Consider the following 144179-nt stretch of genomic DNA (forward strand, 5'->3'; position numbering starts at 1 on the left):
AACTGTTTATTTTAGAGTATACCCCAAGTATTTCATCAGAGGATACATGTGTGTATATGTTTATATATGTATATCTGTGTAAGTATATGTCTATATGTAGTGTGTTATAAGATTCTAAAACTAGTGTTCTAAGAAACAACATTACTAGGGACTGGGCAGTGGTGCATCTGGTTAAATACACACATTACAGTGCATAAGGACCTAGGTTCAAGACCCCAGTACCCACCTGCAGGGTATGTCTATATTTAGCACTAGAGCCTGTGTAACCTCTGAGTCCTTATTGGTCTGAGCTCACAGTCCATGGTCACAGATGGGAACATTGCAGGATACACTCATTTCAGAACCAGTCTTCCTTGAGTGGCAGAGAAGGATACTCCCATCTCTCTTCAAAGACTTGGGCTATTCCTACCTTCCCAGCTTTATGGTAAAGGCAAGGTCCTGGAAGGGCCCACATGAGGGCTTATGATGACATTCCTAATGACCAATGGTGATAGAGAGAGGGATCCATTAGGGGTCTAGGCCCATTATATTTGTGTGAGAGTCCAAGGATTCAATAATTAGGTCCCCAGATGATAAGGCGGTGTCCAATCTCTAATACAGAAATTCAATTAATAATCAAAAAATCTCCCTGAGAATAAAAGTCCAGGTACAGATGGTTTTGCAATGGATTCTATAAGGCTTTCAAAACAGAACACAAATTCTCCTCAAACTCTTCCAGAAAACCAGAGTGTCCACTGGATAAATGTCCAAGAATGGTATTGCTGAGTCAAAAGGTAATTCCATTTCTATTTAAGGATGCTTGATACAATCTTTCAAAGGGACTTTACCAGCTTACTTTCCCACCAGCAGTGAAGCAGAGTTGCCATTTTTATCCACACCTTATTTTTATCGCAGTCATGAAGGCACTATTTTCCATAAAGTCTATAGTTCCCATTTGTGTGTACAAAATATAACACCAGTGCAACAGTACCTGTTAGCTTGACCATTTATGTTCTGAAAGCTGCAAGTTCAACTCTTTCTATTCCAAACTGACCTTATTCATTATTACATAATTGTAGATTCACTTTCTTTTTTTATATGAATTTTCCCCCTTTTGTTGCCCTTGTTGTTTATCATTGTTGTTGTTATTATTGTTGTTAGATAGGACAGAGATAAATCGAGAGAAGAGGGGAAGACATAGGGGGAAAGAAAGATAGACATCTGCAGACCTGCCTCACCACTTGTGAAGCCATCTCTCTGCAGATGGGGAGCTAGGGGATATAATCCAGATCCTTGTGCTGGTCCTTTCACTTTGCACCATGTGTGCTTAACCTGCTATGCTACCGCCAGGCCCCCTAGAGTCACTTTACATTGGAAAATAAACTGTCATCTTTATATTCTTCTACCTTGATCTAGCTCCTTTTCCAATTTCAGGCATACAATGAACAGTGTAATCGAACAGTGTTTTGTCTCACATGAAATTCTGTAATGATGATAGCTAGTATTTTATCTCATAATTTATACAATATATAAGCTACTGGATTCTGAAGCACTCTTTTATTCAGATAGTTACTATAACTAAGATAAATTTGGGACAGTATCTCTCTTTTAAAATGGCCCTGACCTTTTGACTGCATGCATCAAATCTCTACTATTTGTCATGACTTTTTTTAAGTAAATAAAATAATCCATCCAGCAAATCCAGGGAGTATAAAGCTAGTACCACTTCATCCTCTCTTCTACCATATAAATTAGCTTTATTATATATGAAAACAGCATTCACAAGTTCAGCATGGAAAATGAAAATCTTAATGAAATATTTATAGGTCTATCATCAAGTTTGATGGTTTCCCCTTATCTCAGTATACCTTTGCAGACATCCCTTACTACCCCCAAAGACAAATGGCTGTTCCCCTGGACATCACATCCACTGACTGCTTCCCTTAGACTTGAGATATGATCCCACCTCTTCATACCAGTGGATACATTCCCCCTTCCTTACCTGTCTACCCTTAGTTGTGGGACCCTTGCTTGTTTTACTTCTTCTGCTCACAGTAGGTCCTATAATTCTTTTTTAAAAAAATATTTTATTTTATTTATTTATTCCCTTTTATTGCCCTTGTTGTATTATTGTTGTAGTTATTATTGTTGTTGTCATTGTTGTTGGATAGGACAGAGAGAAACGGAGAGAGGAGGGGAAGACAGAAAGGGGGAGAGAAAGACAGACACCTGCAGACCTGCTTCACTGCCTGTGAAGCAACTCCCCTGCAGGTGGGGAGCCGGGGTTCGAACCGGGATCCTTATGCCAGTCCTTGTGCTTTGCACCACCTGCGCTTAACCCGCTGCACTACAGCCCGACTCCCGGTCCTATAATTCTTAACAAGCTCATGGCCTTTTTGTAGCAACAGATTGATGCCATAAAGATGCAACCTATACAAGCTCACTATCATAGGCTGGACATGGCAGAATATGGAGTTGCTGCGGAGGATTTGCCCCCCTCCATCAGAACGTCCACCATGTAGAGGCCTGGCTAGCCAATGATGGGTAAAGGGGAAACTAGCGCTATCCAGTCAACCTAAGACAGGGCACCTGGTACTACTGGGCAAAAAATGACCAGGTGTTCCAATGACAGGTAAGATGGAAGGCTGATTCCTAACCTAAGACAGGCACCGTTCACCCTGCCACAAAATAAGTTCCACCAAACATCAAAACATGCACATATATATATATGAAAGGGGACATGTGGGGAGCCACAAGTGCCCTCAAGGTTGCTATTGGCATAACCATAGAGTCTTTGTTAAAAGATAAGTTCTTTTCCCCCGTGAATCACCCAGGACCTTCCAGATAATGGCTGATTACCATGACAAATAATATAATAATAATAATAATAAATAAATAGGAAAGATACACCCCCCCAATACTCAGTTGGCTAAGGCACCAAACCTCTTTTTCTATAAAAAAATTCAAATCAGATGCCCTGCTAACCACGAGAAGCAGATTGTTTGTGTTTCTTTCACAGGAATCTCGAAAAAAAAGACCAAATAAACAAACAAAAACCATCTGGACCCCTGCACACTCTGACATCACCAACTAGATGATACGACTACAGTGACACACACCCCAAAACCCTAGATGTCAGCTGACGTGATCTGAAGAAGCTGATTCACAGACTCCAAGGACAGAACTTTTTTTACTGCCTGTCTGCCCTTTGTACTTCTGCTTTGCCTGTCACATTTTGGCGGTTCCAGCTCACTGTCTACAGAGAAGCAGAATCCCAGCAGCTGACCTTCCTCATGCAGCGTTTGACCCCCTGCCAATTCTCCCCCTAGTCGCCTACTTTGGACTGAGACTTCTATTGGACTTGCTGGTATACCCTTTGGACACTTTAGACAATTTTATAGCAGCTTCCTTCCCTTCACGTTGCTGGTTTTTCATAAACTGACCCTAAGTAGTTCATAGACTTTACAGACTGTTGCCTTGGCCATTAGATAAAAAGAAATGGGGAGATGCTGGGAAATTGTGCAGATGCAGTCACATCTGCCATGTTGTCCCCTCAGGCTATTGCTAGTTCCCGAGAGAGTTGGGACATTCTCAGAGTGCCTGTTCTGCCATGTTGTGCCCTAAGGCATTGTCTATTCCCCACAATAGTTGCAGTGCTCTGGTTACTCCTTCCCCTTCCCATTCTCAGGAGAGTTATTATCCTCCCCTGGAGTGCTATGGTTACTCCTCCCCCTTCCCATTCTCACCAGAGCTACTCCCATAAAAGCCCTTCTTCTTCCTCACCTCGTTCTCTTGCCGGTGCTTCACTTCAGTGTTTAGACGCAGGAAAGGTTGCTGCATGAGGCAGCCATTTTTGCTACCTCCACGTGGCCCAACCTGCTTCTCCCTCACCCAACTCTGAGGTGCCAGCACAAATAAAGATTTGTGTTCCCTCTTCACTCCGGATCTCCTCTCTCTCTTCTCCACGGCGCAGCATGACAAATAATAAAAAAAAAGAAAAAAGCAGGATGTTCTGCATGTTAATTAACACAATAATAAAACAGTATTTTCTTCTTAGTTCATTAGTTCAGCTCACAGCAACTAATTCAGGAAAATCAATCACAGGTTTATTTGTTAGTACATGCAGAAAAATATGACAGTGATTATATAAATAGAGTTCAAAATCCATTTAGAACTGTAGATAGGCAATAGAAGGCAGGCAAAGAGAAAGTAGTCACTGTGTCTCTGGGACCTCAAACAGAAAATCTGAGTCAGTTGGAACACACCTAAAACAATCTATTTTTAGAAAGATAATAAGTGGGTAACTTCTGCATTGATAATGGTTAAAAGACTGATATAAATCAAATTGTCCATAGCTACCTTTTTTTTTCTGAAATGTCTCCTTCAATAAACTCTCCCCCACCCTGACAACAATATTGTTCTCATTCTTGTCTTATTTATCAGTAACAATGGGCATAACCCCATGTTTAGATGCTGTTCAAACCTCTTTACAGGTATTATCAATTTTTCAAACTGATGTAATGAACAAGAACTTTAGTCTTGTGGTAGTTAAATATAGTTTGGAAGGAGAATTATCACTCTAGCGGAGTGAAGTATTTCTATAAACTACAGCATACAATTTTCCATGTAGAGTGCAATGTATTCAAACAGTTACCATCTCTGATCACCATATAATTTCTATAGGGAAAAAGAAGAAGCTGAACTTCAGTACATATGCACACGTTCTCTAGTCCTTCTTCAGCATGTGCATATGTGCACTGGAGCATACACTTACACCCAATTCCAAGTTTCAAATAAAAATCCATTTAGTTTCTTAGCTAAATTTTATTTTATTTTATTTATTATTATTGCCTCCAGGGTTATGGCTGGGGCTCAGTGGTGCCTGCACTATGAAACCATTACTCCTGCAGCCATTTTTTTTCTAATTTTTTGGATAAAATAGAGAGAAATTGAAAGGGGGGAGGTAAGATAGAGCGGGAAAGAGAAAGACACCTGCAGACCTGCTTCACTGCTTGTGAAGCGGCCCTGCTGCAGGTAGGGATCCAGAGGCTCGAAATGAGATACTTGCATGGGTCCTTGCTCTTTGTGCTATGTGTGCTTAACCTGGTGCACCACCACGTGTCCCCCTCAAAGTTATTTTTCTTACTAGATATTTTAAAACAGAATTCACGTGTGCATGTGCGTGTGCGTGTGCGTGTGTGTGTGTGTGTAGAGTGTTTCCTCTTACACATTTTAAAGAATTTAGAGAAAATTCTGAGAATCATGTGTTCAAATATACGTGTATTTAATTCAACAATATCTAGAGACATAAGTCAAAATCATTGCCTTGATACCTAAGTGCTATCAGATTCAGTTTTGTAAAGAGACTCTAAACTTAAAACATTGATTGGATGGATATACAGATGTGATATGTAGTTGCTTGTATTTATTTTAATTTTTAAATTATTTATTACTGGACAAAGAGTGAAAATGAGAGGGGAGAGGAAGAGAGAGAGAGAGAGAGAGAGAGAGACCTGCAGCTCTACTTCACCACCACCAACACCACCCCTCCCCCAACAGGTGGGCATGAACCTGCCTAACCCCAACCTTGAGCACTGTAGTTAGTGCATGCTCTTGCCCAGGTGCACTAGCACTTGAACCCAACAGAAATTTTTTAAAAAAGATTTTTCTTTTTCTTTTTTTTTTTTTTTGGAGAGAGAGATTCAGAGAGAGAGAAACACAGAGAGAAACATCAGAGCACTGTTCAACTCTGGTTTATGGTGATGTCGGGGATTAAACCTGGGACTTTGGAGCCTCAGGTATGAGAGTCTGTTTGCATGACTATCATGCTATCTACCCCACCATTTGTATTTCTTTGTACAACATTTTGAATGATTTCTATTTTACATTATCAACTCTACTTACTTCAAGAAGCACAATCATTTCATTATTATTTCTCATAAAGCAACATGTCCAGAATATCCTAAAGTGAAAAGAAAGGACTTTTCTCCTAATTATCTTAAAAGCAAATTTAGAATCTCATCCTGCATATCGGTATTTTATAGAGATACATTTATCAAGAAAGTGGAAAGGCATTAAATCAGTATGTTTTGAGTATTTTCAGATCTTCAAAGTTCTCACCAAACTGGTGACGATGTCTTTGGGATTTTCAGTGTTTACATTGGCAACTAGCATCAGAAAACCAAGTTGTACTTCATTGTAACCTGTAAACAAACTAGGTACTAACACTACTGATAAATCTCTGTGTATAAAGCACAAGACAGTATGTGATCTATCTTCCCTTTCTGTTTCCTTTTCCCTCCTTCCTTTCTCCTTTTTTCCTTTCTTTCTTTCTTTCTTTCTTTCTTTCTTTCTTTCTTTCTTTCTTTCTTCCTTCCTTCCTTCCTTCCTTCCTTCCTTCCTTTCTTTTTTTTTCTTTCTTTTCTTTCTTTTTTCTCTTTTTTCACTCTTTCTTTCTCTCTCTCTCTCTTTCTTTCTTTTTTCTGTCACCAGGATTACCCCTGGGTTTCAGTGCCTGCTCTCAGCAGCCATTTTTTATTTTCCTTTTTCTACTTTATTTGATGGGACAGAGAGAAACTGAGAGGACAGGTGGAGAAAGAGAGGAAGAGAGAAAGATAGATGCCTGCCAACCTGCTTCATGCTTGTGAAACTTCTCCCCTGCAGGTGGGGGTGGTGGGTAGGGCTCAAGTCTGAGACTTTACACGTGGGAATGTGTGCACTAAACTAGGTGCACCACCAGACCACGCTGGTCTTCAATTTTTACTTTCTATGAGGTGTTTGATTTTTTTTTAAAGCTAGTATTGGCTTCAATAAAAGATCACCCACAAAGAATGTAGAATTACCTAAACATATGTCTTCTAATAAAAAGGAACAGTATTTGAACTTAAGTCTTACTTCTGCAATACAGGATAAAACAAAAAACTTTATTTATTTATTGTCTTCCCTCCAAATTTTATTTAAAATTGGTTTAGGAGAAAGAAGTCAAGATGAAATTTAGGAATAATATTTTATAAGAAAATTTGATTCCCTAAAGTAATTTAGATTCAGAATAAATCAGACAGAAAATCAGAGTGAACATTATGTGACAAAACAGATATTAAGCAACACATGATAATTTAAAGTATAATATATTTTAATAGTTTGAACCAATTTCTGAATGACAATGAAAGCAAGGGATATTACTACAAATATTAATGAACATTCTATTCTTTGATATCTTCCAAACAACACTTCTTTTATTACCATGTACATTTCATAATATTAATATAGAATTCTGAAGCTGCCAAGCATATATTATAACTGAGTAGGATTAAAACTCTACTCAGATTTCCAGAAAAGGTATATAAATTGGAAAGCAACAAAATTCTTAAACATAAGAAGCATGAAACTGCTAAAGATGACATCCATTTGAATAATCAGTGACAACAAATAAGCCCATATTGTTTTAATGAAAACAGTGATAATGTCTGCTATAATGTTGTACAAAGGATTCCATAGGGAAACTTAAGTAATGTACAGCAAATGGCTCAAAATCCAGTCATTTAGTTTTCATTATTAAATGTCTTTCAAAATAGTTGATGCACATTCATAGTCCTGGAGTCTGTTGCATTCTCAGATGGACATAGACAAAGGTGAAAGTATTATCTTCTTGATGAGAAAGACATGACTTCAGGGCCCAGGTTTTGTTATTCAGCATCCACTCCTTCTGCTGCATATGTCACCAGAGAACCAACTAGTGAATCAGTACCAAATAAAAATAATTGGTTCCTCTAAAGTACTTTATGGGGAGGTATGATGAAAGTTCAAACTCTTCCCATCTGCAGGGGGAAGTTGGACAAGCATTGAAGCTGGTCAGCAGGCCTCTCTCTCTCTCTCTCCCCCTTCCCCTAAATTTCTATCTCTCTTATAAAATAAAAGAAAAAAATATTAAAAAACAAAAAAATACAGTTACAGTTCAAAGAAAACAATATCTTTTCAAACTACTGCATCAATACATCTACAAAGAAAATTGTTTCTATCTATAACAACAATAATAGCAATGATAAACAACAAAGGCAACAAAAGGGGGAAAAACAGCCTCCAGGAGCAGTGGATTCAAAGCGCAGGCACTGAGCCCCAGCAATAACACTGGAGGCAAAAAAAAAAAAAGCATAATTTTCTAGAAGAAGTTTTTGTTAAAGCTCACCTGTGCCAAAAACAAGACTGAGAACCATGTGGAGGGCAAGGCATAGGTTTTAGTGTGCTGGTGGGTTCACTGGGCTCCTACCCAAATCTGAGTGAACCACTCAAACAGCTCAGGCTGTTTATTAGCTTTGAAAAGGGGGCATGGCATTCATGATTCCTAGTGCAAGTGGGTTTGACAGAAGGAAAAGCTGTGAGGAATGTTAAACTTTGGCAGGAACAGTCAATGAAATGCCGGAAGTGGAAGCCCACTACAAACTGCAGTGGTTCCCCTGTCCTTTTTATTCTGCTGGTTTTCCGACCTCACTATCTTTAATGTATAAGCAAAATCCATAAATGTATTGACAAAGATAGCCCTAAATTTTCAATTCTTCACCTTAATTTACTGTTAGTATGTTTAAGGAATCTGACATTCAGGGATCACTGAATAGTGCTAAAAATTTTTCCATTTAATTTGATAGAGAATAGAAAATTTTATAGCTACTATACTTTCTTTTGAAATTTTTACTTTCATATAGAAATAGGTTTTTAGGGCGGGGGTAGATAGCATAATGGTTATGCAAACAGACTTTCAAGCCTGAGGCTCCATCAAGTCCCAGGTTCAATCCTCCGCACCACCATAAGCCAGGGCTGAGCAGTGCTCTGGTTAAAAAAATAAAAAAGAAAAAAAGAAATAAGTTTTTATTATAATTTACCTGGCTTTTTAATGAAGCTTTTCTATCATATTGTTGGTCATATATTTTTTATTATTCATGAATTATTGGTTGATGACTGTGATAATAAAATTTTAGTGGTAAACTTTTTTAATTTAAAATATTTAATTCTATGGTTTAGAGAGAAACTGAAAGGGAAGGGGGAGAGAAAAAGAGAGAGTGTGTGTGTGAAAGAGAGAGGGAGGCCCACCCCTTCAGCACTTCTTCAATGCTGTGAAGCTTCTCCTGTGCAGATGAGTATAAGGACCTGTGCATAAAAACATGTATACTCAACTGGGTGTGCCAACACCTAGTCTCTTAAAGGAGGAAATTTATTTATTGGAATACTGATAACTACTACATTAAGTAGTAACATTAGGTTAATATTTTTTATATATTCTGTCCAAAGAGAATGTAGGCAGAATCGTTCATTTCCCTTTACAGTAAATAGTGACAGAGATGATTAGAACAAAAGAATAGGTTCCCTCCTTAGAAATAAGATTTTACTCTTACAGGAAGTACTAGTCTTCAAATTCCACTTTATTTTTCTGGGTCACCAATTTGACTGTTTTATGCTTTGAAACTGGACAGTTATACACTGTTGGATAGTATGCCAGCTCCCCCCGGCTTAAACACCAGTATGTCTGTATGAGATTAGTTTGATCCCACTCAAAGCTGCGGTCTATTTACATAAATCACTTTTACATTTACATAAAGCACCACCTTCCTTCCAGGGCATTGGTGGTTCAGTGGTAGAATTCTCACCTGCTCCAGCCCCTCTCCTTGTCACACCCTGATTTTCACCAGTCACTTTTCTCTCCACCCTCTCTACGTCACATCCTGTTCACACCCTACTTGGAAAGTATATAAGGACAGCATTGTTTGTTTTAGTTTAGTTTTAGTTTAGCTCGGCTTAGATTGTGCTGTGTCCTGTGTGAATAAAGAGATACTGCCTACAGCTTAACCATGAGTCCCGGGTCGTCTGTCTCCCGTCAGTGAAGCTCAGCCCGACAATACACTGTTAAAAATTATAATTTATAAAAGGTCTTCAGAAGACAGAATGGATACTGGTGAGTTCATGAGTATTGAAAATACGTAAAATTGTATTGAAGATTAGATGTGATAGTTCGCGTACCATTTCTAGCATGGTGTTGGCATATAGTGGAAGCTAAGCAAATATTAGTTATCAGTGGCAACTCCAGAATTTCTCTAAAAGATAGTTTATGGATAATGGTCTGGAAGGAGTAGCCAAGCAGTTTTGGCATTGTAACCTTCATAGCAGATACATTGTCTTTAATCTAGATTGCAGTTTTTGTGTATCTGTGCCTAAATTGGAAGGTTGATAGAAAACTGAGAGAAGTGAGAACTCTGTCACTCTCCAAATTATACCAAATTGCACCAACCATGTTTTTTAAAGTATGGAAGGGAGAGCTGGGTCAGGTAGTCATTGTTGATTATGCATGGAGACAATGGAATTAATTTTTGTAACATGCCCTGCACTACTTCTAAATTCCTGACTCATATTTTCTATGATTACCAAATATTTCTACAAACTCTTAGTAATTTGGTCTCTTCTATTCATTTGTATTGTTACATTCAAACTGTAGCAGGTGGGAGCCTGGTGGTGGCATACCTGGTTGAACGCACATGTAAAAGTGTTCAAGGACCGGGGTTCAAGCCCCTAACTCCCACCTTCAAGGGGAAAGCTTCACAAATGGTGAAGCAGGGCTGCAGGTGTCTCTCTGTCTCTCTCCCTCTCTATCTCCCCCTTCCTTCTCAGTTTCTGGCTGTCTCTATTCAATAATTAAATAAAGATAATAAAAATAAAAAATAAATAAAAATAAATTACAAAATGTAGGTGAATTTTAATCATTCACTAGGGCATTTATATTAAAATGTAATTTGTATAACCTAATTTTAGGTGATACATGGCAGCATATTTATATACAACAATATTCTTTTCATATTAACATATTTTCTCAACTTCAAATTTTATTTTATGCCAGTGTTTATTTTTTAAACATATACTTTAAATATCACTTATTATAAGGTTTAAGTTTATTAGTCTTAACATATTTAGTTTTATTTTCATTTCTCTTATACAATTTTAATCTCTCTAATATGGTTTCAGTTTTATAGAATCTTTCCCAGTCTATATTAAATTTCAATTTTCAATAACTAGCTAACTGAAAGTGAGCACTTTTAAAATCTTGTGTTTAAATTATCTTCAAAGGTGACAAAATCATTGCTTCCATAACTAAATATATAGCATAGTTATCTACATGACATGTACAGACCTTGTTTATTCAAAATGTTTTTTTTTTCAAGGTGGGGGTCTTCCCTGGGGCTTCTCCACATCAGGTCTATTTCTTTTTCCCAGTTAGAAAGACAGAGAAAAAGAGAAACACCACAGTACAGAAGGAAGCTTCCTAACATGAATCAAACCCCAATCTCATGCATGACAAAGTAAGCACACTCTCCAAGTGAGCTATATTGTAGACATAATATTTGAGTCTTAATATGCACTATCATCTTAAAGTTTAGATAAGGTTTTGAAAATAATAGCTGTTGTGACCATGAATGAAAATAAGTAACATGTAAACTTATGCTTCTGGAATAATGTGCACTTTGATATTTACTTACCTATTTTACTGTCTGTGATTTGCATGCGCAGTATGAAATCATAAAAGCAACAAACATCACTATACCAACACCGAGTAGGACCATTTCTACCAGTCCAAGGAGTTTTATTTTTCCAGTCACTTTATTTCTGAACATTTCTGCCTTCTCATCACCAATAGTGCCAGTCTGTAATAAAGTTAGCAATTTGCATTATTTGGATAGATGATTTGATATATTGGTGTTATAGCAAAATATCAACTCCCCACTTATATATTTAGCCTTCCTCTAACACCAGTATAGATATTAGTTATCTGCATTAAAAACAGAATTCCTTTAAACATAAAATGCTTAGAATATCCAGAGTGATCTTTCTTAAATACTGCATGATTTTCAAAAATATTTCCTTCAATGACAGATGGTTATTCACAAGATCCAACAGTTAAACTCCCACTTAGGACTTATAGAATGCATTTCCTTATTCTGTGCTCAATCAAGTTATTGGATAGAGGCTGTATGCCTACTCTGACTTGGTCATGTAGACTTGACTATCTTTTATTAGTGCCATAATTTTCAGTAAGTTTTTTAGTTATTCATGGTTAAAAGTATGTATAATTTCTAAAAGAAAAGAATGTGTTTAATGGATTAATTTTGAAAATAATCTAAAAATGATAAAAAAAAGTCTCTCAAATAGTATACTAAATGCAAATATGTTAACTCATCTTTCTGGGCAATATCACTTCAAATACTATGTGTATATATTCAATTATGGAACATCAAAAAATTATAGATAAAAGATGACTCATTAATGATTAATAGATAAAATTCTAACCTCATTAAGCCAAAGAAGAGGCACAAGATAGTGGTGTTTCAGATTCTTCAATGCACTGTAATATACATAGAAAACACACCATATGTTATGCATATATAACAGAATTTTAAATAATAACTAGTATAAATAAATTTTCTAAAATTAGTTATTACTCCCACTTGCTAAATCCCTTGATTTATGTTTCTTTTAACAAATTATTTAAATATAAATGTAGCCATTTCCCAGATATATTTCATTCTTATAAATCTTTACAATTTTTTATTAGATTAACTTTTCTAAACACATTCTTTCCCTTTCAACAAATCCTACTAGGATTATGGAATCTAGACTCTATTGTTATTGAAATATTCAACAAACTGGAAAATAAGAGATGTCACCATGTAATTTACTTAATTTACAAATAATTTACTTAATGTAAATTATTTTCAAGATTTTCTAGATATAATAAGAAATTAGTTATTTCAAGCATTTAATAATAAATAATTATTTACTGATACTATTCTAAAGATAAGTTAAATTTTTATTTGATTAATTGATTTACAAGATAGAAACAGAGAAATTGAGAAGGGTGGGGGAGATAGTGAAAGAAAGACAGAGAGAAGCCTTCAGCACTACTACACTACTCATGAAGCCTCCCAACCACCAACTGCAGGTGGGGATCAGGGGCTTGAACCTGGGTCCTTTAGCATGTGTGGTCCTTGAGCACTATAGCATGTGCGCTCAACCAGGTGAGCCACCACTTGACCATGAGAAGTTGAAATGTTATACCTCTTATATTGAAAATCACATAACAGTAATCTCACACAAACTACTCACTCAATTTTTTTTGCTGGTTTAACCAATATGTTAACCTGTAGTCGTTTTGCAAATTGCAAAGTGAATCCAGTTATCTAAAAAGAGAAAAAAAATAAAATAGTTATCAACTCCTCCCCTCCCTTCCCCTTTATTTTGTATGGCTGGGTACACTGACATGCATGATTCCATACTCCTGGACCATTCAGAGATAAATAGATACAGACAGAAACAGACACACAGAAAGAGACCATAGAACTGGAGCTTCAATAATTCCATGTAGTGTTGACACCACAATGTGGGGAGCAAACATCACAAGTGCCTACTGGTAAGATATCCTTTCAGTCTTTATTTGCATATATTTTAATAATTCTCCTATAACATTTATAATATTTTTACTCTCATACAAAACTGAGGTAGACATATAGGCATAAGCATGGATGTATACTATATAAGTTATTTTAAATACACTTTATTTTCTTTATTTTATTGAATGATAGATACAGAGAAAGACAAAGGTCAGAGAACTGTTCTGCTCTACCTTTTGGAGGTCTCAGGTTCAATCCTCTAGCTATGTGAACTTAACTGGGTATGCCACCGCCCGGCCCTACAAAAGCCCTTTACCTAATCTAATATCAACGTTTTAGTCAGACTTCTGATTTATCAGACATCAGCATCAACAATGAAATGTAGGAGATCATCTTGATGTAGTTAATTTGATTCTTGAGCTATGCAGGGTAAACTGTAGATATGTAGGATCGGTGACTCATCTGTTTAATCATGTTATGATTTGAACTAAAACAGGACTAGTAAAATTCTGTAATTAAAATATTTTAAAATGTTCCGTTCATGTTTGAATATGTAAGTAATGAATAAATCACACATGCTATTGTCATTTTTAGATTTTTTACAATAATTATATCTCATCAATTTTCATATACCAAAAATTCTATTTAATTTCTTATAATAGATATTTCTTCATATAAGCAATGTCTGATACTAATTAGAAGCACAAATATTATAAATTATTTTTAAGTCAATTTTTTTTTTTGCCTCCAGGCTTATCACTGGGGCTCAGTGCCTACACTATCAGTCCACTGCTCCTGTGCCCATTTTTTTCAAGTCTTTGGATATGACAAAGAGAAACTAAGAGGATAGGGAAAGATAAGAGAGAGAAAGAGAAATATAGACACCTGTAGACCTGCTTCACTGCTTGTGAAGTGACCCGCCTGCAGGTAGAGAGCCAGGGGCTTGAACTGGGATCCTCGTGTAGATCCTTGTGCTTCATAGTATATGCACTTAACCCGATGTGCCACCTCTTGGCCCCCTCAAATAAATAATTTTAATAATTTGTATTTTTGATATTACAAACCACCAAACACATTTTTAAAATGTCATATGCTGACAAACTAAACTTTGACTATTGGAAGTAGTAAAGCTATGGATATAGAAATATATATTTCAAATTATTGTTTTCTTGTTCTTGGGAGTCATATTGCTGGATCTGAAGGTGAAAACAACCAGGGGAACTATCAAGGAATGTGGATGGCATGCAGGAGAGTTAGAATAATGATTATGCAAAAGACTTTCATGTCATAGACTGCAAGGTCCTGGGTTCAATTCCTGGCACCACCATAAACAAGTGTTGAGCAGTCCTCTGGTGCCTCTCTTTCTCTCTCTTTCTCTCTCTCTCTTCTCCCCCCTTATTCTTTTCCTTCTCCTCTTCCTCCTTCTTCTCCTCCTTTTCCTTCTCCTTCTCCTCCTCTTCTTTTTCTTCTTCTTTTTCTCCTTTGAATCTCTCTCTCTCATCAAAATAAAATATATATTTTTAAAAGAAGCTGTAGAAAGACCAGTGAAACAGTTCACTCACATAGTGTGATGCTTTGCCATGTGCACAGCCCAGGCTTGAGCCTGGCCCTCACTACATTGAAGGAAGCACTGGCATTATGGTTTCTTGCATTCTCTCTCTCTAAATAAATAAAATTGAATTTATGTTATATATACTCAGTAGATTAATATTCAGCAATCAAAAGTTGAAGTTTTATTGTTTGGGAAAAAATGAATGGAACTAGAGGTAAGTGTGCTAAGTGAAATAAGTAAAGAATGGAAGGACAACTACCAGATTGTTTGCCCATATGTAAAATAAAGATGACTAAACAAGATGAATTTGCAATAAAAGGGTAACTACACTGTCTCTCAGATGCTATAAGAACCAGGGTAGTTATTCAGAATGGGGTACAGGACTATAAAGGAGGGTATAGTGATTTTTATATATTTATTTAACTTATTTCCTTTTTGTTTCCCTTTTATTTTGATTGCTGTTGCAGTTATTATTGTTGTTGGATAGGACAGAGAGAAATGGAGAGAGGAGAAGACAGAGAGGGGGAGAGAAGGATAGACATCTGCAGACCTGCTTCACTGCTTGTGAAGCAACTCCCCTGCAGGTGGAGAGCCAGGGGCTCGAACCAGGATCCTTACTCTGGTCCTTGCGCTTTGCGCCACTTACGTTTAACCTGCTGTGCTACTGCCGACTCCTCAGGAGGGTATAGTGGTTTTTATAGAATAGGCATGGATGTAAAATTGCACCTCTGAAATCTTATGATTTTGTAAAAGATTGTTAAATCATGAATAAAGGAAATTATAGAACAATAAAAATAAAAAGCCTCAAGACTATGGGTGTTATCAGAATAGGAGGGTTAATCTGTGAGTTGTATACACATAAATAGTAATAGGTATGAAAATATACTGTTAAAATTTTATAATATAACAAAGTTAAATAAATAAAATACTTTTAAATAAATAAAATGTTACCAATGTTTAAAAATTACTTTGCCACTTCATTTACAACATACGGAGAAATAAATTTAACAAAAATAAAGGTAATTATTGAAGCTATAATCTGGTAAACCTGACTGAAGATAATTTATAGACTTTCAACTTCACATTTGAAAACCTTACTAAAAAAACAGTTAATAATAAATTTACTTACAGGCTCAACATCTAAGTATGTTCTATGTTCTTCTTCATTTGCATTTAAGCCTTCGATATCTTTCGAAATTTCAGGACTTGCATGTAGAAAATGAGGAAGTGAAATGTATACAGGCCTTCCTAAAAGCAAGTATTATGAGACAGTCAGGGACAAACTTCTTTTTACATACTAATCGGATTTTTTTCCTTGAAAAAAATAAAGGGGACTTGTGATTATGGAGTAGGAGCCCTTTCAGACTGCTCTCCTATGGGGGCAAAAAGGAAAAAAAAAAAAAAAAGCAAGGAAAAAAAACACCTGAAAAGACAACAAAACACAACGAGGATTTCTTCAGAAACTCATTAAGCCACAGCCATCAAGTTGCAGATACTACCATGATGCCATCCTGACCTCCCTGAGCAGAAAACCTCACCAAAGGTGCCCTGGAACTTCTCACCTCTGAAAACCCCAACTCCCCTGAGAAAAGATAAAAACAGGGTGGAGGTAGATAGCATAATGGTTATGCAAAGAGACTTTCATGCTTGAGGCTCCAACATCCCAATTTCAGTCCCCTGCACCACTATAAACCAGAGTTGAGCAGTGCTCTGGTAAAAAAAGAGAAAGAAAAAAAGAAAGAAAGAAAGGAAGGAAGGAAGGAAGGAAGGAAGGAAGGAAGGAAGGAAGGAAGGAAGGAAGGAAGGAAGGAAGGGGAAGGGGAAGGGGAGGGGAGGGGAGGGGAGGGGGGAGGGGAGGGGAAGGGGAAGGGGAAGGGGAGGGGGCAGGGAAGGGGAAGAGGTGGGGAGAGCAGGGGAGTAGAGGGAAGGGGTGGGGAGGGCAGGGGAGGAGAGGGAAGGGAAGGGAAGATAGAAACAGGTTGTGGGTATGGATAGATCTGCAGTTATCCATCTCCAGCAGCGAAGCAACTGAAGAAGCCAGAACTCCCACTTTCTGCACCCATGGAGAATTTTGGTCCATAATCCCAGAGAAAGAGAAATATTAGGGGAAGATGACCAGAGAGCTCTGAACTCTAATTCCATCAGAATTTAGGCATTTGGGAGTAGTAACAGGTGTATGTGTGACTTAGAAACTAAGAGAAGGCAGGATCATAGAAAAAGAGGGCAAATGGGAGTCGGGCGGTAGCACAGTGGGTTAAGTGTATGTAGTGCAAAGCACAAGGACCAGAATGAGGATCCTGATTCAAGCAGCCAGCTCCCCACCTGCAGGGGAGTCACTTCACAAGCAGTGAAGCAGGTCTGCAGGTGTCTATCTTTCTCTCCCTGTCTCTGTCTTCCCCCCCCTCTCCATTTCTCTCTGTCCTATCCAACAATGACTACATCAAGAATAACAACAGTAACTATAACAATAAAAAACAAGGGCAACAAAAGGGAATAAATAAACAAATATTAAAATAATAATTTTGAAAAGGAGTTAAACAAAGGTTACACTGTAAAGAATAATGCAATGTGTATCAAGGACTGTGATACCAAGAAATTTTACTTACCTTCTTTGCATTTGCTGATGTCTAGCACACCATAATATGTACAATTATTTGAGATTACTTTTTCTGTACAGAAACAATGGTTGTCTGGATTTTGAACTGGAGATGCAAAGGCCTTGGATGGGAGAACAAATCTATACACAGGAATTCCTTTCAGGTCAATATCACCTCCAAACACAGCATAGATTGACCTAAATACAATTAAAAAAGAATTTCAATCTAGAAACCTAAGTTACTGGAGGTATTTAGTTTTGTATTCTTGTTTTGTTTTGTTTTTGACACCTGCAGACCTGCTTCACCGCCTGTGAAGCGACTCCCCTGCAGGTGGGGAGCCAGGGGCTTGAACCAGGATCCTTATGCTGTCCTTGAGCTTTGCTCCACATGTGCTTAACCCTCTGTGCTACTGCCCGACTCCCTGGATTGTATTCTTGTTTTAACTGAGAAAAATTGTGTATGTCTGTCAGCATGTTCAATTTTTGTTTAGTTATTAGAGAAAAAAGTTTTTGTTAAATTTTTTTTATTATTATTTTTTGCCTCCAGGGTTATTGCTGGAGCTAGATGCCTGCACCACGAATTCACTGCTCCTGGAGGCTATATTTTTTATTGTTGATGTCTTTTTTTTATTTTAATTTTTCTTTTTTTTCCCTTTGTTGCCCTTGTTGTTTTATCATTGTTGTGGTTATTGTTATTGTTGTTACTAATGTCATTGTTGTTGGATAGGGCAGAGAGAAATGGAGAGAGGAGGGGAAGATAGAGAGAGGGAGAGAAAGACAGACACCTGCAGAACTGCTTCACCACTTGTGAAGCGACCACCCCTTGCAGGTGGGGAGCCGGGGGCTCAAACCAGGCTCCTTATGCCAGTCCAATCCTTGATATTGGTGCCATGTGCGCTTAACCCACTGCGCTATTGCCCGACCCTCTTTTGTGATGTTTTAATGTATAATGCAACTCAACATTTGATGAAGAGCTATTCTTACCTTTATTCCCCAAAGCTCTAAGAGCAATTTTTGCTTGTTTACCACCATATAGTACTTATAATGAAGGTATTTCTCAGTTAATTTGCTCTATAGAGTATTATATGCTCCTCAATTGTTTTAATTATTCAAAGATTAATTGAAATAAAATGTATGATTTTTATAGTCCTAGGTAGAAGGTTACTTATAATTTTAAATGTGTTCATGTGAGTGACATACATGCATACATACATGCATGCACATTATACACACATATATGTTTATGAAGTGTACACAGTATTCAAGAGCATGTGCTAGGGATCAATGCATATTTCTTCTAAATCCCAGATATGTCCTTGTAAACAGACACTACTCTCTCCAATTATACAAAGATATATTGTAAGTAATCAGAGAAATCTTTAGTCATACTTAATTTAAGACATGAAATACATGATTGACACTGTACAATCTTTAGAAATGGGCTAAGATTTTAGTCTATTAATGAGACTCCAATACTTGTGTGATGCCTAGTTTGTTTCATCAATAATAATAGAGGCAGAGGACCTTATTTTACATACTTCTCTGATAGTTGTATCATCTTCTCTAGATACCTTTAAGATTGAGAATGTTATTCTATTCTTGAACAAAATATGCTACTTGTTTAGTAAAAAAAAAAAAAAAAGAAAAAGAAAAAAGATAAAGAGTAATTCTTATTTAGGAAGAAATAATAAAGAAAATGTTTTGCATTGTATAAAACATAGTTCTACACCCTTCAATTTTAGAATTAGTATAATGGACTAGGTCATCTCTCGCTATTGGCAGATGTATACATTTTTATTATACACAAAATATTAGGATTGAGTCCTGGTACCACAAGGCAGAACCATAGAAAGCACATAGGAAACTATATTGATGCTAGAATGATGCTACAGTAACTCTCCTTTCTCTCATTAAAAAGTAATAGGGACAAAAATCCACTCAGCAGTGGCACCACGAATGGGCAAAACTCTGGGTTAATTCCCTGGTGACATAAAAGTAAATACATTCCAGGAGTCCTGCTGTAGCTCAGCAGGTTAAGCGCATGTGGTGCCAAGCTCAAGGACTGGTGTAAGGATCCCGGTTTGAGCCCCTGGCTCCCCACATGCAGGGGAGTCCCTTCACAGGCTATGAAGCCTGTCTGCAGGTGTCTGTCTTTCTCTTCCCCTCTCTGTCTTCCCCTCCTCTCTCCATTTCTCTCTGTCCTATCCAACAACGACGACATCAACAACAACAATAATAACTATGACAACAATAAGAAAAGCAACAAGGACAACAAAAGGGAAAAAAAATAAACATGTGTAAAAATAAATAAATACATGTCATACTGCCATATTTAAATCTTAAAAATAAAATCTCCCTTAGTTTTTTTTTTTTTTTTTCACTCTTTTACCAAAATAGATTACTATAAGAACTAACTTTGTGGCCTGCATCGTTTTTCCACATGTGAAAAAAAAGAAGAGTCTGACTGATAACTTTGTCTTACCTGCAAATGTCAGAGGAAAAGAATCTCAGTAGTCGGCTCTTTTCAACAAAAGGTGGAAATGAGGCTGCATCTGTTTAGAAAAAAACATGGCAGTGGCAAAGTGTTAATTACGTGTGCCTTTGAAATAATTACATATTTCTATTCCTAACAGTTGTTTCCGTAGCTTAGTGGTGATTATGTTCGCCTCACACATATTTCTATTCCAGAATACTCAGTAGAAATACTATGAAAATTTTAAATGAGTTTTTGATTCTCTTTATTTTAAAAAATTAAGGTAAGTTGTCATACTATATTTAATCAAATATTTAAAATACATATATCATTTAAACACATAGACAGTACAGAAATTAAGAAGAATCTCAAGTGCAATTTGTATTATATACTTAGAACAAATTGCAGTGTATGCTATATACATTTATACTATATAAATATTTCACATTTTTAAAAGCAACATAGTTCTAGTAGTTGTTATATCAAAACCCTATATCACACAGATATTTAATTGAATTCAATTCATGTTAAATGTTGGCAGTCCTAAAAGTAATTTTTTAAAAAGATTTACTTATTAACATGATGGTGAGAAGGGGAGATAGAACCAGAACAAAAAACAGCAGTGCAATGCTGGGGATGAATCATAACCTCCTACTTTTATTGCACCACCTCCCCGGTGGCAATAAATGAAAGTTTTAAGGCATAATGCCAAGATCATATGTTGTTAAAACAATCATTGTGTTACTTTTATTACTATGACGTTCACTTAGAACTCCTACGAGGTTGGTGTAGTTCTATTTTTTTAAATGGAGAGTTATTCATCAGTCTTAATGGTGGATGGGTATTTTTAAATAATTTATTAAATTTCATTCATGAAAAAGAATTTATATCAAGTGGCTTTCAAACATACTAAGCATACTAAAAATAGTATGTGTTGAGTTTACTGAAGTTCTTCTATGATTATGATGGATAGTACACACTGGCTAAATGAGGAAATACTTAAATAACTTCATAACTCCTCTATTTTTTTTTTTTTACCAGAGCACTGTTCAACTCTGGTTTATGGTGGACATCTCTTTGCTCTTAAAGTGAACCAAATGAGCTATAACAAATTTCTTTTCAAAACAGTGAGACCCATTATACAATGTTAACTTCTTTTATAGTAAATGCTTCAATCTTGTTACTTTATTACATTTCACTTATACTCTTGTGATAAGTGAAATATAACAAAAGACTATAGAGAACTTGATCCCAGAGAGTTGTCATTTGAATTTAGATTAAACTCCCCAGATAGGTGCTGCAACTTTCTTTACAAAACCTTAATTATTAAAGAAAAAAAAAAGCTGAAAACTCATTGTCTGATCATCATTAAAGATGAACATTTGGAAGTAGCAATAAATGTAGTGACTTAAAAAGGAAGAGAAGGCAGGAAAGAAAAAAGGGAAAATATATATAGAAATAATAGTCAATCCATATTTCTTTCCTTTTTCCTTTTCTTTCTTTCTTTCTTTCTTTCTTTCTCTCTTTCTTTCCTTCTTCCTTTCTTTCTCTCTTTCTTCCTTTCTTTCTGTCTGTCTGTCTGTCTGTCTGCCTGTCTGTCTTCTTTTTTTACAGTAGTTTTCAATAGAGGGAATGGGGACCCAGTACTCTGCTGGTGGGGATAACATGGAATTACACCCTCATACCCATTATCTAGGAATAAACCTAACAAAATAAGTTAAAAGTTTTGTAAATAAGTATTAACTCACTAATAAAAATAAAAATACTTTATCTAAATACCCAGTAATTACCATGAACAATGCCTACAAAATAGATTATATTAGCAGAATTAAAAAAAATCGATGTATATCAATATTTTCAACTTCTGTCTCTTCATTTATTAAAGAAGCCCTAAGAAAACACCTCTAAATCATGATGAAAACACACTGAAACCTTTTCTTCATTAGCCTCGTTTTCCCTAGTGCCGTAACCAAGAATCTCTCTCATAGGGATCATAGCAGAGTCCCCTGCTTGGTCCAATCTACTTTTGGCTCTAGTTGGTTTTGCTTCTATTTTCCTCTTAGAATATTTTAACTTCATGTCTGGTGTTCATGTGTTTGTATTAATATTGATTCTTCTACCTACTATTGTTAAACTTCTATAGCTTTTAATTTTAGACAGAATTAATTTTTTATCCTTACTCCATTAAAACCTTTTACTATTTAGATGCATCACAGAATATTTATTCATCTAGGTACTACAGTATTATGCTTATACAATTAATAGAGTTAACAGTTATTATGACATGTGACAGTTTATTTGCAGAAGTGGTTTACTTAGGAGGGAATTTCCTTGTCAGTCTCTATGGTTCAAAGTGCTACAAAGCAAAATCAACATTGATTTTTCTTTTAAGAGTATGTGATAAAATAAACAAGAAAACTCAAAAATTTGGAAATGTAGACACTCCATGTTTCATTAAATTAATTCGTTGTACGGATTTTTAACCAGAGCACTGCTCAGCTCTGGCTTATGGAGATGTGAGGGACTGAACCTAGCTAGGACTTAGAGCCTTAGGCATGAGAGTCTGCATAACCATTATGCTATTGCCTTCTTCCTTCATATTTCATTTTAATTCCCTACTTTTTATGTAACTTTGTATTTAATCTGTCTTCATCTTTACTATATCATTTTCCTACAGGGCAGTGCCTCAACAAGTTTGTAAACATCTGCGTTCTACCTCTGTGTCTTAGTAGTTGAAAACTCACATATGACTTTAATTACCTTGTGGTATTAGATTTCCATTGCTTTTTAAAATCTTAATTCTTAAATGAATAGACTTATGTAAACCAAAGCAAACACTCTAAATATAACTTTATACTACCTTTTTCTCTCTTATACTTAGAAAACGAATTTTCATACACTATTATATATATTTATCAGAGGGGAGCACGAATGCAGTCCCAGACTACCACAAATAATGCAGTCGAGCTTCCCACATTTGGGGGAAACTCAGGGGTCAGCACATCCAGAGTGCAATGGATAAGCCTCATCCTGGGAAAACCACCTTCATGATGATGGTATCTCCCCTGCCAAGTAAGTATCCATATACTATTTTTAAGATCATTAGTTAAGACTTTGCTGCTGTTGTTAATGTTTATAAAAGAAGCAGTAGCTTGCACTGACATCTGATGTGATGTTCTTTTCTTTCTTATTTTGACTACCTTCCTCAAAATAGATAGCTATCTTGTAACTATTGATTTTACTTCAGTCTGAACCATTACTTGGATGTAGATTTTCTTTTTTTACAATTATCTTTATTTTTCATTTGAAATTATTTGGATACAACTTACAAAAGTATGAGTAGTAACTACTACCATGTGTTGTTGTTGTTTTTTTTTTAATCCCAATTGTTGTCAGGATGGCAGTGCATTAAATAAAATTTGGGAAGGTAAATAGTTCCTTAGTAGTGCAATAAAGTTTTAATATTCACAAATTCCATCACATTAAATATACCTTAACTATATTTATGTATGAATAGAGATTTCAGATTGTTCTGTAGATATATAAAGATAGGTAAATATGTACCAAACTTTAGGACAATGTAGGCATGTGGATTTTTGGAAGTAAGGAAGTGAATTTGTTCTGATTATTGCCACAAAACCAAATGTTCTTACCTGTACCATTAATCATGTCACAATAGCTTGGCCAATAGGAGAGATTCCTTAAGAATAATAATAAAAAAAAAAAGAAAACATTGTCATTTCAAAAGCACCTTTCTCCCACTACTTTGAGTCAATACCTCCACTAGAATAAACACTATATGTGACAAGTGTTAAATTTAAGAAATGTTCTAAGTCATTTAAAGCTTTCATTCTACTGAGATAAATTGTCTATTACCAAAGTGGCCAGATTATACAACAATAACATCTTAATGTTAACTAGAAACAACTCAGGAAAGACTCCTCCCAGAAAAGAAAATTAAATACCTAGAAATATAGATATCTACTTAGGGAAATATTTATTTTCATTATAAAAATTAAATTTTCATTGAATGTTCAAAGAAAAGATAGCAGATGATGGCTCAACAGAAATTAGAAACTTGTAGATAATTGGTTTATAATTTATCTTCTATTACTGCTTATCTGAACTGGCCTTAAAGTAAGACAGAGTTTATTAAATTATACTTGATTATCTAAATAAGGCATATGAGCATGAATTTGAAAGTAATAAAGCAATGGTAACATCTATTTTTCCAATTCACCAGCCACATTTTGGTGATGAAAAAAAAAAGTTTTTCGCAGTCCTAATAATTCATTAAGTAAGACTCCAACACAAACTACTGTTTCTTTTCTTAAACACAAAACTTTTTTTTTTTTTTTTTTTAACCAGAGCACTGATCAGCTCAGGCTTATGGTGGTGCAGGGGGGATTGAACCTGGGACTTTGGAGCCTCAGGCATAAGGGTTTCTTTGCATAACCATTATGCTATCTACCCCTCACCCAACACAAAACTTTAATCATGCTCTGTCATGTCTTGATTCATTAAATTGACCTTATAACCCTGACATGAAACTCTTACTCCAACTAGGAACCCTAACATCCCTCCTCAAGATCTCCATTACATCTTGAAAAAGAAGAAATGGCCATGTTCTTGAAGTATAGTGATATGATTTCCCACAAAATTAGCATTTAGAAGTCTTTCTTTTTTTTTTTTCTGCCTCCAGGGTTATCACTGGGGCTTGGTGCCAGCATTAAGAGTCCACTGCTCCCTGTAGCCATCTTTCTTTCTTTCTTTCTTTCTTTCTTTCTTTCTTTCTTTCTTTCTTTCTTTCTTTCCTTCTTCCTTCTTTCTTTCTTCCTTTCTTCCTTTTCTTTCTTTCTTTCTTTCTTTCTTTCTTTCTTTCTTTCTTTCTTTCTTTCTTTCTTTATTTCTTCTTCCTTTCTCTCTTTCTTTATTTCTTTTCTTTATATTTTGTTTTGATAGGGCAGAGAGAAATTGAGAGGGGATGGGAGATATATATAGGCAGGGTGAAAGACAGAAAGCTGCAGACCTGCCTCACCACTCATGAAGTGTTCCTGATATAGGTGGGGAGTGGGGCCCCTCAAACCCAGGTCCATAGTACTATGAGTGCTTAACTGGGTACATCATCACCCAACTCCAAAATATTTGTTTTTTCTTGCACAGATTATTCAAATAAAATTACTATAAAGAAAGAAAAAGTGCTATATAATCAAATTTAACTTTTTTGTGCAATTTTAAGTGCAAGGAAATGGTTATTTAATTTAAAAAACTCCATCCTATTTCTATTACTTCATTTAAAAAAATTAGCTCTTCCAGCACACATTTATGTGTTACTGAGTATATATGTATTTCTTTCTTTTCTTTTCTTCTTCTTTTTTTTTTTTTTTTTTGTTTAAGATGGAGACAGAGAGTAGAAAGAAAGTAACAGACCACAGCACCAAAATTTCCATCAGTAAGGTGGAGACCAGGCTCAAACTTGGGTTATACAACATGGCAAATCAACACACTATTCAAGTGAGCTATCTTACTGGCTCCTGGCACACATTTATTAACTTTAAGGAGAAGAAAAAACTTTCTCTCCTGATGTTTACTAGAGTTCTTCCTATTTTATACTTATGATAAGTTATATAATCTGTGTGCGAACAGGTGAGAACTAGGCAAAGGAAATGATGACTATGAAGATTCCACACCGTACGCTTCAAAGTATGTATGTCATTCGTCATGTCATTCATTTTCCCCTGCCTTCAATTTTCCTTTTTTTCACCAGAGCATTAATTGGCTCTGGCTATTTATTATTGATGGTGTTTCTGGGGATTTTACCTAGATCTTGAAGCCTCAGGCATGAAGGTCTTTTGCATAATCATTATGCTATCTCCCCACCAGTTATTTACTTTCAAGTTAAATATATGCATTTTAGAACTGTACTTGAAGTACCAGTTTTAATTATGCATCTATACAGGTTTAAATAGTCTGACTTAGCAATATTAAATGACATTTCAAGATTTTTTTAAGAAGGTAGTCTTTAAATCAGATACTGGCATGAAAAATTTCTACTTGATAATCCCAACTAAAATAAAGAAACAATGAAAACCATTTTTCTATCTGCTAGATGATCAGTTTATATAAAGATTTCCTTCCTTTTCATCTGTGGTTAACTAATTTCATGAGGGTTTATATAATGCTGATTAAACAGGAGAGATGGTAATAGTACCTTTGGATTAAAAATTAAAAACCTTCATAAAAGTAAACCTAACCTCCAAATAAGACTAATAGTCAGCAGCTATGATTTGTGGTGACCAGTTGTCACAATTAAAGGCAGGGGTATCCAGAAATGAGATAAAAGCAGTTGCCATACTAGTTGCTAAGCAAATAAATACCACTTCTGTCTTATCTTAGCCTCATAACATGCACTTTGCCTGGATACTTACTTTTTACCTTTGTATGTGTCAATAATGGCAACATTGCTTATGTTGTCTTTTCCACTGTGAACTGTATAAACTCCATCAAATGTATTGTTGTACTGAAAAGATATGTACAAACACAAAATTACTACTAGAACAAGCCATATGTTTAAGTTGCAAAATATAGCCATCTTTGCATTTGTTGAACACCAGTTATTCATAATTATTTTAAGTGAATTGAGACATTTACAACTATATTTTCAAATCACTAGCATTTAACTTCTTTTTTTTTAAGTAAAATATGAAAATTAACAAGAAAATCTAACAAGGTGACTACGACTTAGCAGCTCCTCTATGACTGTCTATGAACTCAGGGCAACCAAAGTTGCAGAGAAATGGTTTAACTGATCTAAAGAATAGAGGAAGAAAAATCCTTGAAGATCAGAAAACACAAAAACAGCACATAGAACTCAAGAAAAGAAAAAAAAATACATAAGCAGAACTAAAAACCTCAACAGTTGAACAAAGTAAGAAGGAAAAAAAAAGGCGACAGGTACAAATACCTAGCACCCTTGCACAAAAATAAATAAATAAATAAATAAATAAATAAATAAATAAATAAATGCATACTGAAAACATGAGAGACTCTTTGAACTCTCAACAAAACTAAACGTGGGTTCACACATTGCCAGAACTCATACAAAACAGCCCACTGAATTCCATCTGGTCTGTTGACTCCACTTCCTCCAGTTTCCTCCATGTTTCTGCCCAAGGCCTGAAGCCATATCCTTCTCTGATCCTGATCCACACTTGAGCCCTATAACTCTTTATGAGCACTCCCTTGAGCACTTACCACTTCCTTGAGTACTCTTCCAGCTAGGGCTGCCCCTCAAGCAAAAGTTCCTATTCACAGCCTGTTAGGATCTGTTCCTATGCACTGGGCCGAACCACACACAGAGGGGTCCTTCTCAACAACATGTACCCTCTAGAACCAGTGTGGGACTCACTACCATGTCCCAGGGCCTGCTGCCCAGTTCAGACTCCCCCTGGATAGTTGGTCCCAGTCCAGAGCCTGTGTAGAATCTATTCATCCACAATGGGGCCTGCTGCCCAGGTAGAGTTCCCCTGGATTGCTTATCCTACCTGATATTCAGTGGGATGTGTTTCCCTGTGCTGAGGCTTGCCTCCCAGATAGGGCAGCCTCTTGTATGTACACCATTGTCTACAATCCATGTGAGATATCCTCATTGCTGGAACTTGCTGCCATAGCATGGGCATTCAAGCACTTGCTTTTACTCCTACCTTCAGGCCATCTTTTTTTTTTTTTTCTTTTCTTTTTTTCTTTTTTTTTACAACTCAGCTCTAGCTAATGATGGTGAGGTGGTGCAAGGGAATGAACCTGGGACTTTGGACCCTCAGGCATGAGAGTCTCTTTTGTATAACTATTATGCTGTCTACTCTGCCCTCCCATCAGGTTTACAGTTGGAAATCAGCTTCTGATAAAGGCCCTAATCCTAGCACAAGCTCACCACAAATGTTCTGTACCAACCCTATGGGACACATCTCACTCAGGTATCCCATAAAGACTACCCTAGGTCGGGCAAACCTCTGTGTACTACCCCAGCCATCCCAAACTAACCATTCATGACTGTGTCTTCTGTATAACCTGATAAACATGCTGGCATTAGAAACAATGGGGAGACAGAAGAAATCAATCCCACAGACAAATCAACATAAAAACACAGAATAAAACCAATAAACCAGAGACAATCAAAACATTTTGAGGTAGATCCTGAAAAAATTATTTCACATGTATGGCAATATAATGAAAGTTATGAAAGAAAGTGCCTATGGAAATGGAAAACCAACAGGTAAGAATCTCAGAGAGAATAGGAGCCAAAACAAAAAATAAATAAATAAAGTAAAGAATTAAATATCAAATTATATGAATTAGTAGCTGCATTAACTTACATAAATATCACAATATCTGAACAACAACAATAACAAAAAAATACATAAGCAGAACTAAAAAACTCAACAGCTGAACAAAGTAATTCACTAAAGAAACTAAAAGCTACAACAGCTGAACACAAAGCTATAATAGTGATCAATTGTAAGGATACAATCACTCATCTAAGGTACAAATTTTAAGAACTTAAAAGCAGAACAACAGAAACAGAAGGAAAAAATCTGAAGATGAAACAAGAGAAACTATGAAAAGATTTACAAAAGGAATTAAGAAACAATAAAAACAAAACCAGTGACACATGTGACAACTTAGAGGAACAACAAACATTAAAATCATCAGCCTCACAAAAAGTGAAAGAAGAAGGAGGAGGAGAAGCTGCAGCAGCAGCAATAGAAGAACATATAATGGATGAAATAATTACTGAGGAGCCCCCCCCAAAATAAATAAATACAGGGAAAGATATAAAGATACAGGAAGCTCAGAGAATATCAGATAGGCTTGATCTAGAGGTTCATACACCAAGACAAATCATATGTAATCTGACAAAGATCAAAAACAAAGAAAAGCTATGAAAGCAGCAAGAGAAAAAAAAAAAACAGAGAATAACATACAAAGATAGGAGCTAGGAGGAGTGGGAGAGGAAGAGAAGAAAGAGGGGAGGGGGAGCGGGAGGGGAAGGAATAGGAATGTTTCAAATAGGGGGTCTGGAGGTAGCACAGCAGATTAAGCACACTTGGAGCAAAGCACAAGGACCAGCCTAAGGATCACAGTTGGAGCCCCCGCTCCCCACCTACACAGGAGTCCCTTCACAAGTGGTGAAGCAGGGCTGCAGGTGTCTATCTTTCTCTCCCCCTCTTTGTCTTCCCCTCCTCTCTCCATTTCTTTCTGTCTTATCCAACAGCAATGACAACAATAGTAATAAGGAAAACAACAAGGGTAACAAGAAGGGAAACAAAAATGGGAAAAATGGCCTCCAGGAGCAGTGGATTCCTAGTGTAGGCACCAAGCCTCAAATATGACCCCGGAGGCAAAAAAAAAAAAACTTCAAATAAACAAAAATGAGACAAGAGCTATCAGAATATTTGTTACACAGCTAAAGTGTACTAAGAAGGAAATTCATAACCATATAGGCACATATTAAGAAACAATAAAAACCTCAAATAAATAACCTGACTTAACATTTGAAGGAGCTAGAAAAAGAAGAATAAAAGAAACCCAAAGCAAACAAGAGTGAAATAACAAATTCAAAGCAGAAACCAACAACACTAAAAATTAATAATATTGTATTATATTAAATAATAAATTTAAATTACTTTAAAATCAAATCCAAACTCAAATAATTCTTATAAATTTAAATAAGTAAATTCCCAAGTGGAAAGAATTAAAAATAAATTACATGTATATTCCCAGATAAAACATATTTCAGTAGAACATTACAAATAGCCAATATTGCTGTGTTTTACCAATTAAAATATAATAATATCACCATTCATATTTGGTACTCACAGGATAAAACACACCAATTGTGGTAGGAATAGGGTATGGAACCAAACTCAGGAATGGATCCTTATAACCCCATAGCAGTTCTTTCACAGTTCTGTTTTGGAACATGGCTGATTTTGACTTTTTGATGAGTGAATTGAGTAATACTTGAACAAATGCATTTGGATAGAGGTGAGGAGCAGCCTGCCAAAAATCAGATACACTAGTTGCAGTATTAGATAAAGAAAACAAGTGGATAAAATACTAATAAAAATTTTAACTACTTAAAAATTATAGCCAAATCTTTCCAGAACCAAATGTGTAGTCGGTTTAATTCTCAGGGCCCGGGGGAAAACTTTTCTTTGATTCAGAGCTTTCCAGAAGAAGATATTGTAAGTTAATGAATAACTTTATTTAAATATGTATTTAATTTCATTAAAGAGGGAGCAACTTAAACACTGCTTAGTGCTGGCACATGGAGTTACCTGGGATTGAAGCTGAGACCTCTTGAGCCTTAGAGAGGAAGGTTTATTGTACTACCACTACATTATATTACAAGATCAATGAAAATTTTTAGATAATGCATTTGAAGTGATCTTCTGATAGCTTTGATTATATGATTTTTTAATCTTTCCAAAAAAATGTTAACTTCATTCAAAATAATGACATCAAAAACTTTTATAAGGATGGCAATCACTAAAGATAGTTTAATTTTGAACAGTTAATTATTGTGAGTCCTAGAGTAATTTAAAACTAACAAATGTGTTGTCTACTCACTGCTACAGCTAGATTGAGAACAGTGAACATGTCATCCTCTGTTCCAACTGATAGTGAAGGTTCAAAGATGGCTCCATTAGGCTGCACGAATGAGACCGTGTTGCTCTCAGTGTCATGGGTTATATTTTCTTTGGCTAAATAACGAACCCTGAAAATAGAAATACAGAAAATTCAGAATAATTGTCTCAAGAGAACATTAGGTCTCAAATAAAATTTATTTGTTTACAAAACAAATATTCTTGAGTACCTAAGATATAGCATAAAGAATACTAAACAACTAGGTAAAAATAATAAATGAGCAAATGCTGGATCTTTATTAAATTAAACAGAGAGCCTTAAAAGTTTTCAAAAAGAAGCAAATCAGAATAGCAGAAGAGAAATAAGATATGTTACTATGGGGATTGATATAGAATGCTCGGAAAGAACAGATAAAAATCATGATTTGAATGGTCATGATGGCAGGTCAAGACCCATATTGCTAACAATTTCCATTAAGTGAACTGAATAACAAATAGAAGTTTAGTGAGGTAAAATAGGGTAGAAAGTAGTGTAAGAAATAATGTTTTCAGATATGCAATAAACGAAAGTAGGGAGAGTGCTGAGAAAGAAGGTCATTGAAGTAAGCAAGATCCAAAATATGGAAGATTCCATCTTTACTCAAAGGTTTAGTCCTTATCTTAAGAGTAAGGAGGAGATAGTAAAGAAAAACTAAAGCAGGAGATACTGAGGGCATATTTTAAATTTAGAAAAAGCATTCAACGTCTTCTCCCATATTTTATTACTATAGTAAGAATTAAATTAACAAACAGAATCTTATTTTCATGTTTAAGGTCTTATAAACCAATTCTTCTTGCTCATCTGTTCATCCATATGTTCAATACTTATTCTAAACTTCTAGATATTTTTTAAATACTTACTTATTTATTCCTTTTTTGCCCTTCTTGTTTTATTGTTGTAACTGATGTCATTATTGTTGGATAGAACAGAGAGAAATGGAGAAAGGAGGGGAAGACAGAGGGGGGAGAAAGAGAGACACCTGCAGACCTGCTTCACAACTTGTTAAGCAATTCCCCTGCAGGTGGGGAGCTGGGGGCTCGAACCTAAACTTCTAGATCTAACATGCTAGACTACAATGTACTAACTGCCTTTTAGGAATGTGTTGAAGAGTAATTATTATGGATAAAAACTTTTTTTTAGATACTAAGAAAAGATACATATACAAAACAAGACATAAGTCATCCATTTAATATATCTGAATGTCTACTATGTGAAATAAAGACTTAAAAAGTATGGGACATAGATCTAAAGGTATGCAGAGGTCACATAAGCTCCTAAACTGAATATTGGCCCCAGACCAAATCAAATCGATGGAGATTATAGTCAACAATACCCATTTCCCATATTAGGGAGTTACTCTCATCCCTGTTCCAGCTTTCTGTCCCTTTTCCAGCCATGACATCATCTCCCCAGACAATAACTTGCATCCACCTACATATCAGATTTCAGGCTCAGGGAGAAAAAAAAAAACAAAAAAACAAGTATAGCCACAGACCCTTTGGAATATAACTAAAATATGCCTACTAGCTATCTACAAAATGGAGGACTCCCCCCCCCCCCAACTCTTCATCTGCACTATTCCAGATGTTAGGTCCATGATTGGTCAACAATTTGTTTGGCTTTGTATGTTAACTCTCTTGTCAACCACCAGGTTCCAGATGCTAGCATGATGCCAACCAGACTTCCCTGGACAGACAACCCCACCAATATGTCCTGGAGCTCCTCTTCCTCAAAGCCCTACCCTACTAGGGAAAGAGTGAGGAAGGCTGGGAGTATGGATTGACCAGTCAACACCCATCTTCAGTGGGGAAGCAATTACAGAAGCCAAACCTTCCACCTTTGCCTGCCACAATGACCCTGGGTCCATACTCCCAGAGGGATAAAGAATAGGAAAGCTCTCAGGGCAGGGGATGGGATATGGAGTTGGGGTGGTGGGAATTGTGTGGAGTTGTACCCCTCTTATCCTATGGTTTTGTCAGTCTCCTTTTTATAAATAAAAAAGTATGGGACTACAATGTGAAAACATTATCTCAGGTATAAAAATTTGGATTATATATATATAATAAAGACTATGAATGTTTTATATACCCAAGCACAATGTTTGATACATTGTGAGTTCCCAGTAGTTTTTGAGTGAATAGAATATATATACTTAAAAAAAAATTGTTATCACTCATGAAGGTATTTTTCAGTATAATTTCTTCAACATTTAACTATATTTTCAGCGGGAACACTTTAAACTTATGTAAAAGTCTGAAATAGTACCAATAATTTATTACTACTCGATTGCTAGTTTCCTCTGATAGTTGTACTTTAAAAGTAGATTGCATATTATTAACATTTTAAATTGAAGTACTTTAATTTCAGAAACATTTGTGCATATGCAATTAAAATTGTGAAAGCCCAAATTCTAGAATCTAAACTGTACTTACAATGTAATACCAGTAGATGGTACTAGTTTCTTTCCACCCTAAAATCCCTAATCTCATCTGTTCTTAGACTTTTGTTTACTGTTCCTTATCAGTATCTTGACTTTGTATCTTGTCATCCTGCAGCCACCAAGTTGCAGGTGCTATCATGATTCCATCCTGACTTCCCTGGGCAGATGACCTCACCAATGTGTCTTGGAACTTCACTACTTCAGAGCTCTACCTCACTGGGAAAGAATAGAAAAAGTCTGGGGGTATGGATCAACCTGCCAACGCTTATATACAGCAGAAAAAATCAATTACAGAAGCTAGAACTCCCACCTTTTGCACCCCAAAAACAATGTCTATGTTTTTAATGAAACATAGACATAATATTGAGTCCATTCTTTTATTAGTGAAAGCCAGTGAATAATACTTTATTCTTAGCATCTTTAACTTATCTCTAAGAGGTATGAGGTAGGCAGGTTAGATGAAATAAATGCGTATGGCAAGGAAGTGGGGAGAAGGAGTTGTGGAGAAGAGAAACTGGATTTGCAATTAAAGTTTATGAGCAATAAACTTCTGTTAATATAATAGTGTTAAATAGATTTCTGACCAACTAAGGGTCATCTTGTCATATTAGTGGAAACCAGTAGTTTTTGTCTTCTCAGATGAATAATGGAAAAATAACTAATTATTAATTAATTTATGTCTGTACTGAGGCAAACCTGCTCCCTATATATTATACTTTAAATTCAGCTAAAATCCAAAGCACAAGAAGCTGTTTCTCTTCAAACAGTACCACACATGTATTTAGCTGATAATTGCTAAGACAATTTCAAAGAAACTTAGACTGTCAAGATATGACATGGTCAAAACACGAACTTTCATGGATTGAAATCTTGAAAAATTATAATTTATCTCTACCTCACTGAAACCTCAATTCTTTCAAAGTATCCCAGATTCAACATAAATATCAAGTTGTTTTGCATTAAAATAAGTGCGAAGTAGAAAACTTGGTCAAAATCTAGGTAAAATTCTTTCAATTTTTAAAGTCTTATTGAATCTTATACACTGATTTTTACACATACACACACACACACACACACACACACACACAAAATGAGTGGCTATGTTTTCTTTTAAAAAATGGCTTCAACTTAAGGATTTCTCTCTCTCTAATATATATAGTGAATTGCTATTGATCTATAAAACTATAATATAAAAGGGGTGTAACTTTATACTGTTCCTACCACCAGAGTTTTGGATCCCCAATCACTCCATTGCAAGCTACTGCAGTTCTTCCAAGGTTGCAGATATGAGTCACCTATTATTTCCACTGCCATCTGTCTATATTTGTATATATTTGACCTTTTTTTCCCCCATCTTCTCTATTTTTTTTCAAGTCATGCATACCTATTATTAAATCCAGATACCCCTCCCTTTTTCCTCCACTCTGGTTCCTGGTGGAGTTGGAGTTCAGAGACCTCTAGCATGCCTCTCCCACTGAGAACTATAATTATAAAATATACATTTAGTTTTAGAATTTTATAATTCTGGTTTTTAAAATCCTGATAATTTTTTCTATTCAACATGCTTATTTAAGAATTGATGAGGCTATATACTGCATATGTGAAAAACCTGTAACTTCTTAAGTATACAACAGTTATTTGATGCTGTTAGGCTTGTAATATTTATTCTTTATAAGTACTAATAGGGTTCTATAGAGACAAAAGACCCAAATATTTAAATATATATTACTAAAAATAAAGTTCACTTCTTATAATTTTATCTTACTTACTCAATTTTTGGATAGTAACTCTCAGAGAGTAACTGAAAGAGAAGAGAGAATAAAAGAGGAAGAGAGAAAGACATATGCAGCACTATTTCACTGTTCCTGAAGTTTTCCCTTTTCAGGTATAGATCAGGGAGTTGAACCTGGGTCCTCGTGCATTGTAGCATGTGTGCTTACCACCAAATGGACCTCTAAAAAAGTTCATTTTTACTCAATAAAGTGAAAACCCTTTTCTTTTATCTTTTTTTGACAAATAGTCAAGGTAAGAAAGATGCTTATTTGTGGGGACTGACTCACCTGTATGTGTAAGGACCTCTTTGTTTAACCTTAATTTTGCTGCTGTTTACCACCACTTCCTGTGGATTTAGCACATCAAAGATCCAAAACTGTCTGTAAACTTCTGTGCCTGTTTTAACCCAGTTTTGAAAAGCAATTGTACCTTCTTCAAGAACAACTTCCTAAAAAAAAAATAATAATAAAATAAAATGTATGTTATTTCTTTGTAGTAAACATGGAAACTTCAGAAAGTTAAAACTATTAGATATTCAGTGAAAGGAACAAGCTCAAACACCTTGTTTAAAAAGAATCTCTAACTTTGACATGCACTTGCAACATAGTGTTTTTCACAAATTGTTGTAATAGTCACCTTTTACAGAGTGAATCAATGTGTAATATTGTAGACATGCCTGTGGATTTTAAGGCCAACCACTGGCAAAATTTTTAATGACCCTAGGCAATATTGCAAAATTCAGTAACATAATTTATTAAGCAAACTGCATTAAACATGTTTCAAAATTTTCTTATCAAGTTGAACATGAATTTTTCTTCTTACTTCATTTTGTTGGATTGAAGAGGCAAAACACAGAGAGAAAAAAATCTAGTGATATTGTAATCTTTCTACTTGGAAAGTTAACACTGATTATTTAAGGTTATAAAGATAAGAAAATAAATGCTATTAGAAGAAAACCACTCCCCTTCAAAGTCCTATTGATAATGGACTCCCTTACTTTCCATACAAACACTAATTCATTAGTGTCTGTTTCAAAAAATGACAAAAGGCTAACTCATTATAACTTCTTTTTAGAAAGAAAAAGAAAATGTCTATTGTTAAAGAAAACAATGACATAAGGATTTGTTCTTTAGGGGTAGCATGTAATGGGGTGGGCAGGGCATTAAACTTTGGTGGTGGATGGTGTCTTATTATAACCCTGTAATTCTATAATCCTATAAAGCACTATTAAATCATTCATAAAATTTAAAGAAGGATTTATCCCCTTATTATTTTGTAGAACTCATAAAAATCAATGACGCTTGCAGTGAAGGTAGAGAAATAGAAAAATATGAATGACAGAAATGGAAAACTCTATTTTAGAAATGTTCCCTTGCTTTAGGAGCTGTGATATCAAGTGGAAAGTTCCCAGCTCCCTAAGGATCATTTTCATTATCTGTAATATAAGGGAGCTATTATAATTGCTTTTTCAGTTTCCTTCCATAGCTTCCTATCTCTAAGACAGGAGTCTATGAAGCCAGATAAATAGTGGCAGTAGCAAACAAAAATAATTTTGTAGTAGACAGTATAACTAACTCAGTACCATGGGAAGAATGCTCAGGGTGGAAAGTTCCAGCTTACCTTAATGTACTAGGGGGAAAGGGGAAGAAGAAGAGGAAGAGAGTTTTGCAGAAAAATGCCCTTAAGTAAAGGAACAATGTGACCTTTGTGTTTCCTTTACCTAGAAGCATCAATTCACAGAATGATAGATTAGAAAAGGATACTGGCATTGTCACAATTTCTAATAGAGCATGCAGGTTCTGAGAGCCAACCTCTAAGAATCTAGGGAAATAGAATCAGGATGGGATTCCTAATCCTTGACCCTTAGATTAGTCCTCTTTTGCAACATGCTATTGCAGTTATTTGCTTGTTTATTTATTTGTTTATTTAAATTTTATCACACTCTGCACTTAGTTAGGAGAAGGTAAATTAGTTTTTGTGTCTTCAGGACATTTTACTTATTGCTTAATGTAGAGAATAGGAGAATTCCTTAGAGAAAACTAGAGTGCAAAGTTAAAATGGCATTACAAAACATTGTGTTGTTGCAATCCATTTACACTGAGTACATTAGAGGTGCCAAAATGGTAGTATATTTAAAATTTCTTATTTCCATCCTCACAAGTCTAATTTAGGACAAAACTGCATACGGTGGTGAAAGTATTAAGGCTCTTATTTTAAGTGTAATGGTATTTGATGATTGTGCTGAAACTGAAATCTGGAAGCTAAAAGCTAAGTTAATTTGATCATTTCAAGAGATTTTTGTAGGAAAAACATGCAAACAGATGCGCATTTACATTATAGCTCTCACAGAGAAACAGAATAATGCAATATAAATTATCATGTACTGTTTGACACTTATTTAATCAACTCTAAATGAATGGAATTCAACAAGTCTTAGAATTGAGAAGGAACTATAATAGAATGTACTAGGTAGAACAGAAAACCTTCCTAACATTAATGCATGTGTATTTAGTATCAAAAAACATTAAAAGTGTATCATATTTTCTTCTAAAAGAAATGGATTGCTTTGCCTTATTTGATCATCTGGAGACACTTTTTAGCATTGGAAACTGAGATTCAAAGAGTAGAATTAAACAAACAATTTAACAGTATTAGGACAATCTGGACCTATTCATTATTTTTTTTTTTTGAGTGTGTCTTAAAGCAAATGAATCTCTAATTCAGTGTCATATGAAAATTTAGCAGCAACATATAATGGATAATTCAGACCTAAATATTTTCATTCCAAACGTGTGGTTTTCATAGCAGTATGACTTAATAAAGGAGAATATTGAATAAGTCAAAATAGAAACATATTTCTTCAGATTCTAACTCTAACTATATAGACATCTAAAAAATTGTAAACTTATACCCTGAATACCAAGATTAAGTATGTCATAAATCCATCTAATTTTAAAAAGGAAAGGATTATATGTCTTTGTGGATTTTAGAAAGATCTTAAATTTAAATTAGATTTAGACTAGACTATTTTTTAAACCTTTCAAGTGCAAAGTGTTAATTATGTGCATGGAAAAATATAATTAAGCTTCTCTCACCTAGTTAGTGTGTATGTAAGTATCTGGCACTGACTTTAAGGGAACAGAATATTTAGACCCATCAATGGCTAGATTCCAATCTGATAACTCTCACATGGCATGCTCTCAGAGTTGAAAGTTATTTACCTTGAAATTTCAGTTCTGCTACTTTACTTTGTATACAGATGCTTGGAACAGTAATATCTCCTACCTAATCAGATGCTCATTTGTTTGTTCCTATAGTAGGAAAGCAGTGCTTATTTACCTGAATACAAACATTAGCATGACTATTACTGTATTTTGACATTCTTCTTTTCCTACTATAACTCATCCTAGTACAATTTAGCAACTTCTTTCAAAGCACAAACGGATGCTTGAATGAAACAGATGATATGAGTTCAATCCACAATTTGGCATGTGCTATTTAAAATTAATGTTTTTTCAAAGTTTATTTGTACCCCAGTTTCCTCAGAAGTAAATGTGTATAAGAATATTAGAATAAACTTATTAAAACCCAATAAAATGAGTTGATATGTCTAATAGCTGTACAGAAATATAATTCATGTGCTACAGTAGTTATCATTACAAAAAGTGTCCAATGAATAATTTTAATTTATCCAGTTATCCCATTTCTATAATTTTAGAGTAGCTTATCACCTCCATAAAGAAACTGTATGCCATTTGCCATGCACCCTTATGTTCTTATCTTCCCCAGCAAGAAGCAACCCCCCTAATGTACTTTCTGTCTCTATAATTGTTGAAATCAGTATTTTGAAAGTCAAAATAAGTTGAACATGGTTTGTTTTTTATAATAGGTTGCTATAAGGAAGTGTTAACAACGGCTAGCATTTAAAACAGTGTTAGCATATAGTCATAGAAACAATAACTGTTAGTTATTATTATTTTATTGTCATTCACTCTTCAGAAGGAGAATTCTAACATCATTTAATCCCAAGACAATTTTAACCTGTGTGTTCATGACATTTATTGTCTCAAACAGACATATAGAAATACCTTCAATATCCTTCAGCACTAAATTTTCTGCTATAGAAACAATCATATATATATATTTTCCTTTTAGTGGCATAAAAGTTTCCTTAAGATGTAGAAACATATAAAAATGTCTTCAATTTGTTCATTAGTTTTAAATAGAACAAAGGAAAAAACACTAATCCATTCTCATGTCCTATAGTTAATGCCATAGGGAAATCACACAAAATTTTATTTAAAATTACTTATAGTATATAATACTCCCTAAACATATAATAAGCTACACTATTAATGTAAAGAGATAGATTATCTTTCATAAGTGGTGATAGATCTTTGACCCTTTTTTCACACTGAATTGGTAGTTGCTATAATTGTGGCAGCTCATGCTGTTGACTTTTAGTCTATATTGCATAAAATTTCTGACCTGGCAAAAACTACTTGCAATCCAAGTAAGAAATACTGGTAAGAAACTTTTTAACTATAATCTATAAATTACATTAAGTCCTTAGGGGGGAAGAATCTTAGAAGTAGAGTGTGTGTGTGTGCGTGTGTGTGTGTGTGTGTGTGTGTGTGTATTCAGAATAAATTTTCTGGACTATTTCAAATTATCATTGTCAGGTTAGAATCTTTTAGAAATTTAAGGTGTCACACTGTCCCAGTTCTATATTTTATAAGTGAGATAAACAAATGACAAAATTTTCTGGTCTTTTTCAATTAGATGCTTTCTTTTTTTTTAAATGATATTTATGTCAGGTAATGGATTTTTCCAGTTAGTTATTGATCAATTAGATGAGAAAATATTCTTTAATGTATTTCAGTTGTAAAAATAACTGAAAATAGCTAAGATAAAATAGATACATTTTGTATATACTTGAAAAATAGACTCAATAATGCTCCCGAGGCAATGATAAATCTAAGAAGAAAATCAAACAATCTTAAATACACCACAGACCTTGGTATATGAAGTAATCTGATCCATTATAGTCTACGGATAGCTAAAGGGAATCCCGAGTAAACGATCTTTTGATAGCTTTTTTGAATTTATCTTCCTTAAGTTTTGGTCTTCTTCCTTCTTCTAGAGTCTAAATTCATATTACTTTAAAATTTATATATTTATTTTTATTGGATATAGACAGAGAGAAATTGAGAAGGGATGGGGAGATAATGTGAGAGAGAGAAAGAGAGACACCTGAAGCACTACTTCACTGATGGAAATTCCTCCTTGCAGGTGAGAACCAGAAGCTTAAGTTGGTTTTTTTGAACATGGTAGCATATGCACTTAATTGGGTGAGCCACCACCCAGTCTAGATTCATATTTACCATTGTGTTTTGTGAAAGAATACACAGATAATTCATATTTTAAAACAAGGAAGAAAAACATTCTATATGCCCCTTTTCTTACTTTATGCTGTGAAATTATACTATTAATATAATTAGTGACCATATTTACAACCAATCTCTATTTTATTTGAATGAGAACATTTTATTCTCTCCCCAGTACTGGTTTTTATTAGCTCACTTCCCAAATTACACCCATTTTTTGTTTATCCATATAAAATGTGTTTTATCTGTCATCTCTATACTATTAAGGTATAACTTTTGAAATATACACTAATTTTTATACCAAATCATTTGTAATATTTGCATCTTATTCCCCCAAGGTTTCATTACAATAAATAACTGAGTTGAACCTTTTGTAGTTTATTATTATGCTTCCCTCTCCTCATCAATCCAAACAGCCATTACATCTCATCATCCATTAGGTCTTAGTTTGCAGACTGATCTTTCTAAAAGAATATTAAATTCTCATTGAAAGCTCTCATGACCTACACAAATTTCCATTGTTTTCTTCTTGCTTTCTGGCTTGCACTATAGAAAAATAGTGTATAAGACTATTCTTCACTTAATCTCTGGCTTCAGATTGCCTTGGCTTTAAATATGACTTCTTTTGAGCTGGAGAATTGATAACTTGATTTAAGGTCTTAACTATAAAACAAATAATGTAGTAATTGTACATTCTGATAGATATTTGAAGATATTAAATGAATTAATCATATAAAACTCAATAATTCTAAATTAATGACAGCGTTTTGATTATACATATAAATTTTCATATGCAGATTTAGCTGTTTTATACCTATCAGGAAATATACATGAACTACTATTACATGTTCTACTAAATATTCTGTCAAATGTTCAAGATTTTAAATTTGCCCAACATCATTTTTTCTGATTATTTATCTTGCTAATCCAACATTTTTGTGAATAATCTATGTAATCTTTCTTCTCTCTCCACAGAATTTAATTGTATTTCTGTCAGGAAATTGTGAGGATATGGTTGAGCTTGGTAGGACTTGACTTGAGGGGACATCCATCCTCTCGTCTTATCAGACTTATTACCTACATAATAATTGTTTTGCCTGAAAGATCTGCACCCATTCCATTCCTGTGATCTATCTTCTTTCTACTCTCAAGACCCTCCCTGCCTCCAGGGAATTATTAATCCCACCAGTTAAAATCCTTGCAACAATTGCTAAGGAAGTTCCTACCTTTCCAGCACACGTTTGCCTTTCTCCATCCCTTTCCTAGCCATTTCCGTTTACGACTTGCCACTTCTGGGTCTGACCTTTGGAAGCCTTGGCTCTCTGTTCAATAAAGATGTTGCATTGTCTCACCACCACGTGTTTGGTTCCTGAGTCATCTTCCTCACATCACTGAGTGAGTAGCTTCCCAGGCTGGCTCCGGTCGAGTTCTCTCCAACCCAGAGAGTACAAACCCGGGAAGAGGCACCCCCATGCTAGCCCAGCATATTTCCACAACTTTTTTTCATACTGTCAATCAATTATTGATACCTTCATAATAGAATTTTCAGTTTTCAAAATTTATACATTACCCATGTACAACTCAAGTTGTCCTTTTTTTTTCCTGAAGCTATAGACTACTTTGAAATATTTCTATTTCTAAGTAACATTTGTTTTCCTTGCTATATACTCTAAAATTCAAGTCTAGAGTCTCATATTCTCTATAGTTTTGATGCCCACTCCCCAACTAAATTCTGTACTAGTTGAGATAAAAATATATAGTGCTCTGTTTTAGTCACTATACAGAATAAAATTCTCTGGAGGTATAGCTCAGCAGCAGAGTATTTCATTTTGTATTAAAGTTCTGCCAGCGTGGGAGGTAATGCAGTGACTAAAGCATTGGATTTGAAGGTATGAGGTTCAGAATTTAACCCCCAACATAACGTGTGCCTGTGATTCTTGGTTGTTCCTTTCCCACTCTTCTTCCTCTTACGTTAATAAATAAATTGGTATTAAAATTGAATCCTGATATTTCAAACCTATTATTTTTTTTGATTATCATGAACTTGGAGATAAATATTAAAGGACTAGGTACTAGCAGCATAACATACCATCAGACACAGAGTTTATCAAATTTATATTGTTCATAAAATAGCTGATCAATATTCAGTTATTGATTGTCAACTATGTATCAAAATCACTTTAGCTGAGAATTCTGTGCACTACAAGATTACTGTGAGTTTTCTATTTGTGAGAGTTTTCAAAAGATAAGTCACAGTCTCTCTTATGAGCACAGAAATCTGACTCCACAAAAAGATACAGCAAGTTTATAGAGCAGGGAGGGTGTTGGAACAATGGGATCTATCTGAAACTATTAGCTGAGCCACAGGTCACCAAAACCTGTCTATTTTAGATTATCAAAATTAATTAAAAAAAAAACACCTGGAATTTCATTTAAAAATTATGAAATTACAACATTTTTTCTTTTTTAAAAATTTTTATTTATAAAAAAGAAACACTGACAAAAACCATAGGATAAATATTATTGACTGTAAACCCCATTGATTTGATGTGATCCGGGACCCATATTCAGCCTAGAAGGCTATGTGGCCTCTGCATCCCTGTAGATATGAGCTCACATTCTGTAATCCTGATCCACCTTTCTGGTCCTTTTTACAACCATGACATCATCTCCCCAGACAATAACTTGGATCTACCGGCATATCACATTTCAGGCTCAGGGAAAAAAAAAAAAACAACTAGTATAGCCATAGGCCCTTTGGAATATAACTACAATATGCCTACTAGCTATCTACAAAAAGAGATGCAACTCTTCATCTGCACTATTCCAGCCTTATCAGATGCTAAAATGATGCCAACCATACTTCCCTGGACAGACAACCCCACCAATATGTCCTGGAGCTCTGATTCCACAAAACCCTGCCCCACTAGGGAAAGAAAGGCAGGCTGGGAGTATAGATCGACTTGTCAATGCCCATGTTCAGTGGGGAAGCAATTACAGAAACCAGACCTTCCACCTTCTGAATCTTAAAATGACCTTGGGTCCATACTCCCAGAGGGTTAAAGAATAGGAAAGCTATCAAGGGAGGGGGTAGGATACAGAGTTCTGGTGGTAGGAATTGTGTGGAGTTGTACCCCTCTTATCCTATGGTTTTGTCAGTGTTTTCTTTTTATAAATAAATAGATAAATAAAAAACATAGAGGGCTGGGAATATGGACCCATGACCATTATTAGGTGCAGAAGGTAGAAGGTCTGGCTTCTGTAATTGCTTTCCCGCTGAACATGAGTGCTTCCATATGCAAAAACAAAACAAACAAACAAACAAACAAAAAACAGGTTTGAGCTTTATATTACTATTGAACAAATATATTGTGTGAGTAGGAACTGTTATATTAAGATGTCCTACTCATCTATATTTTATAGAAAAGTAACAGTAACATGGTACAGTTTATTTTTAAATAAAAACCTTTATCATTGTTTGCTAAAGGAACACCAGAACAGGGTTAGATGTTGGTACATCTGGTAGAGTGTACACTTTATACTATGCAAGGAGCCAGGCTCAAGTCTCTTGTCTCCAGTTGCAAGAAGGAAGCTTCATGAACAGTGAACCCATATTGCAGGTGTCTCTCCCCCACCTCTTACTTTCCCTTCTGCTTCTCCCTTCCCTCTTAATTTCTCTCTGTCTTTACCCAAAACTAACTAAACAGAAAAATAAGAAACATTAGAACATAGTAATCTCACATCATATTAACTAAATCTTATATTACCAATATCTTGAAATAAATTTCCATTAAATGTCAACACAATACTTTAATGAAACAAATTTGAATTTTAGATATATGCCTAGTGAGAGCATAAAGTCATAGTATGAATGAATGGATAGAGAAAACTTTCTTGGTATTAACAAAACTTTGAGTGTGTATTACTGGGTCTAGTCCATATTATGTTTCAGTTTTTGTTTTTACTTTCTATTATGCAATATACTTATTAACCCTCTAGGTAGTTCATGGGAACCTAACCTAACTAAGAACTAAAGACAACACTCAGGTATGTTTTATTTGGCCAGAATTTTGTTTTAAAAAAATACATGTCTTCTGGCAGAGCATCCACTCTCAAATTCACAATAGTCCCTGCTATTCATTTTTCTTTTTCTTGGCAGCTTCATTTTTCAAACCTTCAACTGAAGCTATATCAAGTTGCCATCCCTAGCTTAGGACTTCAGCAGATTTGGTCTTTGCTATCTCTAGCCACTGAAATCAGTGAGTGCAAGAAGAAAGTAGATTGTACAGTGAATTATAGTTTATTATCCCCCATTATCCCCTATAGAAATTGCTCCAGTTTTAGTTAAAACTATACTGGGATATGTTTCATAAGAGTCCTAAAATAGTTTCTAATAGTCTAATACATAGATTCTTAAGCTGGAAATAATTATTACTTATTTTATCATGATATATTATTATTGTTATTAATTAGTGCACTGCTCAGTTCAGTTATAGTGGTCCTAGGGATTAAATTTGGGACCTATGGTGCCTCAGGCATGAAAGTCTTTTTGAATAATCATTATGATATCTCCCTAGAACACACTTATAAATATAATAAATAGCAATGAGTACCAAAAATAAAATATCTTAATCATTTTACCAATGACTTCTGCTTCAGTATTACATAATTGTGTTTAACTCTATAAATAAATGTGTGACATGATTTTATCTTTTTCAACATTAACCAAGGTGTGAATGCTTTCATAAATGTATCCTCACAAAACATATTAATTTCTCATTCAAAAAAGCATATAAATATACTGTATGACCTAGCTAGTATCAATTTTTGCTACTAACCTGCATACTTGTAAGTAGTTCTATATCAGAATTTAGATATTTTCAGTTAATTAAGTTTATTGATAGTAATTCAATCATGCTAAATGTCCATTATATCTGTGACATTTCTCTACCAAGTAGAGTTCTCTAGTATTGAAGAAACAAAATTGCTAGTTACCATAAAATATCCACAAGGTTTCTGCTATCTTAAGGTTTTAAAAAAACAATAAATAGTTATTGTTATAATCACATTGTTTGGCAATTGGGTTAACTTTGAAAAATCCCTTTGTTAGGATTTGCTGTATCATGCACACCATCTCCATATTTTATGTCCTTTGACATTATTTGCATATAGCTATGCCACCAGTTGCTTCTGTTCTCCTTGGACTAAGCTTTTAAGAGGGTCAACGCATCAAAGACTTAGCCTATGTATTAAAAAGACTCAGTCTGTGCTTTAAAAAGTTTGAGACATTCAATCAGTTTTTTTCCCCTCATATTACTTAAATAGTGAGTTATATGATAAATCACTATTTATATGTAGTGTACATAAACAGCATTCCCACCACCAAAAGACTGTGTCCCATCCCACCCCACCCCCCATTGCCCCATATAGCTAAACATCCACCCTTACCCTCAACTCAGGGTTTTTACTTTGTTGCCCTACTCCATTTAGTCAGGTCCTGCTTTGAGTTTCCCCTATAGAGCCTATATTTCCTCCAGTCCTGGAACATCTGGGGTGGGTCTCACTTTCCTGCATGTCTCTCTCAAGTCATACCAAATGATATTGCATCCGTTGATCCCAACCTAATCAATGCAACAAGTACCAACTCAGCATGCTTCACTTCAGACTGTGTCCAGAGGTGTCAGGCGTGGAATGTCAACCGTTCACCCTCATTACTTGGGTGAGACATTTCCTTCCATGGTATTCTCTAATTCCATTCCAGGAGGTTCACTTCCTAACAAAGTCCCACAACCTAGATATAGACCAGGTCCCGTGAGATAGAGCATATGTTCACATGTATCCATAAATTAGGGCAAAATATATACCTGAAAGCAAAAATACACTAAGCTGATTATGGGCCCCAGATTGCATCAAATTGATGGAATTTACAGTCAACAATCTTTATACCCCTTTCCCATATTAGGGAGCTACTCTTTTCCCTGATTCAGCTTTCTAGTCCTTTTGCTGGCCAAGACATCATCTCCCCAGACAATAAGTTGGATCCACCAGCATATCACATTTCAGGCTCAGGGGCAAAAAGAAAAAGGAAGAAAAAAAAAAAACTAGTATAGCCACAAGCCCTTTGGAATTTAACTAAAATATGCCTACTAGCTATCTACAAAATAGAAGACCCCACCGACTCTTCATCTGCTCCATTCTAGCCCTTAGGTCCATGACTGGTCAAAAATTTGTTTGGCTTTGTATGTTAACTCTCTTGTCAACCACCAGGTTCCAGATGCTAGCATGATGCCAACCAGACTTCCCTGGACAGACAACCCCACCAATGTGTCCTGGAGTTCGACTTCCCCAGAGCCCCGCTCCACTATGGAAAGAGAGAGGCAGGCTGGGAGTATGGATCGATCTGTCAATACCCATGTTCAGCGGGGAAGCAATTACAGAAGCCAGACTTTCCACCTTCTGCACCTCACAATAACCCTGGGTCCATACTCCCAGAGGATTAAACAATAGGAAAGCTATCAGGAAGGGGATAGATGGGATAAGGAGTTCTGGTGGTGGGAACTGTGTGAAGTTGTACCCTCTTATCCTATGGTTTTGTCAATCTTTTTTTTTTTTAATCTTTTTAAAAAAATATTTATTTGGGGAGTCGGGCTGTAGCGCAGCGGGTTAAGCGCAGGTGGCGCAAAGCACAAGGACCGGCATAAGGATCCCGGTTCGAACCCCGGCTCCCCACCTGCAGGGAAGTCGCTTCACAGGTGGTGAAGCGGGTCTGCAGGTGTCTATCTTTCTCTCCTCCTCTCTGTCTTCCCCTCCTCTCTCCATTTCTCTCTGTCCTGTCCAACAACGACAACAACAATAATAACTACAACAATAAAACAACAAGGGCAACAAAAGGGAATAAATAAATAAAATAAATATAAAAAAAATTATTTATTCCCATTTGTTGCCCTTGTTGTTTTATTGTTGTAGTTATTATTGTTGTTATTGATGTCGTTGTTGTTGGAAAGGACAGAAAGAAATGGAGAGAGGAGGGGAAGACAGAAAAGGGGAGAGAAAGACACCTGCAGACCTCATGTGAAGTGACTCCCCTACAGGTGGGAAGCCAGGGGCTTGAACTGGGATCCTTACTCCAGTCCTTGTGCTTTGTGCCACCTGCGCTTAATCCGCTGAGCTACCGCCCGACTCCCCAATGTTTCCTTTTTATAAATAAAAAAATAAAAATAAAAGGGGGTCTGGCGGTAGCGCTGCAGGTTAAGCACACTTGGCGTAAGGCGCAAGGAACAGACTAAGGATCCCAGTTCGATCCCCTGTCTCCCTACCTGCAGGGGAGTCACTTCACAAGCAGTGAAGCAGATCTGCAGGTGTCTTTCTCTCCCCCTCTCTGTCTTCCCCTTTTCTCTCCATTTCTCTCTGTCCTATCCAATAATGAACAACATCATCAACAACAATAATAACCACAACAAGGGCAACAAAAGGGGGGGGGGAAGACCACCAGAAGCAGTGGATTCATGGTGCAGGCACCGAGCCCCAGCAATAACCCTGAGGAAAAATAAATAAATAAATTTAAAAAACATATCCACAAGGAACTCTATACAACAAAGGACAGGAGAGAGAACCAATGAATCATAAAGACAAAGTGTACCTTTTAAACTCTCTTTACCTTTTTGATAGTCTTCTCAACAAGCATGTCTCCAACTGGCATTAGAATACCTCCAAACACAGCCAGGACTGCACCAATGACAGCACCAGTAATAAGTCCACAGTTTCGATCACAGCCCATTTTCTTTTTGTTAGCAAAAAAAAAGTCACAGTCTCAAACTTGCTTCTTTTAAACTTCAAGGTATGTTTCAAGGTGGTAAGAACTCTGGTTCTATCCTTAGGAAGAGATCATAAAACAGAAGCTTAAATATTAGTATTGAAAGATCAAAGTACAAAGAAAACACGCAAGTGAGACCGATTATTTTGCTAGTTGTAAATAAACAGATGCTTTCCTTTTAGTTTTATGAAACCGGCTTTCTAGTCCTCCCCTTTCTTGATATTTACCAGTAGTAGAAATAATATATATAGCCATATAAAATCTTTATGCTAAATTCTTTAAAAAGTTACTTTCCTATGAATAATTAACATAAAGTAATCTTATCTAAGAAGTAAATGTTTATCTATTCATTATTCTCTTATCATCCCTCATTCTAGAACACTCAGTTAAATCTTCTCTCTCTCTCTCTCTCTCTTTCTTTTACACTCCACCCAATCACAGTCTTCCATACTATGGTACTTATAACAGATGTTTTCTTTAACATACCTTTTTCACAAACAGCAAATTATGAATTCCACAGGAAATGACTTGATAAGAATCAGAAAGAATCAATTCTTATAGTCATTATAAGCTATCTGTGAAAACAAAATAAACATGGAAATGGAAAAATTATAGCAGGATAACATTAGAATGCTATTTAATTCCATCACTATTATAATTGCTACTATAAAATATGCCTTTTTCATGAGTTCTGAATAAATGAATACATTATTATTGCCTTAAAAAGTGGATAAGGTACTAAAATTTTTGAAGTACTTTACTTTCAATTTCAAGTAAAAAAAATGAATTCTGAGCAGAATAAAAGTACAAAGAATTTGATGCCAATAAAAATAAAAGTAAGTACAAAGAATTTGATGTAATACATTGTGTATACACAATGGCACATGTATAATGCTTGGTATGGTTTGATTACTATCCTCAAAGATTTATTTTTTATATATCTTCCAATGCAATAATTCTCATTTTATCATTAGTATTTGATTCATGACACATTTGTTCACTCAATAAGTTTGCGCTACTATAAATTTTACCTAATCAATCTTACTTTTATATCTTTATATAGTGGATAATTATTACATAAAAATTGAAGAAAGTAATATGTCAAATTAGTGAATCCTAGTTCAGAATTAATAAGAATTTACTTCTGAGTAACATTTAAAAAATATGCTCAGTTGAACATTTTGGTTGCAAGAGTTTTTTTAAAAAATGTATTTGAGAGCCAGGAAATAACTCACATGTTGAGCACAGAACTTGCATGCCTGTTGTTCCAGGTATTATCCTAGTATCACATATGCCAGAGCCAAACAATACACTCATCTGTGTGTCTCTCTCACTCAAAAACAGATCTTAAGAATGGGGGGCCCAGGTGATGGCACACCTGGTTAAGCACATACATTCTAGTTAGCAAGGACCCAGGATTAAGCCCCTGGTCCCCACCTGCGGGGAAGAAGCTTCTTTAAGTAAGACTGCAGGTATCTGTCTGTCTTTTTCACTCTTTATCTTACTCTTCCTTCTCAATATGTCTTTGTCTCTATCCAATAATAAAAAGTAAATATATACATTTTTTAAATCTTTAAAAGGGGTTTGAATGCACAATAATAAACAGAAAATGCTTTGTAGATTACAAAAAAAAAAAAAAACAAAAAAAAAACCCTGCTTCAAAATGCCAGTGACCAAGGAAAACAGAAATGTTAGATTACTACAGAAAATATAGTCACACAATATTTTATCAATGCTGTAAGTGTAATATAAAAGTTACATTTTGTTATGATCTCAAAATTTCCTTCTACAGTCATGTTTCACCATAAGTACCATTCAGGATTTGATTATTAATTTATATCTAAGGAAACATTTATTTAAAAAATATTATTTACATAACGAAGCATATACTGGTAAGAAAATAACTAACATATTTAATTTCCCAAGGTGGAGAAAGATAAATGGGACAAGTTGATTTTGAAATTACTGTGGCCTTTCAGCACTACTATGTATATGCAAGGTTCATTCCCCAGAACCTTATAACACAAAACAGTAATTACTGTTCTGTAAATGTGAGCAAATTCTTGTTCTGTAACTTTAAACAAATAATTATACTCAGTGTAGCTTATTAAATAAGGTTTTCAGTAGACTATGGCCTAATTTTCATTTTCAAGTTATATCTGGTGTAGCAAACAAAATACAATAATTACTAAAGACAAATTAAAACCTAACTTGCCACTTGTTAGGCAACTATTAGAAACCAATTAATCTCTCTACACATGGAATTCCTCGTGTTATAATAAGATATTGTGATGAGATTAGTAGTATTAATTTAATTGAAAAGGATCTTTTATCGCATTCTTACATAACAGAGTGACTACAATTTCAGTAGGACCCTGGATTAAGACTTAGGAACTTCTCATTGACACTTAACATTGTACTTAAAACCCTTACGATGGCCTAGAAGAATATTTGTTGAACACTATGACTTTGAAAATCAGTTAGAAAAAATATGTGCCAGAAACTCTTCAATGTCAAATTCTAGTTACGTTTACATAAATCCATTAACCTGATTTTTTTTAATACTCAAGTGTTAAGCCTTATATCTTTTAGAAGGTTAGCTAAACTTTAAATAACTATCACTAACAATCTCTCAATATTAATGTCATTTGAAATTTTGGTAGACAAAAAAAATAAAATAAAACTTACATTTGTGTTGGTTCTCAATCAGATACATGTACACATATTTGCCCCTTCTAGGCACTGTATCATAATCTAGCTATCAATCTCTCTTATTGCTGAATATGTCTCTTCTATTTAAGCAATTTCATGTACTACAGAAAGTTTTCTGCAAGGGGAAGACTTTTCAATGAACTTAGGAGTCAGTATTTGTTTTCTTGTATATTTTTAAAGCTGAAATTTTACTAACAGGAGTTCTATGGACCTTGAACTCAGATATGTTAAGCAATAGATAGCTTTGGCAATGTCAGCTTTGAACTTAAAACCAAAGTGTTCTAGAGCATACACCTAATTACTGTTGAAGCAAGTTCATCAAAGAAAAGTTTTAAGAAATGTATTCTGTTAAATCGCACTACTAGTCTACAGTTGGTCAGAATAAATTTTTTCTATGAAATCAGAGATTTGAGGGAATCAAAGATAACTCTATCCATGTAACAATATTTTGAACAAGAGCTTGAGTTCATATACCTTTTCAAATTTTCAATTGGTTTATATCTGTATGTTGATGTAAGCTTTTACTTTCTCTTATACTCAGCAAGATAGTTGACATTACTTTATTATCTATAGTGCATTGCCATCATGAGTAATTATTTTTAATTTATTTTATTAGTGATTTAATAATGACTGACAAGATTGTTGGATAAGAAGGGTACAATTCCATATAATTCCCATCACCAGAGTTCTGTATCCAGTCCCTCCCATTAGAGGATTCCATACTCTGGGTGTATGGACCAAAGATCTTCATGGAGTGCAGAATGTGGGAGGTCTGGCTTCTGTGATTGCTTTTCCACAGGACATGGACATTAATCGGTCAGTCCATACTCCCAGCCTGTTTCTATCTTTTCCTAATGGGGTAGAGCTCTGGGGAGGTGGGGCTCCAGGACACATTGGTGAGGTTGTCTGCCTAAGGAAGCCAGGTTGGCATCATGGTTGCATTTGCCACTTGGTGGCTGAAAAGCAATCCTATTCCCAACTCTGACATCACCTGCCCAGACAATACTTTTATCCCACCTGCATGTTAGCTGCCCGGCCCAGGCAAAAATTAATAAAGTTATGGGCCCATTAGAATATACCTAAAATAGACTGCCTAGCGTCTTCCAACATGAAGACCGCAAATCTTTATTTTATTTTATTTCCCCCTTTTGTTGCCCTTGTTGTTTATCATCATTATTAATGCTGTCATTGCTGTTGGATAGGACTGAAAGAAATCAAGAGAGGAGGGGAAGATGGGGTGGGGGGTTGGGTAAGATAAACACCTGCAGACCTGCTTTACCACCTGTGAAGCAACCCCCCTGCAGGTGAGGAGCTGGGGGCTAGAACCAGGAACCTTATGCTGACCCTTGCGCTTACCGTGTGCACTTAACCCACTGCACCACCGGGTTTACCTTTAGGTTCCTGGCTATTAGACACCATGAATAAGTAAACATTGTTATTATACTTATACTTTTATCAATGTGGTTGGTATATTACAACATAACAATTTGTTTTATTCCCCTGAGGCCTAGAAGAGTCAAACACACTATGTAAGATATGTTCTGAGTACATAAGAGAAAAGTTCAGTCTACACAACACATTCAAGTCAACCCTGGAACAGATCATCCTCACATCCTACACAACACATTCCATGCAGTAGTTTTTCTACTTAAGTTTATTTCAGAGAAATGGTATAGTTTCTCAGTCTTGTCTTAAATCTTAAAGATCAAGTTAAAATTGTGTTTCACACTTAATGGTTTTCTTTTTTATAAGGATAACATTGGTTTGTAAGACTATGTATGTCTGTTTGTTTTGCCACGAGGAATCCACTGCTCCGTACAGACCTTTATTTCCCCTTCCTTTCATCTTTTTTTTCCCTTTTGTTTGTTTGTTTTCTTCATTTAGTAGGACAGAGAAATTGAGAGAGAAAGGGAAGATGGAGAGGGAAAGATACAGAGAAATACTTATAGCACTTGCTTCATTGCTCCTGAAACTTCCCTTGAGCACTTGGGGAGTGGAGGCTCAAACCTGGATCCTTGCTTATAATAACATGTGTGTTTAACCAGGTGTGCCACTACCCAGCTCTCATGTATGTTTCAGATATACTATTTCATACCATTTCATAATTTGTATTGCCATATCATGCCTACTACTAAGGTGCCGATATTTTTCTACCACAATCCATTGAGCACAATACTTGCTTTTCTTTTTCTTAGAGATTACAGAGAGAGAGAGGAAAGGAAAGACCAGTGAAATATATATATTGCAGCTTTGCCACGTGCACAAGCCAGTACGGCCCCTACCAGACTGCTGAAAGAAATTTCATCACTATGGTCTCTTTTACTGCTCCTCAAATTGAGCCACCTGCCATGCCAATCTTCATATTCTTACCTTACACCATTATTATTATTATTAATTTTTATTGCTGTAACATCACCATTTTTCAATGAGTGTTTTCAGATAGAAAGAAACAGAGGGAGAGAGGGAAAGACATCACAGGACCAGTGTGGAAGGAACCAGGTTTGCATGAATGGCAAAGCAAACGATCTTTCTGGTGATCTATTTTGCCAGTGTGCCTTAGACTAAACTAATGTGTTTACAAAACAAGGGTTCCCCAGATATGATTAAGATGCTATTTAAGTTTAAGTTACTTGAATAGATATAAATCAATAACTTAAACATAGTTATGTTGCATTATATGGAAAGAGAGGTCACTAGGTCAGTAGCATGTCAAATATTTAGAAATAAAACTATTATTTCAAATTGAATTTTATACAAATTATTATATAAATACAGTTAAAAGTAAGGGTATTCTTGTCAAAGAGGGCAGAAACTATGGTACTTTCCCCTTGCAGTTGCATCTTACTTGGGTTTTCACTTTCCCACAGAACTCAATGTCTCTGTAAAAAATAATTTCAATAGGTCTTTACATGCCATATTTTTGACACAAGGCTAAGAACCAGAATATACAAACAGCTCACAAAACTCAGCAATAAAAAATTAAACAACCCCATTTTTAAAATAGGGAAATGATATGAATAAATTTTTTTACTAAAGAAGAGATCCTCAATGTGCATCAACAATGGTAGAGAATGTTCCATCCTCTGAAATGGAGTTGGATAACATAGTCTATCTCCTAACTGAAGAAGATGGATCCTGAAATTGGTGCAACTCGGAATGATACTACTGATGACCACAGAATGCATATGAAATGAATATGGGCCCCAGATCAAATCGACGGGCCCCAGATCAAATAGTCAACAATATTTATGCACTTTTCCCATATTTGGGAGCTACTCTCTTCCCTGATCCAGCTTTCTAGACCTTTGTCCAGCCATGGCATCATCTCCCCAGACAATAACCTGAGTCTACCTGCATATCAGATGTCAGGCTCATAAAAACAACAACAACAAAACTAGCCAGATTTTCCACCTTCTGAGCCCATGGTGAGCCTGGGTCTATACTCCCATGGAGTTAAAACCAGGGAAGGGGATGGGATATGGAGTTCTGGTGGTAGGAATTGTACCCCCTCTTATCTTAGGGTCTTGCCAGTGTTTCCATTTTATAAATAAGTAAAAAAATAAAAAAAGAGATCCAAATGAACAATAGATGTAAAAAAAAATTCAAAGTCATGATTATTAGACAAGTGCAAATAAAGATAACAATAAGATGCCACTTTACACCCATATGACTGTCATGTATTAGAATGGACATAAACAACAAGTGATGATTAGGAGGTAGAGAAAGTAGAACACTTCTATGCTTCTGGTGGGAATGTAAGTAGTTGGTTCAACTTCTGTGGGAAACAGTCTGGAGATTCCTCTAAACACTATAAATGAAGCTATCCTGTGATCTAGTAGTTTGTCTCTTTGGGATCTGTTTAAAGAAAGCATACACAAATGAACAAATGAACAAACAAGCAAAGCGACCCTAGCCAAATAGATCTATATACACCTATGTCCATAGCAGTACAGTTTGTAATAGTGCAAACCTGAAAGCAACTCAGATGTCCAATGACACAAGAGTGACTAAGAAAGTTGTGGTCAATATACACAATGGAATACTACTCAGATGTTAAAAGTGACAAAATAGTCTCCTTTTCCATATTGTGGATGTGACTGAAGGGATCATTTTTAGTAAGATAAGTCATAAAGGACAGAACAGATATTGGGTGATCTCATAAGTGGTAGTTAAGGTGGTACATAAGAAGCAAGGTAAAAAAAAGGAAACATGGGATAAAGCTTGATTGGTCAACGTGAATTGTAGCAAAACAAAAGATTCTGATTGGACAGAGACCAGGAGAGGGAAGGGTATCGGGTTCCCAAGATACAATGATGAAGAGAGACTTAAATTGGTGTGGGAGTGGTGTGCAGACACCTACAACAGGAAAATAAGAAACTACTTATGTATCAAAAACTTCCCTGCCTGAGAAAAGAAGTAAATAAAAAAAAATTATCCAAAATATTTTATTGTGAAGCTATTGTTATCTTTTACATATAATATATGCCATAAATCATGTCAATAATACAGTAAATCATGATTCTCAAAAATTATTGTTTGAAGTTTATATAATAATCTGGCATATATATCCCTATATTCTACAGAAAATACTTATGAAATAAGCCTGTGTTTATTTCTTCAATTTACAAAGGGAGAGAGCAGCTACAGTAAGAGAATGACTAGAGTAACACTAGAACAGATATAGTATCAGGGATCTGGACTGCGGACCTGACACTTTTAAGACTTGTGTAGGGCTGGTTGAGCACAATGCAGGAGGACCTAGGCTCAAGCCCCTGGTCCCCACCTGCAGGGGTTAAGCACTGAGAATAAAGAAGCAATGTTTCAGGTGTCTCTCTGTCTCTCCCTCTCTATCACCCCTTTCCTTCTGGCTGTCTTTATTAAATAAATAAATAAAGATATTAAAAAAATTTTAATATTTATTTATTTTCCCTTTTGTTGCCCTTTTTTATTGTTGTTGTAGTTATTATCATTTTTGTTATTGATGTCGTCGTCGTTGTTAGATAGGACAGAGAGAAATGGAGAGAGGAGAGGAAGACAGAGAGGGGGAGAGAAAGATACCTACAGACCTGCTTCACAGCCTGTGAAGCGATTCCCCAGCAGGTGGGGAACCTGGCCTTGAACCCGGATCTTTAAGCCACGTGCGCTTAACCCTCTGGCTACCGTCCGACTCCCAATAAAAAATATTTTAATTTAAAAAAGTTTTGTGTTCTATCTACCTTCATGACTGATAAGCTAAACATATTTGTAGGCATCTGTAAGACTAGAGTCGTGAAATGATTCTTATAGTGAGATCGGTTTAAACAAAATATTGTAGAGCTAATCTTGACTCTTGGACAAGTATATTATTACATTTTTTTTTTTTGCCCCCAGGTTTATTGAAGGGGCTCGGTGCCTGCACTATGAACCCACTGCTTCTGGAGACCTTTTTTTTTTTCAATTTTGTTGCCAGTGTTGTTGTTATTATTATTGTATTGCTTCTGTTGTTGTTGTTGGATAGGACAGACAGATACTAAAAGAGGAGGGGAAGACAGAGATGGGGAGAGAGAATGACAGACACCTGCAGATCTGCTTCACCGCTTCTAAAGCAATCCCCCTGCAGGTGAGGAGCCAGGGCTCAAACCAGGATCCTTAAACTGGTCCTTGTGCTTCCCCATGTGCGCTTAACCCGCTGTGCTACCACCCAGTCCTCATATTACATCTTTTCTATCTCAAATTATACCATTGACAGTATGGCACTATGGAATCTGCAGTAGTTGCAAACACTTCCCAAGATGATGTGAAGTGACTTGAGCATCCAAATGACAAGCATGAGGTTTTGAGTTTGATCCTGGCATCATGTCCTGTGGTGAGGGGTAGACATGCTGCTTCCTGGGCCGGTGGGGGGTGGGGGTGGGTGGGTGGGATGGAACACAGTCTTTTGGTGGTAGGAATGGTGTTTATGTACACTCCTAGTAAGTGTAGTCATATAAATCACTAGTTAATTAATATGAGAGGGGAAAAATTAATTGTATGTCTCGGAGTTTTTAAAACACAGACTGAGTGTATCTGATATGTGGACTTTCTCAAAAGCCTAGACCAAGTAGATCAGAGGCAACCAGTGGCACAGCTATTTACAAGATACTGGGTACTATACAGCAAACCCTAACAGGACTTTTCAAAGTTAACCCAATTACCAAATAATGTGATGATAACATTAACTATCCATGGTCTTTTTGAACCCTAAGACAGCAGGAACCTCACATCTCCACTAGAGAGCCTATATTTCTCCCAGTCCTGGAACCTTAAGATAGGGCCCACTTTCCCGTATGCCTCTCCCAATCCATGTCAAATAATATTGCATCAGCCGATCGCAACCTAATCAATGCAACGATTGCCACTTCAACATGCTTCAGCTCAGACTGTGTCCAGAGACTTCAGGTGTGGAATGACAACCCTTCAGCTTCATTACTTGGGTGAGACCTTTCCTTTCATAGCATTCTCTAATTCCATCCCAGGTGGATCACTTTCTAACAAAGTCCCAAAACCTAGATAGACACCAGGTTCTGTGAGAGAGAGCATATGTTCACACGTATCCATAAACAAGTGAAAAATATATACCTGAAAGCAGAAGTACACTAGAGTTTGCAGTGAGTACCCCCCCCCCCAACACTTCTTCTCCACTATTCCAACCTTTGGGTCCATGATTACTCAACAATTTGTTTGGCTTTGTATGTTAACTCTCTTTTCAGCCACCAGGTTCCGGATGCCATCAGTATGCAGGCCAGGTTTCCCTGGACTGAAGACCCCACCAATGTGTCGTAGAGCTCCGCTTCCCCAGAGAACCACCCTACTAGGGAAAGAGGGGGGGCAGACTGGGAGTATGGACTGACCAGTCAATGTCCATGTTCAGCAGGGAAGCAATTACAGAAGCCAGACCTTCCACCTTCTGCAACCCACAAGGACCCTGGGTCCATGCTCCCAGAGGGATAGAGAATGGGAAAGCTATCAGGGGAGGGGATGGGATATGGAGATTGGGTGGTGGGAATTGTGTGGAGATGTACCCCTTCTACCCTATGTTTTTTTTAATTTATCCTTTCTTAAATAAAAAATAAATTAAAAACAACAAAAAAAAGAGTAACACTCTGTTCAGGAGGATTATCTCTCTCTGCCTCTCCTTCCATTTCATAAACAAATAAGCTGGATAGAGACAGCCAGAAATCAAGAGGGAAGGGGGTGACTGAGAGAGAGACAGAGAGACACCTGCAGCCCTGCTTCACCATTTGTGAAGTTTTCCTCCTGCAGGTAAGGGCCAGGGGCTTGAACCCAGGTCCTTGTGCATTGTAATATATGCACTCAACCGGGTACGCCACCACTAGGGCCCACAAGCAAGTGTTTCTAAAAGTTTTGAAGTAGTTAAGGTTTAGGCTCTAAAGTCAAGGAAGATTAGGTGCAATACACATTCCTATTACTACAGTTTCTTATTCAAACATAAAAATGGGTAGATCACACATCAAAAAAGTTTCAAATGTTTATATTAAATGGAGTTTTGTATAAATGTGTTTATTATTATAGGCCTTATTCTTTCAAAATGTTATAGCATGTTATTTTGGATAACCATATCAGTAGTATTCATTTTAGATAGCTTAAATATTTTAAATATATATAAATTTGTGTAATTTTTACAAATGGGGATGATTATTTATAAAAACACTTAGGTTACAATAAAACCTGATGGGATGATCTGTTCTTTTTATAAACAAGCACTTAGACTAACACGCAAGCAGAAAAACACCTACTAGCCTAGCACAATGCTCCCTGAAACATTTAGCCTTGATGGCTTGGTAAACATCTTATAATTGAATCAGAAAATAGTTGCAAGTTTTTCTAAGGAAAAGAAATCACAAGACAAAACTTAAACAAGTTTAGTTAAATATTAAGAAAAAAAATATTAAAGGTTAGGATGGCAACTCTACCTAGAGGTCAATTTCTGAAATTTTGAATACACTCCACCCACGATCTCTGGAAATGATACTGTGAATTCTCCTCAGGCTAATCTGTTATCTCATCATGTATCTCATACATCTGAACTTTTTTTTTTGCTCTCATTTGATAATGATTATGGTCAGTGAAAAGGTCCCCACACTTTTTTCTTTCATAAAACCTAGTGGATTTATTATTATTATTTTTTAAAAAATTTAAATCCCATTATCTTTGCATTCTTTGGGGATTTGGTATGTTAAGAACCAATATTTCTTTAAGATTAAACATTAAAAACACAAAGACTGAAAAGTACATAATAATCTTATGTTATTTGACAATTTCAGAAACTGAGATTTACTCTAGAGAATTTATGCCATTTACAGTTATATATTTATTTACAACTATAATAGAAAATTTCCAAAGTTGTTTCCATAATTTAAACTTCTTTTTTCCCTATAGCACAGCTCAGCTTATGTGAAACTTTGGACCTGACTCTGAAGCCTCAGGTCTCTGCATAACCATTATGCTATCTCCCTCAACCCAACCTTCTTTAAACCTAACATTACATTTTAAGAAAATAATTTGTTAATATTTGTGAAGATCTCTGTAATTAGTCTGAAACATTATATTTGGCTTATGCTTAGTCTGCTACCTTGTTTTATGTATTTTTCACTTACTAATTAAATCATTTGGAATTAATATAATTTGCCATAGTAGCAATTACAAAATCTTTTTCCTTTAAAATTCTAATAAGAACATATCAAAATACAAACTGAACAACAATATAGACAACATCACTTTCACTAACCAATTTGTTAGTCTGATAAAAAAAACTAGATAAACCAATAATTGTAAAATAGTAAGTGATTAATGATTGCATACTGACATAAGACTGGAAGACATTTATAACTGATTCCACTATAATAATTTTCATTTATGATAGGCACTCATAATTTGAATTAAAAAAAATCATCTATATGTAACCAAATTATACAATAAATGTGTTAAAATCCAAATTGAATCACAACTAATTTAAATATTAATAAATTAATGTTTATACATCATAATTTGTTAATATTTAAAATGGATTATAATCCAAATAAGATTTTTAAACACACAAAAAATGAGCTACCATTAGTCTTCAGACAATTTTTTAAAATAATTTTAAAAACATAAAATATAGGATGACTGGTAATTCGGAAAACAAAAGCCCAATTTTTAGTAAAGCTAGTGACTAAGAAAATACTCACTGCTTTTTGTTGTTCTTATGTAACTTCTTAAGATACTTTATTTAATAGTATCAGTTTCTATCATTTGGAAAGTAGAATATTGCTGATCATCTTATGTTAAGGAAAGTTATCTGACTTACCTTTCAAAAGGGCAAGGATTTTTTCAATCAAATGTTCCACCATATGAACAGAAAGTTCTTAGCTGGACCAAATGGTACTCTGGAGAAAAGGACTACACTAAAATCTGCCTTACATAAAGTGTGTGAGTTTAAATATGCTTAGAATGAAAGAAAAAAAAAAAAAGACTACGTCAGAATCCACTAAGTGATTTGTTGCCAGGGAAATTTTTTTTAAAGGAAAAGAAAGCTTCACACATCACCCTCTGGGTAGGGCTCATAGAGTTTATTTTTATAATCTAGTAAAGACCCATCACCTATATCTGAGCTACTCAGCAGTGGCTTTTTTTTTTTTTTTTTAAATCTCATCCAAGTAAGTTAGAGGCCAGCAAGGCAAAAGGAACTTACTTGTTGAGTTGCTTCTAAACTATTCTGGGCTACTACACAATCATTATTCCAGATGATGAAATGAGTATGTGGGCAGATTGTAAAATCTAGGAGATTAACCAGTTACTGTCATGATTTAGCCTACACAATTTACTTCATAAACTTTTAATAAAGTGCACTTTTTAAGTATTAATCTTCACTGTAATTAAATGAATAATTTTGAAAATGGTTAAAGACTCTGTCAATCAACAAGGATGACAAACAGACTTACAAAAAGGAAATAGCCTATTGTTCTAGCTGGAATTTTAAGACTATTTATCATTTTTGTTTGTTTTACAGAAGCTTCATGAACATAGTAAAATCCTTCTATAAAAACCAAAAAGTTAAATTTCAATAGACAAGATACAACTATAAATTATACTTATATAGAATCACCATTTCAATGACCTTTTAAAATAAATATATTTAGTAAGTATCTTTAAAAGAAATGTATTATTATTAGATTTAACAAAAATAGAAGGCCTGACACGATCCAGAAACATTGAAACTCCATTTTTGCATAGAAAGCCTCAGAATCATTGAGGAAAATTAAATGTTTAGGAGGTTTAAATATCATCTATCAGACAGGTCAGCTGGATGAATGACTCTAAGTCAACCTTGAAATAAAATTACCTAGCTATACCAGTCAAAAATATATTCAGTTGCTTATATCATCTTTAAACCAGGCCTTATCACTGCTTTTGCTTTCCCTTCTGGGCTTCTGAATCCTTTAAATTGTTGGCAGCCCACTACTAATGGAAAAGAACCCACTTTTTCCTAAACGTTTGTTTGTTTGTTTTTGCCTCCAGGGTTATTGCCTCAGTTCATATGAATATCCACTGCTCCTAACGGGTATTTTTTCCCCTTTTGTTGTCCTTGTTTATATTTGTTGCTATTGGTGTCCTTGTTGTTGGACAGGACAGAGAGAAATCAAGAAAGGATGGGAAGACAGAGAGGGTAGAGAAAGATAGACACCTGCAGACTTGCCTCACAGCTCCTGAAGTGATCCCCCTGCAGGTGGTGAGCCAGGGGCTCGAACCAGGATCCTTATGCTGGTCTGTGCACTTAACCTGCTGCACTACCAGTCCCCTCAACATTGCCTTCTTTTCCCTTCTTTTACTGACATTTATGTAAAAATTAATTATAAGATATAAAATACTTCAGACATATTGGGATCATTTTTCCAAATTTAGAACTTAATTAGAATAAAGTAGAAATGGCTGTGGGAAAATGTATTATGATTTATTCTTTTATTTAAAATAACTGGCAGAGTTTAAGAGAGCTTTAAAATATTTCTTATAACTGTGACCTTTTATCTTGGTTGTGTTATTTTAAAAAGACATAGTGTTGGGAGGCCCGGCTGTTCTGTATCTAGTTGAGTGCACACACTGTGATATGTAAAGACCCTGGTTAGGTTCCAGCCCTGTTCCCCACCCACAAAGGGGAAACTTCACAATCATGAAGCTGGCCTGCAGGTGTCTTTCTTTCTCCCTCTCTCCACTCCCTCCCCTTTCAATTTCTCTCTGTCCTATCAAATAAAATAACTGGGAGCTATAGTCTTGATGACAACTGAAAAAAAAAAAAAGCAGGCAGGGATAACTAACATAATAAAATTTTAAGAAGAATTTTTTAGGAGTTTGCTATATTTTCTTTACCCTTAATTCTAACACACTCACACACATCAAAAACAATTAAAAAACAGTTCACTAACATGAATACAGGAGTTCAGATGTGATCTATTTTAAAGAGCCTATTTTTGTATTTATAAAAAGGAAACATTGACAAAACCATAGGATAACAGGGGTACAACTCCACATAATTCCCACGATCAGAACTTCATATCCCATCCCCTCCCCTGATAGCTTTCCTCTTTTTTAACCCTCTGGGAGTATGGTCTCAATCAAGGTCATTGTGGGATGCAAAAGGTGAAAGGTCTGGCTTCTGTAATTGCTTCCCCTATGAATATAGGCATTGACTGGTTAATCCCTACTCCCAGCCTGCTTTTCTCTTTCCCTAGTAGGGTGGGGCTCTGGTAAAGCAGAGCTCCAGGACACATTGGGGTTGTATAGAGCATATGTCCATATGTATCCATAAATTAGGGCAAAATATATACTGAAAGCAAAAGTATACAATAGTCTGCAGTGAGTCAGTATAAAGTTTCTAATGAAACAGTATCTAATTAGAGTTAAATACCCTCCTCACCTACTTCCGATTAGAGTTATCTCACTCATTCCAAAGCTAACCTTAGCAAAACAAGGACTGCAAAAGATGAATAAGGACAAGAGACTGGCATACTTTAATGATGACTCTTTAGTCACTATCAGGCCACCCATCAGCTAGGGCCCTATTTGGAGAGTCCTAAGATTCCCAATCAGACAAGATGGGCCTAGACCTCAAATAAATCTCTTTCGCCTTGTTACCGGTCATCTCTATCAAGAACAACAAAGTAGACCCCTTTGTAGGTCCCCCATAGGACCTTTCCCTCAACTTGGATCAACAACGGTAGAGAATGTTCTAGCCTCCCTTTGGAGGCTGGACAACATACTCTATGCTACATCTGAGGAAGATGAGTCCTGATATTGGGGCCTCTTGGAATGTTCCTATTCATGACCATAGAATGTGAGCTCAGATCTACAGGTATGCAGAAGTCACATAGGTTCCTAAGCTGAATATGGGCCCCAGACCAAATCACATCAATGGGGTTTACAGGCAACAATATTTATACCCCTTCCCCATATTAAAGAGCTACTGTCTTCCCTGTTCCAGCTTTCTGTACCTTTTCCAGCCATGACATCATCTCTCCAGACAATAACTTGGATCCACCTGTATATCAGATTTCAGGTTCAGGGGAAAAAAAAAAAACCTAGTATAGCCACAGGCCCTTTGGAATATAACTAAAATATGCCTACTAGCTATCTACAAAATGGAGTACCCCTCAGCTCTTCATCTGCATTATTCCAGCCTTTGATCAATGTTAACATACAAGATCAAACAAATTGTATGTTAAAATTGTATGTTAAAATAACCTGGCTCTTTTCAGCCACCAGGTTCCAGGTGCTAGCAGGAAAGAGCGTATTTTAAGAATATTAAAAGACAGTTGAAACACAATAAAATATAAGCACTGATAGAAAATAGTAGTTCAAAAATATTCATATAAGACTAGATAGTGATAGTGTAAGTGATCTTACTTGGACTAGTGTTTAATCAGCATAATGCTGTTCAAATTCTTGGACTATCTCTGTAGAGGAAAACGTCACAAATTCCCATGAGCCATCCAAAAAATCAAATTTACATCCCCAGAGGCAGCTGCTAAATTGTTAATCCCACAGACATCAGTTTCTTAGCACACTAAAACATGAAATCTCATCACTGGATAAAATTTACAACCAAGTACTTAGAACTAGAGAAAAATATGTACTTTGATGATAAGACAAAAAATGCTACACACTTGGTAGATAGCAGGGTTACTTATACACACTCTCTGGGTATGACTTTATCCCCATAAAATCTTATTTTTATAAAACAGTTAAGTCACTAGTAAGAGTTTTACAAAAATGGCACTATCATTTCATAGTAAATAATTGTGGTGTTTTTTTATTTATTTAATTTATTTTGAATAGAGAAATTGAGAGAGGAGAGGGAGTTAGACAAAGAAGGAGAAAGAGACACCTGCAAAACTGTGTCACCACTCGTGAAGCTTATTCAATGTATGTGGGGGAATCAGGGACTTAAATCTGGGTCCTTGAGCACTACAATGTGTGTGCTCAATCAGGGGTGCCTTCATCCAATCCCTGTGTTTTCCTTTTTAAAAAGATAATGTACTAAACACACCTTTGCTAATATGGTCCCGAAGTGTTTTATCTATGTTTTCTTCTATGTATTTTATAGTTTCATGTCTAACATCTAATTTTTAATTTATTTGTAGTTAATTTTGGTATATAGAGTTAAGTGATTATCTACTTTCTTGTTTTTAAAAAATAGATTTAAAAATATATTTTATTACATTTATTTTGGGTAGAGACAGAACTTGAGAGTGAAGGAGGAGATAGAGAGGAAGAGGCTGAACTGGTCACTTCCATTAGGAATGTCATTATAAACCCTCTTATGGGCCTTCCCAGGACCTTGCCCTCACCATAAAGCAGTTATGGTAGGGACTGCTCCAGTCTCTGAAAAGAGGATAGAATATCTTGCCCTGCAACTCAAGAAAGACTAGTCCTGAGATGAGTGAATCCTGTGATGTCCCCAGATGTGACCATGATCTGAGAGCTCAGACCAATAGGGACTTAGAGGTTATACAGGCTCTTGAGCTAAATATATATGCCCTGGGTCAAGTGATTGGGGGTAAATAGTTAATTCATAGATTTTTTTTTCAAGAGTGGGAGCTACTCTCTCCCCAAATCCAACTTTCTAGCCCTTCTCTCCACTCTGACATCATTTTCTCAGACAATATATTTTTATTTTTTAATTAGTAATTTAATAATTATTGGCAAGATTGTAGGATAAGAGGGGTACAATGCCATACAATTCTTATCACCAGAGTTCTGTATCCTTTGCCCTCCCTTGAAAGCTTCCCTATTCTTTATCCCTCTGAGAATACAGACCAAAGAACTTTATGGTGTGCAGAAGGTGGGAGATCTGGATTCTGTTACTGGTTCTCTACTGGACATGGGTGTTCACAGATCAATTGACACCCTAAGCCTGTTTTTTTTTTTTCCTTAGTGGGACAGACCTCTGGGAAGGTGGGTTTCCATATTAGCTATCAAACTCAAGCAAAAAGTATGCTAGTTGTAGGCCTCTAGAAATATGCCTAAAATGGACTCCCTAGCTTCCTTCCACCCTAAAGTCCCTAATCTCATCTGCTTTTCTCTTACCTTTTGGCTCCTGTTTATTAACCATTTTGTTTCACTTCATATACTGCCATCTTCCATACACCAAGGTGCAGACACTGTCATGATTACATATTGACTTCTCTGGGCAGACAACCTCACAGATGTGTCCTGGAACCTCACCTCTCCAGAGCTCTACCTCACTAGGGAAGGATAGGCTGGGGGTATGGATCGATCGGCCAATGCCCATGACCAGCAGAGAAGCAATTACAGAAGCCAGGACTCCTACCTTCTGCACCCCCAAAACATTGTTGATCCATACTCCCAGTGGGGGAGAAGGGATAGGAGAAAGAAAATAAGAGGACTCTGATCTCCAGTTCCATCAGTACCTGGAGAGAGAGGGGGAAAAAAGGAGGGACATTTCAATGTGGTGATAGGGTTATGTGTGACTTGGATAGAGCCTAACATATAGCATATTGGCCTTCTAATACCTTACAGTTTTAAAACAATGACTTCACATTTTATTTTTAAATGATTATTTTTCCTCAGAAGAATTTAACTTCAAGTCCAACTTAATCACTTCACTCAATAATATTAATTATGTATCCACTTACTTATATGGTGGAATGGACACTGGAGTGCTGGCACATGATGGTGGAAAAGTACCTGGGTTAATGATGAATATGTTTTACAGACACCTACCCTGGGGAGGTGATAAATTATATCCATTTGTCACAACTGTACTGTAAACTATTTTTAAATTAGAGGTTTTCAGTTTTTATGCCATTAAATTCAGTCATTTCCTTTCAAGTATCTGCTATGCTTTGATAGACTTCCTCTATAGGAAGACTATGAAAAAAAATTCTTTTTCAATTTATTTTATTTTATTTTAATGAGAGATATACTGATAAAGAGGCTGGAGTACTACTCAGCTCTGACTTATGGTGGAGCTGGGAATTAAAACTTGGACCTCAGAGTATCTGGCATGAAAGTCTTTTGTATAACACCTATGCTGTTTCTCCAGGCCTGAAAAATAATGTTTTCTGCAACAATTTTGTGGTTTAAAATTTCTTTGTAAAATGTTTTTATATAAGCTGATTAGTGGTACTTAACATGTGAATAAAAGAGGAAGAGTAAGTTGAGTAATATATATATTGCAACATATTTGAGAAACAGATGCTAGATGCATTATAAGAATTCTAGAAGAGAAATCATATGACCCAAGTTCTGCACACAATGCTGTTAACAATAATAGGATTTGTAGACTGAGAAAAACATAATCATCATATTGCAAATTTCCTTTATGTCAAAAAGGGTAGCTACTGAGTTCACCTATACCCTTAAATTGAAAATGAAATCCAATAACAGAGTAAAATTTTAAAACGTATTAAAAACTCTATGCAGCATTTATTTAATAGCTATATTTTTAAAGATTTTTATTTGTTTACTAAAGATAAAAGATAGGAGGAGGGGGGGGGGAACCAGACATCACTCTAAGCTGTTGGGAATTGAACCCAGGAACTCATGCTTGAGAGTTTAATGCTTTACCACTGCTCCATCTTCCAGACCACTGTTAGACTTTTTAATGTAACTTACTTTGTTAACAGTTTGGCATTTTAACAACAACAACGACAACAAAAACCCCATCAGCATAACATATCTTGCAATTTAAAATTGTAAGGCTATGTAAATTCTTACAAATTATAATAGTAGGGAGTCCGCGGTAGCACAGCACAGCAGTTTAAGCGCAGGTGGCACTAAGTGCAAGGACTGGCATAAGGATTTTGGTTCAAGTTCCTGGCTCCCCACCTGCAGGGGAGTCGCTTCACAGGTGGTGAAGCAGGTCTGCAAGTGTCTTTCTCTACCTCTCTCTGTGTTCCCCCTCCTCTCTCCGTTTCTCGCTTCTCTGTTTCTCGCTGTCCTATCCAACAACCTATCCAACAACGACGATTATCAAAACAGCAACAATAATAACTACAACAATGAAAGAAGGGCAACAAAAGGAAACAAATATATATATATATATATATACATATATATATTAAAAAAAACAAATTATAATAGTGATACAATGACACAGTTAACTACCAGGTATCAAACTAAAAAGTTCAACAAATGCTGCCTTTCTGACATACATTAACACCTAACAAAACAACTTTAAACAGTTATGTGAGGTCATATAGCTAATTTATGGCAAAACAAAGATTTAAACACACAAAGGCTGAATAAAGAGACTATATTATTTTCTGGAAAATATTCTTGATCAATACTTAGTATAGGTATGTATTACCACATATTTGTTGAATAGCCATTTTAAATGATTTGATATTACATTGAAAGGAAAACTATATCTGAACACAATAAAGGGATTAGCAGTGAACATATTCTGTGTCAACATCATTATTTTGAGGTTAAATAAAATGAAATTCAATTCTAATGATCTATAAACTATCTCAAAATATTAATTACCAATGTCAAATCACAAGGCAAATCATTTTAATTTAGTAGATAACTAACCATGGAAATTATTGCATAAACTTAAACACAGACATCCATGTGTATTTATGCATACATGTACACAGATAATTACAGATATGGGTGTGCACATCTATATTTAGCAGTTCTTATCTCATTAATTTACAAGAGTATTAAACCACTAGTATGTTCTCTATGATTTATATGTCGAGGAGGGACTTCCTATGCAGGAATAAAAGAAAATACTTTCCATCATTTGAAAAGAGTAACAAACACAGAAGGCAGACACACAATATAATGTCAGCCAAAACAGAAATTGAGGCTTCTTTGATCCTATTTTTAAATGAAAATTTCAAAGACATTATTAAAGACAAAATGAAAATCATCAAGTTACAAGAAGTTTAGATTTAAATATATAGTTCAAGAATGAAGCAAAGCTATTTCATTTAAAATATAAAATAAAATTACCCATATCTTTAATAGAAGCCATGGTAAGAACTGCATGAAGAAGGATGATTAAAGAGCAAGTGCCTCGGTATATGAAGAAAATTTTCATGTGGGCAGGACCAGATAATATGCAAATGTCATAATCCATCTAAAAAATGTTGGCAGACTTAATCTTTACTTGAACAGTTTGTAGAACTGAGCTAACACTCTGAGAGGGTGTCAACATTACAATGATACCAAGAAACATAAGGAAACGTTATGATAATTATAGTTGTTAGGGTGAGAGGGTGAAAACAGGTAATGAGCAGTTTGTATAATACATATATATTTCCAGAAGCATATATTTTCCTGAAAATACTAGGTATCTATAGATAATTTAATTTTCCTTTTTTCAATGTTACATGTTCTTGAGTAGATTCTGAAAGTCATAAACACCAAACTCAACACTGAAAGAAAGTGTTATGCTACCAATGTGTAACGCACAAGATAAATATCTTATCAGTTCATAGCATTGTAAATTAGCAAAACTTCTAGGGCTGCTCCCTCCTGTGGCTCTATGATAGTGACATAACTGCTTCAATGAAAGAAGTTGTTAAGGGGTGTGAGTCAGTGAGTAAAACCTTCTCTTTATAATTTCAAAACCTAAAATTTGAATAATAGAGACACTCAACCTGTTATGGGTCAGTTTTAGCCCTGACAATTTACTTGCACATTACATTTCTTCACATTATGTGGCAAGAGCAAGAGTTGATAAAGAATTTACCTTATGGTGAAGTAGAAAGTTATCTTCCACCCTTCTAAATGTACTAGTTAAATTTAGGCAGCACCGATGGAATCTTTATGTAAAAGTCTGTCATCTTCATTGTTCTCCAACAAGAAGCCAAAGATTCAAATCATGTTTAATTATTGCCTTCCCTTTCAGATTCCTGTCACTTTTATGTTTGGATTTGAGATTTAAATAAGCAGTAGGTTATAGGATCTGAACTGCTGTGGAATGCCACTCTTAAGTAACTACTAGCCATGCTGGTTTTACACTGCTTGATTAGTTCACCTGTCCTCAGAGATTGTGAGGGCATACCTGCTTTCTTAACTCCTAGGGAGGAAGTCCTACAGTTGTGGCATTTACGTAAACAGATTTGACCTACTCCACAATACCTCAAGTTGTTGAGTAAAGATACAAATTGAATTGAAGTGCTTCTGTTGTCTGAGAACAACACTTAAATGTTCTCTGTAAAGTTCCTTTTGTTAATAATACAGCATTTTCCTGTTTAGAATGAATACACTCAGAACATCATTGTTTTTCCAGGTTGCATACACAAGATATGGAGAAGTCCATGTATTTCAAGGACTAAAAACATATTCTGGACATGATCCAAGATCACTGCAAGGCCTGTTTTTCCTCTCATTTCTACAACTCCTCAGGGAAAATACGGTAACCATTTAGGTTGAAGAAAGGAAGATTACACTGAGAAACATGTGGAGGTGAAATGAGTCAATAAAATATGGAAACAATAGCATTTCTTACAGCTCAAAATTTATATTTAACCCACATTATCAGTGAGGTTGTTGCAGTTATTTTTTATAAAAATCTTCAGTATAGATTTTTCTTTCACAAACCACTGTTTCAATTTTTACTTCTAAAATAGTTATCCCAAATTTATCTGTTCTGCTGCTTTCTCTTTGAATAACTGACATCTCACTTTTAACTTGCTAATATATTTTAAAATAATACTTAGTTTTAGCTATGCAAATTTGGAATCTCGTCCAAATTAAGTTATTGCAATTATACTTACAAAAACACAGTTATCTTTAAGTTAGCAGAAACCATGAGTTAATTTTGTCCTTAACACTTTTATGGGTATACTCACTTATTGTTTATGGGATATTTCTGTTAGAACCCAGGTAGTAGTGCTGCCAGGAAAGTTCACATTACCATTTATAATGACCTGGTTTAACTCCAGGTGGCCACCTGCAAGGAGGAAGCTTCAGGAATGTGGAGTAGTGCTACAGCTCTTTCTTTTTCTCCTTCTCTACCCCATTTTTCTCTGTCTATTTAAGGAATGGAAAAAAAAAAAAGGGAAAAGAACTTTCTACTGCGAGTGGTGATACCATCCTGCAGGCACCAAGCCCCTATCCATTACCCTGGTGGAAAGAAAGTGAAAAAGAAAAAAGAGAAAAGGAGAAAAATAAGGAGATATTTTTTGTTTTGAAAGGAATTAACTTCCTAAACAATACATTTTTAGAAATTTTCTAATTATGGATATTGAGACATGCTCTTTAACACTGATTTCACTTTTTTAAAAATCACTTCTATAAATATTTAAATATTTATTTTATTTATTTATTCCCTTTTGTTGCCCTTGTTTTATTGCTGTAGTTATTGTTGTTGTTATTGATGTCATTGTTGTTGGATAGGACAGAGAGAACTGGAGAGAGGAGGGGAAGACAGAGAGGGGGAGAGAAAGATAGACACCTGCAGACCTGCTTCACAGCCTGTGAAGCGACTCTCCTGCAGGTGGGGAGCCGGGGCTTGAACTGTGATTCTTATGCTGTTGATTTCACTTTTTATCTAAAGACAAAAAGTTTGACTAAATTTGGCCATTTTAACTGATTAACTATACTTTTAAGAACTATAATAATGAGTTCAGAATGAGTAATTAAAAATGACTTAGTATTTTGATTTATTAAACATATTGGCACAATATTGCCTCTGAAACAATCTATGCTCAATTTAATATTTTTCTTTATTTAATTCAATAGGGAGTGCTACATTAAATACTTTTTTCCCCTTTACTCAGGACTCACAAAAGCTCTTTTCCTTTGTTCAACACTGGTATGAATTAATCTTTCTACTATTATGTCTCCCTCCACCTTATCATCAGTGTATAACAACAGGAAAATGCTGAGCTCAACCAAATCAATGGAATCAGTATCAACTCTGTAAGTTTCAACTTGGATTGTGTCCAGAGACTCCATACATTGAATGTCAATCCTTCAGCTCCAGTACTCTGGTGAGACCTTTCCTAGTTCATGGGACTCCTCAATTCTATATCGGGTAGTGCACTTCCTAACAAAGCCACAGAATGTAGATATAGATCAGGGCCCATGAGACAGAACATATATGCACACGTATCCATAAGGTAAGAGAAAGTATATACCTTAATGTAAAAATGAACAATAGTAGTGACTTAATAAGTACAGCAAACAAATAGAAAGACCTAAAAAGACACTTTTTACATTAGGTACTCCAAAGTACTTAATCAAATAGTTTCTACTTAGACCTAGGTAACCTCCTCATCAACTTCCTATTCACTTCCCTCAATCACTGCAAGGCAAGAGACTGGAATATTTTAATGATTTTTTTTTTTTGGTCACTACTGGGCCACTGGGTCATCCAGGTCCCTAGTCAGGGAATACTGGGATTCTCATATAGACATGATGGGTCTAGACCTCTAGCAGATCCCTCTCCCCACTGTCACTGGACATCCCCATCAGGAATAGCATAGTGGACCCTCTTATGGGCCTCTTCACCACCTTGCTCTCAATGGGGGTCAACATTGGTGGGGACTGCCCCATTCTCCAAAGGGAGGATGCCTACGTAGGCACACTCTGCCACTAGAGGAAGACAGGTCCTACAGTGAGTGCAGCCTAACATGTTCTTATCTATGACCACAGAATGTGAGCCCAGACTTGCATGGATGTGGAGGCTGCACAGGCTCTTGTGCTGAACATGGGCCCCAGCTCGAATCAATGGGGTTTACAGTTAACAATATTTATATACTTTCCCATAATTGGGAGATACTCTCTTCCCTGACACAGCTTTCCTAGTTCAAATTCTGACACCAGCTCCCCAGACAGTGCCTTTGGTCTACCTACATGTTAGCTATCAGGCTAAGGCAAAAATTAGTAAAGTCATGAGGCCCTTGGAATATATCTAAAACAGACCTACTAGCTTTTTCCAAAATGAAGACCCCAAATCTCATCTGCTATAGTACTACCTTTAGGTTCTTGATTATTAAATAATTTGTTCTGTTTTATATCTTAATGCTTTTTTCAGCCACCAAGTTGCAGATGCTACCACAATGCCAACCTGACTTAACTGGACAGATTACCTCACTGATGTGCCCTGGAACCCCACCTCTCCAGACCCCTGCCCCACTAGGGAAAAACAGAAACAGTCTGGGAGCACGAATAGATCTGCCAATGCCCATGGCCAGTGGAGAAGCAATTTCAGAAGCCAGACCTTCCACCTTCTGCACCCCATAATGATCCTGGGTCCATGCTCCCAGAGGGATAAAAAGCAAGAAATCTTCCAATGGAAGGGATAAGATATAAAACTCTGGTGGTGGGAATTGTTTGAATTGTATCCCTTTTATCCTATGGTCTTGTTGATGATTATTAAATCAATAAAAAGAACAAGAAGGAAGAGGAGGAGGACGAGGTGGAGGAGGAGGAGAAGAAGAAAAAGTACTGTGCCCATGCTGTGGGATGCATCTTAAAACTTTAAAGAAAGTCAACTTCAGTACCTTAAGGGAAGTGAAAACAAAGTTAATTAAAATTCTACATTTTAATACAACTTTGCCTAAAAATCACATTGGAATTTCCAATTATATAGGATAAAGAGAAAATCTACCTCTTGCTTTAGCTAGCTTGAGTTGAAAGCCCCTAAACTGATACTCTGAGATTAAATAAAATATAGACTTTAGGTCACATATATTTTAAACTAAAACATATAATGAAAGTTTTCTCTAACTCATTAAGTATGATCAAGAAATATGACTTATGTGTTTCTAAAAGTTAATAATGAAAGATACTGAATATGTTTTCTGTATTATATGCAACAAATGAAATGTTGCTATGATATAAAGCACAAATAAAGTACTACCAAAATATATTGTGTTCACCTACATGTTTTCAGAAAACTTCCTAATAAGTTATCATTTGAAGTGATTGATTCATCATTATGGGGTGGGGGAGATAGCATAATGTTTATGCAAACAGACTCTCATGCCTGAGGCTCCAAAAGTTCCAGGTTCAATCCCCCACACCACCATAAGCCAGAGCTGAGCAATGCTCTGGTCTTTTCTCTGTCTCTCCTCTCTCTCTCTCTGTCTCTCTCTCTCTCTCTCTCTGTCTCAAAAATAAAATAAATAAAATTAAGAAAAAAGAAAATAATTCATCATTGACTGGCTATTCATGAGTTGTGAAAAGTAGGTCACAATGAACTCCCTTCAATGCATTCACAGAGAACTGTGTTGTTCAAGCTTATTACAGCCCCAGACTTTAAAATATTTCCAATATACAATAGGTTCTCAACAACTTGCTGAATTTGTATTGAAGAAACAAAACTCTGAGTATCATAGTCTACATTTAAAAGAAGCATGTATAACTCACAATTAAGATCTAGAGTTCAGACTCCAAAACCACATTTAAAAAATAAGAGAGAAGAAACCTGAATTAGGTTGTTTTTCTCTTAAGAGAAACTTTAATATGATGATCTCTTAAATATACAAACAAAATGCATGCATGCCAAAACCCAGGAGAAAAGGATAATAAATAGAACCTGGTTGCTGTCTTGTCTCAGGAGAGACTACTATCTCTACCTCTGCTATTTACTGTGATAAACACGCACAAATGGAATCAATAAGAGGATAAAATAAACACAATCCTTGCTTATAAAGAGGAACAAAGATTAGTTTATATGTAACACAAATATAAGAGATATAGATGGTACTGATATCTTAGAACAATTCTCAAGTCAGAAGGGCAAAACATTTTAATATATACATATAAATATCAGGTAATAAAAGAATAAAAAGCAAGTAACTGATATTCTTCCATTAATTCAAAGATATGGCTTTCAAGTAATTTAAGTTTCCATATATTTGAGTGTCATATTACATAGCGTATAACATAGGTCAAAAGATCTTACGGAGCAATAATGTAGTGGTATACTTACTACATTTACATATGAATAAGGAATTAATAGCATAAATACAATGACTGAAATGTGCCCCATATACTACATGTACTTAAAATTTACAGATGATCTGGAAATTACTATTAATAGAAATCAAATTTACTGTGTCTATTATCACATAGATTATATGTCTTGCTCTCACAAGGTTTTAATTTAAAAGAAATTCTGTACACATAAGCGATTTTAGGCAATAGGATAGTAACCAGCAGATGCAATAAATTTAAAATAGCTGAAACCATATATATAGTAAATTTAAGCTTAATTTTCAGCTAGTTGCCATATATTTTAAATAGGTATTTTCAAACCTCTGTAAATTGTAAATTTTACTCAATTGAATTGTGTAAATAATTAAAAATACTGACACAATAGAGCAACTAACCTGAATTTTATACCAGCAGAATATGTAGATTTGGCACAAAGCCAGATAAGTTAGATTTGCATTCACTGATAAATTGAGTTGCCATAGCAAGCCCATAGTCACTGAGTTTCTAAGCAACCCTAGACTCCATAGACTTCAGATACTTAGGAGTCCAGTGATCTTATGTTGTCCTTAAGGGAGAAGTATGAAAATCTGTAGCACCAAACTCAGTTCTATGATTATATAGTAGGGAAGAGGCCACTGCAAAATGTCCCCTATGTTGATGTTCCTTTAATTTACTCATTTAAGTTATTTACTTTATTGTGGAATTAACTTATATTTCAAAGTGCAAGTGGCTAGAATTAGGTGTAAAATAGTCAGTACCATTCATTCATGTGTCAAGCAGAAATATAATTACAGGATGAAAAAACAAGAAGCATCACATAATACAACTCTCTGAAGACAAAGCTGTTTATATAAATTATAAAAATTCATAAAATCCTTGTCTCTTAGTATAGTTATTTATCCGTTCAATAGTATTACTACGTATGATTTAAATTTGCTTTCAAATTAGTGTGTATTTAGGTAGCATATAGTTATAATTATAAATCATTAATTACTTGTAATCTTGAGTTGAAATATTTAATTGCTACTGATCTAGAATGATTAAATAATATTAACTACCTAGATGTCTAATTATGTAAGTCTAAGGTACAGCAAGCTTCCCAGAATAGCTGTGTAGTTATGTTTTCCTGTCATTTCAGTCCCCTATCTTTGCACAGTTAAGGTAAACCATTGTTTCTAAGGCTCTATTTTAAAAATTTCAAGTTTCCTATAATTAAGATAATCATGTGAAATAAAGGGTAAGGCATAAAAATTATATATATATATATATATACAGAACATGGCATCCACAATGCAGGCTAGGAAAAGAAATAAAGTTACTGATAAAAATACTTACCTGTGACCTATAAAATGAATATGTCTGTAATCTGAAAAATCTTAACTAATTCTAACATCTTTTTTTTTTAATGCTTTCCAGTACTTTTCTATGCAGTCTTAGCTTGAAAAATTGCCTTTAATTTAGTGGTCAATTTTTAATGTTAATACCTTTATCTAGTTAGTTTAGTTTTATCAAAGATTCAGAAGTCCAAGTTAGGTACACAAATCTCCAGTCTAAGTGAGATAAAGTTGCAAAGTCACCTCTCAAACAAGTCACAGAAGCCACCACTGACTAGAGCTATGTGAGGAATGCAGCAATGGAAACTGCCTCTGGCCTCTACTGATGACTCTTGATTATAAAAAGAAGTACAATTTTTTTTCTTCAAAAGCTGGAAAGACAAACAGGCTATCTTCCAGTCTTGAAAGAAGAGAGTACATAATTTACATAATTAAAGTGATTATAATTACATCTGCAAGTAATAAGTGGTCATCTAGGATTTAATGGTCTTTCAGGATATGTACTTTCTTAAGACTGACAAATCACCTGACTGTGCACTTTTAGTATTTTGCTCAAGATATTCCTTGTTTTTGTATATGTGCGCTGAAGAATTTCAATAACTTCAAGCATTCTTAAATATCCTTTTACCATTTAGTATTTTATTATTCCTGACAGTAATACCTACTAAATGTCTATAACTGGTTAACTGCTTCCACTTTCTTTGAGATACAACTTATTAAAAACTCTGGACTAGGTATCTGAATTTTTATAATACTTGATATATTCTCTATTTCCTGAAAGAAAAAAAAATAAGTTTAGCATAAACTGGACAAGAACAGAGAAAGACTAAAGTCAAAATAAGATATTTTAGTATTTTAGGTATCTCCATTATTAGACTAGATAACTACACACCGATTACATAGGAGTAATTACCAGTTAGATGTCCGACGAAAATGTACCGGGTCATCAATGTTAGCACATTTTCTAAGTGTTGGTTGGAAGACCTCAGAATTAACACTGATGACTCTGGTTGTGTTTGCCCCAAGTGCTGGGTCAAATCATTGCTGTACATCTGTCAGCCACACCTCCAAATATCCAAGAATGGCTGTGGAATTTTGATTGACACTCCAGTGAGGCAGTAGGATTCCTAAACCAAAGTAAACTCTGCAGTCTGTATTTGCTACCTCTCCAGCTCGAAAGTGAGCTGCTCTTCACTCTGACTCTCTCTTTAAAAAAAAAAAAAAAAAAAACAATTACTCTGTGACGTTTAAAAGAACACAGAGGCAGCTCCTTTCTCAGGGGATATCACTATTTATTTTCTCTTAGCAATTCCCCTGATTCTTGTCACCCTGCATCTTTGTTATAGACATTACAGTTCCTCTAGGAGCCACATAAAAAAAATGTAAACTAGTCTTTAAGGTAAGAAATGAAGCATCACATCAATGAATGTTGAGCAGACCTTGTAGAAAACAATTCTGTTCAAGTTTACAATAGTTAAGGTATTCTGTACCACTGAGGGGAAAAAAAAAAAAAGTAAGGCTATGTGTAGGTGTACTAAAAGGTATATATGCAATCCATGAGATTAAAAACTAAAAAGAAAGTCAATGCAATATATACAAATTAAGAAAAAAACAGGAATTTTTCCAGATAATTTAAGGCAATAACTATGTGGTGAATAATGTAGATGAAAATTGATGCTCATACTCAATATTAATTTAATGTATGAGTTTAAAATTCTGTCACGCGGAGAACAAATATATGATTCCTACTGTGAAATTTTCTGTAAATTGTCTAAGATAAAAAGTGTGGGGTCGGGAGACAGCTTACCATGCTAAAATATCAATTTTTATGTATAAGGTCCCAGAGATCATAGATTCAATTCTGGGCACCAATATATGTTAGAATTGAGCAACATTCTCATTCTCTATTTCTTTCTCTCTCTCTCTCTATTTTTTTCTTTCCTCTTTTATAAAAATCAATTTACTAATTAAAAATAGAATATGAGTGCCAAGTTCTTTTATTTTTTAATTTTCTTTTGTTACTTTCATTTATTTATTGGGTAGAAGGAGCCAGAAATTGAGAGGAAAGTGGGTGATAGAAAGGAAAGAGGCAATGAGACACCTACAGCCCTGATTCACCACTCGTGAAGCTATCCCACTGCAGGTGGGGACCAGGAACTCGAACCTGGGTCCTCACACATTATAACAGGTGCACTAAGACAGGTGCATTAGCACCTGGCTCCAAGTACTTTTATTCTACTATCTCAAAATGGACAACTATCATGGTTCTTAACATTCATTCCAGAGCTATATATTTAATATGCAATCCAAGACTATCAATTCACTTTACATTTTAAAATTGGGAGTTTTATATTATGAAATAAATGGCTTTAGAGATTTTTAAACTCACTAGAAATATTACTGGCTAGCTACATGTTCTTAAATAAGAGAATAAAAAAAAAAACTTCTAACAAACCCATTTGCCTAGTCTCATCTCAGAAACAATTCAATTAGGAGCCCAATGATGGTGCAGCTGGTTGATACCTCATGTTAGCAAGCACAAGGACCCAGGTTCAATTCCCTGACCCCACCTTCAGGGGGAAAGCTTCACAAGGGGTGAAACAATGCTACAGGAGATTTCCTTTTTCTGTCCTTCTCTACCTCCTCCACCTTTCTCAATTTCTTTCTGTCCTATCAAAAATTTTAATAAATATTAATTAGTTAAAAAAGAAATGACTCAATTAATTTCAGAGCATTCTTGATTCCTTGCCTATCTTTAGAAGGTACATTGAAATCTGTATTATATAAAATGTATACAAAAATTTAGTGATATCTAAAAAGGACAGAGAGCTTTATTTTGTTGGGTGGACAGAACAGATTGAATTCCTATCCATTACTAATTGCTTTAGTCAGAAATCAACTTAATTGAGTTTTCTTTGTACATATTTAGGAGGATAAATTTTTGACTCTGGTGTAATTTGTTGAGGTTTCTAGTATTGACTAAGTTAAGCCTATAATTGTGTATTCAAATTGGCTTATATAGCTTAGCAATGCCTACCCTTTAGAAACTCATATTATAGATATTTAACTCATACACATAAATATTTAGGGTAAAAGACCATGAAGTCTATACCGGCCTCTCAGAACATTCACATTTATCAGATATAAATAGCTATGACTCTTGCTTCAAAAACCTTTCACCCACTTCTAAGTATGACAAGCCTTTTCCTCCCTCAATCATGACATTCATGTTGCAGAAATTGAAGGAATCTTAAGAATCATCTAATCATTTTAATTTGACAAATGAGTCTTAAAACTCAGGGAACAGGAAATGCTTGTTCAAAATTCCCCTAAATGCATTTAAAATGAAAACAAACAAACAACAACAAAAACCATTAACTAGAATATTCTCTCTTTTTCCAATTACATTTCTAATTTATCCAATTAATTTTTTTTACATATTTTCTCTTAGGTTCAGACTGAGAATGCCAAAGTATGGCTTGAACATTGGCCCTTGAGCATAGTAATATATGCACTCAACCACATGTACCACTGTCTAGCTCCTATCATATCATCTTTTTCTTCTCGTTCATAAGAGATAAGGAGGCAATAAGAAAAGTTATAGGAAGGTGGGGGAAGATAGAATAACGGTTATGCAAACAGACTGTCATGCCTGAGGCTCTGAAGTTCCAGGTTCAATTCCCCATACCACTATAAACCAGAGGTAAGCACTGCACTGGTTAAAAAAAGAAAAGTTATAGGAGAGGATAATGGAATAAGCAAATACTTGTTAACATATTACAACATTTCAGATGTCCTGTCAAATGTTTCTACATATCACAATTTAAGTCTCCAGAATATTTGCAGCTACCTTTTTATAAAGGAAGCAACTGCCATAGAAATTTTTGAAAAATTCAATAAATGCTGAGGTATTTAGATAAGCCCAAGAGATATTTCAGTACTCGAGTACAGGATTCATATGTGTGAAACTCAAAAGGCTCTTCTTATATGTGCTAGACCTGAGAATTTTTCTGGTCTCTCATTCATATATATAAATAGGTACATCTTAAAAAAAACAGTGGGGAGTGGGCGCTTGAACCTGGGTCCTTGTGTACTGCAACATGTGTTCTCCACCAGGTGCACCATCACCTTGTTCTTGCAAGCTCTATAGCTAGAACAAATATCCCAGCTCCTGCTTCAAGTATGAAGCAGAGGTCAACTACCATGTATTGGTCAATGGGAATAAGAGCTAGTACCTGATGATAATTCTCCATCTTAGAAAGATAAAGACATGAAAAGTTGTGGCAGATTCAAAAATATAGTATTAAAATTATTTTAAGTTAGTTGAATGTTTTCCATGTTCTAAAGGATGATTCATTTAATTTTAAAGAACTGAAAATATAGGGGCTAGGAGGTGGCACACTTGGTTAAGCAGTCAACATTACAGTACACAAGGACCCAGGTTCAAGCCCTTGGTCCCACCTGCAGGGGGGAAAGCTTCTTAAGTGGTGAAACAGAGCTGCGGGAGTCTCTCTGTCCCTTTCCCTCTCTATCTCCCCACTCCCTTCTCAATTTCTCTCTGTCTCTAATCATTAGTACATAAAAATATATTTTTAAAAAAGAACTAAAAGTATATTTGAAAGCATTAAATGTTACTTAATGCTATAAAAGGAGATAAAACATTCCGACTTCACTATTCAAGCATCTTTGCTTTATCACTTGGTAACTTAACAAATACCTAACTTAGCAATATGTGTGTGTGTGTGTGTGTGTGTGTGTGTGTGTGATGTGCATATAGTTAAGCAATATGCCACATTAATAGTTTTCAGTCAAAATCTTATCAGACTATATCAAAACAAAAATTCTTATGACATTTACATCCTTCTTTGTTTTATTGTTAAAGAATATAAAGTTTTCAAAGATCTTAGTAAAGCCGGGGAATAAATTTATGTGTTAGAGCACAGTGGTAGTATGCCTGAGACTCCAAAGTTCCAGCCTCAGTCCCTGCCACCACCATAACCCAGAGTTGAGCACTACTCTGGTCTTCTTCTCTCTCTATGTTAAGCTTTTAAAAAATCTTGAAAATAAAATTAAAGCTCTCAGTATATTTTTGTGTCTCTTGCCATGAATATAATAGATTACCTTACTGAAACTTTATGAAGTGATAGGAAACAAATGCTGATGTTCAAGGAGAAGAAAATAAGAAAGGGGCCAGGTGGTAGAACACTTGGCTAAGTGCACATTTTACTATGTGCAGGGACCTGGGTTCAAGTCCTGGTCTCCAGCTTCAGGGGGAAAGCTCCACGAGTGATGTAGCAGGTCTGCAAGGGTATCTGTCACTCTCCCTTTCTGTTTCCCCCTTCCTCTTAATTTATGGCTGTCTCTATCTCAGAAACAAATAAAAATAATAACAAAAATAAAAAATAAAGCAGAAACTTTAAAAAAAGAAAATAAGAAACCTGAGGTTATACAAATAATAATTCACAGTATGGAAATTGTAAGTAATACACTCTAAAGAATTAAATGAAGGCAACTTGTTTTCGTTTAAAATAATAGAAAAGATATTTTAAAATAACTATTTTTTAATGCTTATTCAGAGACAAGAGAGAGAGAAAAAAGCGGGAGAATGAGTTATCAGAGAATTTGTTAGCTCTGGAATAAGCTGGTACTAGGAATTGAACTTGTGTCTCTGGGGTCCAGGCATACAAGTTGTACATTCTGAAAGCTACCTGACCTATCAGCCAGTCCTTGTTTGCTTTTAACTTTTTTCCATGAAATTCTTAATGTATGAATAGTGCACTTTGTAATACTACTTCAAAGAAGCTGCCTTTTCAGAAGTACTTATTTTTATTTCCTTTGTTCTTCTCATTTTCAAAGTCTCTTGAATATCTCAAATGGGTGCCAACCAAATATAATGCATTCTGACCATATTTATTTCTGAGTTCCACTAATTCTGCCAGACATAGTACAACTTAAGAATAGTATACCTTCCCCATATGTAACCCTTGCTTTAGTGTATCCTGGAGACTTTTCTTCTTCTCTCTGGTTCAATTGGACTAAACAATAATAAAGCAAAGTCTTCCTTTCTCACTTATCCCACTTCTAATACTCTACCCACTGCATTACCTACTGGGTTTCTTATTTCATTTTTAAAGCTCAACTGTATTTTTCAAAATAGGTACTATATTCAAAGGAGGAGATGATAACTTAGAGCACACCCTCACCAAATATGTGACTTTAACTTTATGTTCTCCTAGTCAAGGACATTTTTTAGATAACAACTTTTTTTCTCATCTAATTCACACAGACTTCTAAGACACTGGGTGTGTTCAGGTCTAAAATGTTCTATAATTTTACTTCTGACCATAGCTACCTATGCAGTACATATACCCTATATTTCTTTTTTTCTTTATGAATATATATGTTATTTACTTCTTTATTGGATAGAGACTTAAAGAAAACAAGAGGGAAGTAGAAGATAGAGGAGAAGAGTGGCCAAAGAGTGAAAGCTGAAATATCCGGAAACAGATGACTGGTTAAAGAAATTGTAGGATATATATTCTATGGAATACTACTCTGCAATCAAAAATTATAATATCATTCCCTTTGGGACAAAACAGATGGTACTGGAGGTGATTGTGCTTACAGAAATAAGTAAAGGGATGAAAGACAACTTTCATATTGCACTCATGTGTGGAATCTAGAGGACTGATACATAGAAACTTGAAAAAAAACAACGGAAAACAAAAGCAAGCACATTGTCTCTAAGACTTGTGAAAACTAAGGTGCTTACATTTGGGATGTGGGTAGGTGGGGACATAGATCCATGGTGGTAGGTTTGGTAGGGATCTGTAACCTGTAATCCTACAATACTGTAACCCACTATTATCACAAATAAGAATTAAAAACTAGTCTTGGAATAAAAACAATAAAGGAAGTATTATTTGCCAAAGAGAGAAAGAAATAAGAGACACTAGCAACACTGCCTCATCTTTCATGACTTCCCCCTGTAGGTGGGAACTGAGGCCTTGACCGTAGTTCCTTGTATTTTATAACATGTGGCCATATGTGGGTGCATCATTACCCAGCTCCTCAGCCTATGTGATGTTCTCTGACTCTTGTTATCTTTGATGTCTTCATACTCACACATGTCAGAGCTGCAAGGGAGTAGGCTTCAGGAATTAGAGCATGATAGGACAGTTCAAAATATTATTGGGGGACACATGCATATTTAAATTCCTAGACTCCCTTTACTGACCTTTAAATACATTTTGAGAACATCTGTCTCAAGCTGATCTAATCTACTTTGCAAAACTTTTTAAAAACTGAGTTATACAATAATACCTATTCTTTGTTGATAGTAAAAGTCCTTCCCCAATTTATAGCTGGCTATTTTGCAGTATGAAAAATGAATAAAGAGATTGAGAACAAAAGTCACATGGGGAACCGGGTGGTGGCACACTCGGTTGAGCATATGTTACAGTGCTCAAGGACCTGGGTTCGGGCCTCTGGTGCCCACATGCAGGGGGACAGCCTTGCAAGTGGTGAAGCAGTACTGCAGGTGTCTCTCTTTCTCTCTCCCTCTCAATCTCCCCAACTGTCTCAATTTCTGGCTGTGTCTACCCAATAAATAAAGATAATAGAAAAATTTTAAAAATACATGGATTAATTCTTCACAATAATATTTTGTTGTGCTATAAAAAAGCTATAAATCATGAAAGAATAATCATATGATATAAATCTATTTGAAATGAGAGACTGAGAAAGCTAATAAAAAACTGAGGGAACTGATATCCCAAAAATAAATTCAAGGAATATTTAGATCCTTAATGTTTCCTTGAAAACAAGCATAAGGAAGTAGAATTCTCAGCAACATTAGATAATTATATAAGGCATTTAGCATTGTAATTGGTATAGCTATAAAAAAAACATGTCAATAACCTATGACTGGTTTGATGTGAAGGTACCATTTGCATGCAGAAGAAAATATAAAGACTGGCTGGGGAAAAGGGTGGGGCAGGGGCTCTGTGACCTCAGTGGCCTTGTTCGACCATGACCACTGCCTTTGATATACATTACTGGAATTAGCAGGAAACCCTGTGGCCATAAGCCAACTGGACCAAGCCCTGGGTCTAAGACACTCATCAGTGGAATCTGAAGGAAAATAAAAAACTATGGCAAGAAGCCAGCAGGATCAGGGCCTGGGCCTAAGATACTCAGCAGTGGAATTCAAAGGAGAAGAAAAACCTGTGGTCAGAAGCCTAACAGAGTGATAGTACAATGGTAGAGAGTTAGTTTAGTAAGCTGGAGCTCCACAAGTCCAAAAAGCATGGAAGGATCGTCTCGGGACATAGCTGATTCTGATGAGAGGACACATGGGAGGAGCTCTTTTGCAGGCTTCTGTTGGGAACTGCAGCCACACTCAGAAGGGAACGCAGGAGGCAGACATGACAGCTGTACTCATGCTCCAATGTCTTGTTCATCTCTAACTCATAGTTTAAATACAACTTCGGGATCAAACATTCTGTGCCCCTGCATAGCCTGTGGGTGTCTGCCTGCTTGGAGTGGTCCAGAAGAGCCACCAGCAGAGACAGGAGGTCACTGATTCTAGGCTGGCCCAGCAACAGCCTCATGGGTGGATACGTTCTCAGTGGAATAATGGGACATGTGAGTCCTTCCATTTGGAGCAGATGCCTGAGGAGACCCAGATCAGCTGGTCCACAAGTATATGTAGCTGAGAAGGAGCCAGCAGAGGAGAGGTATCCTTGCTGGTGAAAAGTCCTCTGGATAACATTCCAGGATGTCACCAGGAACTCCTAGCCACTGGAAATGCTGTTGAATGAGCAGCCACACAACCGTGAAATCCTCCATCCTGTATCAGAGGGAAGACACCTGGCAGTAATCCCTGTGGACACAGATGCATGTGGCCCTGGTGGTGCCCTGAGACCTGACCACACTGGCCCACTCAATGCATCTATCCATAAGGGTTCCTAGGGGCAGGGGATGCCCACAGTGTGCCACAGGACAGCAACTCCACTCTGTGCCTCCCCATCACGACATTCTCATGAGTGTAACGATCTGGATGACATATGCTTCTGCACAATATCAGCTGTCTGTGATTGCTATGAAAAATGAGATTCCAGATGTACTGATGGACATTTGTGCTAGAGAAGCAGCCACCTGGCCCACTCTACATTACCAAGTGCTCCGTCTACTAGGGAACTGAAATGGTGGTGCATCAGTATTACCCAGAGGACATCTTCTCCAGCCTGTGAAGTAGGGACAACATCTGCCAGTGCCCCCCCCCATGTGGTCCCCAAGGTGGACAAAGCATTGGCCCCACTGGCCCTCCATGCCTCAGAGGGCACTGAGTCCCTGCTAATCTGTAGAGACAGGGCCACCCCCAGCATGTTCCTGTACAATTTTAACATGCACAGACCCATTTTGTACTAGAAGGTACAAGTAATGGAAGTCATGGAGTATTTTCACAACATCTTTGAAAACAAGGTCATCTCCATGCTCTCCTGAACATATCCCAAATAGTTCTTCAACCATTAAATAGTATATTATTTATATTATACTACATTATATTGCATTAGCAAAATAAATATTATATATATATATGCAAAAAAGACTGGCCTATAGAGAATATATACGTAGCAGCTTAAGCATACTTTCCTTTCCTTTACATTTGAAATTTCATTAAAATAAACACAAAAAATGTACAAAAAAAAGAACAGGTGTTCTATCCAAAAATTTAAGTAAGAGAGAAAAACAAGTTTATACTCCTAAAGCAAATGGACTAATACTAATAATTGCTAGTTACCCTAAAAACATTGATCTGAAGATTTAAAACTGAAGCAGAAAGTCAACAAGAAAAAAAAAATCTATTCCAAAATCCTAGATATAATCAGTAAGCTAGAAGGGAGTTGTACATAAATCAAGTTTCAATTGGCTGAGTATCATTAAAAGATGTAAAAATTGCAATAACATCTCTCTTTTTAAAATCATCTTTATTTATTGGATAAAGACAGCCAGAAATTGAGAGGGAAGGGGGAAATGGAGAGGGAGAGAGACACTTGCAGCCCTGCTTCACCACTTGTGAAGCTTTCTCTCTGTAGGTAGGGACTGGGGGCTTGAACATGGGTCTTAAACATCGTAGTATGTGAGCCACCATCTGGCCCTCAGATCTCCTCTCTATATACTCTCCAAACAATTTACCCATCTTCCTTTACCATACTATCAAACAATACCAATGGAGATATTGAGTGAGAAATATTCTGGCATAAGAACTAGAGGTTCAACAAATGAGGAATGCACTGTGAAACAATTTTTAGTGAAAGTCCATACTATTATGTCTTTTCCACCAACAGCTTCAGAATTCTAGCAAACTAGGTACTGGAAGAATCTTTTCTTGATGAATGGACTTACACAAGAGTAAATGTTTTGAAGACAGTAGTTCAAATGAAGGAAAACAATGATATGGCCAGGACCTTACTTGACCACTCTAGGAAAGAACTGTTCATTAAAAAGTACAACATGATGCAGTTCTATAAACAAGTTATAGGAAAGCAAGAAATCAGGATAACTATCCCGTTTAGAATTGTACCAAAAAAGGTTGTTGGTCCTTACGCCAGGTCCCCTGCATTGCCTGATGCTGTGGTCTATTTACATAATCATTGTTTTGCCTAAGATTTGCCCTGCCTTCAGGGTATTGTTTTATCCCATTGGTTAGAACCTTCACAACAGCTGCTATGGAAGCTTTTTACCTTTGTGCTCTTTTCTTTTCTCCACCCACTCTCCTAGCCATTTCCTTTTCTGACCTGCCACTTCTGTTTCAAAAGATATAAAGTTATCATCTATGATCAATAAAGGCATTGCATTGCATTCCCACTCAGCCACGAGTTCCTGGTCTCTTCTCTCTCCTGCGACACTAGCCCGGCATCTGGCGCACCAACATGGGGCCTAACCTGCCCATCCCCCATATAAGTATACGCCGCTTGGCTCTCTGCAGCCTTGTGTTTTACAAAGGCACTGTGATTCTTTTTATCCTCTTATTATTTTTTCTGAGACCCCTCCTCCATGGGCGACCTTCCTCCTTATGAAGAGGTTTCCCAAACCCTCTACTCTTTTTTCATGAGACAGTTTCTCTGTCTCTGGAATATTTTGCTCTGGGCCACACCTTGGTTCCTCATGACCATGATCATAGAGCTTGGGAGATGCGTGGAGATTTCCCCTGGGACTTCCTGGACTCCCTCTCCCATGGAGAAGGGTGACTCTAACTGGCAAAGCCTTCTCCAGAACCTTGGCAGTCCTCAAGAATGGAGACACGTGGTTAGTTCTACCCTCCTGATTCGATTCTTTCTTCTATGGGAAGACATTTTTGGTAATGGGTGCCTGCAACAATCCTGCAGGAACAGTCAGAACCAGCCTAACTGGGATTTTGAGTCTCTGTTTGGAACGGGTCATTTGGGAACTGGAATTCAAGAGGCAGAGGCTAATTTTCCACCCGGTTATTTTGATCAGGTACGCCTCTGCACATTACAAGCATGTGAGAGGTTAATATCACCCATGGGAGAAGCCTCAGCCTCCATTCTCTCCCTTCTCCAAGAACCTGATGAATCCCTAGCTAAATTCATTACTAGGGTCCAATCAGGTTTGGAGAGAAAGATTTATAATCCTGATGCCCGTTTTCTCCTCCTGCATTCTATTGTCTGGGATGGCATACTTCCGAACTTCCATCAGGCATGCCTGTCTTAAAATGAACACCCAGACACCTGGATTTTAGTGACACAGGAGCTTATATAAAGCTCTTATCAGGCACCCATTATGACACGGGCCTTTGAAGCTACCCCACACAAGTGAAAGGGGGCTTGCTTTCAGTGCGGTTGCCAAGGGCAATGTCTAGAAACTAAACCATGACCCAGCTTCCAATCAGGGAACCAGAGGCCCCAAATGCCTTGTGATAGATGCCAGAAAGTTTTTCATTGAAGGAGAGATTGTTGGTCCATGTTTCATAGAAATGGCACACCCCTGTCCTATGTAGATTTAAACAGGGATTTAAACTAGGCGTGGGGCATCCTTCAGCCCTGCCTTCAAGAGGGAGTCAAGTGGGTTGCCTGCTCAGCGCTGTGCCTTTCTTCCATAAACAAAAGCCCAGGCCAGGACCCAACCCATCACTCTGTCCACCACGTTATGTAACAATAGCAGAGGGTTAGAGGGAGGAGGAGTGCACAGCATGTGGGAACTCCCAGCGTAAAAATAGCTGGCTGAAGCAAGTGAAAGGCATGGATTCAGAGCCTGAGATTTTGTGGACCACCCCTGTTTTAGAAAGGGGTCACCCTACTATGAGAGTAAGGATTGGTAATATTCCTTTTAGGTGTTTGATTGATACAGGAGCAGATAAGACAATTTTAAGGCAAGTAGAGGTTCCCCAGAGTTGGCAACTCCTTCCAGGACCACGTTTACATGGTGTTGGAGGGTTGATGCAAGATTTCCTCACAGGAGATTCCCTTGTGTGGGAAGACCCAGAAGAGACTACTGGACACTTTTGTCCTTTGATAGCTGATATTAGCACCAATTTATTGGGCAGAGGCTTGCTGGAATATCTTGATGTGGTAATATCCTCAGATGCCTCTGCAGGGTGCCACACTCACTCCTGCAAGACTTCTAGATTCGACCAGCACCCCAAATACTGCCACTGTTCATAACAGAACTCTATGCTTAGATTAGCTTTCTAACAAGCCTGTCTGGGTGGAGCAGTGGCCTTTGCCTAGGGAGAAGCTAGAAAGTTTAAAAGAGCTCGTCTAAGATCAATTGTTTAATGGGTTTTCCAGGACAATATCATTTTCCTTCTAATATATTGAGAGCTTCTTTATCTCTTTTGCCTCTACTAGTACCTAAACTTTTCTCTCGAGATCCCATCCTCTCTGCTCCTACAATCTTCACTGATGGTGGAAAAAATGGAGCTGCCACCCTTATATATTATCCAGAAAAGCAATATCCAAAATCCCTCTTTACTGAGCTTCCTGATAATTCCCCCTCAATACAAAGAACTTTATGCTGTTTTCCTTGCATAAAAAGCTGTACCAGAATCTTTCAACCTTTTTTCTGATAGTGTGTATACTGTTAACTTACTTCCATGACCTGCTCGTTCTTATGTGAGAATTGATGACAACCCACTTTCTCCTCTCTTAATTCAAATTCAAAATATGCTCTACTCTCAAACCCAACCACTATATGTTCAACACCTTCATTTACACAGCCCTCTTCCTGGTCCCCTGTCTAAAGGGAATGCTGCAGCTGACCACCTCACCTCCATAGGAATTCTCCTAGCCTCTGTTTCTAATCCTGATGATTTTCATTCCCTAACCCATGTTAATTTTAAAGGATTTTGAGCTTGATTTCCTGATAGTCCTCCTCTGGCACAGTTAAAACAAATTCTTGCTACATGCTCCTCCTGTGCAGGTCTAATCAAGACATCTGCTGTTCAAATTCTTGGGGTCAACCCCTGAGACTTAAAAGCCCACATTCTTTGGCAAATTGATGTCACCCACTTACCCAACTTTGGCAAACAAAAATATGTGTTTGTCTCAATCAATACCTTCTCTAAGTTTATATGGGCTACAGCTCAGACAGGAGAAAGATCAAATAAGCTTATAAGCCATATGCTCTCCTGTTTTGTTGTAATGGACATTCTTCAACTTAAAATGGACAATGGGCCTGCTTTTACCAGCAAACCATTTAAAGATTTTTGTTCCCTCTGGAACATTACTCATATTACAGGCATTCCCTATAATCCACAGGGCAAGGCATTGTTGAGAGGGCCAATCAAACCCTTAAGGTGCAATTAAATAAAGAAAAAGAGGAAATATACCCCCCCAAATATCCAGCTGGCAAAAGTATTAACTACATTAAATCTCTTTAATATTTAAAAAAACTCGAACCAACCTCCTATTATTTTTCATTGGCAAAAACCATCCACCCCCCCAGCTGTTAAGGTTAAATGGAAAGATCACTCGATAAAATTTGGAAAGGGCCTGACCCCCTATTGACCATGGGGAGGGGTTTCACATGTGTGTTTCCAAAGAATTACTCAAAACCTGTCTGGCTTCCTGCCCGTCATGTTTGGCAATACCCAAATGATGGCGCTGCTATCCCTGAGAGACAAGAAACAATGCAAGAGGACTGGCTGCAGGATGTACTCCAGGACCCATAATACAACATGGCGGAATTTGAAAAATCTGGTTCACAGAGCTTTCTCCCCAACCCCCTTCTCTGAATATCTTATGCTATGATTGGCCAGTTGTGTTTTGTGAGTGAGTAAAATGACCAAAAAAAAAAATTTTTTTTTTGAAGCTGAATGACCACAATTTTTTGTATGACCCATTTTGCTCAGAGTACTCTGAAATTTAATATAAAAATGCCAGGCACAGCCATGGTTTCTGGAGACATCCAGAAACAGTCCAAAATTTTTTTTCTACTCTTGATTTTTTTTTAAGTCTTGGTATAAATGTGAAATGTTTAGTCTTAAACTGTGTGAGTAAAGAGGGTTCAACTAAGACAGTACAGATCTAAATTCATGTTTGAAGTGATATGTCTTTGTAACAAAAGTTTTTCTCCTTCTGTGTATTATAAACTACATGTTTATGTGTGTGTTTCAAGTTTGGTAAACATTAACCTAACGGTTAAATGTGTAACTTTGAAGCTACATTCTTACTAGGCATAGTTAAATGAAGGAGTTTTCAATATGATTCTTATTAAGGTAAAATTAATTTGCTAAAAAACTGAGTATTTAAGATAAAGTCTAAATATTCAATGTGACAATTCATCATCTCAAAAATTAAATTCTCTCTGTGGACTTCCGGAGCCAGGGCTATGAGCAGAAGCAGATCTGTTTCTCTCCTCTTCTCTCCTCTCATATCCCAGATGAACTAGGAATACCAAAGGAGACCACCTGGGACTGAAACAAGACAGGACTAGAATGACTACAGGAACCCACCAAATCACTGGTGAGTGCAAACACACGTGGCTGGTGATAGAGAGGAGCCTAAGTGGCTGGTAACAGTCCGACAGTGTATCAATTGAGACAGGACCTCCAGTCTGTTCCACCAACAAGGGGAAAGCTGAAGGGAGAAGAAGACTCCCCAGAGACTCACCAAATACAACTCTGAGTTTCCATTGCTACTGCCCTTAGAATCAGGAGCAGCAGCAGGAAGGGACACTGGGGGACAGAGATCTAACCAGGAAATTCAGGAGAAGACCTATACCATGGTGGCATAGCTATGGGGCTGTGAAAGTCTCTTTGCATAACCACAAGACTATCTCTGCCACACCCTGCCTTATCTCTTGGTCAGGAGTCTGCGATTAAATTAAGAAGCCTACTTATAGTTAGAAGCCCTCAGGCTCCCATAGCCTACAGAGAAGAAAAAAAAGAGGCTTTTAAATCACTGAGCTCCAACTATTGAAACAACTGTTAACTTCCACCACTGTGAACCCTTTAATTAACTTACTTAGACACAAGTCAATCCAGGAAATAGTGATCAGTAATTTGAAAAGTACTAAGAGAGGGAACTCATAACATAATATATAAAATAGATAAACCAACAAGAAGAAATATTGGAGAAACAAACCAGGACAACAGTCAGCTAAAAGCCCCCCAAAGGGGGAAGCACAAAATAATGAGTTCAACATCCAAACATTAGCTAAGGAAATAATCACAGGAGTGAGTAAAGAGTTTGAAAGAATTGTAATCAGAAATATAGGAACAACAAATGAGACTCTGGAAGAAAACACTAACTATCTCAAGGTTATTAGAGAGCTGAAAGCTGAAATAGCTGAGCAAAGAACACAACTAGCTGAACAAGCTAAAACAGTATCAGAACAGGGAAACAAAATAGATGAATTCCAGAAAACAGTAGAGGGCAGAGAGAATAGAATCAATGAGGCTTAAGATAGAATTAGCAAGATCAAGGATGAATTAGAGACAACTAAATAAGAAGTAAGAGATCTCAAAAAGAGATTAAGAGATGCTGAGAAAAACAACAGAGACCTATGGGATGACTTCAAAAGAAACAATATATGCATTCTTGGCTTACCAGAGGAAGAAAGAGAAGGAGAGGAAGAAAGCATTCTTCAGGCCATAATAGCCAAAAACTTCTCGAGTCTAGACAACATCAAAGACATAAAGATTGAAGAAGCCCAGAGGTTCCCAAACAGAATTAACCCAGACTTAAAGATACCGAGACACATCATATTTAGAATGGAAAGGAATAAGGATAAAGAAAGGATCCTGAAGGCTGCCAGAGAAAAACAAAGAGCCACCTACAGAGGAAAACCCATAAGATTAGCAGCAGACTTCTCCACACAAACACTACAGGCCAGAAGAGAATGGCAAGATATCTATTGAGTGAGAAAGGCTTTCAACCAAGAATACTATATCCTGCTAGACTGTCATTCAGACTAGATGGAGGCATCAAAACCTTCTCAGACAAGCAACAGTTGAAGGAATCAACTATCACTAAGCCTGCCCTGAAGGAAGTTCTGAAAGTTCTTCTATAAAAGTCAGACCATCATAAGTAGGACATATAACAGAACACTCTAAAACTCTACAAGAATGGCATTAAAATATCTTCAATCTTTGATATCAATAAGTGTCAATGGCCTGAATTCACCTATTAAAAGACACAGAGTAGGAAGATGGATCAGAAAATACAACCCAACAATATGCTGTCTACAGGAAACCCACCTAACTCAACAAAACAAACACAGACTTAAAGTGAAAGGATGGAAAACTATCATACAAGCCAATGGCCCACAAAAAAAGGGCAGGGACAGCTATTCTCATATCTGACATGATAGACTTTAAAATAGATAAGATTTAAGATAGGAATGGACACTACTTAATGCTCAGAGGATCAGTCAATCAAGAGGACTTAACAATTATTAACATCTATGCACCCAATGAGAAGCCATCTAAATACATCAAACGTCTACTGAAAGAGCTACAACAATATATTAACAGCAACACAATCATAGTACAGGACTTCAACACCCCACTCTCTCAACTTGACAGATCATCCAGGCAGAAAATCAATAAAGACATAAGGGAGCTAAATGAAGAGATAGATAAACTAGAACTATTGGACATTTTCAGAGTCATTCATCCCAAGAAACTGGAATACACATTTTACTCAAATCCACATGGGTCATTCTCAAGGACAGACCATATGTTAGGCCACAAAAACAGCATCAGCAAATTCAAGAGCATTGAAATCATCCCAAGCTTCTTCTCAGACCACAGTGGAATTAAACTAACACTTAACAATCAACAAAAGATTAGTAATAGTCCCAAAATGTGGAAGCTCAACAGTACACTTCTTAACAACCTCTGGGTCAAAGAGGAAATAAAGAAAGAAATCACATGTTTCAAGACTTCAATGAAAATGAAGACACAAGATATGAAAATATTTGGGACACAGGTAAGGCACTACTGAGAGGGAGGTTCATAGCTATACAAGTACACATTAGGAAACAAGAAAAAGCACAAATAAACAGCCAGATTGCACCTCTTAAAGACCTAGAAGAAGAACAACAAAGAAACCCTAAAGCAACCAGAAGGACAGAAATCACTAAAGTTAGGGCAGAAATAAATAACATTGAGAGTAAGAAAACCATACAAAAGATCAACGAAAATAAATGTTGGTTCTTCGAAAGAGTGAACAAAATAGACAAACCTTTAGCCAGACTCACAAAACAAAAAAGGGAGAAGACCCAAATAAATCAAATAATGAATGAAAAAGGAGATATCGTAACAGACACCACAGAAATTCAGCATATACTCCCTGCCAGCTTCTATGAAGCTAACATCACTCTGATACCAAAAGGAGACAGGGACACAACCAAAAAAGAAAATTACAGACCAATATCTCTGGTGAACATACATGCTAAAATACTGAACAAAATACTAGCCAACCGGATACAACAGTATATTAAAAAGAATGTTCATCATGACCAAGTGGGGTTTATCCCAGGCATGCAAGGTTGGTTTAATATAAGTAAATCAATCAATGTGATCCACCACATCAACAAAAGCAAGACAAAAAAACCACATGGTCATATCAATAGATGCAGAGAAAGCCTTTGACAAAATCCAACATCCGTTTATGATCAAAACACTACAAAACATGGGAATAGATGGAAAATACCTCAAGATAGTGGAGTCTATATATAGCAAACCTATAGCCAACGTCGTACTCAATGGTGAAAAACTGGAAGCCTTTCCACTCAGATCATGTACTAGAGAGGGCTGCCCACTATCACCGTTACTATTCAACATAGTGTTGGAAGTTCTTGCCATAGCAATCAGGTAGGAACAAGGAATTAAAGGGATACAGATTGGAAGAGAAGAAGTCAAACTCTCCCTATTTGCAAATGACATAATAGTATACACAGAAAAACCTAAGGAATCCAGCAAGAAGCTTTTGGAAATCATCAGGACATACAGTAAGGTGTCAGGCTACAACATTAACATTCAAAAGTCCGTGGCGTTCCTCTATGCAAACACTAAGCTAGAAGAAATTGAACTCCTGAAATAAATTCCTTTTACTATAGCAACAAAAACAATAAAATATCTAGGAGTAAATCTAACCAAAGAAGTGAAAGACTTGTATACTGAATATTATGAGTCACTACTCAAAGAAATTGAAAAAGAAACAAAGAAGTGGAAAGATATTCCATGTTTATGGGTTGGTAGAATTAACATCATCAAAATGAATATACTACCCAGAGCCATCTACAAATTTAGTGCTATCCCCATCAGGATCCCAAGCACATTTTTTAGGAGAATAGAACAAATGCTACAAATGTTTATCTGGAACCAGAAAAAACCTAGATTTGCCAAAACAATCTTGAGAAAAAAGAACAGAACTGGAGGCATCACACTCCCAGATCTCAAATTGTATTATAGGGCCATTGTCATCAAAACTGCTTGGTACTGGAACATGAATTGACACAGTGACCAGTGGAATAGAATTGAGAGCCCAGAAGTGAGCCCCCACATCTATGGACATCTAATCTTTGAAAAAGGTGCCCAAACTATTAAATGCGGAAAACAGAGTCTCTTCAACAAATGGTGTTGGGAAAAATGGGTTTAAACATGCAGAAGAATGAAACTGAACCACTGTATTTCACCAAATAGAAAAGTAAATTCCAAGTGGATAAAGGACTTGTATGTTAGACCACAAACTATCAGATACTTAGAAGAAAATATTGGCAGAACTCTTCTGCATAAATTTTAAAGACATCTTCAATGAAATGAATCCAATTACAAAGAAGACTAAGGCAAGTATAAACCTATGGGATTACATCAAATTAAAAAGCTTCTTCACAGCAAAAGAAACCACTACCCAAATCAAGAGACCCTTCACAGAATGGGAGATCTTTACATGCCAATACTGATGACAAGAGTTTAATAAGCAACATATATAAAGAACTTGCCAAATTCAACAACAAGGCAACAAATAACCCCATCCAAAAATGGGGGGAGGACATGGACAGAATATTCACCACAAAAGAGATCCAAAAGGTTGAGAAACACATGAAAAAATGCTCCAAGTCTCTGACTGTCAGAGAAATGCAAATAAAGACCACAACGAGATACCACTTCACTCCTGTGAGAATGTCATACATTAGAATAGGTAACAGAAGCAAATGCTGGAGAGGGTGTGGGGTCAAAGGAACCCTCCTACACTGCTGGTGGGAATGTCAATTGGTCCAACCTCTGTGGAGAACAGTCTGGAGAACTCTCAGAAGGCTAGACATGGACCTACCCTATGATCCTGCAATTCCTTTCCTGGGGATATATCCTAAGGAACCCAACACATCCATCCAAAAATATCTGTGTACACATGTTCTTGGCAGCACAATTTGTAATAGCCAAAACCTGGAAGCAACCCAGGTGTCCAACAACAGATGAGTGGCTGAGCAAGTTGTGGTATATATACACAATGGAATACTACTCAGCTGTAAAAAATGGTGACTTCACCATTTTTAGCCGATCTTGGATGGACCTTGAAAAATTCATGTTAAGTGAAATAAGTCAGAAACAGAAGGATGAATATGGGATGATCTCACTCTCAGGCAAAAGTTGAAAAACAACAAAATCAGAAAAGAAAACACAAGTAGAACCTGAAATGGAATTGGCGTATTGCACCAAAGTAAAGGACTCTGGGGTGGGTGGGTGGGGAGAATGCAGGTCCAAGAAGGATTCAGAGGACCTAGTGGGGGTTGTATTGTTAAATGGGAAACTGGGGAATGTTATGCATGTACAAACTATTGTACTTACTGTTGAATGTAAAACATTAATTCCCCAATTAAAAAAAAAGGAAAAAAAATTAAATTCTATCAGACTTACTGGTAAACCTCTTAGACACTTTAAACAACTTTACAGCAGCTTCCCTTTATGTCATTGCTGGGTTTCTCAAAGACTGACCCACAGCAGTCCATGGACTTTGCAGCCAGCTGTCATGTGGACTCTAGAGCACCTAGTAGCCCCTTCGCTTGGCAGGCCAACCCCCCTTTCGTCTGCGGGCCCTGCTCCCAGAGGCATGAAACACCCCCCTTATGCCTGATAGGCCCTGCCCCCAGAGGCAGGAATCTCCCTTTGAGGCAAGAAATGCCCCTTTTTACCCACCAGGCCTCCCCTTGACATCACACTGGCTGTTGCTGCTCTCCTACGTGTCCCTCCTAGTCTTATTCCAGTTCTTTTTGAGAATGCCTGCACGATATAGGTTTCTGTTTACCCCTACACTACTATTCCTCTGACATAAATGGAATCTTTTACAGACATTGACCCATTTATATATGGCCATTAAGAAAGAGGGAGATGTTGGGAAATTATGAGGATGTGGTTGAGCTTGGCAGGGCTTGAACCTGAGGGGTGTGTCAATCTTGTTAGTCACTCTCTCTACTGAGAGGTTAAGCAAGGAGGGACAGTAGAAAAAGTATGCCTTTTCTTATCAGACTACCTGCCTCACAAAGCACCCCACATTCCTGATATTATGTCCATTAGATAAAAAAAGGGGGAGATGTTAGTCATTACACCAGGTCCCCTATATTGCTTGATGCTGTGGTCTATTTACATAATCATTGCTTTGCCTGAGACCCACCCTGCCTTCAGGGTATTGGTTTATCCCATTGGTTAGAACCTTTGCAACAGCTGCTATGGGAGCTTTTTACCTTTGCACTCTTTTCTTTTCTCCACCCCCTCTCCTAGCCATTTCCTTTTCTGACCTGCCACTTCTGTTTCAAAAGATATAAAGGTGTTGTCTCTGATCAATAAAAGCATTGCATTGTGTTCCCGCTCAGCCATGAGTTCCTTGTATCTTCTCTCTCCTGCAATGCTAGCCCAGCAAAAGGTAAGATAAAAAGTGAAAGACCATTACAACAATATGTATGGCTTAATTTATTAACTCTTTTTCAGCTACCAGGTTCCAGATACTACCATGATGCCAGTTGGACTTCCCTGGACAGATGACCGCACCAATGTGTCCTGGAGCTCCAGCTTCCTCAGAGCCCTGTCCCACTAGTGAAGGAGAGAGGCAGGCTGGGAATATAGAACGACCTGTTAAAGCCCATGTTCAGCAGGGAAGCAATTACAGAAGCCAGACCTTCCACCTTCTGTACCCCATAATGACCCTGGGTCCATACTCCCAGAACGTTAAAAAATAGGAAAGCTATCAGGGGAGGGGATGGGATATGGAGTTCTGGTGTTGGAAACTGTGTGGAGTTTTACCCCTCTTTTCCTATGGTTTTGTAAGTGTTTTCATTTTGTAAATAAATATACATATTTTTTAAAAAGTGATAGACCATCCCAGTCAAAACTGTAAGATATTGGAAACTGAAACAAAATTTTCAAGACAATACTTTTATATATAACAAATGCAATAAAGATATTGGAAACTGAAACAAAATTTTCAAGAAAATACTTTTATATATAACAAATGCGATAAAGATATTGGAAACTGAAACAAAATTTTCAAGAAAATACTTTTATATATAACAAATGCGATAAAGATATTTTATTATGTGCAAGTTTCCAACATTTACTCTTTCCAAAGTAACTCAAGGCACTACCAAAATATAAACTCTACCTAAACAAGGAAGTTATCCAGGAAGTCAGATGATAGGAGATTGAAATGAGATACAAAATTAATTGACAGGAAGAAGTTGAAAGAAAAGCTCAGGGCAGAAAATGTTATAAACCTGGGAATAAGCAGTATTTGATCAAGACAGCACTGTTGTGTCAAACCATTATTAAGGAAAATACCACCAAGAGTTTTCATGAAGCTTTCTCCCTGCTGATTTTCTGCAGGAACTATAAAACAAATAAGAAAAAGCAAGTCCAATTTTCAAGCTACAATGGGGGAAAAGGTAATCAAGAATTGTTTTACTAGACTCACTCTAAGGTCCCAGATCCCAGGTTCAATTGCCAGCTCACCTTAAGACAAAGAAAAGCAGTGCTCTTGTCTCTCCTTTTTTCTTTATCACTTTAAGTAAAATAAATCTTTTTAAAATAAACATTTACTGAGCATTAACTACATCCAAACTTTGAGCTTGGAACTAGGATACAAAGATGAAGAGATTATATCTTTAGTAAATAGCTGCTTTGTTGAGGGGATAGACTATACAATAATGGAAGGGCCCCAATAATGAAACAAGCATTTTGCAATCACACAAAAAAGGAAAGCACACACACACACAAAATTAATATCTTGCAAAAAATTAGAAACAGGAGGGAGTGATATATCTAGAAAACCACAAAAAATATTTTTTAAAGAAATGGTAAAAGTGAGGAAAATGGAGGGAAACCACATTTTGAAGCCCCTTACATAGTTTATGGAGCTTTAACTTTTTCTAAACACCAGAAAAGTATCATTAGGTTAATTATAATTAGGTTTAGTAACAAAATATGCATAGTCACTTTTAAAGGCTCATTTTAAAAAGCAGTATATTAGGTTACACACACCATATATTGGCATGAAACTCTACCTCCAGAATCTATAATTTTGTAAACCACTGGTAAATCACTAATAATAAAAATTATTATTAAAAGTAGTAGATTACAGGATCAGGTGGTAGTGCTCTATGTAGAGCACACAGCTACAGTGCACAAGGACTCCGTTTCAAACCCTGCTGCATGAGTAGTGAAGCAATGCTTTAGGTGTCTCTCTTCTCTCCCTCTCTTCATTTTTATTTTTATTGCTACCAGGGTTATCTCTGGGGCTTGGTGCCATCACTACAAATCCACAACTCCCTGTGGTCACTTTTTTTTTCTTCTGTTTTTTACTAGATAAACCAGTGAGAATTTGAGAGATGATGGGGAGATAGAAGGAGAGAAAGGTAGACACCTGCAGACCTGCTTCACAGCTCATGATGTGGACCCCTGCAGGTAGGAGCAGAGACTCAAATCCGGTCCTTAATTGGGTGCACTACTGCCCAGCCCCCTCTTTTCTCCCTCTATCTCTCCTTTCTTCTCAATTTCTCTGTCACTATCTACAATCAATAAAATGAAAAGAGATGTTCAACAAATAGCAGATTAGTATGAGAATTCACACAGAAGACAAATTTATATACTAGAAATATATAAGGCTCAGAATAAACTCTAGAGCAGAAGGTGGACTCATTCTAAACCAATTAAGGGAAAGGTGCTTGGTGACAACTACAACGAAAAGGGCTGTAAAACTGAGGAGCAAGTCCTAGAGCAATTACAACGAGTAGAAAAACACACTGACTGATTTTTTGTGATGGGACTCTAGAATATAACACCAGAGCTAGTAAGAAAAGAAGTAAGAAAAACTTGTTAAGGTGCTGGGTGGTAGCGTACTTGCTTGAGCACAGATATTACACAATGCTCAAGGACCCAGGTTCAAACCCCCAGTCTCCACCCATAGGGAGAAAGATCTCTCTCCCTCTCTCTCTCTCTATCTATCTATCTCTGTCTCTACCTTCTCAATTTCTGGCTGTCTCTATCCAATAAATAAATAAAGATAATTTAAGAAGGTCCTTAAAAAAAAAAGAAAAACTTTCTAAGAACTGAAGCAATGGCTCCAGTAAAAGCACAGTCAAAACACTAAAGGTCAAAGGTCCAAAGCACTTAACACATCTTTCTTATGAACTCTGGTTGAAGTGACAAATATAGTACAAAGCTAATAATCAGTAAGGTAGAAAACAAGGGCATTCAGGCTTTAGTTGATACTGGTAAGTATATAATTTCAGTTTTTAATTTTTACCTTACATTCCTGAATGAACACAGACCTCAAGGCAACAGTTTGGCACCATGGGGTATAGAGGACAGACGGTGGGGATAATGGTAGGGAACAAAGTTCTAGAAACATAGAGTTCCATTGCAAAAAGGCAACAGAAAGTAAATAGAAAACACTGAGCAAATGTTTCTAGAGTCAGTAATTGGGCACAATTTAAAAAGATTCTTGTTTTGGAATCAACCTGTGTCCAATGACAAATGGATAAGGTAGCTATGATATACAGACAAAATAGAATACTACTCATCTTTATGAAAAGATAAGATCTTTTCTTTCTCTGAAATGTAATAGAACTGGAAGAGATCACATTAAGTGAAAGAAGCCAGAAAGATAGGAGTACTAGATATTTATAAATATTTCTCATTTTAAATCCATGTATTATTGACATATATGTATAATATTATTAAATTATGAAGTAGAGTTACTAGATAAAATTGATAAAATTTCATTGTATAAAACAAAAAGTGATTTTCACTTATTTTAAGAAGTATCTAGAATATCTAAGTAGAGAGTTAAGTGTTTATATTTTAATTGCATTCATATAAATTCAATTTAAATGGATCATTTCCAGGAATATTGATAATCAGATAAAGAGCTCTAACATCTGTGATCACCAAACTATTTTTATATATAGTAGGTAGAAATACATCTTAATTTTTTCAACAGGTAAAATTTACGTTTTTTATTTAATGTGGCATATACTTATTAACCTAATGGTATATATTTTTCATTTGCACAGAAATTAATTTTTATGTTAGAAATTTTAAAAATGTTAACTTTATAAAAATGTGTATACATTATAGTTATACTTTCACTGATATCTTATTTAGAATTCTTATTGATCATCAAATTGCTAGCATAAAAGAGTGAAATTTTTGTATTAATCAATTTTTTACCTATGAACAGTGTTGAAATTTTATTAGAAAAAGAGAGAAGTGTATTTCCTGGAAAAGGCTTAACTGAAATAACAAAGAACTTTCATTGTGGAAAATATAACACAATCCCTGACATTCTGACTCTAACCTGGTGTTGTCATATATTGATTCTTCACAATGAGGCCTAAGTATTCTCCTATAGAACATAAATTTACGGAATAAGAGCTATAGGTAAGGCTACACTGTGGCCATAATGAATCAAGACAAAAATAAAATGCTGGTAGAAAAAAAAAAATCTGTTCCAGAATGTTAAAATCTAGTATATGTGAAGACTTGCTCTTACACATATAAATAAGTACTAAAATAAAACACAATAAAAACCTTGATACTCGAGTCATTGTTGTGTCAATGCTCTGACATATTTGGGAGCACAATCTCCAGAATTTAGAAGACTGAACTGAGATTCAGTGAAGGAAAATTAGAAAATTCTACAGTATTGTGACATTGGAAAGAAAATTTGAGACTAGAGCGTGTATGTTTAGCGTGAAATAACCAAGCATGCCAAGGTGAAGAATACAAGCCAGAACACATTACCAGCTGAAGAGCCATAAAACACTCAAGAGATTTATAATCCTGTTAAATATAAACTGGAAGTCTCAACCACTACAGTAAACTTATTATATTATTCTCAGATCTAACAAATGAAGACACAAGATAGCATGATACAATAAGGGAATGAATAATTCTCACTTTAAAGGATTATTACCTGAGTGATGATGCTAAAGAAGAAAAAGTTAACTATAACAATAAAAATGTATTAAAAGCTGGCACACTGCTTACTAAGTATATATAGCATTTTTTTTAGAAGTGCCATGTTAAATCTTGTCTTATTTAAACAGCTGTTAAAACTGAGCCAAGTGTTATAATACTCACTGTCTAGTTTCCAACATTCTCTTGCCACTTCTTTTCCAAGAGAGTATAATTTAAAATTAGATCAGAATCTGAGCTTGGCCCACTCACCATAGCGTCGTCCTTTCCTAATCTTGTTTTGCCCTCAACCCTTTGCCTACAAAGCAGACACTTGCTGAGTGGTCATGCCTACAATCTGAACCAAGTTCTGACCTGGCTTTCTTCATCACCATGTCAGAACTCAGATGATATACAAATCCCCATTCCTTTTGCCACTATTTTTTCACTGATTCTACTACTGAGTAATTTTCCTCTATCAAACTTCCATTCCTGAAATACTATAATTTTCAAACATGTAACCTGTTTACTTTTTATTTATTTTTATTAGTGATTCAGTAATGATCAACAAGATTGTGGAATAAGAAAAGTACAGTTCCATACAATTCCCACCACCAGAGTTCCGTATCCTATCCCTTCCACTGAAGCATCTTTATTCTTTATCTCTCTGGGAGTATGGACCAAAGATCTTTGTGGGGTACAGAAACTGGGAAGTCCGGCTTCTGTAATTGTTTCTCTGCTGGACATGGGCATTAACAGGTCAGTCTACACAACCAGCTTCTTTTTATCTTTCCCAGACAACACTTTCAGCCCACTTTCATGTTAGCTGTCGGTCTCAGGCAAAATTAATAATCATAGTCCCCTTGGGATACCGAAAACAGACTTCCTAGCTTCTTCTAACATGAAGACCCCAAATCTCAAGTAACATGTTTTAAGTTATTAACTTTGTTTTACATTAATTTACATTTATTCCCTTAGTGGAAGTGGCAAACGGCTCAATTATCTGATTGCTTCAAGGAAAATAATAAAGTCCTTGACAATTCTTAGTCTGCATTTTTCTATTTATTTTTTTATCTTCCCAGACAACACTTTCAGCCCACTTTCATGTTAGCTGTCGGTCTCAGGCAAAATTAATAATCATAGTCCCCTTGGGATACCGAAAACAGACTTCCTAGCTTCTTCTAACATGAAGACCCCAAATCTCAAGTAACATGTTTTAAGTTATTAACTTTGTTTTACATTAATTTACATTTATTCCCTTAGTGGAAGTGGCAAACGGCTCAATTATCTGATTGCTTCAAGGAAAATAATAAAGTCCTTGACAATTCTTAGTCTGCATTTTTCTATTTATTTGCCACCAGGATTATTGCTGGGACTTGGTGCCAGCAGACATCCCTCCTGAACTTTTTCTGAAGGTTTCTTTTATATTTATTTATTTACTTTGGATAGAGACAGAGAAAAATTGAGATAGAAGGGGAAGATGGAGGCAGAAAGAAACACCTTACAGCACTGCTTCATTTCTTGTGAAGCTTCCCTCCTGCAGGTGGGAGATAGGGATTTGAACCCAGGTCCTTGTGTACTGTAACATATGTGCTCTTCTAGGTGTGCCACCTCCTGGCCCCTTTCTTCCCTTTTAAAATTTGCATTATATTTTACTTAATAAGATGGAGAGAAATTGAGAGAAGGGGAGACAGAGGAAGAGAGAAATGCAGACACAGATTTGCTTCACTTCTGGTGAAGCATCCCCCACTGCAGGTGGTGAGTAGGGAGCTGGGTCCTTGAGCATGGTAATGTGTGCACTCAGCTGAGTGTAGGTGCACCACCACCTGCTCTCTACCCACTCTGGATTTTCAAGTGAGACAAAATGAGAGATACAACTAGACAATAGCCTGATACCTCACTCAAGTGTCTTGTAGTCTGTCTAGGTACAGATAACAGACATAATAAATAGAGCAAAATAACAAACTGACACCTGCACCCAGGTTAAGGAAAATGGCTGCAAGTTACAGAATAGTGTTAAAGTGTAGTTGTTGTTGTATGTAGTATCTTGAGAATTACAGGGGAAAACATTTAGTAGAAATGATAGGAGGAGGATACAGAGAATAAAAGACATCCCCCACCCCCACCCCAATCCAAAAGAGAACACAGAAATATAGCCAGTAAGGTAGGTATTGGCTAGAATATAGGATTTAAAAACACAAATTCTTGAGTTCAGTCATGGCATCTCATATACTACAGTGATAATTTGGTATGTTTTTTCTCTCTCTTTCATTAGTAAATTTTTAAAAAGAAAAAAAAATATTTAGAGAAAATGCAAATAATTTGTTAAAACTTTGGCACAATGTATGAATTTTGGGAAAACAAGAAAAAATAACAAACTGGAAAGATGTCAATTCAAATGATGTTATGAGACTGTCATGTGTAATATACCAGACTGAGGTTTATAACTTAGTTCCATTAAAGTTCATTCTCCCAGGAATTTATCTTGAAAGCGATACAGAACTTTTCAAATATTTTAACGAAAATACTGTGTGATAACAGTTGAATTTAGGAATATGATTCTTGTGTAACATGGAAGATACATATTAGTTTAAAGGGAATGGCAGAAAAAAGCTTTTTGTTATAATCTAGACTAACAAGTATATAGTATGAGTAAAAGTAGTAGCTAGGGGTGGAAAGTTGAAATGCATTTTCAGAAATACTCTTTTGAGATGGGAAGATATTTAGAAGGAAGCATGAGTAATTAAATTTTGGTGGATAAGTAGAGAGTGCCACGAGGAAATTAAGAATGAGTAATAAATTTCAGGTTCAAGTATCAAGATGAAAGTAAATGGAAAGGAAATAATTGTCCTATATTTGGGAGTAAGACAGTGTTGGTTCTATCTGGCATTTTCACTATCAAGTTGTAAATTCTGAGGCCAGTTTCCTATGAGACTGACGCACTGCCTCCTGTGCTAAGGAGGCTATCTGAGGACACTTTCTTAATCTCTTTGAGTCTATATACTCATTTTTAAAACAAGACCAATATCACCCAATTAAAAATTATGAGACTTAAACAATAGTTAAAGTTCACAACCCTTATGTGCAATACACATGTTCACATACATATTACCTAGGTAGTATCTAACCTGCTAGGAGGTATTTTTATTGTATCTATATTACAAATGAGGAAAAAGATCTTGAGAGAGAGTTAATAACTTAATGGAGCTCATATTTCTGATAAGGGGTAGAATCAAGTTTCAAACCTATTCAGTCTGTCTGCAGAGAAAGTACCTCAATGAACCATTTACAATGTCTGTCATTACTTACAACACATATTGGATAAGTATTATCTCAATGCCTTGCAAACACAAGTTACATTATAATTAAATATTGTAATAATTCATTAACTATTTAAAAATATTTGCAGAATACATGTTGTACATACATTCTACTGAAGAATAGAATAGACTAAAAAATAGCAAGAGACATACCCACCTTGAGTAGTTCACAATTTAATTTTGAACATAAATGTACAGTAAAAAGTCATGTGCTGATAGAGTTTAGACACTATCAACTCAAGATGTGAAATAACCATCCACAACAAAAATATAAAAAGCAAGCACATAAATGATTCTAAAATTGATGGAAGATATTGGTGCCATGATATGTAAAAGCATCTCTTTAAGATATATATTATACTGGTGTATTGCACTAAAGTAAAAGATTCTGGGGTGGTGGGAAAAGGTTCAGATCCTGGAACCTAATGGCAGTTGTATTGCTATGTGGAGAACTGGAAAATGTTATGCACATACAAACTATTGTATTTTACTGTTGGCTATAAACCATTAATCCCCCAGTAAATAAATTAAAAGCAAAAAGACAAACATTATAGCTGAAGCCATACAAATAGGTGAGATCACTGTGGAATTTTGCAGGAGGAAAACCTAACAAAACTGCAGTAACAGATACTGAGGAATTCAATGTCCAACTAAGTCCTCACTTAACTTTTTGACTATCACCTGTAAAAATTAATGGATCCTGCTTTGAGATTATTATAACAACTTTTCCTTCTTGTAATATTTTAAGCTTTACTGTAAACAAATGTAAACACAAGGAGAGCAGTTGAAAGTAGACTTCCAGTCAAATTTCAGAAAAAAAGAAAAAGCAAGCTTCATACTTGTTGCTTTGGCATGGTAAATAATTACCAAGTCGCTTTCTTTTCACGAAAGTCCATTCAGAGTTCTTCAATTGCTTTTATTTATCCTACAAGATTTCAGCCTCAGAAATGCTGTTACTATAAGAAGTTCTGAATGCAAGATTTAGAAAAAAAAAACAAAATGGCTCTTTCATAATAATTCTTCTTCTTCTAGCGTTTGCCTTTCATAATAATAATAATAAGAAGAAGAAGAAGAAGAATGTTAATAGGCTAGAGAAGCTTATGAGCATAAATTACAGTAAGTTCTTCTTTGTTTCCTACTGTTAAGATTTACTTTTTCCTTTGCCTATTTCTCCCATTTCTGACTTCATATGTTAAAAGATTTTATTGAACTATTATGGTGGGAACATAGCTAAAGATGCAATGCAAAAAGTCTAAAAGACAATGAAACTTGCAAGAGTCAGTGAGGCCACAGAAGAACACTGACTAAGAATTTAAGGAAAAGCAGTGGACCAGTTATAACCACATAACGACTGCCACCTCTCCAGATTCATAGGAGGTCTTGAAACTTTACACCAGGCTCAACCTGACGCTGTTGACTGGCTACGGAAGAAGGGCAAACGCTAGAAGAAGAAGAAGAACCATAACTTTGAGCCCCCACTCTCCACCTACAGGGAGGATGCTTCATAAGCAGTTAAACAGATCTGCAGGTGTCTTTCTCTCCCCCTCTCTACCTCCCCTCTCCTCTCAGTTTCTCTCTATCTAATCAAAACAAAATAAAAAGAAGGAAAATAGCCACAACAGAGAAACAAAAAGAGGAATAAACAGGCAAAAAATGAAAGGAGGAAAGAAACGAAGGAAAAGAAAGAGAGAGAGAGAGAGAGAGAGAAAGAAGAAAAAAGAAAGAAAGAAAAGCTGATGATGACTAGATCTTTCTCACCAGATAACTACTACCTCCAACCCTAGTGGGAAATGGCGGAGGAAGGGTTACGTTATTAGAATAGTAAAGGATGACTAGTACGCAGTTGATGGGGTCAGTCAACAATATTTATACACCTTTCTCACATTTGGGAGCTACTTTTTTCCCTGATCCATCTTCCTTGCCCTTTTTCTAACCATGGCATCATCTTGGGTCCACCTACATATCAGATGTCAGGCTCAGAAAAAAAAAAAAAAAAAAAGACTAGTATAGTCGTAGGTTCTTTGGAATATAACTAAAATAGGCCTACTAACTATCTACAAAATGAAGACCCCCCCCCAAATCTTCATGTGCAACATTCCAACCTTTAGGCTCATGACTAGTCAACAATTTATTTGTTTGTATATGTTAACTCTTTTTTCAGCCACCTGGTTCCAGATGCTAACATGATGCCAACCAGGTTCCTCTGGGCAGAGGACCCCACCAATGTGTCCTAGTTCCCTGCTTCCTCAGAGCCCCCACCCCACTAGGGAAAGAGAGAGACAGGCTAGGAGTATGGATTGACCTGTCAAGGCCCATGTTCAGCCAGGAAACTATTACAGAAGCCAGACCTTCCACCTTCTGCACCTCATAATGTCCCTTGGTCCATGCTCCCAGAGGGATAAAGAATAGGAAAGCTATCAGGGGAGGGGATGGGATACTGAGTTCTGCTGGTGGAAATTGTGTGGAGTTATACCGTTCTTATCCTATGATTTTTATCAGTGTTTCCATTTTTTTTTTTTTTTTTTACCAGAGCAGTGTTCAGCTCTGGCTTATGTTGGTGCGGGGGATTGAACCTGGGACTTTGGAGCCTCACGCATGACAGTCTTTTTGCATAACCATTATGCTATCTACCCTCCACCCTAGTGTTTCCATTTTATAAATAATTTCTGACAAATTGTGGTTTTACTTAGAGTTCAAAGTAGAAAAATCATGGTGTCATACCTAGAGGCAAAGCTTGAAAATCTCATCAAAAGATCATTGGGATTGATTGACAAAGCCAAAAGTTTTCGCGCTGGCTTATCCCTATTTTGGTAAATAAGATAAAGGCTCCTAAGAGACTGTACATAGAAGCAAATAACAATCTAAGATTAGCATGAAGATTTGAAAAAAAAAAAAAAAGGACAGAATTCAAGGGTAGTCAGTAAAATGAATGAGCTTTATTGAGATATTCAGGGAGAAATTGTCAGTGTACTTCAGGCTGTAAATCTAGAATAATATTATTCATGGACTATTTTCCTATTAGATTCCATCATTTTTGAATGACTGTTCTGTTCTATATTATAAGTAAATTTAAAAAATACTTAAAAAGAAACCCATATAGACTGGGAAGAGTGGCGGTCATGCTACTAGTGTAACACTTCATAAAACTATTTCTCTAAGGATTTCTCACGCTAAATTTGTACAGATTTATGCCTATTTTATGACAAATATTTACATTGATTTAAGTTTTTAAAAAAGGAGTGTTAAGCAGTAAAAAAGGAAGAAATTGGTTTTTTTTCAATTGCTTAAATTATTAACTTTTTTTTCCTTTTACCTCCAGGGCTATCGCCAAGGCTTGGAGCCACACTACAAATCCACTGCTCCTGGAAGCCTTTTTTTAAAAAAAAATTTCCATTTTATTTGATTACTGAGAGAAACTGAGAGAGGGAGAAAGAAAGATAGATATATGCAGACCTGCTTCACTGCTTAAGCGTCCCCCCTACAGGTGGGAAGTGGAAACTGGAACCTAGGTCCTTGCACACAGAAATGTGTGCACTCAACCTGGTGAGTCACTGCTCGCCCACCCACCCACCGTTTTTTTCTTTTTCTTGCTTTCAGCCAGAGTTACAGTGGAAGGTGAACACCTGGGCTTAGCAAAGAATTTAACACCATAGTTTTAAAGCCTTGTATAAAAATCTACCTATTAAGTACTTACTATATGCCTATTATTAGGCATTGAGCACCACTGACATTAAGATCAGTTACACAGAAGCCCTGCCTTCATGGAGTGTATAGCCCAGTGCAAACAACAAAGGCATGCATCAAAGACATGAAAAGGTATATAAACAATGCCTCATTCTCATACACCTATATTTCTTATCACAAGTCCTGTCCTCCTGAATTGCAATTGCCTTTCCAAGTATCTAAATGTAGCAAGAATCTCTTAAAATGATTGCTGTAGGGGGTCCGGCGGTAGCGCAGTGGGTTCAGCGCACATGGCGCAAAGCGCAAGGACCGGAGGAAGGATCTCGGTTGGAGCCCCAGGATCCCCACCTGCAGGGGACCTGTTTCACAGGTGGTGAAGCAGGTCTGCAGGTGTCTTTCTTTCTTCTCTTCCCCTCTCTGTCTTCCCCTCCTCTTTCCCTGTTTGAGTCCCAGGCTCCCCACCTGCAGGGGAATCACTTCACAGGAGGTGAAGCAGGTCTGCAGATGTCTTTCTTTCTCTTCCTCTCTCTGTCTTCCCCTCCTCTTTCCATTTCTCTCTGTCCTATACAACAACAATGACACCAATAACAGTAACAATAATAACCACAACAATGATAAAACAACAAGGGCAACAAACAAAACAACAAAGGGAAAAAAAAAAGTCTCCAGGAGCCGTGGATTCGTGGTGCAGGCACCAAGCCGCGGCAATAACCCTGGAGGCAAATATATATATATATATGTTGCTGTTCATTGAAGCTAGAGGTATCTATAGAAACTAGAAGTGATTACCTGAAGACACCAAGCTGAACTTTAGAATGATGTTTGTTCCCATTTCCAAACAAAAACAGATCAACAAGAAATAAATTCAGGAAGGCATCAAGCCTGAGGTATGAAGTATAAAGAACATTAAGTTATTTTATTGGAGGGCTTTCCAAGTGCTGTGTATGCTATCCAATATGTTAAGAGTAAATCATGCTGGGGGAGTTGGGCAGTAGCGCAGCTGTTTAAGTACGGGTGGCGCAAGGACAGGCTTAAGGATTCAGGTTTGAGTCCCCGGCTCCACACCTACAGGGGAGTCGCTTCTCAGGCGGTGAAGCAGGTATCTGTATTTCTCTCCCCCTTTCTGTCTTCCCCTCCCCTTTCCATTTCTCTCTGTCCTGTCCAACAACAGTATCAATAACAACAACAATAATAATAAAAACAGGGAATATATATATATATATAAATTGGCAAGGGGAAGCCATTCATCCAAGACCTTGAATTCATTTTAGACACATTTACAAAACAAGATAAAATAAGATAAAAAAAAAAAGTAAATCATGCCTTGGAAAAGCAATGGTAAAAAACTAAAAGCTGTAAAAAAAAAAAAAAAAAAAAAGGAATCTATCCAGCATCTCTCCCCCTTCTAGGGTTTTTCTTATTTAGCCTACTTTCTTTAGGAGGCTGACAATTCATTAAAGGTGTGTAGTAGTCAGAAAAGTGTCCTCAAAATTCAACTTGTCTTCATCATCCACTAAATAACAGTTAAAAGACAAAAAAGGTTTCATTTAATATCCACAACATTTAGAACCACTAGCTCTAAAAACATCGAAATATCCAACACTCATTCAAAGTGGGATTTTGCTATCTCAAAGTTCTAACTTTTTTAAAAAAATTTTTTAGAGAGAGAATGAAAGAGACCACAACAATAAGCTTCCTTCATTGTGTGAGGGCTGGGCTCAAACCTGGGTTGTGCATATGGCAAAGCAGCACATTATCCAAGTGAGCTATTTCCTTGGCCATTAAGGTTCTATTTTTAGAGGAGTACTTTCTGAAAAAGATGCATTAACTAAAAGTGTATGTTTGTAATATAAACATTTTGTGTTTAAGATCTATACACTGTATTAAATAAACCTTTTATCACTGTGTTACTTAGAAGATATAAGACACCTTACAATGACATTTATTACATTTAATGTAATGCTTCAAACAGAGCAATAATAATGTTGCAGAATAGTATAAAATGAATATCTAAAGGACATGTCATTAGGCTCTATTTTTGATTTTTAAAGTTATGACACAATTATTTTTTGTTATTACTTCTTAAAATTTAAAGCAACCTAAGACTCACATTTGGAACACTTAAGACGAACAAAAACTGTAATTAAGAGAAGCAAGCTAGCATTTTCTTTTTCATTGTCTATATTCCACTTTTAAAGTTCACGGTCACTGAAGGACAAATACCTCTTTATTTGAACATACTGTGCAGTCCTTGGTGAATACAGCCAAGTTGTCTGCTATGTCCCCTCCTTGATGTCTGCCAATTGTCTGTCATTTCCTTCTGAGATGCTAGTGTTTGTGTGGCTAAGGCCTCTGAGCATATTTCAAAACATCTTAAACTATTTAACAATGGTCCACCAAACATCAATTTAAAAGCTGTTATTTTATCTGCACAGCTATCTTTGTCAGAAGACAAAAAACAAAATTCACCTACCCTTTCTCCAGAACAAAAAAAGGATAAGAAGCTCACTGTAAAACTAATAGAATGTAGATTGCTCTTTGTAAAGTAAAATTTTCTAGGGACTTAGCCATTTTCTATACTTTGACATGTAACATACATAACAGTAAAACTAATTAGTTACTATTTTTTTTCAATTCTATGTGTACTTATACTAGCTTTAGCCTATTTCCTTTTCCTAATGAACAATTCATTGTGATTGAGTCACATTGTACTAGACATTAGTTAGAATTCCAGTAACCTGATAAGGAATTCCTCTAGTTCCTTGCCACTCCTCATTCCACATCTCTTCTTATAGACTGTGTTAACAGGCTTTACAACTCTTTACAACTTTAATCCATAAAGCAGTCTGAAATATAAATAACTAATAAAAATTATTTCCTTTTTCAGGTTTTATGAAATCATATTAATTTTCAATGTTCTGATTTATTTTTAAATAATTTAGGTGTGTGGAGATTTTTGTTTGTTTGTTTTTAATGAATACTAAGAGCAATTGGTTAAATTGTTTAATCAGTAGTCTTAATTAGCAATTATTCCAAAAGCAAAACTATCTATAATCATATTATGTATTTCTTTGGTCTAAAAAAACATACTCCTTCATTTAATTGATCCATTTTGCAGTTTTATGTGATTACTACCACTGATCAGTTAAAACTTTAAAGTGTGTGTGTGTGTGTGTGTGTGTGTGTGTAGAACCTTAGCCAATTGCCAGAGCCAGAAATTAGACATGTCCCTTAGTGGAAAGAAAATAACCACAGTCATTCACGATACAGAAGATCAGAAGAGGTCAGGTAGGAACACATATATATGATATTCCTAGTTAGGACAGTGTCAGGTGTGTGTCCCCATCCCAAGCTTCAAAGAGTATTTATTTGTAAAACTTATACACTACATAACATTGTTCAGACAAAACAACAAATGGTTATATAAAGATCAAAATACATTTTTTGACCTCCCGCACTCAAAATACATGTCTAAGGAAGAAAACATCAGGGTAACATGTTGAAAACTGTCATTATCATTATATCATAATGTCAGGTACATTATTTTGATGCCATAAGATACTGAGTTTATTCCAGTTATCCCATGCACAGTCTCCAGACCCTTAGGACAGCAGTCAGACATTCAGGTGCAGGGGTGACTGCTATGGCAATACAACCCTCTTCTGCCTGTGGACAGGAATCTCAGAGAAAAACTAAACTTGCCTTACAGCAGGATTTTGTAATGGAGAAACAGAGCCTGAAATACAGGTATCATGGTTTATTAGCCAAAAGAATGTACCTTGTAGACAAAATATTTTGTAGTTGTAGATGCAAAGATAACAATCAGTAGGACTTTGAATAATAAGTATCAGGAAGTCTGAATTAGAAAAGGTCTACAATGTGTGTGTATTTGTGTGTTTGCAAAGAAGCTTATATTTTTTCCCAGGTGAAAATTGTTTTATTATCCTCAGGTGTTTTCTTTCTTAAACTCTTAGAACAGTTAATTGCAAAGTTGTCATTGTCCTTTACAAAGGGATCCAATTTCAAATAATTAGTGTTTATGTTGTACATCATTTAAAATTTTTTTTCTCCTCTTGTCAGGATTACAGAGTCTCATATATAGCACCACAAATCCCACCTTTATTATTTAGTTAGGTATACCTGAGAACAAGACAGGTTGCCTGTTTCTCTCTATTTGATCCAGATTCCACGTGAATTCAAAATTCTCTCACAGGAAGTGAACAAGGAAGACTTGTTTCTAAGTATCAGCCTAAATGCACTCCCCAGGTTCAGCAGAGTTCCATGCAACCATGCTCCAAGAATAAAAGGAATTGTAGCATATAGCAAAAATAGTCAAAGGAAATTTTTTAATATCAGAAACAAATGTGTTTCTAAATAAATATGTTCTTAGTTTTCCTTTCTATAAGAATAACTATTTTATCGTTTTTGTAATTTTTTTGTCTTATATCATCAGATTATGAAACACAGCATACAAGTATATGCTATGTACTATCTCCCTAGCCACAATTAAGATGTCTGATTCTCACAGTTCATATAATCTTTATAATCACTAATGATTCATAAGTTTATGTTAAAAATTACTGTTTTCATCTTTTCTTCTAGTACAACCTGTAAAAATAAATTGAATTAAATCATTCCTTATGTACTTGTCCGCTTTGTCAACACTCCAAAAATGTTTTAAGTTTCATGATTAAAGGTCATATAAATTCTAGTCTTATATTTTTCCAATTTAGAAAAGAAACATCAAATTACAATGTCCTTTTCAAAAGAGTAGTTCTATATTTTTTAAAAGCATAGTGTTTAAGAACAGAAACAGAAACTGGAAAAAATGAGAAATCAGTTTAGGTTAGGATGTGCCAGATCAATTCAAGAGAATTGAAGCAAATAAGCATTTAATCTAAACTCAGACTTTTTGAAATAATCAGAAGTTTGTTTTTAGATACTTTGAAAATTTCAAAGAATTAATTTCAGGACCAGAGGTAAACTTGAAGCGTTAGAGGATGTTTCTTCATCCTTTGAGCTGAAAGCTTATATGCGTCTTAAAAGCACTTAACAAACTAAATTGCTATACCAAATAATACTCGTCTTCTTAAAGAACTAAAACAAGATTTATACCAATTTATTAGATTATAGCCATAGATTACATAAATATTTAGAGCCACACCTCTAAATATAAATAATTCTGCTCACCAACTTCTAGAGAAACTTGCTTGGCCAGATGAAGGGTTCTAAAAACTGGCTTTAGAGAGACTGTTGTAGCAGGAGACGCAGAAAATAAACACATGACTTTCACAGCACAGCAGCTGAGAACGCAGAGATGAGGCAAAGGGTCCTGACCATTCATCTGTCTTTAAGTTTATCAGGGCGTCTGAAAGCCATTGACATCCTGAGGCTTCCAGCACTTCAGACACATGCCTAACACAAGATAAATATAGATCCCTGACACCTGAGCCAAGGTTCACTTGAAAAATCAGACTCATTTTTGCTTTGGTTGAGGAAAATAAAACCCTTAATCCTTTTCTTGTTAAAACCTTTTATACCTATTAACAAACAGTTGCTGTGCTTATGAAACATGGGAATTCAACTAATTAATCATTAATAAACAATCTGCTTCACTCCATGTTTACTATTTGGTGTAATAGTATAGAGACAGGTTCAAATTCTCCTTTACTAGTTAAATATAAGGTAACTATTACATTATTCACTCAACAAACTTTTTTAGTGCTTTTTGTAGGTGAGTCTTTAATATTTGACTTAATCTGATAAGCATTCTAGTATTTTTACTTCTATATGATTTGATCTCTATTCATATTCTTCAATTTATGACTCAAAAAGTGCCATGCACTTTCAGGGTGGTTGGTTTAAGTTAGCCTTTTGATATAATTGCATAATGTAGTAGATTTAAACTGAAGTTTGATTCATACTACTGTATGAATAAGGTATGAATAAGGCTTCATCTCCCAGTGAGTACAGTTGACAATTAAAGTTATAACTCAAATATAATTTAATATTTCTGATAGTAAATCACTTTCATTAACTCATACTTTAAGAATCTAATTGAGGGGGAGTCGGGCAGTAGTGCAGCGGGTTAAGCGCAGGTGGCGCTAAGCACAAGGACCAGTGGAAGGATTCCTTTCGAGCCCCCCGGCTCCCTACCTGCAGGGGAGTCACTTCACAGGCGGTGAAGCAGGTCTGCAGGTGTCTGTCTTTCTCTCCCCCTCTCTGTCTTCCACTCCTCTCTCCATTTCTCTCTGTCCTATCCAACAACGACATCAATGATAACTATAACATTAAAAAAAAACAAGGGCAACAAAAAGAATAAATAAATAAAAATAATTAAAAATTAAAAAAATAAAATTAAATTTAAAAAAAAGAATCTAATTGAGGGAGTCGGGCTGTAGCACAGCGGGTTAAGAGCAGGTGGCGCAAAGCACAAGGACCGGCATAAGGATCCCGGTTCGAACCCCGGCTCCCCACCTGCAGGGGAGTCGCTTCACAGGCGGTGAAGCAGGTCTGCAGGTGTCTATCTTTCTCTCCTCCTCTCTGTCTTCCCCTCCTCTCTCCATTTCTCTCTGTCCTATCCAACAACAACAACAACAATAATAACTACAACAATAAAACAACAAGGGCAACAAAAGGGAATAAATAAATTAAATATTAAAAAAAAGAAAAAAAAAGATTACTTTAAAAAAAAAGAATCTAATTGAAATGCTGGACAGTAGCACACCTGGCTGAAGGCACACATTACAATACATAAGGACCTGTGTCCAAGTCCCCATCGCCACCTGTAGAGGGGAAACTTTATTAGTGGTAAGGTAATACTGCAGGTCTTTCTTTCTCTCTCAGTTTCTCTCTGTGCTATCAGGTAAATTTATTTTAAAAGATCAAAGCTTGTATAGGGTAGTAATTTAACTACTTTATTTAAAAATATTTGTATTTATTTATTTTTGGATAGCGGACAGAGAAATTGAAGGAAAAGGAAGTTAGAGAGAAAGGGAGAGAGAGGGAGACTATTCTCATGCTCTTTTAGGATTTTGATAAGTGAAATAATTCCAGTTACTATTTCACAGAATGTCATTAGAGAAAAATAATGGATTTGGGAATTAGTACTTTCTAAATGAAATTAATGATACTCATAGTACCGTCCCAGATATATTAATAATTATTTTTTTCAAATTAAAAGTAGTGTTATGTTTATTTTAGCACCAATTCTCCTGTACTGAATGCCATTTGCATACTTGATACTTTGCTAGGTAGATATACTCTCATTTCCTAACCCCAAAATATCATTTCAAACCAAGCTTCTATTTCAGATTCCATTTTCAGAAGAAAGGAAGTGAACTAGAAAACAATAAATGATGACATTGGCTACCTAGCATCTTCATTTTATGAGAATCTAACCCATGTTATTCTGACCAAAAGCATTCTTTCTCATACTACAATATGGTTACACCCCTACTACCTCTTTTCTTTCTTTAAATGTTTGTTTTTTTTTTGTATTATCTTTATTTATTGGCCACAGACAGACAGAAGTTGAGAGGGAAGGGGGTGGTAGACAGGGAGAGAGATAGAGAGAGACCTGTAGCCTTGCTTCACCATTTCCAAAGCTTTCCCCTTGCAGATGGAGATAGGGGACTAGAACCTGGGTCCTTGTACACTGTAATGTGTGCCCTCAACCAGATGCACCACTACCTGACCCAGAAAAAAAAATTAGTAATGCTTTACCAATATCAGATTAGCCATCCTATGAGTAATTCCAAAGCTTCTTTAAATTTTTAAATCTAGTCCAGGAATGAGCAGAAACTATTCTAGTGACATGTCACCATGACACTAAAAAATCTCTAGAAGTTTGTCAATCTTGTTTAATTTTTCAAAGAACAAACATTTGGCTTCATTGATCTTTTGTATGGTTCTCTTATTTTCAATGTTGTTTATTTCTGCTCTAATTTTAGTGATTTCTGTCCTTCTGGTTGCTTTAGGGTTCCTTTGTTCCTCTTCCTCTAAGTACTTAAGGTGTGCAGTAAGGTTGTTTATTTGGGTTTTTTCTTGTTCTTTTATATGTGATTGTATGGGTATGAGTTTCCCTCTCAGTACTGCTTTAGCTGTGTCCCAAATATTTTGATAGCTTGTGTCTTCATTTTCATTTGTTTCCAGAAACATATGAATTTCCTGCTTGAGTGTCTCTCTGACCCAGTGGTTCTTAAGCAGTATGTTGTTTAGTTTCCAAATTCTGTGACTTTAAATAGTTTTCTGTTTGTTGTTAAATGTTACCTTTACTCCATTGTGGTCTGAGAAGATATTTGGGATGATTTCAATGCTCTTGAATTTGTTGATTCTGTCTTTGTGTCCTAACATGTGTTCTATTCTTGAGTATGTGTTGTGTGGATTTGAAAAGAAGGTGTATTCCAATTTCTTGGAGTGAAGAACTCTGAAGATGTCCAAGAGGTGTAGTCTGTCCATCTCTTTATTTAATTCTCTTGTTTCTTTGTTGAGTCTGTCCTTTGTTGATTTGTCTAAGTGTGAGAGTGGGGTGTTAAAGTCTCCCACTATTATTGTATTACTATTGATGTATTTTTGAAGTTCTTTGAGTAGGTATTTGATGTATTTAGGTGGTCCCTCATTGGGTGCATAGATGTTAATAATTGTTAAATCTTCTTGGCTGATAGATCCTTTAATCATTAAATAATGTCCTTGTCTATCTTTTATTACTTTATTTAATTTAAAATCTATTGTGTCAGAGATAATAATGGCTGTTCCTGCCTTTTTTTGTGGTCCATTAGCCTGTAGGATAGTTTTCCATCCTTTCACTTTAAGTCTGTGTTTATCTTGTTGTGTCAAGTGGGTTTCTTGCAAGCAGCATATGGTTGGGTTTTGTTTTCTGATCCATCCTCCCACCCTGTGCCTTTTGATGGGTGAGTTTAAACCATTGACATTTATTGATAATATGGATTTAATGTGTTGTAGTGGATTTTTCAACAAGTTTTTATTTGTTCTGATATGTTGCAAGTATTATGGTGATGCTCTTGTTTATAAGAGGTCTTTTAGAGCCTCTTTCAGAGAAGGTTTGATGATGATTGCTTCCTTTAACTGTTGTTTGTCTGAGAAGGTTTTGATGACTCCATCTAGTTTGAATGAAAGTCTAGCAGGATATATTATCCTTGGTTGAAACCCTTTATCTAATTTCCATAATAGGTCCGTATTATGGAAACAGAAAGGAGATCTGTACAGCATCACAGATGCTCTATTTTCTTGTATTTAAAATCTTCAACTTGTCCTTGTCAGTTTATTTAAACCCAGTTTATCAAACAGAGCCTGAAAACATAGATCTGGTTATTATTCTTACCCATATTTGGCAGTTGGAGGTTGAGTAAGTAACCTAGTGGAAGGATATCAAAAAACAAGGAGTCAGCTGGTGAAGATAGGTGGTTAATACTATTGAGATCTTTTTATGAGAAGCAGGCTATGTAGCATCTTCATTTTATGAAAATCTAACCCATGCTATTCTGACCAAAAGCATTCTTTCCCATACTACAATATGGGATTTTTTTTTTTAAAAAAAGATCCTTTTTATTATGAAAACAAGTACTGTTCCTTGCATTTAAAAATAATTTATTTTAATTGAATTAGAAATGTGTTAAGCAAATGTTTTATCAAAGGAGTAAAACAATAACATTCAGTCAGAAGAAAATCATATGATAATGAATATGCAATTTATGGGAACAAAATTCAAACTTTTCTATTCTTATTTATATGGTATAAACTATATGATAATTGTCACACCCTACTGTGAATCATATCTTTTTTATTCCCCCTTTGAGGATTGGATTCCCCTTAGAGGGAAGAAAGGTAGTGAATTGTGCTTTATAAACTCACTCCTATTCAAATAATAATGAAGCTTGGCCCTGCTTAACTTCTAAGATTAGAGAAGATCAGGTATATTCAGGGAGATACCGCTATAGACACCAATAAAACAAACAAACTCTACAAAAAAATGGGGAGAGATACTTCACCAGAGAGGATATCCAGATGACCAATAAACCAAAAAAAAAAAAAAAAAGCTCAAAGTCAATGATTATTAGATAAATGCAATAAAGACAATACCACTTCATGCCTATGAAAATGTTATACATAGAAAAAAGAAGGAATAAGTGATAATTGAGGAGGTGAGGAAAAGAAACACTTCTACAATATGTAGAAGTATTTACATATGGGTATGTAAATTAGTCCAACACCTGTGGTAGACCATCTGAAGATACTCCTGAGCCTACACTATGACCAGGCATTTCCTCTCCTAGGCATCTTTCTAGATAAAAGAAAACACTCATCAAAAGAGATCTATATACAACAGCACAGTTTGTAATAGCCTAAACCTAGAAGCAATTCAGATATCCAGTGACAAAAGAGCAGTTAAGAAAGTTGTGGTATGCATACTCAATGGAATACTACTCAGCTATTAAAAATAAATACATTGGTCCCTTTGCCTTATTGTGGGTAAAACTAGGAGGAACCATTTTGAGTTGAACTTGAAGGAATCATGTTACATGAAATCAGCCAAAAGAAGGATGAATAGCAGATAATCTCTTACAGGGGAAAAGCAAAACACAAGGTGAGATTTGAACTAGACCTGGTCTGTTGCATCAACAACAAAGATGTAGGGATCAGGGGAAGGGGGTGGGTGGGAGAAAAGTGCATTAGACACCCAATACACAATGCTAGAGGAGGAACTTAGCTGGTGGTATGAATTGTCTGCAGGCACCTATCATGGAAGTATGAGAAATTATACCCATTTAACACAGACTGTCATGTAAATACTATCTAGTAAAACATAAAAGAGTAGCAATTAGTTCTGAGGTAACAAACTAGATAAAACCTCTGACTTCCTTCATCCAGATTATAGTCTGTAACTCTTCAAAATTAAGCACTTCAACATAAAACACTTAAGTCTTTAACTCCCTTACCACAGTGGTTGCTTTTCAAATATTTTGAACTTAGTTTTGAACTAGACAAAATCAAAATCTCCTCTCGTTTTTGTTACATACTTAGTGGTGTAACTTTAAGGCATTAAAGTTGAACCAAAAATCCTACCATTACTAACAGCTGTCTCCAGCTGTTTTGTAGAATGTTTCCCACAAGACAATATCATGGAATTTCCCATCTCTATGTGATTTTTTTTTTCCTACTGAGAACATTAAATGGATCTGCACATTTAGAGAAATGTAGAAATGTACCCTTGTGGCAACAAAAATTTGGTGAATCAATAATGCTTCAATGAAGTATCACTGGAGTTGAGAAAATATTAACCATATTAATTGGTACACATGCAAATCATTGTCAATACAGCAACCAGGGTACTAATAATATTTTCTCCCCTCTCTCTCTCTCTCTCTCTTTGTTTCACCAGAGCACTGCTCAGCTCTGGTTTATGGCAGTGTGGAGGATTGAGCCCGGGATTCTGGAGCCTCCAGCAGGAGAGTCTCTTTGCATAACCATTATGCTATCTACCTCCACCCATATTTTCTTCTCTTAACACCTCCAAAAACCTATTCTCTTATGCCTTCAGGGTATTTTCCCTAGTTCAAATGCATTTTTTAGTGCAGAAAACCTTATGAAGTGTGTTTCATAACAGAACTGATTCATCCTTAAGTATATTATTCTGGATGTGTTTAGATTTTTTTTTTTTTCGAGGGGTAGGGGTCTCCAGAACTTCACTTTTGTGCAAGAAGTGCCAGAGGACTGTACTCCCAGAACATTTCCCCCTCCACCAAAGAGAGAGCAGATATATCACAGCAATGGCTGCTTCTGGTGCTCCCATGTGATGGTCAGGGCCTCAAGCATGGTCCTTAAGCATGGTAAAATGTGTGTTCTACTGCATAAACTAGTTAGTTCTTGGCATTAAGTTTAGGACTTATAAAATCAAAAGGCTATGCTTTAAAATATGTATTTAATAAATTCAACTGTTTTAAAGATGATTCTTCATATGAGAAAGAGACCAGACTACCTACACCTCAGTTCTGTCATATGATGGGGCTGAGATTTTGAACCCAGAGCCTCTCGGGACCTCAGGCATGAAAATCAGTTGTATTACTTCTATATGTCACCCCACCCAGAAACTCACATTTTAAAGGTTTGCCTCATTATGTAGCCCTTGTTCATTTGTAAGTGTTAGAAGTAAACTATTCTTTAATCCCTGGCTCTGCAACATAACAAGGAAGGAATAGGTTGTTGTCTCAAAGGGAAATTTTGGCATTTCCCCATGTATACACTCGAAAACAATGAAAGTACTCATTAAAATACTTATGCACATTAACCTTGTTAACTTGTTTTTACGTAAAAATGCACTTGGAATTCACCCTTGGATTATTATCAGTTTGCTTAAAGCAGATATATTCAAGATCAGAAAGATATTTCTGTTTTTATTTGTAATTGATTCTATTAAGACACTCCTCTTATGAAGTTGTATTTTTTTTTTTAGTTTGCTTTTTTCCCATGCTAACATGGGATACATTACAAAGACATTCTTTATGAAAGGGATTAGCTTACAGGAAGCATTTACAACAGCTTATTACTACTCCTTCTTGATTAGCTTACTTTCCTAAAATCTATATATGTGTAAATTGCCTTTGTTTTATTTATCAACTTAAGGTTTAAAGTTTAAAAGTTTAAAAATAAACTTCTGTTGTCATTTGTTCTCAAACTGACTTCCAGGGAGACCGCTGTGTACATGTATGCTATTCAACAGTAATGAGAACTGATGAAAATCTGTACTGGTCTACAACAAAATAATTCTATTTAGCCCTGTGCATAGTTTAGTGATAGAGCACATGTTTGCTTTTGTGGATTTGATTCCTTACACCAAAAACAAACAAAACCATTAATAAAGTAATGCTGTTGAATAATGAAATGATTGCTAAATTCCATATCCTTATTTTCTCTTTGCAGTAACATTTTCATTAGCTGTAAGATTCTTATTAAGACCTATGATGTCATATTTCACTATTTTTATTAGTATATATGGGCTATCAATTAATAATTTATTAATTTGACAGTTAACTACAGTCTGCTTATGTGTATAACATATCATTGTGTGGAAGAAAATGAAAAATATGACCTAAAGTTTATAATTTCAACTATTCTCTTTAGTTAAAGAAGATAAGCACTAATGAATCATAATGTAAAAACATTAACTGGAATAAACATATGTTACATGTACACTAACATATATATTGTTGCAAAATGTTATATATGTATGAGATATATGCATATGGATTGCAAATATTTATATGTGTGTTGAGTACATATATGTGTGCATTTACATATAGATATGAAATTAAGTAGATCAGTCATATATAAGTAAAAATCATTGGATGTTTTTACTGGAAAAGAATTAAGAAGAAAGTATTCAAAAGCAAAATACTAGCAACTCAAAAGAGCTTAATCAAGAATAGGGAAGAGCGGGAGTCCAGCAGTAGCCCAGAGACCAGCATAAGGGTCCTGGTTTGAGCCCCCAGCTCCCCACCTGCAGGGGAGTCGCTCCACAGGTGGTGAAGCAGGTCTGTAGGTGTCTATCTTTCTCTCCCCCTCTCTGTCTTTCTCTCCTCTCTCCATTTCACTCTGTCCTATCTAACAACGATGACATCAATAACAACAATAATAACTGTAACAACAATAAAAAGACAACAAGGGCAGCAAAAGGGAAAAATAAATAATATTTTTAAAAAGTATAGAGAAGAGCATGATATTGCAAATAATTAAAAGCATAAAGGCCAGTGTCAGGCTGCGCCACATAGAAGAGAGAGAGGAGCTCTGGAATGAAGAGGGAACACAAATCTTTATTTTCATGGGCACCTCAGAGTTGGGTGAGAGTGCAGTGGTTCGGGCCACAAGCAAGTAGCAAAAATGGCCACCTCCCAGACCACCCTCCTTGCTTCTAATCACCAATGTGAAAAGCAGGCAAGAGAGACAAGGGGCGGAAGAAGAAGGGCTTTATAGGGCAACAACCAGGAGTGACATGTCGGGACAGAATTGTTTTGAAAAGGCATTGTGAGAATATCGCGGGAAGTGGCAAAACCTGAGGGGACAGCTTGGCAGATGTGACTGCATCTGCATAATCCCCCAGCAGGCCAGTATAACTTTATAAGAAAGGATTGGGAAGAACAATGAGAGATGATGCAGAAGAGTTAAAAGGAAAAGGAAAAAAGTTAAGGAAAAGCTCAGAGAGCATAAGGATTTACTGGGATTTGATCTAGGAAAAATGAAATGTAGTCTCAGAAGAATTTCAGTCAGATTACACATGATTGGATCTAAATTACATTTTAAAGAATCTACAAAATGGAGACCCCCCCCAACTCTTCATCTGCGCTATTCCAGTCGTTAGGTTCATGATTGGTCAACAATTTGTTTCGCTTTGTATGTTAACTCTCTTTTCATCCTCCAGGTTCCAGATGTTAGCATGAGACCAGCCAGACTCCCCTGGACAGACAATGCCACCAATGTGTCCTGGAGCTCTGCTTCCCAAGAGCCCCACCCTACTGGGGAAAGGGAGAGGCAGACTGGGAGTATGGATGGACCAGTCAATGCCCATGTTCAGCAGGGTAGCAATTACAGAAGCCAGACCTTCAACCTTCTGCATCCCACAATGACCTTTGGTCCATACTGCCAGAGGGATAAAGAATAGGAAAGCTATCAGGGGAGGGGATGGGATACAAAGATCTGGTGATGGGAATTGTGTGGAGTTGTACCATTCTTATCCTATGGTTTTCTCAATGTTTCCTTTTTATAAATAAAAACCAAAAAAAAAAAAAAAAAAAAAACAGTGTCTCTGGCCATCAAGAGAGCTCACTTAGGTTGATGCCTGCTTTGCCAAATGGAGACCAGAGTTCTACTCTTATACCCAACTTCACTGAGAAGTTTCAATGTTATGGTCTGTCTCCCTTTCTCCCTCCATGTCTCTTTCTTTCTGTCTGAAAAAGTCAGCCTATAGCAGTGAATCCCAAAGAAGACTAAGAAATGTCTCATAGTTTCAGGGTATCTGACAGCTATGTGGATGATGGATTGGAGAGAGATAGGAATGGATGTAAATAAACCGGTAGGGCAACTACTTCTCATTGTAATATTAGTTTGACCTACAGAAGGCGAGAAAGAGAGAGAGAGAGAAAGAGAGAGAGAGAAATAGAGAGAGAATTAGGATAGCATAGCAATTAAAAGATTTTGATTGTGGGGATGTTAGGAAAAAGAACAGTCAAAGCTGTTTTTAAATTGAAACTATGCTAGAAATCATCTACATCAAAACATGAACTTCAGATAACATGAGAAAATATCTAGTTCAGTCATTGGCATATAATTGATTCCAGGGTGGGGGGAACTTTCTGAATGAAAAAACTGAGTAAATGAATGGGGCTAAATCCAATATTGAAAGGAGCAAATCATTACTTATTTTACAGTATCAATTTTATTTGGAATATTATAGGAAATGATCACAGAGCTATGGCAACACAAGTCAGAATTTACCAATGACACTTTAGAATGTGGTTTATGGAAACACTTAATTTTCACAAAGGACTGAAAAAAATTTTTTAAAGAGCCCAATACAGCAAGGGAATCACTTTTAAGTGACTTAGAAAAAAAATATTAGGGGATCTTGTATGCTTATTGGTGTGTGTACAGAGCCAGTAATCTAATGGAAACTTGTGTCCCCTTGGACTAAGAGCAAATAATATCCACAGGACATAAAGTCCTTCTGTTAGCACAAGAAAACAACAGGCTGCTAGCCAATTATAGTAACAGCCAAGCAGATGTCCCACCGGTTTTTTAATCAGACAGAACTTGGTTTGTTGCAATTATTACTTCCATGCTGTAGCACTTTGTTCATGTTTCTTTTTTAAAAAAATTATCACATAATAATCAACAAATAATTAGACTATTCTTACATACATTTTCTTGGTGAGTAGTTGTACAAAGCTGAATCATACACTGAAAGCTCTATCCTCTTTTCTTCAATAGGAATAGGGGAAGAGCAAGTAAGAATATGCTGTTGTCAGTCAAAAAATTAACAAAACTAGAAAATGAAAGCCTCCACTTCTCTGATAACTCTTTAGCTTTTGCTAGTTCTCTTCATGAAAACATCAGCTATCTATCTACTTGGCTGTCCTTTATCTACCAGTAGAATCTCCCTTACTCTAGCTGCCTTCAAAATGTAATATTAAGGTAGAGTCTGAGCCTTTCTCTTTTCTTCCTATATATTTTTTGCCTCCAGGGTTATTGCTGGGGTTCAGTGGCTGCATAACAAATCCACTGCTCCTGGAGGCTAGTTTTCCCCTTTTGTTGCCCTTGTTGTTTATCATTGTTGTTGTTAGATAGGACAGAGAGAAATCAGGAGAAGAGGGGAAGAAAGAGACTAAGAGAGAAAGATAGACACCTGCAGACCTGCTTCACGGCCTGTGAAGCAACCCCCCTGCAGGTGGGGAGCTGGGGGCTGGAACCCCCAGGGTCCTTGAGCTTCACACCATGTGTACTTAAGCTGCTGCGCTACCGCTCAGCCCCCTTCTTCCTATTTCTTCCTTGTCAGTGTATCTTATTATCCTGGCTGAATTTGGCCCCTGAATATAGTTAATTCCCAAACTTTTTTTTTCCTATTTTTTATATAATTTTAGAATATCTTTATTAATAAATAGGTATACACATATAAAAAAGAGACTAAATAATCTATACTTAATTTATCGCTAGCATTTTCTTAGCAATTCACTTACTACAAACTTGCTATTCCAAATTTAATGTATTCTATTTGCTCATTTACACTCTTTTTTCATTAAGCTGTATTATATCTCTCTAGTACTTATATTCTTTTACTCTTACCCAGAAAATATTTTATACTTTCTTTGTAACATGCATGAAGTCACTATACTAACTCAGGGCAGATCTTCTAGCAGACTATATTAAAAACAGTAGTTTGAAACTCTGATCTGACAAGGTAAGAGGCTATAGTTCAATATCACAAAAACATTGCAGTAAGTCTTATACATAGTGGTTTAAATGTTGAAAACAACCCTTTAATTTCTACCACTTTATTTATTTTTTATCTTTTTATTTATTTACTTTTCCTTTTATTGCCCTTATAAAAATTGTTGTAGTTATTATTGTTATTGATATTGTCATTGTTGCATAGGACAGAGAGAAATGGAGAGAGGAGGGGAAGACAGAGAGGAGGAAAGATAGACACTTGCAGACCTGCTTCACATCCTGTGAAGCAACTTCCCTACAGGTGGGGATCCTTAACGCAGGTCCTTGGGCTTTGTGCCATGTCCACTTAACTTGCTGTGCTACTGCCCAACTCCTGTCTACCACTTTAAAATACCTCTTTTCTTCAGACTAAATAATTTCCCCAAATGAAAATGTGATAAAATTTCTTATCAAAACAAAAATACAACAATTTTATAATTTGAGAATTTAGCCAAATTGACTTTTAAACAGCTGTAATTAGCTATGAAATAATCCTTATTATTTACTTTTAGTGGGAGAGGCAGAAAGACACACAAGGAGGGGTACCTGAGCCCTGCTCAGCTCTGACCCAAGGTGGTGCTAAGGAATTCTCTGAATCAGAGAATTCAGAACCTCAGACATGAAATTCATTTGCATAACCATTATACTATCTTCCCCATCCAGACCTGTCCCCAGCTCTTCAATTTAAAAGGCATTTACAACTTTGCATATTGATAAATCATATACTTTCTCTTTAGCCCCACTTTTAGTTTAGTAAGATTGAGACACAACCTAAGTGGGAGTGGGTTGCATTGGATCGACCTTCTCGTGGTGCATCCTGTGAGTACCCATTCATTGGGGAAACTGACGATCCTTCCTAGCTGACTGAATCCACATGGATCCCAGTCACTTTCAAAGCCAGCAACAAGCAGCTCCTGACAGCTTTCAACCTGATGCTGTTGACTGGCTACAGAAGAAGGGCAAACGCTAGAAGAAGAAGAAGAAAAAGAAGAAAAAAAGTGGGAGTTATTAGTTTAAAATTAATTAGAGAAAAAGGTGGAAGGGAAGCAAACTTCAAAACAGTTTATTTAATATTGTGTAGCTGGACCATACACAAATTTCTCTACTGAAACTCAAATCTAGCTTGAGAAATTGCCACATGAGGTTAAAAAGCACTGATTTAATAATCTAATTTTTGAGAGATTATATTGATTTAACAGCTTTTTACTTAAAGTTGGAGTTTACAAACTTAATTAAGCACAGATGATTATTTATTAATTTATAATAGTAGACACTGTAGACTTTAGATAAACAACACTTAGAAAGTTAAAACAGGGGAGTTGGGCGGTAGCACAGCGGGTTAAATACAGGTGGCACAAAGTACAAGGCCCAGCAAGGATCCAGTTTTGAACCCTGGCTCCCCACAAGGGGAGTTGCTTCACAAGAGGTGAAGCAGGTCTGCAGGTGTCTGTCTTTCTCTCCCTCTCTCTGTCTTCCCCTCCTCTCTCCATTTCTCTCTGACCTATCCTACACGATGACATCAATAACAACAACGATAATAACTACAGCAATAAAACAAGGGCAAAAAAAAGGGAATGAATAAATAAATAAATAAATAAATTTAAAAAAAAAGTTAAGACAGGAGGCACGGTGCTGGCATACCATGTTATGCTCACATAGTACAAAGTGCAAGGATCATCATGAGGAGCCCAGTTTGAACCTCTCTCCCCACTTTCAGGGGTATCACTTTACAAGCAGTTAAGCAGTTATGTAGATGTTTATCTTTCTCTACCCCTTTATCTTCCTCTCCCTTCTCAACATCTCTCTGTCCTATCCAACAAAATGGAAAACATGACCACCAAAAGCAGTGGATTCCTAGTACAGGCATCAAGCTCCAGCAATAACCCTGGAAGCAACAAGAAAAAAAAAGAAAGAAAGAAAGAAAGAAAGAAAGAAAGAAAGAAAGAAAGAAAGAAAGAAAGAAAATTAAGATGCCTGTGACAATGCTCCTCTGTAATTTTAACATGTGCACTCAACCAGGTATACCACCATCTAGCCCCCTTTTCAGTAATTTTACAGTGCAAAAAAAAAAGCCAAATTTATTGTGGATTAATTTTCCAAAGTTACAGTATAATATGGGGCCCTCAGAGTTTGGGGGGGATGAAGAATTGTCATATGTTAAACATTTCAGAGAATTTGATATCTATTTCAAACATGGTTCTTACCTATACTAACATATACATTTTTGTTTTGATATTACTAGAAAGGAAGAGTGTTGGAACTGCTTTTACACTTGCTATAGCTGGCAGAGGCTTGTATCTAGCCCCAGTAGAAATAAGAAACTTAGTAACAAAGTTAGCAGTTAAGTAGAAGCTTGCCCTGTGGAAGGAGGTGCTCTTAAGCCAAATCTTTTTTTTTCAATTTCAGTATAGTTTTATTGAGAAAATGTTGATCTACAGAATTTTTGTGAGGATACATTTCTACATTTCCCTAAAATAGGTACAGTACCTTTCAGCCTCTACCAAACTGCCCAAAACCACCCTCCTAGGAACTAGGGTCCCCAACCTCTCTTTAGTGTTCCTGCTTTCCTTCTTGTAGTGAACATCGGCACAATTCTACTTTTACCCTCCAATTCTGTCATAATAGTAAAAGTAGAGTGTTTGAGGATTTTATGCATCCTAGTAAATTGTAATATTTCATTTAATTTTCAAACTCTGAAATCAAAGAAAAAAATTAAACACAAGTGGAAGTTTAAAAGGTTAAATACATTACTTCACTTGAACATGATTTGAAGTAGCCAGATTTGGGTCCAGATCTCCATATCTCTAAATGAAAACATTAAAATAATAATAATAATAATAATAATACAGGGCTAGGAGATAGTTCACCCTACACAGCACACACTACTGTGATGGATGATCTGGATTCAATCCCCAAGCCATCACATAGGAGCAACATGGAAAGGGGAAACTTTATGGGTAGTAGAGTGATATTATGCTGATGCCTCTTCTTTCTGTCTCATTCTATACTTTTTCTAAGTGTCTGCCTCCAGTAGGAGAATCACACAGACATAAAGCCCCAAAGAACACCCTAGTATCAGAAATGAGCTAATTAAAATAATAGTACTTTTGGGCTGGGGAGATAGTTCAGTCTTAAAATTGAATACTCTCAGATGTCCTAGAGCCTGTTGTTTCAATCCACAGCACCACCATAGGCCAGAACTGAGCTATGCTTTGCTCTTTCTCTCATAATAGATAAATAAATAAGACTTAAAAATATTTTTAAAAGTTCAAGTTCTATCCCAGACTATTGAATCAATTAATGAAGACTTCATGTTCAAAAGTTGTTATTAACCAATTAAATGACTATGCAAATGAAAGGAACTATGTATTCAAAATATTAATATTTCAATGCATTCTGCAAGAGACTAAGAAAACATATATATGCATTTATACATATATGCTATACTATGTATCTACATATATGTGCTATAGTTATATCATGTAACTATGACACAGTTCCAAAAACAATGGAAATTAGCGTTCTCAGTAATCCTCAATACCCTTTACTCGCCTGTTTATTTTTATATGTCAGCATTTATCACTGAAGCTTGGTGCCTGCGCAATCTCACCAGTATTTCAGAGTTTATTTCCTTCTTTCCTTCCTTCCTTCCTTCCTTCCTTCCTTCCTTCCTTCCTTCCTTCCTTTTTTCCTCCCTTCCATTCTCCATCCCTCCTTCCCTTCTTTTCTCTCTCTCCTTCCTTTCCTTCCTCCTTTCTTTCTTTCTTTCTTCCTTTCTTTCTCTCTTCTTCCTTCCTTCCTTCCTTCCTTCCTTCCTTCCTTCCTTCCTTTTTTCCTCCCTTCCATTCTCCATCCCTCCTTCCCTTCTTTTCTCTCTCTCCTTCCTTTCCTTCCTCCTTTCTTTCTTTCTTTCTTTCTTCCTTTCTTTCTCTCTTCTTCCTTCCTTCCTTCCTTTTTTCCTCCCTTCCATTCTCCATCCCTCCTTCCCTTCTTTTCTCTCTCCTTCCTTTCCTTCCTTCCTCCTTTCTTTCTTTCTTTCTTTCTTTCTTTCTTTCTTTCTTTCTTTCTTTCACTGTTCTTCCTTCCTCTTTCTTTCTCTCTCTCTCTCTCTCTCTTTCTTTCTTTCTTTCTTTCTTTCTTATTTCTGATGGAGAAAGAAATAGAGACAGACAGACAGAAAGAAAGAGATCTGTAGCATTGTTTCACCACTTCTGAAGCTCCTCCTTCCAGCAGTTGGGGGACCAAGGATTCAAACATGGGTCCTTGCAAATGGTTATGTGTTCTACTAGGTGTGCTACTGCCCAACTCCTACAATAGTCATGTTTAAAGATTCAGTGTGATATCTTCAATTCTCTATGATATCTTCAATTCCCCGGATTAGCAAAAACTCAAGTACTGATATTCCCATAGGCTTATATTGGAGGTTTTACATCCTTGTCAATAAAATTGCGTTTCTTCAAACTTGGCATACACATACTAGACCTTGTTGAGGGAACTGAAAGCATATTCATTTCATTAAATTAACATTCCCTGAATCTTAAACAATTTTTAAATAAATGGGACTTACATAATAAATGGGACTTACATGAGTGAGATAGGCGTCTGGCCAACAAATGAAGCAATTTTTATGTTTTAATTATATATTTTACCAAAAGATATGTAAATACTACTAAACACCACAAGGTTATGTGTTTCACAGCTCTTGTCATAAATAAATCTATCCTTCATAAAAACATAAAATTTCTTCATAAACACAACTCTAAAACTCCTTACTTAGATATTTCTTTATAGGAGGTTAACATTAAAGTGAACAATGTCTTCAGAGAGTTCTGGCAAAAGATTCTCAATCAGAGAATAACTTAAAAGGTTCAAAATAATTCAAATTCATATGGCTTGGATAATGACTTCACTATCTCTGTTCCTTACTATGTTGGTCTTCTTCTGTTCAAACCATAGTAATCTTCCTGTTCTAAACCAAACTAAATGTTATCTCTGGCCCTACCACTCACTACTACCCCTGTGAAAAATAGTATAGGATATCTTCAATAATAGGAGGGCCATATGATTCATCAATTCCACTTCTGCATATCTAGACAAAGAATATGAAATAATTAACTTTTAGAAGATCTATATATGCTCCTATATTTATTGCAGCAGATTGCAATAACTAAGGTATAAAAACAACCAAGGCATACAACTATATATGGAGGGACTAAAATAAAGTTCATATACACTTTAATGTGATACTATGCAGCTATTTTAAAAAAGTGAAACTTGTAGCATAAAGGAAGATTTTCAGATCTAAAAACTGGAGTAAAGGCAGACTTTATTGGACTTATACCAATGTCTTCAATGGATGGATGGCCAGAATAGTGCTGTAATCTACATAAACACCTTTATAATGTATATTTTGCCCTGAAAGTAGGCTATGTGACAAAAACTTGTAAGTTATGTATGAAAGTCCTGAGCAAACTGACAATGATCATGGGAGTCATTTCATTGGTGAGAAGGTGTAATACTGAAAAAATGGAAGGTATCTTCATCTACCCTTTAGTTCAGCTGGTGTAGGTAGAAAAGAGAAATCAGAAATCAAAGGGAATCACAATGAAAGGGACATTAGATAAAACTTAGAAGGTAGACAAAGTGATTTATCTAAAACAGTAAAATACAGGCCGTACAGTTGGAAATACATTACACACACACACACAGGCAGAGAAAAAAAAAAAAAAAACAACCTCCTGAATACAAGGATCTCAAGTAGAAGTTATATTTGTTTAGATCATTTCCAGGAAAGTAAAATTCATTAAAACAGACATAGGGTCAATACTGAAGTTGTCACAAGACCTGTTCTCTGAAACTGGCATAATTTGGAGGTGTCCAGAGAAAGGAAAGTTTCTCCTCATTGATGAAATATCCTCCTACCTTGGAAAGGAGGAATATATATTTTACATAGATCAAGACCCTGAGCAAAAAATCATATCTATGTATCCTCTGTCTCAAGTTTTGACAGCAGGTGCACCTATTAACTTTCTTTTGTGGGTAGAGATATATAATCCCTACTTACCATAACAACCAATATTTCTTTACTAGAGTAGACAGGTGTACAAGGTTTAGTACACCTGGGAAGGCTCTCAGAATGAGAACTATTGTTACAGGTGGAAAACAAACTATTGCTCTGATGTTATCTGTAGTGCTGATAGTTTGCCATGTACTCTTAATAGCTTTTAATCTCTCCATTTGGAATGACTTGCTTACATGACCTTTATGAAATATAGATATATTTACTTATTGGCCAACACACTTTCATGCTACTACAACTAAACTATATTACCTCACCATGCACAAAGGAGGTACAGTTTTCTCGTACATCACTTCCAGCAGTAAATTATCATATGGTGACTAAAATAGGCAGATGACTTCTTCTTTTGCTAGTGACTTTGGGAGCTAGACATGAAAACCCCTATCTTAGATTAAATAAAAATAGCTAAATTAGATTAAAGTCTTACAGCTAAAAAAATCCTAGATGAATACATAGGATCCTAGAGATGGACCTTGAGAATTAAAAAAAAATAATAGTAATGTAATATGCCTTGAAGGAAATCCATAATGAAAAGCAGAAATTTTGATACTTTCATATAATAATATATGATGAAAACTTAATATTTGAATTGCTTCATTTTATGTATTTAAAAAGTATTGTTTAAAAATATTTCTTAGTGTTTTAATTTCTTAATTATAGGATAAAATGAAAACTTTACATTGTCTTATTAAAACACATCTCTACCAATAGCACTATTTGAATATGATTTGGATTTGTAAGTAACCAAATGAAATATTCAAATTAAGATGCATGAATACATATTCTGATAATTGATTTAAATCTTAATGATAATTCTGATTTTTTGGGAAAGAAAATCAACTGAATACGATTTTCAAATCTGAGACCAGTGTTGTAAATTCAAAAATATGTGCATGCATATATATGTTATTATTTACTCTATTTCATCTGTGGTTTTCCTTAGATTTATCAATATATTTAACTCATACCTTGTAGTCTTAAAATTAAAAGCAAAGATAGTTTAAATTGTAGAGCTTAAAAGTTCTCCTATATCTGACAGTGATTAGTTTTGATAATTTAATGGGTACTCATCTGAAAGTCACTAAGATCTCAAACTGTTGTTTCTATTTTAAATTTTTTATCTTTATTTATTTGTTTATTGGGTAGAGCCAACCAGAAATTGAGAGGGTAGGGGGAAATAGAGAGGAAGAGAGACAGACATCTGCAACAGGGCTTCACCATTCGTAAAGCTGTCCCCCTGTAGGTACACACCAGGGGCTCAACCTGGGTCCTTGTGCATTGTAATGTGTGTGCTCAACCAGGTGTGCCACTGCCCAGCCCCATTGTTTCTATTTTTTTCTAAGAAGCTTCCCTCCACCAAATTATTAATGTTAAAATACAGATAAAAGTAGATATATTTACTTTATTTTTCAGTTAGAGTTGTTGCTGTAGCTCGGTGTCAGCACTACAAATTCACTATGGCCATTTTTTTTTCTATTTTAATTTTTGATAGGACAGAGAGAAATTTTGAAGAGGTGGGGAGATAGGGAGGAAGAGAGAAACATGCTCATACACCTATTTATGCAGCATCTCACCAGTAGTGAGAAATCAGGAACTTTAACCTGAGCCCTTGCTCATATTAATTTCTGAACTCAACCAGGTGTGCAACTGCCAGGCCCCCAATATTTGCCATCTTCGTCACTGCTAATCATTGACTATTTTAAATCAGTGGTATGGAGACTGCTTTATAATAGTAAAAAGGTGGCTAGTTATAATAGAAGGTATTATAAGTTATGCATAAGTAATTTGCTTTGAGATCTGAGAGAGAGGAGGAAATGCTGAGATTAGTAGGATACTATGTCAACCTTTGAAAAGCAATGGAAAGGAGAAGAAAAGAGCTCTTAGGTAGAGGTAACAATGTAGAAAAGAAGAGGCATCAAAACACTTCAATGTATGATAATGAAAAGGAAATAGGCATTTAATTTTATTGAATACCTGCTAAGTCAAGAAGTAGAAGATAATGTTAAGTGGAGAAAATAAAAGTAGAAAAAAGTTACTGAATTAGCTGGAGTGTGGCCAAGGTATCCATTTAGGAGGTATTGGGAAGATGTAGAAGATTTATGCAAGTGTTTGGGAAAATTTATTCTTTGTTTTATATTGATTCATGCTTCTCCTTTGCTTTGCTGCTTCAAAACCCATCTCCTAATTCTCCATGCAGGTTCTAAGTATCTGATTTTGAGAAAGGACATTAGAAGAGTGTTCAAGAGATTGGTGGTTTATTCTATCCTGATGTTACTATTAAATTATCTCAAAATTCCATAATATTATTCTAAATGAGCTTCCATTTCATTATTCACAGATTGGCAATGAATTATCAAATCTTTATATTTTATTTTGGAACTCAGTGATGTTAAATATTCTTTGCCATGCATTTTCTGGCTGCCATCCACATATCTTTAAGAAATGTCTTCAGCTTATCAGATTTTGATTGATTGATTTCAGAGTTAGGGCTCTGCACATACATAATTTCAGTGCTCTGAGCCACTTTTTCATTTTGAGAAAGAGAACATGCACATGCTAGTTAAGTTAAATGTGCACATTACAATGTACAGGGACCTGGGTTGAAATTTTTGTCACTTAACCTGCAGGGGGGGAAGCTCACATGCAGTGAAGCAATTACAGCAAGTGTCTCTCTGCCTCGCTCTCCTCAATTTCTCTCTTCCCTATCAAAAGAAAGAAAGAAAGAAAGAAAGAAAGAAAGAAAGAAAGAAAGAAAGAAAGAAAGAGGAAAGGAAGCAAGGAAGAAAGAAAGAAAGAAAGAAAGAAAGAAAGAAAGAAAGAAAGAAAGAAAGAAAAAAAGAAAGAGGAAAGGAAGGAAGGAAGGAAGAAAGAAAGAGGAAAGGAAGGAAGGAAGGAAGGAAGGAAGGAGGGAAGGAAGAAAGAGAAAGAAAGAGGGAAGGAAGGAAGGAAGGAAGGAAGAAAAAGAAAGAAAGAGGGAAGGAAGGAAGGAAGGAAGGAAGGAAGGAAGGAAGAAAAAGAAAGAAAGAGGGAAGGAAGGAAGGAAGGAAGGAAGGAAGGAAGGAAGGAAGGAAAAGAAAGATGGATGGGGGAAGAAAAGGGGGGGAGGAAGGAAGAAAGGAAGGAAGGAAAGAAAAGAAAACAAATGGTTTCCAGGAACAGTGGATTTGTCCTGTAGGCACTGAATCCCAGACCTAATCCTGCTGGCAATTAAACAAAATAAAATAAAACATTAAAAAAAAAGAAGAAAACACACTGGAGATCTACTATAACACTTGATCCTTCTTTATCATAGCACCTCCCATGTGATATTGGAGCTCAAGTCTGAGCCAAAATTATGATAAGGTAAGTCACCTTTCCAGTGAGCTGTTTTCCTGGTCTTATACTTTTATTTTAATAAATATTTTATAATAACTTACAATCAGGAAAAAAAAGTAAGAGATAGCCATGTCAAATTCCATGTGTACTATTACTGAATTCTGTTCCTTGTTACTGGTCTTAGCCATAATTCAGCAGATGACTCAATATGTACCCCAAAATCAGTCATAACTATAAGGTACAAGAAGACATTTATAGCTATCAGAATAGAACAGTTTAAATTCACTCTGACTTGACTTTAGTGTCATCCTCTTTTGTTCTTGTACATATAACTACCTAACTTTCCAAAGCTATTTTTTAAAAGATTCTCCTTTTTCTATTTATGCTTCTGTCTCCTTTACCCCAAATAACTCTTCATATGCATGAAGATTTGTTACTCGGTGTTGGATTCTATTCTATTTTTATTTGTGTGTCGGCTTTTATCCTATCTTTTGCTACAACATAGATGTCTGCAGATAAAGTTATGCTAAGTGAAGTAAACCAGAAGTTGAAAGACAAAATACCAGATCATCTCACTCATAAGATTTAAGAAACAAAGTGAAAGGACAGTATGAAACATTAATATACCTTTTGTCTATCAGCAGGGCTGAAGATCCTAAAATGGAAAGTGAAATAGCCTTACAAAAGGAGTGAGGACCCAGAACTTTACAATGAGGAAGATGACTTTTTTGTGAAAGGAGAGCTGTACTTACACATATTATGGGGAACAGTGAAACTATACTCCTGAAACAAAAGTCTTTTTTTTTTTTATTGAGACAAAAGTCTTATGAATCATTTCCTCAAAAATTTTGAAAAAACTTTGGCATAAGGCCTAAAATTAATAGCATTATATAACAAGAAGTTTTTCTATTTTATGTGAGGTAAAGTTCATAGCCATTTAATACTTATATAACATCATACTAGTCTCTTTTATTAGCTGATACAGTGTTTGTTATCATACTTGGTTATTATTGAATTTAATCAGTACAGTCATAGATTTCTTAAAGATAGGAAATATGTTCAGTATTTTTTCTTGGCCTTTTCATTTGCAGATATCTCAGGCTGTATGATACCAATAACATTTTTTGCTCTTTATTTCATGGAAATTTTTTTTCTATGATTTAATTATTCATTTTTTCCAAAGTTTTGTCCTTATTTTGCTTTTTGAGCACAAATAAGTATAATAGATTGACCAAATTATATAGAGTATTTAGATTACATTGTCATCTATTGTTGATAGTGGCAAATTAGCAACTGTGAATAATGATCACTGACTAATGTAGGCAAGTCAAAATCTTATTCGAAATTACAAGAGTCAAATGAGAACTTTTGCTTTATTTTTTATGGTGAGGTTAATAGTTTTTAGTACAATTTTTGTCAAATGAGTACAATCTCTTATCACACCAATAGAGGTGCTTGCAAAACACTCACCCCCATCTTTGCCCACTGCTCTACTCGCCACTATCAACAATAGATGACAATGTAATTTGAATACTCTATATAATTTGGTCAATCTATTTTACTTATTTGTGCTCAAAAAGCAAAATAAGGACAAAACTTTGGAAAAAATGAATAATTAAATCATAGAAAAAAAATTTCCATCTTTGCCCACTGCTCTACTCGCCATACTCTATCTTCATTCCCCTAAGTCCTCTGCTTTGCTACAACACACCAAACGAGTCCAAAATTTACCTTATGTTTCCCCTTAATGTTCTCTTTTCTTAAATTCTGTCCATGAGTGAGATCATCCTTCTCATTCTGGTATATCTCACTTAACATGATTTCTTCAACTCTATCCAAGATGAGTTAAAAAGGGTTACTTCATTGTTTTCAGTAGCTAGGTGGTATTCCATTGTTTATATACGATACAACATTTTAGCCACTCATCTGTTGTTGGACACATATGTTGCTTCCAAGTTTGGTCTACATAAATTGTGCTCCTATTACGATAGGTATACACAGATCTCTTTGGATGGGTGCGTTTGTTTCCTTAGGATATGTCACCAGAAGAGGAATTGCCAGGTCATAGTATAGGTCCATGTGTAGCCTTCTGAGAGTTCTGACTGCTCTCCACAGAAGTAAACCAATTTATATTCCCACCAGCAATGTTCCCTAGTACTGGAACAAAAATTAGACACAGTGACCAAGTGCAATAGAATTGAGCACCCAGAAATAGGCCCTCCACGCCTATGTACATCTAATTTTTGACAAGGAGCCTAAAATAGTACATGGAGACAGGAGAGTTTCTTTAATAAATGGTGTTGGAGAAACTGAGTTGAAATATGCAGAATAAACCTGAATCACTTCATCTCACCATGAATGAAACTAAACTCCAAATGGATCAAGGATTTAGATTAAACCAAAACCATCAAATATTAGAGAAAAACATTAACAGAATGAGATTTTTAAAAATATATTTTATTTTATGAGATTAAAAAAAAATATTTATCAAAAGGAAACACTAACAAAACCATAGGATAAGAAGGGTACCATGCCCTCCTCTGATAAACTTTTAAAGAGAAATCTGCAGGTATATCAATTTGTCTGGTAGCCCAAAGGTGTTATGCAAAGAATACATGCCAAGAAAATGAAAATTGGATTATCATTAACAAAGATCAAAGATCATAAAACTGACCCATCTTTTCTATGCAAATGTGGAAACTTTTTTTTTTTTTTGCTGATCCCTATTTTGTTAATGTTTTCATTCTATAATTACTACATTCAGCATTCATATGATGTGAGTCACTAGGATGGTGTTTAACCCTTGATCCTAGCAATCTAACTTTGAATAACCTTTGTGCTGAGACATATGACTGTGAAACTTAAGGATTTTTTCTTTAAAATCCTCTCAAATAGTTTAATAAATGTCATGTGATGTGATAATACACTCACTGCAGATCTCTTGTGCATTTTTTCAATAAAATAAGGAAGAGAATATAAATGTTGTCATTTATAACTGGGCTAGCACAATAAACAAACCAGTAGTCAAATGCCAAAATATTGTTGAGCATGCAATCAAATAATTTCTTTTCTTTTACTTCCAATTTAAATATCCCAGTGTGTGGATGAGGAGAGGGTCTATGGAGTGGATGACCAATACTGAGAGCATAGTTGTATTCCTTTTGGTAAAATAAAAGCTCATCAGGCAGAAAGCATGACTTTCATTAAGTTATTTCTATCAAATGCCTGTCATGTTTCAATTCAGGATATGTGAAAAATTAGCCTGTGTTACTGGTCTCTGCTTATTGCTGTCCAGTGCAGAAAGCCTTTAAATTTGGACAAACTTATTATTTCCAGTCTGTGTTCATAAGATCTTAATCTTTACCAAGTAATGAAATTGAGATGTTAATCTCAAATCTCACCATTGGACTGGATATCCAGTTCTTAGATTCTTTTTCTGGACTATAGATTTTGACCTTATTTTATGATCATTCCTGAAGTCCATACTACCAGCAATTTGTTTCTCAGTTTCTTGAGCAGTTAATTTTTCAGTAACGTACTGGACTATATTATTCCCTGGAATTCTGATGGTGTTCCAAATGAGTAGCTTGATTTGAATTTGAAATTTAAAAATAAATATCAATATGCTTATTTGGGCATCTTGAAAATAGATCATTTGTCACTTATTAAAGTATTTTTAAAAATATTTTATCGGGGCCAGGCAGTAGCACGCCTGGTTAAGTGCACATCTAACAGTGTACAAGGATCTGGGTTCAAGCTCCTGGTCCTCACCTGCAGGGGCAAAGCTTCACAAGTTGTGAAGCAGGTCTGCAGGTGTCTCTCTGTCTCTCTCCCTCTCTATCTCTCCCTCCCCTCTCAATTTATCTCTGTCTCTATCCAGTTATAAACAAATAAATAAAATATTAAAATTAAAAATATTTTATCTATTTTATTTTAATGAGATACACACAAATGAAAGCACTATTCAGCTCTGGCATATGGTGGTGTGGGTATTGAATCTGGGACTACAGACCTCAAGCATTAATGTCTTTGGCATAACAATTATGCTGTCTCCCCATTTAATTTTATTTTTTAAGAAACATTTGAGTATCTGGAACTATTTAAGAATTTATTTTATTTTATTTTATTTTTAAAGATTTCATTTATTTATTAATTAGAAAGATAGGTGGAGAGAGAAAGAACCAGACATCACTCTGTTACATGTGGTACCGGGAATTGAACTCAGAACCTCATGCTTGAGAGTCCAAAGTGTTATCACTGCGCCACCTCCTGGACCACATATTTAAGAATTTATATATGTATTGTTTAAGTCTAGAAATAAAGTTACGTGATAGCTAAGTAAACCAAATGAATTTTTTTAAAAATATTTATTTATTTATTCCCTTTTGTTGCCCTTGTTGTTTTATTGTTGTAGTTATTATTGTGGTTGTTACTAATGTTGTTGTTGTTGGACAGGACAGAGTGAAATGAAGAGAGGAGGGGAAGACAGAGAAGGGGAGAGAAAGACACCTGCAGACCTGCTTCACCACTTGTGAAGCGACCCCTCCTGCAGATGGGGAGCCAGGGACTCAAACCTGGGATCCTTATGCTGGTCCTTGCGCTTTGTACCATGTGCACTTAGCCTGCTGCGCTACTGCCTGAGTCCCAACCAAATGAGTTTATTTTGGGTTTCGGTTCGGTTTGTATTCAAAACAAAACTTAGTGACTTTACTTTTTTCCTAATGGTATGTGACTGCTTGCTATATTTTTGTTGTGACTACCAAGAGACTGGTCTTAATCCTTTAAATATAGTGAGTGCTTAAAAGAAACAGCTATTTCTTGACATCTTTTTTTCCCTTTGGTAGTATCCTGGCTATAAGATTTTAGAAATAGCACTTCTTTATCAGGCAAAAACCCCAAAATATATATAACCATTTGCAATGTGACCTTAGTAGTGCTTTCAGTATCTTTAAAAAAAATTAAGTAACAATATGGTTGAAATTTATTTATATTTTGTATAGAGGGTTTTTGAGAAATAAAAAAAAACAGCATATGTTTAAGAAGAGTAATCTTTTACTGTAAAATTTTTTTAAATGTGCTTTCTGTGGATCAGAAACACGAGTATTAACCAGTTCTGCATGAACATTTCAGGGAATGCTTTGTAAGTGGAACTTCTCTACTTACAAGAAATGTGATCATAGATCACACACATTTAAGCTTTAATTTTATAATATGTAAAATGCAGCAAACCTTCTAGTAGGCAACAAATCTTGAATGCCATTTGGCAATTTCTGTTTCTCTATGGAGCAAATGTTTCCTCAAAAAAAGAAAGTGAGCATCATTGTCTGTGTCTTAGTGTTTTCTGTTGAATTACAATGCTTAATACAATGAATATCGAGGCATGGGAATATTCAGTCATATTTTAAAATATACTTAACAGGAGTTTACCTGAATGTTAAAGTCCACTATCAAGTCAATTTCAATGTCTCCATATATGATAATGCCTTAAGAATGCTATCTTTTGTTTTTTATCCCCCTTGTCCTCATCTAGTATATCAATAAGCTGGATTGTTTTATCTTTCTTATCCCTGAGACTTATTCTGAGATTCTAGCTCAAGGTCTTTACACTTTAGTGTCCCTCAAACCGCAAGAACTGGTAGAAATGTTATGAGTGAGAAAAGGGGAAGCAACCAAGAAACTCTAGCCTAGTATGAAGGAAACATCTGGTCCCTAGTGATAGTGATGTTTTTTAAAAAGAAATACAGGCATTTGGTACATTTAATGTGAGTTAATAACAATGACCTTAGCCATTACATGGAAGTGTGTGAATTTAGGAATTAAGATTCCAAGGTCTGATTCTTGAACAAGAGGTACATGATATAACCTTATGAAGGAAACTATAGTACAGTGAGATTTTTTTATATATACTCAATTGCACTCAAAATTCATAAAGTTGAAAACAGTTGTGCTATTTGAACAAACAAAGGAAGCACAGTTAAAGTTTCTGAATCTTCCTATAGACCTCTCTTCCTGGAACTTGGAGACGCTGCAGCTGTAGAGCTCTGGATGAGGTCCAGGTTTTCAGCACTGCATACAACAGAATGCTCCTTGGCCACTGTTTGCCTGAAAGTGTTATATCTCATGAAATAAATAAAATAGGCATCTAAATTATTTTCTTGTTTACCACAAGGTTTATTGCTGGGCTTGGCACCTACACAAATACTTCATTACCAGCAGCCATTTTTTTAAACAACAGGTTAGCTACAAAGAGAAGCAGACAGTGAGAGTCAGAAGGAGAGATAATTATAGCACTCTCCAGCACTCACAGAGTCTTTCATTGCAGGTAGGAACCTGGGGATTGAAGCCAGATAATCATTTATGGTAATGTGTGCTTTACTGTATTGGATGATCCAATACATGACTCTTTATAAACAAAAGTTTTAAGTTAACTTTGTACTTGTTTACAAACGCATTTTCTAAAAATCACATTTATTGTAGTTTGCTTTGCCTTTTGACTGAATTTCGCCCTTTTCAAAAATGGAGATAAGGATATAATTACCTGGGAGCTGGGCGGTGGTGTACCTGGTTAAGTGTATATAGTACAAAGAACAGGATTCGGGTTCAAGTCCCTGGGCCTCCATCTGCAAGAGGAAGCTTTGTAAGCTGTGAAGCAGGTCTGCAGGTTGGCCTCTCTCTCCCTCTCTCTCTCTCTCTCTCTCTCTCTCTCTCCCTCTCTCTCTCTCTCTCTGTCTCTTTCTCTCCCTCTCTCTCTCTCTCTTTATCTCTCTTTTCTTCTCTCAATCTCTCTCTGTCCTACTGGTTAAAATGGGAAAAAAATGACCACCAAGAGTAATGAATTTGTGGTGTCATTACTGAGCTCAGGATAACCATGTAAGCAAAGAAAAAAATATATATATATTTGCCCTACAAGTCCATTTTACAGCTTAAATATTCCTCAATATTTTACCATTTGGATAGCATAGAGGGCACATAAAAATTAATGAATATTGGAATATTGGTAGTTGTAATTAGTAAATGTTTAGATCAGAAATGTAAGAGCGAAAATGACAAATAACTAAGAAAAGTCATTCACTAATTTTTATATTTTTTTCCTGCATATTAATTCACAAAGTCAGAAGAAAATGACTGAATTTATTTCAGTGCAATTTGATAGTTATACTGTCAAGAAATCATTGAGCTCACAGATTAAAATTAATGAGTCTAAAAATGTCACCTTGATCTCTCTTTAATATACCACAAAGTGAATGTCTATTCCATTTTCTGCTGTCACATGAGGGGTATGTTACATTGAAATATAAATTATTTTTGGAACTTTATTTCATTTAGATGCTAGTTGCAACTCAGTGAATTAACCCTTATTCAATGCTGCACCCATCACATGTGTTTTTATGTAAATTGATTGATTAATCATTTTGATGACATATGAAAATGCATGTTTCTAGTACCAGAATTGAAAGACTGGTGTGACAAAGAGTCGTCAAGGAGGATGGTAATCCTCTGAGGGCAAAAGTCAGTCCTGGACCTATAAAGAACTCGTTTTGATTAGCCAATGGCAACGGGAAATCTTCCCACACATCAGTAAGCAGAGAGTTGTATGGGACTAGTGACTCTTCAACTTTTTTATTCCCTAATAACTCTCAGCTTCCCTATTCTATTATTGAAAAAATTTTCAGATTAGACAGCTAAAAATGCCCAGTTCCTTTTACTAGTTTTACCAGTGCTGAAAATTTCACTCCTACCTTCTCAGAAAGAAGCTATATAGAGAATAGGGGATAACTAACCCAGGAGAGTTCTTGCCCTACAGTATATAATGCCTGGTTACAAGCTGTCTCACCACATGAGAGCACAAAGAACAGCACTAAGAGAGTTCTAAGGATGAAGAAGTGGTGGTATGGTATCTCTCCTTCTTTCTTCTCTATCTCTTCTTCTCATAAACCTAGGAATATTATTCAGTAGTGACACTGCATATGAGGCCTCATGCTTAATCCCCAGTACCACAGGAAAACAAAAAAGAACCAAAAGGACAGAAGTAATTTGCACAGTAGTGTGATCTGGATTGCTTGAAAATGTCTTGATGACAGTCATTACATCACATTTATAGTAAACCATTAAGCAATGTTTAAAAATTGTGCCAAACCTTTGGCAGGTACTAGAATAGAGAACAAAGAGCCAGAAAACACATTTACATAACTTTAAGTGTTTTCAGAGTTTTTAATAAAAGCATTGTGATTATTTAACTTTATATTAATACAATTAATTCATGTTTCTTTTGCAGTCCTTTGAATAATTACTTAAGCAACATTTTGTTTGCTTTTCTATCAATATTTCCATAATAAAGGAATGGGCTAGCAATTTTATGACTTAATAAAATATCAAAATTTAGTTCTATAATGATAGTGTCAAAGACTGATTAAGACATTATCAAAGTAACTTCTTTTTACCTTCACTAAAAACTTGGGTCATACATTTTAACTTAATTTTCTTTACCAGTAAAGACATTTAAATTTTTTTTCTTATGTAAGTCTCCTTAAATATTTTTTCTCACTTATTCTGTTTATGTTATAGAAACATTTAGACATTCTGCATCATGGCTTTAGTTCCATTACTATTGGAACTATTCAGCTTGTCAATGTATATAAGCCTCCCAGTGCCTCATGGGATAACGAGGTCCTGCCTAGCCTGAATCACCCAGCCGTTTACGTTGGAGACTTTAATAGTCATCACCAAGACTGGGGATATTCCTCCACTCGTGCTGACGGCTCTATCTTAGCCGACTGGGCTTCAGCGAATGACCTCTCCCTATTATACGATCCCAAACTGCCAGGCTCCTTTCACAGTGCTAGATGGAATAAAGACTCGTCACCCGACCTGTGCTGGATTAGCACAGTCAAAGGCCAAGCCTTTCCTTCTACGAGACAAGTTCTCAAGATCTTCCCGCACAGTCATCACCGCCCAGCTATCATCCACATTGGTCTCCAGCTCCCACTGATTCTGTGCTCAGAGAAACTAAGATGGAACTTTCGGAAAGCAAACTGGCGTCTGTTCAGTGATCTTACCAACAAATCTATTCCTGCAATTCCAATTAACTCTATCCCCTCTGAAGATTCCTACAGGTGCTTCCGCCAAGCCATCTTCAAAGCAGCTTCCCAAGCCATTCCTCATGGGAGACGTGCTAACTATACGCCTTGTCTTGATGCTGAATGCGAGCAACTACTAAAGCAGTATGATGAGTCGGGCGACCCAGATGTGGCTGA

General features: G+C 35.9%; 1 protein-coding gene and 1 non-coding gene across 6 annotated transcripts; both read right to left on the reverse strand.

The window, feature by feature from the left end:
• Nucleotides 1-7093: 7093 nt before the first annotated feature.
• Nucleotides 7094-113838, reverse strand: CD36 (CD36 molecule). Of its 5 annotated transcripts, XM_060196333.1 has the most exons (16): nt 113727-113838; nt 113063-113144; nt 48610-48698; nt 47968-48182; nt 35211-35371; nt 30654-30801; nt 29901-30080; nt 26453-26544; nt 23678-23724; nt 20034-20103; nt 17562-17749; nt 16085-16203; nt 13120-13193; nt 12304-12358; nt 11496-11660; nt 7094-7796 (listed from the first exon to the last, which is right to left on the reverse strand). In XM_060196333.1, the coding sequence occupies exons 4-15, from the start codon at nt 48085-48087 to the stop codon at nt 11496-11498; spliced, it is 1419 nt and encodes a 472-aa protein (XP_060052316.1). In that variant the 5' UTR covers nt 48088-48182; nt 48610-48698; nt 113063-113144; nt 113727-113838; the 3' UTR covers nt 7094-7796. The 5 variants fall into 5 exon arrangements, with proteins under 5 accessions (XP_060052316.1, XP_060052314.1, XP_060052311.1 ...); XM_060196331.1 differs by lacking the exons at nt 113063-113144; nt 113727-113838 and adding an exon at nt 76525-76672 and having other exon boundaries at nt 7094-7711; XM_060196328.1 differs by lacking the exons at nt 113063-113144; nt 113727-113838 and adding an exon at nt 76525-76672.
• On the reverse strand, nt 22942-23104 carry LOC132540111 (U1 spliceosomal RNA). The gene has a single exon (XR_009551370.1). It is a non-coding gene; the product is annotated as a U1 spliceosomal RNA (small nuclear RNA).
• Nucleotides 113839-144179: the final 30341 nt, after the last annotated feature.

This window comes from Erinaceus europaeus, chromosome 8, assembly GCF_950295315.1.
Source record: "Erinaceus europaeus chromosome 8, mEriEur2.1, whole genome shotgun sequence".
NCBI lineage: Eukaryota > Metazoa > Chordata > Mammalia > Eulipotyphla > Erinaceidae > Erinaceus > Erinaceus europaeus.

What these genes read in the sequence shown, in the direction of transcription:
- CD36 (XM_060196333.1), bottom strand. Translation starts at nt 48,087, where the DNA reads ATGGGCTGTGATCGAAACTGTGGACTTATTACTGGTGCTGTCATTGGT. An exon ending in TTGAGAAGACTATCAAAAAG is followed by an intron (nt 35,372 to 47,967) that starts GTAAAGAGAGTT and finishes TTTTTTTTTTAG; the next exon opens with GAAGTTGTTCTTGAAGAAGG. An exon ending in AGAGGTCCTTACACATACAG is followed by an intron (nt 30,802 to 35,210) that starts GTGAGTCAGTCC and finishes TTCTATTTTCAG; the next exon opens with GGTTCGTTATTTAGCCAAAG.